Raw genomic sequence first — 104,684 nt, 5'->3', positions numbered from 1 at the left:
TGTCTCTCTGCACACCATCATGGCAGGGCTTAAGCCCAGGCCATTTTCCGACTCTTTGGATCAGAAGCTGTAACACCATAGTTTCTAAATATTCAACGATAATAAATATAAGCTAGTATCACACACGAGCATTATGAAAATACTTACCAAAGGAAACAAAGGATCAAACCTGAAAGTTAACTAAAAGCTAAATAACAAGAATTTCAACTATGTAGTCTTGGTACAAGTACAACTGCGATACATAAATTTCAAAATATCCAACAAATAAACCCTTAGTACCATCACAGCTTCCTTATACAACATTTGCAATGCACCATTCGAGATATATACATATTAGCTATTTGCATGACACACAACCCTTAACAAAGTAAAGATAGACCCAAGCTTTACTGCAACCCTTGTTGGTATAGTATGGGTAGTACAATGCTTACAAGTATGACCCATATTCATCTAAAATTAATGAAAATGACAGAAAGGTTGCAATAGTTCCTCTTTATACAAAGATCGTAGTATATAAATAACGAAAAATTAAACTAGACTTCAGCCACTTTGTCTTTTCCTTTACTTGTCCTTAGGGGTACCTGGCATGTTTGAATATGCCAATATGAGATATGAAATATCTCAGTGAGTGGTTTAGAAAAGAAAATATGTGCAGTATAAATGAAAATCTCCCCCTGTCACCATCAACCCCGCCAATCATTATGTCCAAACTTCCCAGCCCCACTGAGCGCAACCCCAAGGGCATGTGATCGGGATGTCCAAACTCCTCAACCCCACTGAGGGCACGATCACACAAGATGACCCACCAACTAGCCACGAATGCTGTGATGATGCATAACGAACGAAAATAATATGCTTCACCAAGGAAACACATGATATGCAAGCCACAAATCACACAAATGAACCAACAAATGTCCAAGATGACACAAAAGTATGCAAGAACCACTCACCTTGCTGTTTTACTTTTCAGTTGTACAATTCACAGTAAGTGGGATTGGTTTTTCTGCAGAAAACATGAATTCTTGTAAAACAAACACCAAATATTTTTGCATAAACATGTTCTAATTAATTTATTTTATTTTTCTAGAGATTTGTAGGGGAAAAGGAGAATCCATGTACCCTCACGTGTCCTGGGAAGACGAGCCATGTACCTTCAAGCGCAGGCAAAATTGGCGTGTGTATTGCATGCGCTGGTCATCTTCACCTGCAACGACGCAACAATCTCTCATTTTTTTGTTGTTTTCTCCCTTGTCTTAGCTCTAATTCGACCTGTGCTTGTTCCTATGGCTTTCCTCTCTCTCCCCTCTACCTAATTATAAGCTTAAACCGAACTTACCTTGTTATTTTTTGGCAGTTTCAGCCCAAATTCCAGCAAAGCTTTAAATTTTCTGGTGATGCCTGTTTCTCCCTCGTCTCTTCACTAATTTCACTCTTTCTTCTTCTAGAATTTCTCCCTCACTCTCAAGAACATATCCCTCACCTCTAACCCTTTCAATTTGGCCTAGTTTTGGCTCAAATTCCAATGGTATGATTTGGGTTAAACTTGAGGCCTATTTATAGAGTTTTTCGGCCAATCCCGTATTGCCACCTTGGGGTCATTAATGAGGCAACATCATAACTTGCAATTGGCCAATAGTTTTATGACACACGCCCCACCACCTATGCGCCTTGATTTGCGAACTTCATCATGACTTCCAATGGTTCGTTTCTGTAGCAATCTCGTTAAGGGTTTTCAAAAATCATACCTCGGCTTGAAGCTTTGTACTATTATACTTTAGCCCAAGCCTTTATGCTATCGCACCTTGACCCAAACCTTTCAAAGATTGCACTCTTGACTTTTCAGAAACTGCACTTTTACCCTAGTTCAAAAATTGCACTTTTACCTAAATAATCTCATAATCCTTTGAGGAATATCCCATTTTCTCAAATATATGATTTTATAAAATTCTTGGGTATTATACTCTACTCTCCTTAAAAAAAATTTGTGTCCTTGAAATTGTCTTATTTCTCAAAAGCTTATATATTGTGGTAACTCTAGGGTGGATAATATACTGGCTTGGTATGTCTCATCCAATATGGTTTGTCCTAGTCCTTTGGCTTTAGGCACATAAATTTGATTTAGAAAATATTTCATCCGAGAACTGAATTCCTGACCATCAATTCATGACCTTGCCCTCGAGTCTTTTAGAGTAGCTTGCCGGATCTGTTCTAATAGATGAGAGTGAATCGTTAGTCTAGCAACGTAAACAAACGTTCCCTTAGAAATCTCATCCATTGTCAACAGGCTAAAATCCTCCATTAGTTCGCACTCCCGATTATGACTGAGCGAGTCCTCCCTACTTGGTCTCGACTGATTTCAGCCTTGATGCGGCCAGTATCTCTCAAAATTCAAAACATGAAAGTTGTATATAATTCTCTTGAATTTTCATAGGATTTTAAATCATCTCAATCGGAACTCAAACGAGATAGTTATGCCTAAAAAATCAAAGCAGTGCCACACCCACTCGATCATGACCGAGTAAGTCCTCCCCACTTGGTCTCGGCTCGACCTCTTGCTCATTCGACTTGTTTCCTTGATCTTTTACAACCAGTTTGCCCTTTGGGCTTCATGTTTATGTCTTGTGACTTTTTCAGGTCCCGTCACTCTCCAAGTTTACAAGGCATATCAATTGCTCCCTACTCTTTTAGTCAAGAGTTCCAAGTGGAAGAGTATCCTGTCCTGTAAACTTTTTGAACATTACTTCTCTTTTAGCCACTTCATCTTCTGAGTGGGGAAAAAAGCTTGAATTTGTTTTTCCCTCATTGTCGGGTTTTAAGCAAGACAACGGGCTTGAGTTTATATTTTCCTTGTTGTTAGGCTATGAGCGGGGCAATGAGTTTAAATTTATTTTCCCCTCATTGCTGGGCTTTAAGCGGGACAATAGGCTTGAGTTTGTTTTTCCCTAATTGGCGGGCTATAGGCGAGGTAATGGGCTTGAGTTTGTTTTTCCCTTGTTGTTGGGCCGTGAGCAGGGCAAAGAGCTTGAATTTGTTTTTCCCTCATTGCTGGGCTTTAAGCGGGACAATGGGATTGAGTTTATTTTTTCCTCGTTGCCAGGCTATGAGCAGGCAACGGGTTTGAATTTGTTTTTCCCTCATTGCTGGTCTTTAAACGGGACAATGGGTTTGAATTTGTTTTTCCCTAATTGGCTGGTTGTTAGTGGGGCAACGAGAGTTTATTTTTTCCTGGTTGCCGGGGCATGAGCGGGGTAACGGGCTTGAATCTATTTTTTCCTTGTTGTCGGGTAATAAGCAGGACAACGGGCTTGCATTGACTTGGTTTTCTTTTCTGTAAGTGAGTTATGAAGTATATACCTAACCAAATAAGAGCGTAAGTAGTGAACACATAACCGTTTTTTACTTGGTTTAGCCAAGTGTGCCTACGTCCACTACCCCAATTAGGGCTTATGTTATTTCAATATGATTTTTCAATTTTTTACAATGATCCGTAGAATGTCCTCGGGTTCGGTGGTACCTGTAATACTTTTCTTGATTTTTTCCCATGTGTCTATCAACTCTTCGAGGCAGCTTGAGGAGACCCGCCCCCTCTATTGTTGCGAGTATGGATGATCGAGGCTGTTGAAGCTTGGTGTAGTGATTAAACTGAGGTCTAGGTGCATCTACTTTCCTAGCCCTCTTATGTCACCAGATAGAGTCCTCTTCTCCTTCGCATTCCTTTCTCTTTTGCTCCTTATTTTCATTTCCCCCCACATTTCTTATGATCTTCGTGTGGAGGATATATCTGTTTGCTTTGACAAACAAGCCTGCTAAGGATGCTAGAGGATCCAGGGAGAACGACTCTTGAAGTGAGGTGAGTCATGTCCCTTAGAGTATGGTAGACACTACCACCTGGGTTGGCAAATTAGGAACTTCGAGAGTGGCGTTCCAAAATCTATCCACGAACTAACGCATAGTTTCTTTATTCCCCTGTCGAATACTAAGCAGGTATGTGGCGTCCTTTTTTCTTCGACTATTAATCACAAAGGCCTTAACAAATTCCATTTTAAGCTACCCAAATGAAGAGATAGAGGCTTTAGGTAAACTATTGAACCATGTTCGGGTGTGTCTTGATAGAGTTAAGGAGAAGGCTCGACACATTATGTCATTGTCTCATTCGTGCAATATCATCAATGACTCAAAGTTTTAAATATGATCATAAGGATCATCCTTGCCGGAATAGGGGGTGATTTGGGGTATCTTGAATTTTTTAGGCAGTGGCTTCTCTAATATACCTGCAGTAAAAAGACATTTTCTGTGATGTTGTTCCTTTGCTGCCGGGATTAGTTTCTTTCTTTCAAGTACTTTTTCTATTACCATTTTCATGTTATCCCGTATACTTGCTGCTGTTTGGTTATTCTATCTTGTTGGCGTACTGGTCACAGTTTCAGGGTACCTCCGTCTTTGTTGTCTCCTAACCCTGTTCTCCGTTTGTGGGTTTTCATTTCTTCTGGGCGCATTGTGAGGATTCTTTCTTGGAGGTGGTGATCTCAACCTACTTTTCCGACAATGAGAGGACTGAGAATGAGAATCGGGAATGGCTTCCTGATAGGAATCAATTCCCGCATCAGGATGAAATTCATGCGATGGCATAGATTTTGGCATAAACTTTCTCAAGCTTTCAAGTAGTGTCCCTCCAGGTATCATACCTTGGAGTATCCTAACCATGTCTTGAAATGCCTACATACCCTCAACATGTTATTATCTTAATGTTTTATACTCATCCCACAAGACCATACGCGGTGGTTGTCGCGAAGTTCCAGTTTGATCGGCGGGGTGTGCTTGTGAGCCGATGTTAAGCGGAGGTGGGGCTGGCTGGTGCCTCATTTGCAGATTCGGGGAACTAGAACGGGCACTTTTCTGTGGCTGATAGTTTGGAAGAGGCGAAGGCGTTCTCTGTGGCTGAGAGTTTGGAAGAGATGGAGGCGGGTGTGCTCCCTGTTGTTGAGAGTTCCGTGGAGGTGAGCGTGTTTCTACGCCTTGAGAGAGAGTTCGTTAATGTCCACAGGTGTTTTCCATTCTTAAGTTGACTTCTTGTCCTTCTTCCCACAAACGGTGTCAATTGTTGTTGCCAAAATACAACAATCTATTTTTTTCGTGGGAGAATACAATTTGTGTGTAGTTAATCGCAAGAATCACTAGAGTGTAGTGTCTTATGAGTATCGGGGATCCTGAGAGTCTTGAGAGCTTTGTGTCCTGAGAGTCTTTGTCACCAAGGTGCGTTGAGAGTTTTGTCACCAACGTGCACTGAGAGTCTCGTCACCAAGGTAAGTTGAGAGTCTCGTCACCAATGTGCCCTGAGAGTCTTTATGACCGAGAGAGTCTGATGAACTGAAGAGTCTGATGACCGAGAGAGTATGATGACCGAGTGAGTGTGATGAATGAAAGAGTCCGATGAACGGGAGAGTGTGATGAACGGGAGAGTCTGATGATCCAGAGAGTATGATGACTAAGTGAGTGTGATGAACTGGAGAGTTTGATAAATGGGAGAGTGTGATGAACGGGAGAGTCTGATGAACATGAGAGTTTGATGACCGAGAGAGTATGATGACTAAGGGATACTTGATGACCGAGTGAGTCTTGATAACCGAGAGACTTGAAAGATGAATACATGGTTAGGGTCGTGGGTGGGTGTCCCCGCGCCAACCCTCCTATGCTTAAGTTAGTTCTTGAGAGCGAGAGTGCAAAAATGTCTTCAAGTGTGAGTGTGAGCATACCTGAAGTTGGAGGCGTGGCCTCCTATTTATAGAGGAGGGAGAGGGGGACACGTGGTGGCCATCCCAAGAGTCTCACAGCCCATTCCGAGAGTTGCAACCCATCCTGAGAGTCTCGCAGCCCATTTTGGACTCTCGTCACATTTTAAGACTCTTGGCGTATATTGAACTCTCGGTGCATTTTGGAGTCTCAAGGCAGTGAGGTGCCTTCCCACTCAGTCATTTGATCGATTGACTTTGATTTTTGCATGAATTTGGAGGATAAAAAAGAGAAAAGGGATGAGACCCCTACCAACTTGGTCATATGACTGAGTAAGTCTTCACTTGAGCGGTTCCCATGCCTTAACATCAACAACACATGTGCCTCAACTTCAAACTCGATTTCCATCTTGATGCAGCCTGTATCTCTCAAAAGTGAAAACATAAAAATTATAGATAATTCTCTTTTATTTTCATAGGATATTGAATCACCTCAATCGGAGCTTAGACGAGAGAGTTATGTCCAAAAAACCAAAATAATGCCACACCCACTCAATCATGACCGAGTGAGTCCTCCTTACTTGGTCTTGGCTAATTTCAGCCTTGATGCGACTAGTATCTCTTAAAACTCAAAATATGAAACTTGTATATAATTATCTTAGATTTCCATAGGATATTTAATCACCTCAATTGGAGCTTGGACAAGAAAGTTATGCCCAAAAACCAAAGCAGTGCCACCCCCACTCGGTCATGACCAAGTGAGTCTTCCCTACTTGGTCTCAGCTAATTTTGACCTCGATACGGCTTGTATCTCTCAAAATATAAAACATGAAACTTGTAGAAAATTCTCTTTTCTTTTAATAGGCTTTTGAATCACCTTAATCGAAATTCAGATAAGAGAGTTATGCCCAAAAAACCAAAGCAGTGCCACACCCACTCGATCATGATCGAGTGAGTCCTCCCTACTTGGTCTCGGGTCGACCTCTTGCTCCTTCGACTTGTTTCCTTGATCTCTTGCAACCCGTTTGGCCTTTGGGCTTCATGTCTATGTCTTGTGACTCTTTTAGGCCGTCACTCTCCAAGCTTGCAGGGCATATCAACTATAAATACCCCGAAACTCATTTTTGAAGACATCTAAGTGCTCAATTTGCGTATCTAAAGCACCTAAAAGCTCTCAATTGCTCTAAAACAAAAACATCTAAGCAATCTGAGGCTCACAAAATATTATTGCACATCCACCGAAGAGTCATAAAACAAGCGGAGAAAAAGAGATTCCAAAGCTGAATCTGATATTCTCCATTCAAATAGAGGTCACTATTTTTATTTATTTATTTTAATATTCTTGTCTTGTATATTTTGTGCTTAATTGCTTGTTTATTTGTGTCTAAATGTGAAGAAATTATTGTAAACATTTAAAATATTGTTGTGGATTATATAGGTTCTCTAGAACTGTTAAAATATAGATGAATGTAGTTTATAAGGTAAGCTAAGGTGGAAATCTTGATATGGTAGTTGTCTAGAATCCGTTATAATCTAGGTGTTTATCTAGTTTATAAGGTGAGCTAGTGTGAAAATCTTGGTGAAATTGGTTTAGTGGAACCCTAAGGATAGTTAGACTTTAAGAGAGTGAACTAGACGTGTATGGAGACACCGAACTACTTAAAATTGCATACTTGTCTCATTTTATTTAATTGTGCTATATTTTGTGACTTGTATTTATTATCAATTCCAAACATCATTTATTATATTTATCAAATATATATTCTCTAATAAAATCATTAATCAAGAATAATTATTAAAAGTGCAAAAAATTTTAATCATTCAATTCACTCTTAAGTGCCCGTACCCTAAGGGACCTATAGGTCTTAGCTGTGAACCTTGGCTGCAATGGGCTTCACTTGTGTGTTAATGACAAATCAAAAGAAGGGCCATCTGTGATGTCGACGACGAAGCTGGTGGCAACGATTAGGGCTGGGTAACCAGAAACCCAGCTTGAAGAAGATGAAATAGATGATGTTGAAAATCAGATCAACTACTGAGATTTGTAAACGGTGATGGTTTGATCCAATGGTTCTGATACTACTTTGTTACGAAATTGAATAAAAAATCAACCAACAATAAAACTAATCAACTACACATTAACGCATAATTTAATGTGAAAAACCCAAATTGAGAAAAATTAAGGGAAAAAAAAAATAAAATATCACTAACCAAATATTAGTCGTACAAAAGTAATATTATCACACACACTTTGTTTAATTTCATGTGTCTTGATCATTTATTTATAGATTTAAAATAATCTATAGATGAATATAAGAAATCATATCTTGATAAAAAAATGATGTATGAAGATATTTTTTCAGAAGAGATAAATTTTATATAAAATTAAATTTGATAATATTATAATTATAGTTAACTTTAAAATTATAATCATGATGAGATTAAGAAGTTCAATTATAAATAAATAAAGATTTTAAATAATCATTATGGCTCAAGCGAGGTGTGTGCTAAAGTGGCTTCGATGACGTGGATATATGTGAGCATCAACCATAAGATTAGTTGATGTTTATTGGTTAAAGAAAAAGGATAATATAACAAATTAAATGATCATGCTAGCGACATTGCGAAGATGTGATAGGAAACCGATTTTTTCCCATTTATTTACAAGAAGCAACGCACATGCCGTTGTCCATGTCTCTCCGCACGTTACCATATTGACATACGTACATCCGTGGCTGAAGAACAGAAGATTTCTGGTTCCAGTTCACTTTCTGTCCTGCTTTGCTGCTGCTCCTCCTCCTTCCTTGTCCGTTTCCCAATCAGAGCCAGTCAGTCAGGTCAGGGTCGAAGCTTCCTTCTCTTCCGCCCCTAAATCATATAACAAAGAAGGAAACACATTCTGAGAGAGAGAGAGAGAGAGAGAGAGAGAGAGAGATGGGGTTGGGGATAGCGGGGGAGCCAAACACGTGCATTAGGGGTTGCTGCCGAAGCGACTCCATTCCTCTTCGTCTTCCTCCTTCATCCTATTCCATTTCCAAACCAATTGCTCGAGGTATCACGATTCAACCGATTTCGATCCTATTATTTCGTATTTAGCAATTGTAATTTGCAAGATGAAGCTCAAGCTCTAGTTCTGGGCGGCCTTCTGGCCTTCGTTTAATTATAAACCCTCCTCCCCTTTTTACTATTCGCCTTGTTTTGTTCTGAGTGAAATTTCATATATCTTGCTTGCTTGCAGGAGCGGAAAGTGTCGTCTACGAAGCTATTTTGGACGGAAAGAAGGTTGCTGTGAAGAAACCCATCTTGTCTACATCTGAAGACATCGATAAATTCCACAAGGAACTGCAAATGTTATGGTCAGTTCTCAGTTGCGGTTGCTCTCTTCCACGTGCCCACCACACCACACTTTACCAATTAGAGGCTTAAGCGCTTCCTTCTCTTAACAATTTTGGTTGCTTGCTGTATGTATGTGGATGATGAAGCAAGTTAGTTCATCCAGGAATCGCTGCTTTGGTTGCAGCACATGCGAAGCCCCCAAATTACATGTTCTTCTTTGAATTTTATGATTCCCGAAATCTGGCAGAGAAGCTACACGTTGAAGAGTGGACTCCAAGTGTTGATCAGGCGCTCACCATAGCTGTCCACCTAGGTATGCATTTGGTTCACTTCGCTTCTTGGCATTCTTTCTGACATTCCCTGCCAAATGATGCTTGTTGCTCAGCATGGCATCTCGTGTAATAGATGTTTGTTATGTATAATATCTGCTATTACTTAATAATACACGAGATGATTCTGGAAAATGCATATTTTAAGATCAATGAAACCCTAGCCAGGTCAAGTTTATGTTCCTCACTATTGGACTGACAGATAGATGTTGGATCTTGCTATTTGTCACGGAAGCACACTTTTACCTTTTGTCTATCTAATGTTCCTGCTCATGTGCTGGCAGCGATATCTACAAATGATCAATTTTCAGAATTCTTTGACATCTTTGGTCTATTTGGCCAAACACTTAAATAAGGAAATATAGTAAATCCCCTCACACTCAGACTTCTATTAAATGCTTACTAAAACATCTTTCCAATTTTGAGGACAGACCTAAATTTTTTACTATAGTTTTTGTTTGAATGCCATTGGAATGTTAAAGTTGTGCTTATACCTCAGATCCTTCTGATGCAGCCTGCATCTTCCTAACAAATATAGAAATGGAAAGAAAAATTTAAAAAGAAAAAGAAAAACTTGCCACTTTTTTCTTTATGTTTCTTTTTATATGTAAAATCGAACTCTTTTCTTTTTCTTTTCTAAGTAGGGAATGAAGCTAGAAAAGAGGATAATCATTCTATTAAGATAAAGATTAAATGCCCCAGCAATTATCATTACCCTATGTAATTGATAAGGAATGTCTGTCCTACAAAATCATGAGCCAAATATGGTATCTCCTTGCTCTAGGTTTGGTACAAGGTAGTTAAGGACGAAAGGCGCCCCTAAGGCGCTATGATGTTCACATCGCCTAAGGCATTGGGTGCCAAAAAAGTGCTCGCTTGAGTGAAGTGAGGTGCTAAATTAATAATAAATATATTTGATATAAAAAAGACAATCAAATAATGCATACAATATAAAACATCTAAAACATTCCTAAATACAAATTCTTTTAATATTTTTCAAGCAAAGACAAAATGTTGTTGTAGATAGACGAGGTTGAGTTTGCTTACTTGATATCTTAGTTTTCCTCTTCCTATTAGATTCCCTAGGACATTTGTGTGCCTTCTTTAATTTTTAGAGGCAATGACATTTTATTTTCATTTTTTTTCTTTCTTATAGCCTAGGCAAGTGCTTGAGGGCCTCAACAGCTTGATGAGGTGCTAGCCTAGGGGGTGCTTGAGTCAAGGAGCCTCGCCTGATAGTATGCAAGGCACCTCCATGGCGCTATGTGTCACTGGAGCACCTCTCTTGCCTTTGACTACATTGTGCCATGGAGACCCTCTGTTTGTACCTGATCCACATGTATTAATCAATATATGTTTTTATTTTGTTCAACATAATGTTAGTGCATTATACATACAAGGCCAAACTCAAGCAGCTTAATCAACCAACCCACTCTCGTTGGGCAACTCATAGCTGAGCTTTAATTTTGTCACATAAAAAATCAACATTTAACAACAATATTAACCTGAATAACCCCAAACTTTGATTGAGAATTTTTTATTTAAAGCGAACATGTATGAGTATTTGATGGATATTTGTTACTTGACAGGGACGAGGTTGGAGGACTAAATATATTCAACGACTATGGATATAAGGGAAGTTGGTTTTGGTCTGTTTTTAACCCATTGTGGTTCCTACTTGTGTCTCACTCTTGGAGTGTATTTTGTTTGGTGGAAAGAATGGAAGTGCAAAGAACTTCATGTTTGCTTCATGGATGCCCATAGATCATAAAATGGGCACATGAACCTTTGCCTTCACATATACTCAAAATCACAGACAAACAATGCTTATATGTAGTAAACAATTCCATTCCCTACCTAGATTCCTCAATACTTGGGAATACATGGTGTTGATGTTGAAATTTCCACCAACTTCTTTGACATTGAAAAAAAAGCAAGCAACCTTGCAGTTGGTAAAGTAAACTTGTAGAGATTACTCATTTTCATAATGAGATAAAATGCACTGGGTTATGTGAGGGTAGAGTTACAAATACAGAAGATCCCTCAATTTATTGTTTAGTGCTTTCATGTAAAGAGAAAAACTTTGTGATTGCATCTCTTATGCGGAAGGAATAACTTGACCTTTGTGTACTATTAATTATAATCAATATTGTTTTATCTTAGAACTTTATGCAAATTACACCCATGCGGAAGGAAAGTGTTCTAGTTAATAAAGGGAGATATCAACGACTGGTGGGAAAACATATATACTTGTCACATACTAGACCGAATATAGGTTTTTCTATTAGTATGGTGAGTCAATTCATGAATGATCCTAAAGAAGAACACATGGAAGTAGTGTATTGCGTCCTAAGGCATCTAAAGTTAACTCTAGGCAAATGATTGATGTTCAGGAAAACAACAAATAGAGAGGTGGAAGTATATGGTGATGCAGATTGGGCTGGCTTAATTCTTGACAAAAGGTCAACCTTCGGATATAATTCATTTGTGTGGGGAAATCTAGTCACTTGGCGTAGTAAAAAACAGTTTGTGGTCTCTAGAAGCAGTGCAAAGACTGAGTTTAAAGCTATGGCTCAAGGATTTTGTGAAGGAATATGGCTGAGAAGATTACTACAAGACTTGAAAATGAATGTTGCTAGACCAGTGAATGTATTGTGTGACAACCAATTTGCTATCAGCATTGCTAAGAATCTAGTTTATCACGACCGGACAAAATATGTAAAAATTGACAAGCATTTCATCAAGGAGACGTTGGAAGAAGGGATATTTTAGCTTATTTATATTCCTACCAACAGTCAAGTTGTAGACATTCTCACTAAGGCCTTGCCGAGGAAAATATTTGAGGATTTAAGATGCAAGTTTGGTCTGAACAACATATTTAGTCTAGCTTGAGGGGGAGTGTAGAGATTTCGAGAATATCAGCCAACTTATTATTCTGTTTCCTATTTTCTAATTTTCCTTTTCTTTAAAGTTAAGCTATTTCCTAGTTTGAGGAGAGAGAATAAATCTCTTTCTCTCCCTCATAGCTAGCTGTAGGTTTCCTACAGTAGTGTAGATATAGTTTCCTAATTGTAGTGTATATACTAGGAAACTAGAAAGATGTATGTTGTATATATATTTTGTTCACTATGATGAAAGAAATTAGTTCTTCTCCCTAAAATTTCTTCAAGTACTACTCCTTATATGCCAACAAAAAACCAGTTAGCATACATCCTAACCAAAGGTCTTCTATTGGCAAGATTTCAAGAGATTAAATACAAGCTGGGAATGATCAACATATACTCTCCATCTTGAGAGGGAGTGTTGGAGACTCAATCCCGCCGGATTCAGCCCAATCATAGGAGATTGATTGTGGGAATCTTTCTATAATTATTGGTTGATTTTTGTACAGATTTGATTAGGTTTCCTTTCCTCATAATTTCTTTGTTGTAATCTTTCCTACTTTGTAATTCTCTATTTGTATATATAGGGGTGATTGGCCCTACGATTAAATACGAAAAAGCAATTATAGCTTTGTTTATAGAAGAGAATTTGAGAAGGATTAGGATTGACTCTTAAGGCATAATTGAGAGATAAATCAAAAACATATATAATATGATTTTAGAAGGATGAGGATAAGGATTAGGATTAGGATTAATTAAGGAATTAGAAACAAATCAGTTCCTTATAGCAGAGGAAATTATTCATCTAAAGCTTGGAGACAAACTAATTCCTTGTTGAAAACTGTCAATATTAGGTCCTATAGATACCCTCCCAAATTGAAAACAAAGATTGAAAGATTGGTTAGGGACATGCTTTCCCAATCAATTATCAGGCCTAGTCGTAGACCTTTTGCTTCTCCTGTCCTCTTGGTCAGAAATAAAGATGGGACATGGCGTTTTTGTGTTGATTATAGACATTTGAACGCCATTACCATCAAAAGTAAATTCCCAATCCCTATTATTGAAGACTTGCTTGATGAGCTCAAACATGCCTCCATTTTCTCTAAACTAGACCTACGGTCAGACTACCATTAGATAAGAATGAATCCATTTGACATTCCAAAAACTGCTTTTAAGACACACCATGGCCATTATGAATTTACAATAATGTCTTTTGGCCTGACCAACGCCCCTACTACATTTTAAGCTCTTATGAACCGAATCTTTGAATCCTATCTTAGAAAATTCATCCTAGTTTTCTTTGATGACATTTTGATATACAATTCCTCTTTTGACCAACACCTAGAGCTCCTTAGGGGACTACTTTTAAGATCTTGCGATTCAACCAGTTGTATCTCAAGAGGTCTAAGTGTGCCTTTGCCCAGACTTAGATTGAATACCTAGGACACGCTATATCCAAGGAAGGAGTGAGGACTGACCCTAAGAAAATTGAGGCTATAACAACATGGCCTAAGCCCACTAACATCATAGCACTGAGGGGTTTTTAGGGGCTTATAGGGTATTATAGGAAGTTTGTGAAGAATCATGGGTTAATCAATAAATCGTTAACTGACCAACTGGAGAAGGATGGATTTAAATGGGATCAAAGGGCAGAGGAAGCATTTGAGCAACTTAAGAAGGCCATGAGTGAGGTAACAGTGTTGGGGCTACCAGATTTTAACAAGTCTTTTACACTAAAAACTGATGCCAGTGGGGTGGGAATAGGGGCAGTCCTATCTCAAGACCCTAAGTTTTAGAAATTACTGGAAGGTGTTAGATCTTTCAAAAATCATAGAAAGACCCTTAGATTATAATTTGGGGATTCTAAATGACATGAAATTATTATGTGATTGTTTAGGATATAGATAATTATGGATGTTTCAGGAATTACTTCCATACCATAAATAGAGAGGTGATTCTTGCATTGTTATTATTTCAAATAAATCCCATGCATGTTGAAAGTTATTTTGATACAATGAATGTTCTAAATTTTGTTATGTGATATATATTCTTGAACAGTTGATTTGAAAATAAATTGAGAATATTATTTATCAAATCATTTTGAAAGGATTATTGATGGTGTTAGCATATTGTTATAAACTGTTACGGAACCATGGGGAAAGTTCAGGGTTTTCTTTGGAAACTCAAATTTGACCATCCATATGGTATCATTTTAGTTTCTCAACGGGAGGAGATGAACTGATTATATTGGTCTTGCTCCACTAGGTATTGGGGGTAGATCTTAGGAGAATTATTGGGTCCCCCCATAAGGATATATTGCCCATTGAGATATTTAATGAAGTTTGAATTTTATGGAATATTATGGTGGTTCCCTTGATTTATAGGTGATTATATATCATATAAAGTTGTTGCCCACACCATATGATACGACTGTATTGATGATACTTGTTGCATGGGGAATACTGGTGAATCTTTGAACTGAAACTTAGTTTTATTATATATGTATGAAATTCTACAGAATGCAATGGTGGTTTGTTTCTGATTTCCTAAGCTGTTTGATATATTTGGATCCTACAAGTTGTGTGTGGGTACAAATCATATTGCATCTTTGTTCTGTATTCTAAACACTGGTTATCTGTTATCAAATAGGTATTTCATGACTTGGGAGAAAAAAACAAAACGAAAAGCATTCCCCTGCAGCATTGAGCTTGTCTGTTTAGTAACAAGCTGTTTAGTCATTGAATTTAATTGTCTCCAAAGTTTCTGCAAATCTGGATTTGGTGATGTGGGTATGAATCAATAACATGGCACGCATATAAAGACCCTGCAGTTTCTCTTGTAGTAAGTTGATCAAGCAATCCCAATATATTCATTTGCCTTGCCATTTTATATGTTAGCTATTTATGGATATGCAATATTAGAGATATTAATGTAGTTTGTATAGGGGATGATTGCATGAAGAATGTAATAAAACAAATCTACGTCAGAATTGAAAAAAGCTTTCAGTTAGGTAATTGATTGTTTAAAAATGGGGCTTGAGTTATTTTTTCTTTGTAGCAAATCATTGTCTTAACTTAGTCCGTGTCATTACTCTGTGGTACCAATTTGGTGTTTGTACATCTGCACTTCTTTTCTTGACTGATCAGTGGCATTTCATATGTTTGATGCTCAAGTTATAATGGTTTTGTTTTATTTTTTCACAGCTAAAGCTTTGGAACATCTGCATAACGTTGGGATTGTACACAGGGATGTGAAACCAGCAAACGTTCTTGTAAATGCCTTTGCTTCACTGTTTTACCAATGTTTATTCTTTTTCTTAATGTTTTTTGCCCTGGTTTCCAATATTGTGTGTGTAAGATTTTGCATTTCACATAGAGATTCAAGTAATTTACTGCTTTTTATGCAGCTAGATAAAAATCTTCATCCACATTTGGCAGACTTTGGTTTAGCAGAATATAAGAAAGATCTAAAACAAGTTTCTATTGAGAACTGGAGATCAGTGGGAAAGCCAACTGGTGGTTTCCATAAGAAGAACATGGTTGGCACGCTCATTTATATGGCACCTGAAGTATTGAGGAGGGAGATACACACTGAAAAATCAGATGTATATGGTTTTGGGGTGACAATCAAGTAAGAACTTGTGACAAAATAACTGAATTCTCATTACTTTCTGCCAGTTTGAATTATAACAATTTGAATTGCAGTTTTATCCTTTGAATATGATGTTTCATAATATCTACATGAAATTTTCTGGGAAGACAAACTAGTTGGTACCCTTGTTAGCAATTCGGGATACGGAAAAAATTCGGGACGGTAAAAATACAAGTATTATTCGGCTCGATATATTTTAAATATAGTAAAAAATTCATCATATAAAAAATATTCGGCATAGAATTAATTCGTGTTTAATATATTTTAGTTGAATAAATTCGGTAATAAAAATTCGGCATATTGTATATAGATAATGTGCTAAATATATATTTTAATTTACATATAATATATATATAATATTTTACAAATATAATGTTATAAATATATTATTTTATAATTAAATAATATATATATACATTACATAAATAAATAATAATTAACATCTTTCTTCAAAAAATACCCTCACTCTCCCTAAGAAACCCACACCTTCTCCAAAAAACTCTTTTCCTCTCTCTCTCTCCTCTTTCTTCCCTTCTTCTGCCGCGGACCACGTTTGCCTTTACTCTTCTTCTCCATGTCCTCCTACACTCCTACTTCCTTTATATGTCTTCTAAGAGTCCTTACTCCTCACAGCAAAATAGACAACAAGAGTAGTGACTCCAACAACTCTTCCTCTCTTTCTTCTTTCTCCCCTTCCCTTGCTGCGCGGCCCCGCGCCCGCCTGTTACTATTCTTCTCCAATCTGGCCACCGACTCTTTTGTCGCCTCGTCGACAACCACTGCATCCTCCCTCTCCCTCTCTCACCACCGCCCTGACTCAGCTCTCACCGCCGCCGTTAGTTGCACCTCCACGAATTTTTCAACCAAATTTTTAAAAAAATTGGTTAAAACCCATTTTATACTTTTTAATGTAATAAGTCGCGTATTTATCCGAATATTTGAAAAATATGCAAGTATAATACTTTTAATAAAAGACGGAATAATTCGCGTATTATATGCGAATAATTGGGCGAATTGCTAACAAGGGTTGGTACTGATACAACAAGTGTGTTGTGATACCAAAAGCTATCACCTGTACCTGGGCTAAGTCAATACAGTAGCTACTGAACAAGTTGAGTCTGCATAACTACCTGTTGGCAAAGGTTGCACTATTAGTTGCTAGTTGATGTAGCCCAGGAATTAGTGATGCATAAGCAGCAAGAATGAATAACACAATAGTTGAAAGTAGTAGTAGAGAGAAGCAACAAGAACAGGAGGGTAGAGAAGCATAGAATATATAGAGATTGAGATGCAGCAGAAATAATAGGTTGGGTTGCTTGGGTGTCAGATAAGTGATGAAATGTGTAAAGAAGACGAGAAAAAATGAGGAAGAAGAAAGAATTCACTATATTTATATAGGCCTCTTGTCTTGCAGCAGTGTCTTTTGTTACAAACATCCTAGTGAATAGGCTCCTCTGCTAACAAAATGGTCTCCTCATCTAACAAGCTTCTTGTAACAAAATTCCAAAAAGTTCACCTCCGCCTTTCACTAATTTTCTCCAATGAACCATCTGCATCTCATTCCAACAGCTTGGCTGGAATTCTCCTTTCTTGTGCACTTCTTCTTGGTGCTTGCTTTGCATTCCAAAAAGGGGATCTCTATCCCTCACTTTGCTCTTAGGAAGGGACCCATGCATCTTCACTATCATTTTGATGAATAATTTGGCTACCTTTTCAGCTGTGTAATGTTGTGGAAGGGGACCAAAATGGCAATTTACTTAACCTGTCCACCACACCCAATATTGCGCAGTGTCCTTGGCAATCCCACAATTAATTCCATTGAGAGCTCATCAAAAACTTGTTGAGGAATTGGTAAAGGTTGCAGGAGACCTCCTCTTTGGGATACTTCATTTGTTGAGAAATAAAACAATTCTTCTCATAGTCTTGGACATTCCTTGTCATCTAGGCCAATAGAAATTGCTTGCTGTCCTTTTATCTACTGCTAGAGAAATCTGGAAAACCGTGAAGATGACCTATTCTAAAGTGCAAGATGCATTGGTTGTGTATGAGATTAAGACTAAAATCAATAGTACAAAGCAAGGGGCTCTATTTGTAACTGAATATTACAACCCGATGAATGGTTTTTGGTTGGAATTAGATCACTATTAGGATATAAAAATGGTGTGTAGTGAGGGTGCCATTATCTTAACCTCTATGTTGGAAAGAGATAGGATATTGAAATTTTTGGCAGGTCTCAACCCTGAGTTTGATCAAGTAAGGGCTCAAATACTTAGTAGGGAAAAAATGCCATCACTAAATGAGGTCTTTTGTATAGTGAGAAGTGAAGAACATAGAAAGGCAGCCATGTTTTCTCATCATGGCATAGAGGGATCGGCTATGGTGTCACGACCTTGAGGGTAATTATGTAAGCCTTTCCACCAATCTACTTTATGTTGACAAGCTTACCCAAAGCCTTAATTGTAGTGTGAATTTCTCACCTCATGGTTGTGTGTTTCAGGATCTAACAGAAGGGAAGATGATTGGTGTTGCTAAGGCATTTAATGAGTTGTACTACCAACAAAGCAGTAGAGAGCTGCCTGCAAGAGACCATTCAACTACAGGTTACTGTGTGTTTTTGAGAGGAAATTTGGTATCTTGGAGGAGTAAAAAATAGGGTGTAGTAGTCAGGTTTAGTGTTGAGGCAGAGTGTTGGGCAATGGCACTTGGCTTATGTGAGTTACTTTGGTTGACGATTGTGCTGGATGATCTAAAGGTTTCTATCAATGGTCCTATACAATTACTTTGTGATAATCAATCAACAATCAGCATTACACATAATCCGGTACAACATGATCGCACTAAACATGTTGAGATTGATCGTCACTTTATCAAGGAAAAGATAGAAGCTAAGGTGACTTGTATACCTTTTGTCTCTTCAGAAAATCAGCTAGCTGATTTACTAACAAAAGGATTGCCTATCAAAAGATTTTGAATGATGGATATTCATTCATTGGTTTAAGATAAATAATTCATGGAAGTATGGAATGAGATAAGTCAGCCCTCTAAAAATCAGCCCTGATCCAATCCTCCATATTTAGAAAGCTGTTCAGTTTTAGAGATTTCCTAATTTTTGTGTTGTATCTTTTGTTTCCTTGTACAATGTATGGTGTATCTTTCCATTCTTTGTTGTTTTCCTAAAGTGTAATTCTCATCCTTATTAATAGGGAGTGTAATACCGTGCATAGCTATGAAAGTTAGAGGCTTATTCTCGTTTATTCTACAATCATCAGCCTACTTTCTACACTTATGAAATAAAAATTTCAAGCCAGTCAGATCTTTCAAAGCTTTCATTCTATGATCCAAACTTAGTTTCATACCAAATTCAAACCTTGAGAATCGACAATGCCAAGGAATATTTTAATTCTATCCTTGGAAACTATCTTTCAAGTTAGGGGATCATTCATCAAAGTTCATGCATGGATACTCCCCAACAAAACGGGGTTGCTGAACGTAAAAACCGACATTTATTGGAAGTTGCGAGATCACTTTTGTTTTCCTCAAATGTCCCTAAACATTTTTGGGGTGGATCCATTCTTACGACAACCTATCTCATTAATAGAATGCTCTCACGAGTCCTTAATCATCAAACCCCCAATCAGATTCTTCTCCAATCCTTCCCTCACTCTTGGGTTATCTAAAACATTCCCCTCAAGGTGTCTGGTTGTTCTGCCTTTGTTCATATTCATCACCAATTCCACAACAAACTTGATTCCAAATCCATTAAATACATATTTATCTGTAAAAAAGGTTACAAATGTTATTCTTCAGAACACAAGCAGTTCTATACTTCAATGGATGTAACCTTTTTTGAAAATCAATGCTATTATTCCAAAATTGATATTCAGGGGGATGAACCTCTAAATAACTCTTAGGAATATCATCTTTGGAATATTTAGCTAGCCCACTGTAGCCAACTATTTCTAGCTCACTACAACAAACTATTTCTAGCTTGCTGCAACTAGCTATTTCTAGTCCACTACAACCAGCTCTTTCTAGCCCACAATAACTAGCCACTTCTACCTACATCAACAACCTGACCCTCATCCTTCACAACCTTTCACCAAACAACCGGCAACAACCATTGAACTTCAGGTTTACTCTCAGAGGAAACCTAATCAAGAAGAGATTGAGCAACGAATGTGTCTCAGAACTGATCAAGAACTTGACTCAAATTCGGGTAAGAGAAGGTAATTCCAGTGATAAGTCTATTGATGATGATCTACATTGGCCTATTGCATTGAGAAAGGGGGTTAGATCATGCGCACCATATCCAATTCAGAACTACATCTCATACAAAGGTCTTTTATCTGATTTTAGTATATTTGTTTCAAGTTTAAACAAGGTGCAGGTGCCTCATAATATACAGGAAATGATTTTTCTAAAATAAGATGCCTTAAAGAAGTTCTTGCAAAAGAATTCAAGATTAAAGACTTGGGAAACCTAAGATATTTCTTAGGCATGGAAGTTGCAAGGTCAAGAGATGGGATCTCGGTCTCTCAAAGGAAGTACATCTTAGATATGCAAAATGAAACTGGAACAATGGGTTGTAAACCAGTTAACACTCCCATGGAATCCACAACAAAACTAGACATTGGCAAGGAAAGTGTTCTGGTTGATAAAGGGAGATATCAAAGACTGGTAGGAAAACTTATATACCTATCACATACTAGACTGGATATAAGTTTTTCTGTAAGTGTGGTGAGCCAATTCATGGATGACCCTAAAGAAGAACACATGGAAGTAGTATATCGCATCCTAAGGTATCTAAAGTTAACTCTGGGCAAAGGATTGATGTTTAAAAAAACTACTAACAGAGATGTAGAAGTTTGCAATGATGTAGATTGGGCTAGTTCAATTCAAGACCAAATGTTAACTTCTGGATACTATTCATATGTGTGGGTAAATCTCGTTACTTGGTGTAGAAAAAAATAGTTTGTGGTTCTCGAAGTAGTGCAAAGGCTGAGCTAAGAGCCATGTCTCATGGGTTATGTGAAGGGATATGGTTGAGAAGATTACTACTAGATCTGAAAATTAATGTTGAGGAACCAGTAAAGGTATTGTGTAACAACCAATTTGCTATTAGCATTGCAAAAAATCTAGTCCATCATGACCGAAAAAAATATGTGGAAATTAACCAGCACTTCATCAAAGAGAAGTTGGAAGAAGGGGTATTCCAACTCATCTATACGCCTAGAAACAACCTAGTTGCAGACATTCTCACTAAAGCATTGTTGAGAAAAATATTTGAAGATTTGAGTTGCAAGATGGTTTGAACAATATATTTAGCCCAATTTGAGGGGGAGTGTGGAGATTACGGTTAGTTAGCTAAATTATTCTGCTTCCTATTTGCTAAGTTTCCGTATACTGTAAATTTTGTAAAGTCAATGTGTTTCCCATTTTTTGAGTAGAGAATTAATATCTCTCTATTTAGCTGTAGGTTTCCATTTTAGGTTTCCTAATTAGTTGTAGGTTTCCTAAGTCAAGATTGTACTCTCTATATATATACCAATCAAAATGATGAAGAATTGCTTCTTCTTCCCAAATATTTTTGCATGATCCAATCCAACATCAATAGTCTACTAAGGTGGTCTTGAGTATAAAACTTGGTCCCGTGAACCCATAAGTCACCTTTAGCAAGCACTTTTGGGTAAGGACCTGTGGTGTTACAAGTTCAATTGTCACAACCCCTTCTATGAGTTGTATGGCTGGCTATGAACCCTAAGCCAAGACTTAAAGTTCCCAAAGCCTAAAATCCTTTCGTATTATTACCAAGGAAAATCCCTAAAAGGAAATAGATTAAGACAACAGTCTCCAATATCCTCAAAATTTACATGATTGATATTACTGGAAATGACTAAAAAGTTGACTATTCCAACTGAGTCCATCCATTGATAATATCCAAATCCAAGTCCACATCTAGCCCTCATCAATTAACCAAGGGAACTGTAATATTTAATAATTAATTCAAACCCAATAAATATCTCTATGGGCAGAATGACCCTAGATCCAATCAATGTACAAGGCGATCCAATAATTCCCTTAGGCTTACCGCCAAGTACCCAGTGAAGTGTCTCAGGACTTGAATGTACTTGTCTCTTCTTTGCTTCTTGAAAAACTAAAATTCCCATGGCACTGTATAGGTAGCCGAATTTTAGTTTCCAGAGTAACCCATGGACTTTCCCAATAGTTTCTAAACAATTTATAATCACATGCTAACACCATTAATAAATCTTTTTCAATAAAATTTTACAAATCCTTGTTCTCAATTTGTTTTCAAATCAACAATTGACGTGCATATATCAAGTAACAAAATTAAGAACATTTATCATGTTAAAACAACTTTTCAATGAACATGGGAATAATTTTCAAAATATATTAGTGTAGAAATAACCATTCACTTAACCTCTTTGTAGAGAAAATCCACAATATAATCCACAAATATCTAGTGACTTTGCTTTTGATTGATTCTCATAGCTTAAAGTTTGATGAGTTATTTCTCCTCTAAGCTTGTATCTATAAGGTTCTTATCTTTCACCCAATATTCCATTCCTCTTTGGCTTTGGATTCAATTTCTCCTTTTGTTTGTAATTCTCTAATTAATCATAGTTCTTATCAAATCCTAATTAGATAACACATATGTTTTTCTTCTAATTATCCCCAAATTTTCACATTGAATCCTAATCCCTTTTCAACAAGGAATTGGTTACATCTTGAATCCGAATCTTGCCCAACTATGATAATCCCTCTCTTCACAATGTCTATTTAGAATGATAACTCATTTGAGTCAATTCCCAATCTCTTCAAAATTGCGATTAAATTTTCCTAATCTATAATGGCTTCAGCAATCCTATTTCCTTTTGAAATTACTATTTTTTTCTCTAAAATTTGGGTGTTACAAATGCTAAGTGTGCTCATCCTTGGTTTTTCTCTAAAGCAAGATATAATCAAAATAGACTCGCTACACATTGTCAAGTCTTCGGGAAGAGACTTGAAGTTACCATGAATTAGAAGTCTCGAGAGAGAGAAGAATTTGGTGGGAAAAGGAAGAGAGAGAGAGAGAGAGAGAGATTATTATTCAAACCGGATAACTCCCATCCTCCAATACATGGCCTTACATTGGCCTTTCCCACGGAATATGATCATAACCGTGAGGCGCATCTACAATTACTTACATGCAAGTGGCCATGTGGCTACTTTTATTACAAAAAATTTCAATAATACTCTCGGGTCCTAACATTTTCCCACCCCTAGAAACAATTCTTGTCCCCAAGAATCTAAAGCAGTCCTTTAGCTCGTGGAAACTGATTAACTCAGGTAGGTACTCTCATGTTGTGTGGTTGAGGTCTTTCTATGTCCATTTGACTCGCACCTGGGTCAAGGGCACCAAGCCTTGATATATCACTCTTCTATCTAGAATAGCTTGAGGTTCCACTAACTCTTCCTCTACATTCACCTAGGGTAGGTCTGGGTTGATAGTAGCATGGGGCTTAATGGACTTCTTCAGGAGAGACACGTGGAACACCGGGTGCATGTTGACTCCTTCGGGCAATCTCAATTTGTAGGCCACCTTCCCTACCTTTGACTCCACCTCATAGGGCCCAAAGCATTTGGGGCATAGTTTAGATGCTGGTATGGTTGTAAAAGGTTGTTGTAAGAACTTTTTCAACCATAAGAAGACCCGATCCCTGACCTCAAAGGATTTTTCACTCCTTCTCTGATCAGTGTTTTGCTTCATCCGGTTTTGAGCTATGCTCAGTTCCTTCTTGAGCATCCTCAAAACTTCCTACCTCTGTTGGAGATATTGTTCCACCATGGCCATAGAAGATCCAAGCTTCCTCTCCATAGAAGATCCCCTTCTGTATCCCTGCCCTCTGGTACGTGCCATTCCAATTCATGGATTAAATACATTTGGGCTATCTAATCCCCTTTACTCTTCATCCATCGCTGTAGTTTTTCTCCCCTTATCCACTTGCATTCTCCTTGCTCTATGATTCCTTTAAGAATGAGCCTTGAATTTCCCCTTTCCATTGTGACTTCTAGTTTGTTGAAGTCAAAAGTGAGAGGGCTGATAGTCTTCATCCAGTCCACCCCTAACACTATGTCGTAGCCACCTAATTCCAAGACCCTTGGGTCAATTTGGAATGCATGCCCTTGCATCTCCCAGCAGAAACCCTCACACTTGTTGTGGCTGTACATCTTACTTCCATTAGCCTCTGTCCCCGAGAGGGGAGTTGTAGCCGTTAATCTGCATTTTAATTCCATGGCAATAGCTTCATTCAAGAAGCTATGGGTGCTGCCACTATTGATTAATACCAATAGCCTCTTTTGTCCCACTTGCCCTTGCACCTTTATGATTGGGCTAGTAGGGCCCCCTTTCAAAGCATGGAAGGAAATTTCTCCTCCTTCATGCTTTGTTTCTTCTTCCATAACGGGTCCAACTACCTCTTGCTCGTCCTCCTCCTCTTCCAATCCGTCAGCCATATGCTCCTCCTCCCCTTCCATGTTTAGGAATTGTCTCCTGCATTGATGCCCAGCATTATACATCTCCCCACATTTGAAACAAAATTCCATAAGTCGCCTTTGCTCCATAGTTGTAGACCAGGGAGGTAGAGGGTTTTAGGACCCTCGGATGGCCCTCCCAATACTAATGCCCTGCTACTCCCTCCTATAGGGTAATTGGGGACTGACATTGGCTTAACATCCACCCTATTCCTTTTGAATATCGCTTTTAGCGTCAATTCTTGCAACATGGCCTTTTCTGTTGCCTACCTAACCGTCGTCGACATCATCATTTTTACCATGGACCTCAAGTTATCCTTGAGGCCACTAATGAAGTTGGATACAAAGTACTGGTCAGTGAGTGTTGGTTGAGTATTCCACATCAATGCTCCTAACTCCTCAAACCTCTCTTGGTATTCGGTCACTGATCCGTCTTGTTTGAGTTTATTAAAATCCTCTTATCACATTTGCCATATTTCATTCCCCGAAGCGTATACACAGTTCCTCTGCAAAATCAATCCATCTAGCATCCATTCCCCTTGATCTATACCACCCCTGAAACCAAGCATCAACCATATCATTTAGATAGGCTGTGGCAAGGTTGATCTGTTGATTCTTAGCGATTTGGTAGAACTGAAAGAACCTCTCACACGTTCGGATCGACCACCTAGGCTTGGATCCTTCGAATAGAAGGATCTCCAATCTCAGCATAAAGCCTTGATGAGATCGAGGAGAATTGAATTCTCTTATCAGTTATGTAGTGTCCTTGTATGATGAATTTCCCATTTCTGCCACTCCTTGAGGTTGAGGAAGAATTCCCACTCCCACCATACTAGCTTCCAGAACTGATCGGGGAGGAAATTCTGGCGGTATCCAGAATTGAGGGAGAGCGGACAACATGCTAACCACAGTGCCTATCCGCTGCCTGAACTGATCTAATGTCTCCCTTTGCCTCACCAATTCCCGTTGGACTCCTTCTTGGGATGATGCCATATCCTTCCTTCATTCATCTCAGATCGCTTTGATCTCTTCTTTGCTCTGCATCACTGCTTCCTGCGTTTGAGTCATCCCATACTCCATCACTTCCATGCGATTCTCAAGTTGTTTCAATCAAGTTCCTTCCGCCATCCATATCTCCGATCGCTTCCATGCGATTCTCCAGTTGTTTCAATTGAGTTCCTTCTGCCATCTGTATCTCTGATCACTTCGCCTCAATCCAATTGAATGTACTAACTCCTGCTCTTGGAACCACAATTGAGGATTACCGGCTCTGATACCAATTTTCCAGAGACTTGAAGTTACAGTGAATTAGAAGTCGAGAGAGGGAGAGAGAGAGAGAGAGAGAGAGAGAGAGAGAGAAGAATTTGGAGGGAAAAGGAAGAGAGAGATAGAGAGAATGAATTAAGAGGGAAAGAGATTATCATTCAAACCGGATAACTCCCATTCTCCAATGCATGGCCTTATATAGGCCCTTCCCACGGATTATGATCATAATCGTGAGGCACGTCTACAACTACTTACATGCAAGTGGCCATGTGGCTACTTTTATTACAAAAAAATTCAATAATACCCTCGGGTCCTAATACCCTTAGGTATTGCTGAAATGTTTCATTCATGAGGCCTGAAATGTTGATGGGGCATTAGTGATTCCAAAGGGCATAACGAAAAATTAATAATGCCCTTGGTGAATTCTGAAGGTTTTCTTCTCCGCATCCTTTTTATGGACTCTAATTTGATGATAGCTGCTCTTATGTCAAGTTTTGGAAAAATGACTGCTCCATGTATAGGAGCTCATCTATAGAATGTTTGGTTTTCTATCTGAAAATTTTTCTTAGTTAAACACAATTTCCAGTTTTAACTTTCTATGAAAACTTTTTCTAGAAGATGGGTCTATTTTCCACAATTTTCCCCTAAATTATCTCCAACAATGTATAATTACCCCTTGTAGATCTCTTGTATAAAAGTGATTCCTTTTCAATATGCACCTATGCATACATAAATAAAACTATGACAAAGATTCTAATATAGACCCTAACCAGGTCTAAGATACCTTAGTATATGCTTCCTAATGACTTGTACATGACAAGTGCAAGAAACTACTATTAATGTTCATTGCAAAACAAATATCTAGTTTAGTAACCATCAAATAGTTTAACTTCCCCACCAATCTTTGAGATAGACTCTGGTTATTCAACAGTTCACCTTGATCTGCTACATGTTTGAGGTTCTAATTCACTGGGGTGGACGTTTTAGATCTTAGCATCCCTCAACCAGACTTCAGAATGACAACTTAGAGAGGGAGGGAGGGAAGTTTGAATTCACTGGGGTGGACGTTTTAGATCTTAATATCCCTCAACCAGACTTCCAAATGATTACTAGAGGGGGAGATTTGAAAATGGAATTTAGCAGTCTTATTACCGAGAAGTACTTGAAGGGATGGACAACTTTTGAGGAACAACTGTAAGAAGAGTGTGGTCTGCACCACACAACTGAAGACCAGACTGTATAACAGCGTTGCTGAGCCTCACAAATCAACCACAAGAGACTGTTGTAAGGATTTCTTCATTTGTTCTCATATAAGACGAGGACACTATTAACATCAAGTTCAGCTATAATTACATTTGGTTCCCATTGTTTCATCGGCTTCTTCATGAACTTGATGTTAAGAGTGTCTTCTTCATACATGCGAACTGACATGTGGAAGTTTACATGGAGCAACCTTCAAGGAAACAATGAGAAATATCATTAGAAAAATTCTGAAAATGAGCCAATGAAACAATGAGAAAAAGTTTGAAAATAGTTCTAGCTGCATGAGAACAAATGTAATTATAGCTGCATGAGAAAAAGTCAGAAAATAATCAAAGCTATGTGTAAGTGTATCCCACCATGAATCAAGCACTTAATGTGTTCCCTGCATCATCATGATGAACCTTCATTATATAAACCCATCAGCACCTAGCATAGATTTTCTAGAGGAAGAATGGTATGTTCTTAAATATCATTAGCCTGAAGAATTGACTTATCCTCTTCCAGTGTGAGTTCTTCATCCAGGTTGACATAAAGCTTTAAAAACAGAATTAGTAACATATATGGATGGTAGAGAGGCATGAAAGAAATAATGAGGAAGAAAAATAATTGTAGAACACAACATTAAAAATGGGTTCGGTAGTGCAAGTTCTTTAAATTTTAGACAATTATTTGAAGGGTCTAACTAATTGGCGTATGGATCTGAAGCTAAGTTTGGAGCTATTGGAGCACAATGCAATGGGAACTGGCTCCTCTAATCAACATATAGAATCACCTTGTAGATTAAGATGAGATAGACAACTGGAGGTACGAAGAAAAAGTAGAACAATAAACTAAAGCAGTGAGTAGCATAGGATAGAAGAGGTAATGGAAGGCTATGATTAAGGTCATCGAAGGAACATAAATTAGTAAAATAGAGTGAAGTTACAAAAAAAAAAAAAAAAACCTCAAAGAAAGTAAAATCAGCACATGTATAAAGGTTGAATTGAAACATCAATATTTAAAATATGAGCGGACTTGAGATGGAAAATGTTAATGGTGGATGTGTGGGTTAATTACACTAATAATCACTCAATTTTGCATTCTGTTATTGTTTAGTCACTGAACTTTGAAATGTTACCTGGTAGTCACTAATATTTCAAAACTGTTACTGCTTAGTCACTAAACTTTAAAATGTTACCTACTAATCATTAATATTTCAAAATCGTTTCTTACCCGTCACTTGTTAGTCACTAAACTTTAAGTTAACAAGTGACAGATGAGAAACAATTTTGAAATATTAGTGACTAGTAGGTAACATTTTAAAGTTTAGTGACTAAACAATAACAGTTTTGAAATATTAGTTACTAACAGGTAACATTTCAAAGTTCAGTGACCAAACAGTAACAAAATGCAAAGTTGAGTGATTATTGGTGTAATTAACCTGTGGATGTGCTGCCATATAAGAAAAGGCAAAATAAAAAACAAGATTATATATAATAAGGTCGGACCCGACACTTATTGAAGATAAAATGCAAGAGTCATGATTAAGACCAATAGAAGATGTGAGAATAAAGACCAATAGCAGCATCTGTGTGGTGATTGGATGAAAATAATGGTCTTATAGTGTGAAAGGAAGCTATGTTTTGTTTTTATTGTCTTTCACTCCGTTTATATTTTATCTGATTGTTAATCTTGGTAGTTAGCTTGCCTGCTCTTTCTCTCTATTATGTGCGCTTTGTGTTAGCGCACATTATTAAAGATTGTTGTGTATAGTTGCTGTGTATATAAGCAGCATTCATTCTGTTTTTCATTATTCTGTTAAGTTTGAGAATAATACAGCTCTCGTATTTTCTTTCTCATTGTTAGCCCTAGCTTCAATCTCTTGTTTGTAAACTTTTACATGGTATTAGAGCATGAGGAGAAGTTAATTGAAGTTGTTTGGCCTTGGACCTGGTAAGCATAGGAGGATGAATGGAAGGCTGAGACGGAGCTGTGTATCTGGAAACACGTTGTATGGATCGAGAGGAAGACTGAGGTATAGAAACTATGGGTTGAGAAGTAGTAGGAGAGTTAGGGACTCGATTAGAAAGAGATCTCACAGACTGAGAAGAAGGTGAGCTTGATAAGGAAGAAATCTCAGGTTGTGCTACTCCAGAAGGGTTAAACAAAGACATAGACTCAAAGTACGAAGTTGGAAAACTAGCAGAACAAGAATGAGGAGCAGGATTAGAAGAAAACAATGAATTGTATGGAAATTCATCAGGATTAAACTGAACATGCCGAGAAACATAGATCCAACTTGAAGGATGCAAACATTTGTATCCAGCTTGTGTATGACTATATCCAATGAAAACACATTTAGTTGAATGAAATTCAAACTTGTGTTTGTTATAAGGACGCAAATAAGGGAAGCAAGCACAACCGAAAGGTTGTAGCATGAGATAATTGGGTTGTTCGTGGAAAAGAAGTTCAAACGGAATTTGAAATTTAAGAGCAGCAGAAGGTAACAAATTGATAGTATATACTGCTGTTTGAAAGGCTTCAGCCCAGAATTTAAGTGGCATATGAGAATGAGAAAGCAATGTCAATCCCATCTCAGCAACATGACGGTGTTTACGTTTGGCCACGCCATTTTGCTGATGAGTATATGGACAGGTGAAACGAGGTTGTATGCCAAAGTTATGAAGATAAGGTAAAAATACTTTGAATTCTCCTCCATTATCAATTTGTAAGGCTTTAAGCTTTGTTTGGAATTGAATTTCAACAAGTTTATGGAATATCTTGAAGACAGAAAGAGCATCCGATTTAAGCTTTAATGGATATAGCCATGTATATCGAGAATAAGCATCTAGAAAAATGATATAATACCGATATCCCTCAATGGACAAAATAGGAGCTGGACCCCATAAGTCAGAGTAAATCAACTCTAGAGGCTTAGAGTTTACAACATTAAAACAGAATGGGACTTGGGAGCTAGTTCCTTATTTTGATAGCATGAATCTCATTGGTTGCAAATGGGTGTATAGAATTAAATACAATCTTGATGGTTCAGTTCTAAAATTCAAGACCCGATTAGTTGCTAAAGGGTTTCTTCAAAACCTGGGTGTAGATTATATGGAGACTTTCAGTCCAGTAGTTAAAGCTCCAACAATCAGGGTTTTGTTTACTTTAACAATGACTTTTGGCTGGGATATTTAGCAAGTAGGCATCAGGAATGCATTTCTGAATGGTGATTTAACAGAGGAGGTATATATGTCTCAACTTGAAGGGTTTGAGGATAAGTCTTTTCCCTCACATGTTTGTCGGTTAAGGAAATCTCTTTATGGCTTAAAACAGGCTCTAAGAGCCTGGTACACCAAGCTGCGAGTTGCTCTTTAGTCATGGGGAGTTGTGAGATCAGTATCTGATGCATCACTTTTCATAAAACGAACCTCTACATTTGTTCTATTTGTCTCGATCTATGTGGATGATATTTTGGTAACTGGATCAGATGCTCAAGCTGTTTTAGATTTTATTCATGATTTGGATAAAAACTTTGCTCTCAAGACATTGGGTTCAGTCCATTATTTTCTTGGTTTTGAAGCTCATAGAACTAAGGCTGGAATTCATCTCACTCAATCCAGATATGCTCAGGATCTATTGAAAAAGGCTGGTATACTAGACTCTAAACCGAGTGATACACCTATGACTGCCACAAATTCCTCAACCAATGAGGGTGAAATGTTTGATCATCCTTCTCTTTATCGTACTATTATTGGCTCTCTTCAGTATCTTACCTACACTAGACCAGATCTATCTTTTGTTGTAAACAAACTCAATCAGTTTTTGTCTTCTCCGAAACAACAACACTAGATTGCTTGTAAACGACTCTTGCGATATGTTAAGGGTACTTTGGATTTGGGTCTGTTCTTTGCACCAACTCCTCTTGGATTCCCTTTGGTACTTTATACAGATGCAGATCATGCTGGCTGTAAAGTCAGCAGGCGATCTACAAGTGGAATATGTGTGTTTCTTGGTCCTAATCTAATTGTTTGGAGCTCTCGGAAGCAAGCAGTAGTGGCCCGATCAGTTGGTGAGGCTGAATATAGAGCCATAGCTCAAGGAGTAACTGAAATCTTATGGCTGCAATCTTTGTTTTCTGAATTGGGTTATAAGTGTGCATCTACTCCTATAGTTTGGAGTGATAATTTAGCAGCCAAAAGTATTGCTGAAAACCCAGTATTTCATTCTCGCATCAAACATATTGAAATTGATGTTCATTTTGTTCGTGAAAAGGTTGAAAATGGTATTGTTGACATTCGGTATGTGCCTTCGTTGTATCAGTTGGCTGATATCTTTACTAAGGGACTGCCTAGTAGCAGATTCAAGTTTTTGTGTGAGAGACTTAATCTCAAGACGTCACCTATACAATCAGTCTCAAGCTTTGATGACTCTATACACAGGCAACTGGACAAAGGATAGTTACAATTGAGGGGGAATGTGAAAGGAAGCTATGTTTTGTTTTTATTGTCTTTTACTCTGTTTATATTTTATCTGATTGTTAATCTTGGTAGTTAGCTTGCCTGCTTTTTCTCTCTATTGTGTGCGCTTTGTGTTAGCGCACATTATTAAAGATTGTTGTGTATAGCTGCTGTGTATATAAGTAGCATTCATTCTGTTTTTCATTATTCTGTTAAGTTTGAGAATAATACAGCTCTCGTATTTTCTTTCTCATTGTTAGCCCTAGCTTCAATCTCTTGTTTGTAAACTTTTACATATAGATGACAAGACCATGGATAGAGATGGATGGATGTCTAGAATTCATGTAGACAACCCCACCTTGTGGGGTTAAGGCTTGTTGTTGTAGGACTGGAACATCAATTCTCTTTTATCCATCACGTGCTTTTGATTTAGAATCTTCTTTTTTGCCAGCCAATAATTTTTCTTGATCTGAATCAGCTTTGCTAATCCCATTCATACCTTTTATAGAGGCTTCCTATTTTTGTATATCAATAGATTGGAATGTGTTGGACAAATAATTATATCAATATTCAATTTAACATGTATAAGATTTAGGATTCAGCCTTTTCAGGAGGACAATCCTTGGTAGCAATGGTAAGGTTGCTCCTTTGAGACCAAAATATCACAAGTTTTGTTAAAACAGCCTTTTTGCAAATAACCAAGGGAAAGGCTGTGTACAAATGCAACCCTCTCCCAACTCTCATAGGAAGCCTCGTGCTTTAAGATATATGATTCAGGCTATAAAAACATATCAACCTTTATCCCACTAAGTGGGATTTGTGATTTAGGCTGTTTGATAAAATAACTTATAAAATATGTAAGTGTTATCTTTCTATACAAGATCAGTAAAATAGTCTAATAAACAGAAAAGATAAAACAAATTATTGCATCATGGAAATTTAAACTAGTGTACTTTGAGGAGTCTTAGATAATGTCATGCATCATTAGGGATTTGTTCTAGATAGGACAGACAGCTTGAATTGGTTGCTTATTGTCTTACCTTGCATCCTCTTACCTTGTGGAAGTTGGAATTTGTTACATTTATGAACTTCTGCAACATCATTTATTTGAAGAAGTTTATCCTTTTTAATTATATAAGAACTCAAAATTTGATTTTGATGTGTTGCAGTGAACTTCTTACTGGTGTTGTTCCATATACTGATCTTCGAACAGCAGTGCAGGTTTGACTTTAGTCTTTATCTGTTTTATCCCAGCTTTTATTTCTTACTATTAGTGAAATATTTTGATGCAAAGCTTTATTTTAATAATTTCTGTGATTTCCTCAAAATCTTTTTTGGATTGTTCCACTTGGTTATTCTCCTTAGATAGAGGAAATACATAGAAAAGCTAAGCTATAAACACAAGTTTTCTGATTTATGGATGTATTTTATTCCTGGTTCAGTTATTGTTTTAAACTTAAATTCACACATAATTAAATTCATACATGGCTTAAGTTTGTTACTTAGATCTCCGTAACTATGTGTATCACAAGGAATAATAAGCAAGCTAATTTACATTAACTTTGTTCTAATTTTTCAGCTAATAAAGTTGAAGGGCAAGCCAAATAACATTGTTTAGTTTAGTTTTCATTGAAATGAAAGACATTTCCATATCCTAGAGAACATCATGAAACATTACTAGAAATCCAAAATGTTTTTGTTAAAATATTTTGGAACACATGGAAATGGCATCAAAACATTGTGAAACAATATTTGTTTCAAAGATTTATTTTGATTTATCTTTTTCATTATACAAATACAATTGTGAAAGAAAAAAGAAATGTTAGGACTATTTTAGTGGTGTAAAACATTTTTAGTTTTCACAATTGTATTTAGTGGTGTAAATTTAGAAAACTTGTTTGATTGTTAAGCACAGAGAACTATTTGTGTATCTTGAAAATTGGAAAACGTGTTCACATTGTTTACATAAAAAATGTGTCTAATTCTTATGTAATGCAATTATCTTGTTATTAATAATATGATTATAACATTAAATTATTAATAATAAGAAAATTATTATTGCCAAGACAACATTAATGATATTTCTAATGTTATAAATTTGATTATAATAATTTATTAGTAATGTCACATAAGATTAATATTATCAATACAATAGTCATGGTATTGTTGGTATACAATGTTGAAATTGTTAACTAGCATCTCATGTAAAAATTTAACTTGTTAGATTGAGGGTCAACTTTATCATTTATATTATTATATTTACTCTCAACATGCCCCCTCATGTATAGTTAGGTTTCACTGCATAATTGGTTTAAACACGTGAACAATTTAAATATTGGGTTAGCAGGGAGTTTTGAGCTAAAAGACCTTTGTTTTCTTTGATACTATGTTGAAATGGTTAAATATTGGGTTAGTAATGAGTTTTGAGTTAAAAGACCTTTGTTTTTTTTGAGAGATAACGTTATCTTTTATATTATTATTTTTCTCTCAATGTACAATATTAATGCTAATAATCATATTGGTTATAAATTTTAATTATTTTATTTAATTTTAAAAATTTGATAATACTAGTATTGTTGTTTTTATTAGTTCTACTATTTGTTATATAATAATTTTTTAATTAATACAACTATTTGTAATACTAGTATTGTTGAAATTGTTAATATTACTATATTCACTATTAGTTCTATTTAAAATTATAATATTCTTTATTTGTCAATTTTTTAATTTGTTAATATTTTTACCATTTATATTGATATTAATATCAGTATAATTAATATTGATTTTTGGTTGGTTGGAAATTCATATTTCCTATTTGGAAAACACGGAGAAATTATTCACTTTTTCTGATGGAAACAGTGGAGAACATCCTTAATATGTTTTCTAGAAAGTAGTATACAACTGTTGGAATTGTTGTATGGTGATGTAGGTAAATTTAAATTTTTTTTGCACATCAGAGATCCGTAACGGAATACATAAATACACACACTATATACATTTTGGGTATTTAAGCAACATGATATCTCATCTAATGAACTACAATAAAACACATACCTGTAGTCTAATGTCAAGTGGAGTGTAGAAACTATTTCTACACTGAGATTGATTCCACCTCAAGTCGTGGTGGGTCTAGTTTGTCCACACTTAGCAAGCTACTCAGTATCACGTCGCAGTCCTCGTCCCGTGCTAGCTTGGGGATGTTGATCCACCAGCACTCATGTGTCTCCTCGGCCTTTTCGGAATTTCCATGCGCATAACACTTATGCTACTGTAAATCTCAAAAGTAGAAACGGAAGCAGAAATTAACAAAGCAGAAGTGAAGACTAACCCTTTGTAAATTCCTCCCCCAATTTCTCCCAAATCCGCCTCTCGAATTTGCCACCCACATCACCCTAGCCACTGACACGTGGAATCCACCATCTATAGCTTTGGCAACAAAATGGTCGACCGGTTCCTTAGAGGCGGTCGATTGATTTCCACCAAGTGGAAAAATGGTTGACTAGCTCCCTTAGCTTGTTGCAGTCGACCAGTTGTGCTGAAGTAATTGACATCCCTAGCTGTTTCCGAAGAAACCGCCACCTGATTTGCTAACTTTTAACGAACCAAGTCTTTTAACACTTAATGACATCCAAGACACAACAGGTACACAGTGTTGATACGAGGTGCTACACTATATGGTGTGACTTTCTAGGTTCATTGCCCACTAGCAAACAGATAGTGCCTAAACTTTTTATCAGCATGATTAGATGATATCTTAGGAAACACTTTCTTTATTAATCATTCTGCCTTAGGCAAGGACTTTCCCATTACACTAAGTAGACCACGTAGGACTTTCATCTCATCAATAACGACAAGGGAGACAGATCCTATCCTTGAACACCTGCTTCCGTGCACCAACAATATAGAACCACATAGAGGAGCGTTCCCACCTTGCAATTGGATGGTTCAACGCATTAACAAATCTCTCACACCAATACACAAGACAACCATTTCAGTTCAAGTCTAAGAATTAGTTACACAATCATAACTTGATGACAAAATCATTATCCACAATGCCATGAGATCAATCATCAGTGTCACATTCAGTGAGTTGTTCTCCAACAATCATCCACGAGTCTACTAGAGACATCTCCATATCATATGACATGTGACTCACTACCCCGAACTATTAGTATCTTATACTAATCAAGATAGTAAATATCGTGCCAGTCCATAATTGACTAATTAGAGTCCCTATCTGATTAATCTAATGACTAGAAATATTTAAGAAATCCCATCACTAGAGAATCTCGTCACATATTCTTAACAAATTTAAGAATAAGACTCTCAAATAGGAAATCTAGGGACTCATTCATATAACAATCTGTATATAACAAATTGGAGAGTTTAATGAATGATGATAAACTTGTCTTTTATTAATAACATATACAAAGATACATCAAATGTATTTATTATATATGTTAGACGTCATCTAAATCGAGTATTAGGACACAACACTTGCAACAACACAAAGTCACCATCCTAAATATGTTATGTAACAAATAGTATAATAACAACATATAAAGGCTTTATCCCACTATATGGGGTTGAAAACATGAATTCTAGTTCTCTAGTAATTTCTATTTGTGACCTTATCTTTTGTAAGGTAGTTATAACTTCTAACTGATAATATAAATCTGAAAAGCTGAAAACAAAGTTCTCTATTTTCTATTTGGATAAATTTCTCATTTGAGCATGTTTTCTTCAATTTTTAGGGAAGACGATTTTCAAACAACATGACATGTTTCAACAACTAAATGGCCCCATGCTATTTGTCAAATTGAGAAAATGTAAAATAGAGAAGAAACAAAGTAGAAGAGAAATCAGGTCACTATTTCTCTTTCTTTATTATATGTGCAATATATATATATATATCTACGGTAAAAGAGCCAAATAAGCCAATGCACTTTGGCCTCGGGGCCAATTTAGCTGATTGTACTTTAAAAAAGGTCAAATAAGCCACTATACTTTTAGACTTGGGGCCAATTTGGCCATTGTACGTTAAAAAGTGTCAAAAAAGATTGCACTTTCAAATTTGGGTCCACACTAGCCATTATGGTTGATGTGTTTTTAACTTCATTCCATGGCATTTTAATTCTTTTAACAGCTTCCACTCTATTCCCAATCAAAATAACCCATATAGTCACAAACATTGTTGAGAAATATAAGAGTGTGCACCCAAGAGGAACCGGGGGGGTGGTTGAATTGTGTGTTTCAAAAACTTTCTTGATTTGATAAAAATTCTATACAAAAACTGTTTTTGAGTTTTTTTTAGCTTTGAAAACAATGGTGTAGATGTAAATAGAAAGTGCTCAAAATATAAAAGTGAGAGATGAGACAAGCACACAAGATTTAGAGTGGTTCAGCTCAACTAGACCTACTCCAAAACCTTGGCTCCTCATCAAGGATTTTTGAGAATCCATTACTTAGTGCCTATTTAGAGAGGCGAGCACCATCCTCTATTATAGTAGTTTTTGTAAGGCTTAGCTATAACCTTTTCCAAGCCTTTTAGAGGGATGAAGCATTAACCCTTACAGTAGTTTGTGAGAGTAAGATATGGAGCTTGCTCACAAGGTAAACAGCTCTCAAAAGAATATGGAGTAGAAGCTCACAAAACGAATAACCCTCAAAGGAATATGAAAGAGAGATTAAAAGGGATTTAATGATACAAATGGAGAGTATGAATGATAGATAATGAAAGCTCTCTACTCTCTCTAGGTATGAAAAATTTGAAAGTAGATGAAAAAACAAGATTGAGGATTTCAGCTCAACTTTTTCTTTTTCTTTCTTTTCTTTCTCATTCTCCTCAAGAGAATTTTCCCATCAAGTTAGCTCTCTTTTCTGTTGTCTTGATACACTTGTTATTTATAGATTTTGCTTCTTCAATGCACATGTCAATTTGTCCCAAGAATAAAAGCTTTAAAATCTGTAACCTGCAAGAACATTCCTCTTTTTTGTCTTCCCAAGGGTTAGTAATTCATTTTAAGTTCAAATATAGTTAATCTTGATGAAAGGATGTTCAGACAGCTGTTTTGAAGATTTGAAGGAAAAACAGTTCGTATCTAATGTAGTCTCAATGACTATATTTTTGAATTTTCAGAGATTGTTAGTTGAGTAAGGCAGACTATTACTCGAGTGAGATATAAGGTTACTCGAGTGCTTCTAACATTTAGTTGATTAAGTATAACATTACTTGACTGCTCAACTAAGATTATAAGATGCATTAGTCATTACTTGACTAAAAAGATTTGTTACTCAACTAAAAATTATAATACTCGATTACACGCATTTCTTAGTCGATTATTTTTTTAACCACTTTGCTATTTCAATATATTACTCGATTATGCAATTGCAATACTCGACTAAGAATTTCATTACTCGATTAAAAAATTTCTCTTAGTCAATTAAATATTCGAGTACCGCTTGGTCCAATAATTATTACTCAATTAATGAATTTAGTTACTCGACTAACTAAGATGTTACTCGATTAAGAATAACTCTTAGTTGATTAATTTCTTAGGTACCTTTCTGCCAGAGTATTATTACTCAATCAAATGATTATGTTACTTGACTTAGCAAGATGTTACTCAATTAAGGAATAACTCTTAGTCGATTAATTCATTGAGTACAATTTTGTCACAAAATAATTACTCGATTAAAAATATATGTTAGTCAACTAAAATATCTCTTAGTCGATTAACTCTTTGGTCACTCGATTACATTGCTTCATCATCATTCGAGTAATGTAAATGAGTAATCAATTAATGTCTTCAGTGTCTTGACTTTACTCGATTACAAAGGGAACTTAGTTGAATAAAATGCATGTTACTTGCCTGGAATATCTCCTTACTCGATTGAGTTTAGTATGTTAGCTAATTAATCTATTTAAACCTTCAAACCCTAGTATACCTAGCTCGATTAATAATATTCATTACTCTAATAATGTTTGAAAGTTAGTTAAAACCAACATTCCCTAACATAATTACTCGACTGAGATGGATTTTTACCTAAGTAAAATGTATGTTAATTGATTAAATTAGACATATTACTTGATTAACATCCTACTTTTAGATTTTATCTTTTAAGCATATGTTTATTATTCTGAAGCACCTATTTTAAGTCCTTCAAACACTTGAACAAATTCTTAACCTCTAAGTTCTTCAAGTGTTTTTCGACATCATTAAATTTAAAAAACATTTGAATAAATTTATCAGAACATTAAGAACCTTAAGTACTTAGTGTTTTTCCTTCTAAACATCAAATAGCCCATTTGAACTCCTTAAAGAACTTTTCAAATAATTTTCTAAAACTCAAGTATTATTGAATGAATTATATCACTTGAGTATTCATTCTTAAAAAACTTTATATTAAAATGATTTTTGCTCAATTTTTAAACTTTAAGAATTAATCTTTCAAATTTCCAAAACATTTGAGTGACTGTATAATTTTCATTTATACATTCTTTTTGAATGAGTGCAACAAGATTGAGAACTCAAGGACTTGATGTTCATCAAATATTCAATTTGAACATTCATATGCATTGAAAACACATTTCTTTAACGTTCATATGTACTCGAGTAATGCTATTCTAATACCTGATTGATGTTTTAATTTGAGCTTACTTTATGTTTTACTTGATTAACACATGTTTGAACACCTAGGATATCATTCTAAGTCATTTAAACTGTTCAAGTATACTCTAAGCACCACAAGTCATTTGATTTCACTTGACTGCTATGGACACTTAGGTTAATCCTTGAAAATCTAGAATAACATATTAAGGTTGTGAGAGTGATTGGGAGAGAAAAACTTGAGAGATTAGCCTCTCAATTCTATTATTTATAAGCTAATTACAATCAATGATGGAGTTAATCATGGAGATAATTACAAATCATGGGAATAATTACAACCTAGCTAATTATCCTAATTATCAGCTAATCATCAATTAACTATATATACATTTTGTACATGGAAGAGAATAAATGTAATAAATGTCACACTTCCTCTTAAGTTGGAGCATATATATCATATGTGCCAAGCTTGTTACAAATGTAGTTTATTTGAGGGCCTCTAAGTGACTTTGTGAAGGTATCTGCTAGTTGATCATTGGAGTTGACAAACTTAGTGACAATAACATCTTTAGCTAGTTTTTTTTTCTAGTAAAGTGATATTCAATCTCAATATGCTTGGTCCTTTCATGAAATACTAGATTTGAGGCGATATGGAGTGTAGTTTGATTGTCACACACAAGTTTCATGGGAGACGCTCCACACAACTTTAGTTCTTGAAAAAGTTGCCTGAGCCATATAAGCTCATGTGTTGCATTAGCCATGGTTCAGTACTCTCCTTCGGCACTTAACCTTGCTACCACATGTTGCCTTTTGCTTTTCCAAGAAACCAAATTACCTCTAATTAGAACATAGTAGAGGGAGATCCTGCCTAATCAGCATCTGAATAACACCAAATCTCTGAATGTCCCCATCCTCATAGAGCAATCATTTCCCTGGTGCACTCTTAATATACTTCAAAATACGAAGAATAGTATCCCAGTGAGTCATATGAGGAGTTGAGAAATTGATTGACCACACTCACAGCGGAAAAGATGTCTGATCTTGTTATTGTGAGATAATTCAGCTTTTCCACCAGTCTCTGATATCTCCCAGGGTCTAACAATTTCTCCCCCTAACCTTGTAGGAGTTTGACGTTAGGATCCATTGGAGTGTCGACTGGTTTGGAATCAAATAGATCAGTTTCTTCTAGGATATCCAATGTGTACTTTCTCTGTGATATAGAAATACCATCTCTCGACTGAGCCACCTCAATACCCAAGAAGTATTTAAGCTAGCCCATGTCTTTAGTTTGAAAGTGTTTGAACAGGTGTTGCTATTTGCCTACCTGATCACTCCCAGTGATGATAATGCCGTCTACATAAACCACGAGGTAGATGCATTGTTGTGATGGTGAGTGTCGATAAAAAATAGAGTGATAGATTTCACTTCGGGTCATTCCAAAGGCTTGAACTATAGTACTAAACTGGTCAAACCATACTCGCAGAGATTGTTTCAATCCATGTTGTGATGGTTGCTCCGTATATACTTCTTCTTGTAAGTCACCATGAAGGAACACATTTTTAATATCAAGTTGGTGTAGTGACCAATGATGCATAGTAGCCAGAGAAAGGAATAGATGAACAAAGGCCATCTTGGCCACTAGAGAGAAGGTATCACTGTAATCTAACCTATAGATCTATACCCTTTAGTGACCAAACACGCTTTGAGGCGATCAATGGTTTTGTTGGCGAACAGCTACTTCTTTCCTATTGGTTCTTCTTACCTATTTGTTCCTATTTGTTCTTCTTTCCTAATTTAGTGCACACTGATATTATGCACGATTAGTGTAATTGATTTCCTTAGGTGCTCTTTCCTTATTTGCTTGATTGCTTTGTTCAATTGTATATTCTTTTCCTTTTGTATATATTTCCTAATGTAATCTAGATATCATCTAATTAGGAAAATTCCTAATTAGACTTAGGAATGTTACCTATTATGATAGGCGTGTATGTGTGTAAAGATGATTAGATTTAGAGAGATCTAGGGCACAAGAGAAAATAGAAGAACGATCTCAAAGATGAATAATATTTCAGCACCTTACAATGAAGCTCGCTGAGCTTATATACCAATGCACCTAACTACTATAACAGAACAATTAATACATCAAACTAACCGCCTATGTTAGATAAACACATAACATAATAACAACTAATTATTCTAACAGAAATAGGCGCTCAAGTAATCTCTTCAACATTTCCCCTCAAAGTAGACTTCTCTTGGAGCCTTCGTCTAGCAGTTAATTCTTTAGAATCAGCTCTACTATCAGCAACCACAGTAACCATGGGAGACTGCTGTAAACATAACTTGTCCACCAATTCTTTAAATCTGCTCCGTGGTAATCCTTTAGCGAATACATCTGCAATTTGATGAGTAGTAGGCACATATCTAATCTCAACTTGATTCTTCTCCACCTTTTCACGAACAAAATGGATATCAATCTCAGTATGTTTTGTACGAGCATGAAAAACTGGATTTTCAGCCATGCTTTTGGCTGCTTGATTGTCACTCCAAATAATTGGAGTATGCACACATGAATAACCCAATTCACCAAACAAAGATATCAGCCACATAACTTCTGTCACCCCTTGAGCAATGGCTCTATACTTAGCCTCCCCAACAGATCTAGCAACCACTGATTGTTTCTTTGAACTCCAAATGATTAGATTGTTACTAAGAAAGATACATAGCCCATTGGTTGACCGTCTAGAGACTCTACAACTAGCAAAGTCGGCATCCGTGTAAACATTAAGAGATAAATCTGTTGAAGAAGGTGAAAAGAAAAGGCCAAGACCAATTGTACCCTTAAGATATCTCAATAGCCTTTTACAAGCCAACCAGTGCTGGTGCTTAGGATTAGCCAAAAACTGACTAAGTTTATTCACTCCAAGGGCTATATCAGGCCTTGTATAAGTAAGGTATTGTAATGACCCTATTAGTGTTCGATACAAGGCTGGATTAGCAAATACATCACCTTCATCAGTTAGAGAAACAACCGAATCAACTGCAGTGTCACATGGATTACAATCTGACATTGCAGCCTTCTTTAACAAATCTAGCACATATTTGGACTGAGTAAGGTAGAGACCATTGCTATCTCTATATGCTTCAAACCCTAGAAAATAATTAATAGATACTCGGGTTTTTAGAGCAAAATGAGTGTCAAGATCATGAATACAAGCTTGGACAACAATTGAATCTGAACCAGTAATCAATATATCATCAACATACACCAAGATAAAAATGACAAAGGCTGAAGTTCTTTTAATAAACAATGAAGCATCTGAAACAGCCCTTAAGAAACCCCAAGATTGAAAAGCATGTCTTAACTTGGTGTACCAAGCTCTAGGAGCTTGTTTAAGTCCATAAAGAGACTTTTTTAGTCTGCACACATGAGAAGGACACTTAGGACTGACAAAACCTTCCGGCTGCGACATGAATACTTCTTCTTCAAGATCACCATTTAAAAATGCATTATTTACATCAACCTGTTGTATATCCCATCCAAAAGTCACTGCTAAAGAGAATAACACCCTAATAGTAGGTGCTTTAACAACAGGATTAAATGTTTCAGAATAATCAACACTCGGATTTTGAAGAAAACCTTTTTCCACCAGCCTAGCTTTAAACTTTAGAACAGTCCCGTCAGAATTATATTTAATTCTGAACACCCATTTACATCTAATTAGATTCATATCATTAGAAAATGGAACAAGTTCCCATGTATCATTTTTCTGCAAAGCTGCAAACTCCTCCTCCATAGCTTTAACCCATCTTGAGTCTAATAAGGCCTCATGGACTATATTAGGTTCTAAGGAACTCATCAAGGCTTGAGGAGAGGTGGTTAAAAGTTGTTTAGTCTTGGACCTTGTGACCATAGGATGAATGGAGGGAGCTAGAACAGTTGTGAACTTAGAAACCGAAATTAATATGCTGGGAGAAGAGTGAACAGGTTGAGACGAGGTCACTGGTTGGCTTGAAAAATTATTAGAATTTACAGAATTGCAGATAGATTCTGGAAAATTAGAGAACTGTGCTACCCGAGGACAAGAAACAGAAGAAGAAGAAGAGGAAGAATTAGGAAGCGATTGAAAAATCAAAGTAGAAGAATTGTTTGAATTTGATATAGATGACAGAGAAGACGAGGAAGAGAAAAGACCTTGAAAAGGAAACTCATCAGGATTGAAACTGACATGCCTAGAAACATAGATTTTTCCAGAAGGATGCAAACAAATATATCCTCCTTGAGTATGGCTATATCCAAGAAATATACACTTGATTGTGTGAAAATCAAACTTGTGCTTGTTATAAGGTCTCAAGTAAGGAAAGCAAGCACATCCAAAGGGTTGTAGTAACAGATAATTTGGTGTTTTCTTATAGAGAGGTTCAAATGGGGTACAAAACTGTAATGAAGAGGAAGGCAACAAATTAATAATAAAAGCTGCAGTTTGAAAGGCCTCTTCCCAGAATTTTAATGGCATATGAGCATGAGCAAGTAGTGTAAGACCCATTTCAGCTACATGCCTATGTTTTCTTTCAGCTACACCATTTTGTTGGTGAGTATAAGGACATGAAAACCTAGGCTGTATTCCATAACTTTGTAGGTTAGGTAAAAAGGCTCGAAATTCCCCCCCATTATTAGTTTGGATAGCTTTAAGCTTGGTTTGGTGTTGATTTTTAACAAGTTTATGAAAACTAATAAAGGTAGGTAAAGCATCTGATTTTAATTTCAATGGATATAGCCATGTGAACCTTGAGTAAACATCAACAAAGATAATGTAATATCTGAATCCTTTTAACAGAAATAGTAGGAGAAGGACCCCAAACATCTGAATATATCAACTTCAATGGCCTTTTTGCAGTAATATTATGAGAAACAAATGGAAGTTGGTGATGTTTTCCAAGTTTACAGGAATCACATAAGAGCTGAAGAAGAACACGGAATTTGAATTTTATTAAGAATCAATTTCAATACATTGTAAGTAGGATGACCCAATCGAGCATGCCACTGCTGACATGTCTTATTGTACTGAACTAAACAAACATTAGGAGACAGTCCATGACTAAATGGAAGCTGTGGTTTACAACAATTGGAAGAAAATTCAGTGCATTTATTCGTAGATGACGAATTAGCAGTAGTTGTAAACGACACTGGATGAGAAGAATTGATAGATTGCTCAGGAATGCTGGCAGCTTGATCAAAAGCAGGAACCAACTAATAAAGACCATCCCTATAATTAGTTGTTATTCTGTTATGTGTTTATCTAACATAGGCGGTTAGTTTGCTGTATTAATTGTTCTGTTAAGTAGTTAGGTGCATTTGTATATAAGCTCAGCGAGTTTCATTGTAAGGTGTTGGAAATATTATTCATCTTTGAGATCGTTCTTCTATTTTCTCTTGTGCCCTAGATCTCTCTAAATCTAATCATCTTTACATGGTATCAGAGCCTGCGACTTGCGTCAATGGCTTCGAATCTAGATCAAAATTCTTCTTCCTCACTTTCGATACCTTCTTCCACCTCGCTATCCTCATCTTTGCAGTCGGATTTCTCGTTTGTAGCAAAGGCGTTTAGCTTTATACCTATCAAGCTAGACTTGAGTAACTATATTTTTTGGAAAACACAGATTCTTGCAACGATTCGTGCCTTTGATTTGTTGCCGTTTTTGAACAAGTACTTGTAGCCGTTTTTGAACAAGTCGCCTCCTCCTCCTAAATATGTGTCAGATCTGACTGGTGATGGTGATGATCCAGTGGTTAATGTGGATTATATGAATTGGATGCGGTCAGACCAATTGCTACTCGGCTGGTTGTTCTTCACCATTGACAAGGAGGTGCTTGCGCAGGTGATTTAATGTGAATCATCTGCCGAGGTATGGTCTGCTCTTGAGAGTTTATATTCTCGCCAAATTATAGCAAAATCTTTCCAATTAATACAGCAAACTAACTGCCTATGTTAGATAAACACATAACAGAATAACAACTAATTATTCTAACAGAAATAGGCGCTCAAGTAATCTCTTCAACAATGTGTATATATTGGCTGCTGCTTTGGTCGGAAGAAATTAGATTAGAGATTATTTTTTTATCCTTTTAACAAGTTCCATCAGGGCTAATCTTGGGAGTAAAAATCCATCCACACCCAACAGTAGCCTTTCTTGACGGAAAAGGGACCAGGTCCCACGTCGCATTAGAGTGCAAGGCTTCCATCTCATCAAGCATAGCTTAACGCCAACCAAGATGGGATAAAGCTTCACCTGTATCTTTAGGAATAAGGCCAGAAGAAAGACTCGAAACAAAGGCACAATAGGTAGGTGATAGGCAGTCATATTTTAATAAATGATAAGTAGGATAAGGATTGATAGTAGACCGTTTTCCTTTGTGTTGGACAATAGAGAGACTATCCATGTCTAGATCCATGGGAGGAAGGACGTTTGGTGAAGAGAGTGAGTCCGCATGGGTCGGTGCAGTCGGTGGGTTGGCACCGATAGTAGGACGAGGACAACAATGGTACGTGAGAAGAGGAGGATCGATGGAAGAAGAGACATGCGAATCCTCTAAAGACAATGAAGGAGAATAAAAGGGAATGGGCAACACTTGATCAATGTGTTGTGAGTCGGGTTGAGCAACTGGAAATGACTGTTGTTCAAAGAAAGTGACATCAGCAAACATGATGTATTTGTGTAACTTAGGAGAATAACATTTGTAGCCCTTCTGTAATCAAGAATAAGCCAAGAAAATGCATTTAAGAGCCTTAGCAGCAAGTATGTCCTGTCCAGACAATGCACAAAACAAACATAACCAAAGGCATGAGGGGGAAGGAAAGAAAGTGGCTGAGTAGGAAACAAAATACGGTGAGGGATTTGATCCTGCAGAACAGAAGAAGGCATGCGATTAATAAGATAAAAGCCAATAAGAACTGCGTCACCCCAGAATTGAGGAGGAAGATTAGCATGCAATAATAGAGTTCGAGCAGTCTCAGTCAAATGAAGATTTTTCCTTTCAGCTACGTCATTCTATTATGGAGTATATGGACAAGAAAATTGGTGTAAAATGCCCTGAGTAGTCATAAATGTTGTAAATTGAAAGGAGAAATATTCTGGAGCATTATCACTACACAAGGCACAAATGGTTTTGCCAAACTGAGTCCTTATTTCAGCACAAAATGTTTGAAGGTTTTGCCAAATTGAGTCCTTATTTCAGCACAAAATGTTTGAAATATGGCAAACAATTTTGAACAACTTTTCAATAAGAAGAGTCAAGTACAACGAGAATAGTTGTCAATGAAGGTAACAAAGTAAGAAAAACCCAAAGTAGATTGAACATGACTAGAACCCCATACATCCATGTGAATAAGATAGAAAAGGGTTTCATCTCTATTGGAGACGCGACGGGGAAAATGACTACGAGTGTGCTTTCCACGTTGACTAGACTCACAATTGATAACAGATAAAGAGGATAAACTTGGAACCAATTTCTTGAGTTTAGAGAGACTCGGGTGACCAATTTCTTGTGGCTAAGGATCATCCTAGAAGATTTGAGGATCAAGATTCAAGGTCCAATTGGGTTGTTTTGTGACAACCAATCAGCTATTAGTATTGGTCATAATTTTGTTCAGCATGACATGACAAAACATATAGAAATAGACTGATACTTTATAAAGGAGAAGTTGGATGCAGGTCTAATTCATATTCCTTATGTTGCATCTGAGGAACAAGTGGCTAACGTGTTAACTAAGGGGTTGACAGTCTAGAGGTTTGAAGATCTAATATGCAAGTTAAGAATGATAGATATTCATTCTCCAGCTTGAGGGGGAGTGTTGGTTCCCGAAGGTTTATCAAAGAAGAAAAGCTATGTTGGTCAAAATGTGTCTATTTAGAGGTTTCCAAATCTGGAATAGGATACTTTCCTAATTCAGACTTAGGAAACTTTCCTAGAGATGTACGTATGTATCTTTCCTTTCTTAATTATTATAGGTTTCCTATGTTGTATCCTTTCTCCTCTATAAGAGGACTTATCGTGTACATATGTTGATATCAAGAAATTATTCAGTTTCTACAGTTTCAAATTACAACAATTTGTGGTATGCAAGTTAAACAAATTCCTATATGGGTTGAAGCAATCTCCAATAGCATGGTTTGGAAATTTACCAAAGTCATGCTCAATTTGGGATACAAACAAAGCCAATGAGATCATACACTATTTCTAAGACATTCAGTTGCTGGAAAAATCACTGTTTTGCTGGTTTATGTTGATGATATTATAATGACAGGAGATAATTTGGAGGAAATGGAAAGCCTAAAGCAGTGCCTAATAAAGGAATGCAAAATTAAGGAGTTAGGCAAGCTGAAGTACTTCTTAGGTATTGAAGTAGCTCACTTTCAGTAAGGTATTTTCATATCCCAACAAAAATATGTCCTTGATCTATTAACTGAGACTGATATGCTAAGATGCAAGCCAGCTGAGACTCCTATTAAGCCTAACCATAAGCTAAGTAATTGTCCAGATGATGCAGCAATAGATAAAGGTCTCTACCAAAGATTAGTTGAGAGACTCATTCATCTATCACACACCTGACTTGACATAGCATATGCTATGGGAGTAGTTAGCCAGTTTATGCACAATCTTAAGGAAGTACACTTGAAAGTTGTGCACATAATTTTGCATTATCTAAAGGGCACATCAGGTAAGGAAATTCTATTACCCTTGAAGTCTATACAAATGCTGATGATGCAGGATCAATGGTTGATAGGAGATCAACATCCGGGTATTGTACTTTTCTAAAGGGAAATATCGTGACTTAGAGGAGTAAGAAGCAGAATGTGGTGCCAAGATCAAGTGCAGAGGCAAAATTCTGGTCTATGGCACTTGGGATTTGTGAATTACTATGCATTAAAATAATCCTAGAAGATTTGAAGGTTAAATGGAAGGATCTTATGGAGCTATATTGTGATAATAAGTCAACTATTAATATTGCACACAATCCGGTGCAACATGATCATACTAAACATGTGAAAGTCGACAGACACTTTATAAAAGAAAAGATTAAAAGTGGTCTAATTTGTACTCCATTTGTGCCTATAGGAAGTCAGCTGGCAAATCTACTCACTAAAGGCCTTATAGGAACATCCTTTCAAAGGTTAACAAGCAAGCTGGGAATGGATGATGTACATTCTCCAGCTTGAGGGGGAGTGTCGGGAAATAAGGAATAATTTTCAAAATTATAAGATTTATGAGTTATTTGTTTTCTTATATAGTTATTGGTTTGTTTTTCAGTTGTATTATCTGTTAGTGAGTTGTGTTATGGTTCACAAGTTGTGTTTGTTTTCAAATTAGTGGTTCGGTAGTGGATCCTTATTTTAAGGAAGTGGGGAGTGCTTCTCCTAAACTGTATATATATTGAGGTATGGGCTGGAAATAAAATCAGTTTTTTCCTTGCCAATTCATAACAAGTTCCATTCGATTTATGTTGAGTAATTTGAAGAGAGTAACTGTCAAGAGACATTGGAGTGGCTGGAACTGGTGTAGCTCTAATTGGATTTGGGACAGTGGTGGACATCTCACTGGCTGCTTGGTTTCCAGCCATTACATGCACCCTAAAATTCTACAATTGGTAGGTTTGGGAAAAGGACTTCTGCCACAGGAACTAGTGGCTCTGATACCATGAACAGAAAATAGCCCAAGTGACTAGAAGGTATTTTTGGAGGCTAAATGAGAAGTAAGTTTTCCTCGCACTGTATTGAACTTTAGGATGGAAATATATACACAAGCTATCCTAAAATATCTCCTAAAATACAGGGATAGAATACAAACAAATTTAAACTACATTCAAATATTACAGATAAAACAGAACTTTGAATTTAGTTAACTGATCTCTTTCCTTCCTTTTTGAAACTGATTTATCTCTTCTTCCTCTTATCCTTTTAGTTTGTAATTCCCCTATATTTTCTCCCATAACAACCTTATCTCTTTGCCTCCCGTCCATAACTTAAAACTTATTCTTTTCTTATCGATCTTCTTCAACACAAACCAAAAATATGCTTCAACCTACAGTCTTTCTCCAACTCTTCCTCTTCTCTCTTATAAACCTTTTTTTCTTCTCACTCTCTCTATTTTTCGTCTAATCACTCTGCAACATATGAATCCTTATAGTTTTAGCAAGCAGGGCATGGTTAACATCCATGCTCCAGGGTTGGGGGTGGGGGTGGTAAATATAGTAAGCAGATATATTTACCTAGCTGTAGTGGTTGATTGTAGCTTGATTCTAGGATCTAGATTGATCCTAAACTTGTATGAATTAGCCTCATTCTAGGATCTAGATTGATCCTAGACTTGATTATTCATTGACCTCTTATACTTTTGAATAGGTGAAAAAAAAAGGAACATTGTCTTCCTTATTGAGAATTCTTTCACTGCATTCTCATTTTTCATTGTGTATTATATTCATATCAACATGTTCATGCATATATTGGTATTCTACAGAGAGTTTAGCTGCTCATGGATTTAATTTTTACATTTAATAAATTATGGAATTTGTCTAGAGTTCATGTTTTGGATCCGACTAAGTTTTACGTTGGCTGTCGGCTACCTAACACAACCCTCCTCCTTTATCCAGGCTTGGGACCGGCAGTGGATAGCATCCCCAGGCGGAGATGAGTGTAGCAAAGATGAGGATGTTAAGATGGATGTGCGGCCATACAAGAAAAGATAAAATTAGAAATGAAGTTATTCGTAATAAGATAGGAGTAGTTCCAATAGAGGAGAAGATGAGAGAGACTAGACTAAGATGGTTTGGTCATGTGAGAAGGAGACCAAGAGACGCTCCTGTGAGGAGAGTTGATGAAATGGAACAATTAATCAAAAAAAGAGGTAGAGGCAGACCTAAGAAGACTTTGAGGGAGACATTAAAGTTTGATATGAAATGTATGGATCTCAATGAAGATATGACAAAAGATAGAAATACATAGAAGTCTAGAATTCATGTAGCTGACCCCACATAGTGGGATAAAGGTTGGATATGTTGTTGTTTATTTAATAAATTATGGAAAAGGGGTTATGTTCAAGTTTGGTTCTATGGACATCCCTACTGCTTTACAGATCCTCTTACATGTCAAACTGTCATTAGTAAATACCCCTTAAAGGTTTGACTTGCTTACTTTCTTTTCAAGTATGGTTGTGCCTTATTTGTGCATCATTCATTCTACTGGCAGGCCCACACCGTGCTGGAGATGAAATATACTGAACAGCAACTTACAGCAGCAGTTGTTTCTGAAGGATTGCGACCTGTTCTTGCTGGAATTGGCTCAGGGGCACCTACAGGTTTACTGTCCTTGATAGAGAGATGTTGGGATGCAGATCCCCAAAACAGGCCGCCTTTTGCTGATATAGTTTTGGAACTTATTTCCATTTTGGAATGCAGAAAGAGGGTAGGAGATGAAAATAAGGAATTTGCTGAACCTTCCCTTCTTCTTGATGAGGACAACTCAAGCCTTTTAAATTATCAAGAGAATATTGACTGGTTTGCTGAGGGTGAAAACATCGCAAAGAGGTCTTGTCTTGCAGCTGACTCTGTTTTTCAAATTTGGCCTGATCCTTTATCAGATGCTTCGACACACTGTCCAGTGTTGTCTTCGGGATCCTTTGCCACTTGCGGTAGAAGGGAGACAATGGAGGACACTCACTTTCTTATGCCCAATATATGCAGTCAGAAGGATATCCATTTGTTTGGAATCTTTGATGGGCATCGAGGTGTGCTACAAGAACTACTTTCACCTCACCGTGTGGGATTACAATAATAATTAATAACTCCTCAACAATTTGCTTGGGCATTGTTTAATGAAATCAGGACCACATTCCTTTAGAGAGGTCTATAGATCAAAACACAGTTGTTTGGAAGTTACCTGTACAAAAAAATCATTTACCCCTAAAGAAAAAATCATTATGACCTTAAAGCTTGAGAAGGGAAGGTTTACAACAACCTTTTGGTTATTGTCATGACATACCATATCTCTAGTCATTAGTTGCTCTAGTTCAATAGATATAACAAGATAATATACAGGTGCAGCAGCTGCTGAGTTTTCTGCTTCCATTTGTTTGGAATCTTTGATGGCCATCAAAGTGCATTACAAGAACTTCTCTCACCTTGTTGATATGTCTGGGACCACACTAAAAGGAAAAATATAATTTTTAAGTTTAATAGGGACCATTTGGGTGATTGCAATAATAACTCCTCAAGAATATGCTTGGTCATTGTTTCATTAAACCAGGACCACATTCCTTTAGAGAGGTCTATAGATCAAAACACAGTTGTTTGGAAATTACTTGTCAGAAAAACTCATTTACATCTAAGAAAAATTCATTAAGACCTCAAAGCTTGAGAAGATAATATTTACAAAAGTCAAAAAACATACTATATCTCTAAGCATTAGTTGCTCTAGCGCAATAGATATAACAAGATACTATACAGGTGCAGCAGCTGCTGAGTTTTCTGCTCGAGCTCTACCAGGATTTTTGCAATCCCTGGGTTCTGCAAAAAGGTACCTTTGATCGCATAATTCTTTCTTTGTTTTTAGTTTTGATACATGCATGTCTTTGTTGTAATTTTTTCTTTTCTAAATTTTGTATTTCATAATAATGCAGTCCATCCGATGCATTACTAGAAGCATTTGTCAATACAGATGTTGCATTTAGGAATAAGTTGGATTCCCATTGTAAATCTAAGGGGGTTGTCCAGAAAGATTGGCATCCTGGTTGCACAGCCCTTGTGGCTCTTTTAGTACGGAATGAGCTTTTTGTTGCCAATGCTGGTGATTGCAGAGCAATACTGTGCCGAACATCCACTGCTTATCCTCTAAGCAAGGTGAGAAGGAGCTGGACTTATCACAGCTGGTTCAGTAGACATTTTATGAGAATGACAGGCTTTTTCTAATGATTTGAGTTCAAAATATATCCTTGGCTTAACTAGGTGATTGAATTGTTCTCCAACTAATTTAACGTGACTCTGTAGGATCATGTTGCAAGTTGTCTTGAGGAGAGAGAACGTGTTATCAAGGCAGGAGGACAAGTCAAATGGCAAGTTGACACATGGCGAGTTGGTCCTGCTGCTCTCCAGGTTTTGTTCTTGCTTTTTTGATAATTCTGCTTGGTGCCATATCAGAAAATTTTGGCTGTTAACCTGCTACTGTGAGGAGTTGTTGATATAAACCTATCCCTTTGACCAAATTCATTTTTCCTGGAGATTGAGTTTTAGTTGATTGGTTTCCACTTCATTAAGTTATGATCCATCAACATGTAATGTCTAGGCCTCATCCATGTGATGTCTATTCTCTAATTTTCTTTTGGCCTTTGGCTCCTCTGAAATAGTAAAATAATCAATAAAGACAGACAAAATGAGCATGTATGATGCTGTGTAGATAGGAGCTTGGATGCATTTAATGTATTGACAGACCTCAACTAATTCAAACATTTGTATGTTGGAGTACTTATGAGAAGTTTAGATGAATTACATCAGCATATTATTAAAGTGCTATTAGAAATCTAATCAGAGAAGTAAAAGGGACTGGGAAAACTTCTAGAATCCTTAAAGACATTGCACCGGGGAAAGAATCTTTTTTTCTTTTTTCTGTTTTGATAGTTAAGATAAGGAAGAATTTCATTAAACCATCTCTTTTGATCCATTGAATTAGAGGGCTAAATTTCTATTAACGAACTCCTAAGCAATTTAACTCTAGAAAGATAGGTTTACTGTAAGAGCTAGATAGAAAATGAAAAGAGAATCAAAACTTTGGAAACTGAATTGAATGCATATTACAGCAAGAGCAGTGAGATTATATACTGTGACTGTCATTCAACAACTGGCATGTCAGTAACGAACAAAACACTGGTTTTGTTTTCTGCTTGTAACAAACAAACTGCCTGCCACATAAGCTAAGAAACTCAAAATAGACTGTAACAAGAAACTAAATAGCCTCTCCTTCTATACTCTACTTCCTGTATCCTTCATAATTAGGAGTAATATTCTCCTTAACATTCCCCCTCAAATGACATGTGGTAGCTTGCATAGAAGCATTGTGCTCTGCTTGCTCTTAGTCTCAAAATCTTTTTAATTCCCCTTCTCAGCACTATCCATCAAAGGAAACTGAGGAGAAATCTTCAAACATAACTTGTGACACAAAGATAAGAACCTATCCTGTGAAAACCCCTTCGCAAAAATATCTGTTGTCTGATGCTCAAATGGCATATATCTGATCTCAATATGTTTAGTCCGAGAATGAAAATAAGATTTTCAGCCCTTCAGTGCAGTATTGTCACACCACAGTACTGATGATTTGGAAAAGGATAAGCAAGCTCAAGAAACAAGACTTTAACCACAACACTTCTGTTACTACTTGCTACTTGAGCTAGAGCCCTGATAAATATTTCTTAGAATTCCAGATAGGTAAATTTGCACCCAAATAGACACACAAACCACTTGTAGATTTTTTGGTAATCTCACATCCAGCATGATCTGCATTTGTGTATACCTCAATATTTAAGTGAGGTGAGGGAGTGAAAAGAAGTCCCAGTCCAAGAGTACCTTTAAGATACCTTAGTAGTATCTTACAAGCTTGCCAATGTTGCTGTTTAGGAGTCACAAGAAATTGACTTAACTTGTTTATTGTAAATGCAGTATCTAGGCTAGTATAGATCAAATACTGAAGGGAGCGAACAAGTTTTCTATATAAAGTAGGATTAGAAAAGAGATCTAGGCTAGTATAGATCAAATACTGAAGGGAGCGAACAAGTTTTCTATATAAAGTAGGATTAGAAAAGAGATCACCCTCATCAGTAAGCTGAGTACCAACCATAAAAGGTGTAACACTAGGTTTACAAGTCTCCATACTAGCTTTGACCAACAATGCGTCGTGTACTTGGACTATGTGAGATATAAGCTTGAATTCCTATGATCTTCAGATCCTACATAATAACTCACCGAACTAAGAGTTTTGAGGGAAAAAAGTAGCATCAAGATCATGGACAAAAGATTGTAGGAGTGCAGAGTTAAAACCATTCACAGGGATATCATCAACATACACCAAAATAAACAAAACAACTGACTGCACTATTCTAATGAACAAATAGGCATCAGAAACTTCATTATGAAAACCCCAACATTTAAAAGCAGTTTTAAGTTTAGTCTACGATGTTTGTGGGGCTTGTTTATGTCCGTGAAGAAACTTCCTAAGTTTATCATGCAAACCTATACATAGTTTTCATTTTCATATGTTTTCTTTAATTGGGTGGTATTTTGGTAATTTTTAGCTTTTGGGGTATATTTTGGTGTTAGGTTAATTTTGGGATGTCTTTTTGTAGGATCAAGTGTTTTGTTGGGATTCCTAGAAGATTAGTGACTTTTACGGGAACTATTTGCAAAATAGGAGTTAGTTTCTCTTGGAAGCTTGAAGAGATAAGAGGTTGGCTTCCCTTGGAAACTTGAGGGTAGGTATAAATAGTCTCCCAGCCAATTGAGGGACTTTTTTTTTAAGAATTTTCTGAAGACAGAAGTCTTTACAGGGCGTTTCAAGCCCAAACCAGCTAGGGTTTTGAGGAGTCAACCTTGCAGCGGCTACCAATCCCTCCACTACTGCCATAGGTAGGAGAGGCTAGCAAGAAGTTGCTACTACTTTGCTATTCTAGAAGGTGTGATTTCGGTTGTTTGTGTTACTTCTTGTTCATTGTTTCAGCAATGCAAAATTGTTGTTTTTGACTATTTTGTTGCCCGTATTAGCATCAAATTGGTATCAGAGCAAGTTGATCTTGAGAGTCAATGGCTGCGAGAAGGGGAAGAGGAATAGATGCCCTACAGGTAGATATGTTACTGTTGTGTTTGCAGAACTGCAGGAACAATTTAGAAACCCTTCTCAACTTGTTATGCAAGCTATGAATCTTCAAAAATAGGAGAAATGACAGTGATTATGAATTTGATCGTGCTGGGAGAGCAAGGAACAAAATTAATTAGCTGTCTAAAGTTGAAAATGGTAGTTGGAGTGACGAGGAAAAACTAGGTACTGAAAGGTGTGCAGCGAAATGAAAGGCCTGCAAGATTGCCTTGTATGTGTTTTATAGAATTCTAAAGAGGGTGGTGTCAAAGTGCATATTTCAGAATTTGATGGTGATATTGAAGCTGAAGAAGCTGATAATGAAGAAAATTTTGCTAGTTTTGACGATCAAGAGCAGAACTAGAAGCTGGAAATGAATTAGAAGAGGAAGGCATTGAGGGTGATACACTTGGTGAGGCCTTAGTCATCTGAAGGTCATAACTGTCCCTTCCAACTAGCAATGATAATTGGCTAAGAAGGAACATTTTCTGAATTAAATGTATAGATGGTGAAAAGCTATGCAATTTGATAATTGATAGTGGGATCAGTGAGAATTTAGTTTCTCAATAAATGGTGGATAAATTGAAATTGAAGACTGAATGACATCCACAACCTTATCGAATTCTTTGGTTTAACAAAGGAAAAGAGGTAACTGTTTCATTATGATACCTTGTTAATTTTTTAATTGGTTCCTTCAAAGAGTCAGTTTATTATGACATGGTTCCCATGATGCTTGGCATATCTTACTTGGCTGATTGTGGCAATATGACTTGAGTCACGATCCATGATGGTGTGAAGAACACATTCATTTTTCACAGTTGGTGAGAAGAAGAAGAAGCATATGCTGAAACCAATGAAGAAATATTTAAGAAGAAAAGCTCACTTTATTCATCATTTTGCTTCGTATATATATAGATTACATCCTTCCTAGTTTCTTATTGTATACACTATAGATAGGAAGTTACACCTATACTAGATAGGAAACTTACAGCTAGTCTTGTGAGAGGGATTTATTCTCTACTCAAACTAGGAAACATATTGACTTTACAGAATAAGAAAATTCAGAAACTAGGAAACAAAAATAATTAGCCAACTAACAAGTCTAATTAGTCAACTAATGACTGAATTAGTACTGAGACAAATTTGATTGAAGACTCTTTTTTACTGGACACAAATGCCCTTCCCGCTAAAATGGGACTCTTGATCTTGCTTGCACTTCAATCGACTGCTCCATTACGGTTACATCGACGTCACTCTTACTTCCCATTTCCATTGATTGCGCCTAATATTGAAGTTCTGAAGAGGTTACATCGACGTCACTCATTGCTAGCTTATTATTTGCTTCTGATGGCGCGCTCACGTCATGTGTCGTTCGAGAAGAACAACAGTGATAAGATGGACTAACTTGGAGCATTTAGTTAGTCCATAGACTATTGTTAAGCCTGTTGCAGCAGATAGATGAGCAAGGATCATTGTTCTTTAGGCTCAAAGGTCAGGATATAAAATTTAGGAGGGAGGAGTTTGCGCTGATCACAGGGTTGAAGTTTGACAACAGCAAAGCAGCAAAGCGAAAAATCATATTGAAAGAGCCTCCACAAATGTTTGCTAGGTTTTTCCCCGAATGCAACCAAAAGATAGGGGTTTTAGGGTCTAGGTTAATTAAGGTGTTTCATCATGATATTGTTAGCGGAAAGGTGGAATGTTCTGATGACGAACTCCTATCCATGTCATATCTGATGATGATGTGAGAAATCAATTCCAAGGCTCCTGGTACGAGGGTGGATATCAGGTATTTTCACCTGGTCTCTCACTGGGATGAGTTGAACCGATTCCCTTGGGCAACTGACTTGTAATACCCCGAAATTTCTTGAAGTTATAAATGGTATTTTATGAAGGGTATAAATGGAATTTTCGAAAGAATGATGTTGTAGGGTACACTATCGCAGTCTTAAGTGATCGAAATGACCGGAGAGAGTACCCCAGACCCTAGATAGCCAAGGAAAATAGAATAGTACTGATGAGTAATATGAGTTATGATTTTAGGCATCAAAAGAAGTGGGATCGGAAACAGTTTTCGGTACAGTTGTAAATCAGGCTGAAAAATCATATCGTCGTAGGGGATTTTTGGAAAGTCAACAGAACATTGAGGGGGCTCTGGTTTTGAGTAAGAATCAACCCTGAAGTGATTTCGGGATAAAACAAGGGTCCCGTGAGGGCCCGGGGGCAAAATTGTCCTTATCAAGTAATCTTAGAATTATTAATTGTGGATTTTTGGTATTTGAATCTGAATGAAATTTACGTCTAAGGGTGTAATTATAATTGTGAAATGCTCAGAGTGGGATTTAGAATTAATTGAGGGATTTATATATAATTTTCATGATTTTAATATATAATATAATAAATTATATTCATATATATATATATATAGGAGCAATGAAGCAGTCCATGGGTGTGCACGTTGGAAGCTTCCAAGGAAGCAAAGTTTAAATTGAATTTAATGAAGCTGCGTGGTGCCCAGTTGAAGTGGAAGGCAAGCATATAAAAAAATATAATATAATATAATATAGATAAGAATGGTGGCCAACTTACAGAGATTCCTTTAATATAGTAAGAGATGAACTTTATAATATATAAATATATTATGCATTCAGGTGCGTGATGGCCAAGATGGAATTATAAAATGTATATTTAGAGTGGTTGTCAAGATAATGCAATTATAAAAGGTATATTTGGAGTGGTGGCCAAGGCAGGAGCGTCCGCATGGAGGGTATAAATAGGCTTGGGCGCAAGGTGGGGAAGAGTAGGGAAGAAAAGAGAAAGAAGCAAGAAGAGGAAAAGACAGAGGCAGAGAAAGCTTGGCCGAGTGAGCAAAATCAAGAGAGAGCAGAGGGAGGAAAAGGAGAGAAAAGAAAGGAAAGAAAAGGGAGAAAAATAGTAGAAAGTTTTTGAAAAATTCTAGAAATTTATTTGAAGTTCAAGGAACGTATTGGGGTTCGAAATTTAGTATTTAAAAGCTTGACACCAGAGTTGAAATTGGGCGAATTTTGAGGCATTCTGAATTATATTCAAGGTGAGTGTTCTACCTGGAAACTTGATTTTAAGTTGTGAGTGTTCGCCCCCAAAACTTGATTTATTGTGCCTGTTCTATCTGAACTTGTGGAGATTTCATGCAAAATGGTTTTATGCATGCAAACGGTTTAACTTGTGACGATTGGTTTTATGAGGGAGATTTGTCCCTAAACGTTTTGTACTTGTGCATTGCATTTTATAAATTGTTGTTTATATGATACATTGAATTGTGAAATGTGGCATTGTCTTGAGTTTTGTGTGTACATATGGAATGTCAGCCTAAGATGTCTGGATAGTGTCGCCATAATTCTCCAAGGGCGTGATAGAATAATAGGAGTATCTGATGCTGGTGTGCATGTCAGGATAGTTGCCTTGGTTTCTGTGCCAAACCATTTGGTCAAGGAAGTTGCACTAGGACGACTAGGTGGTCCATACTGTGTTGTTCATGTGAGATGTCAACCTAGGATGTTGTTTGGATAGTGTAGCCGTAATTCTCTAAGGGCGTGACGAAATAATAGGGGTATGTGATGTTGGTGTGCATGTTAGGATAGCTGTTTTGGTTTCCATGCCAGGCCGTTTGGCCAGGGAAGTTACACTAGGATGACTAGGTGGTCCATGTGAAATTTTGGAGTTGGGATTGTATGGTGGTTCCCGGATGCTTAGAGTGGAAACGTAATCTGGAGAGATGCGTTGGCTTGCCCTCTTAAGCTAGAATCGCGTCGTGTCATCGAATCGGTATGGTGGCATAGCTTTTAGAGAGATTGCTCTTTTCCCGTGGTAGGGTTAAGTGCTGGGGATTCTCTTGGGCTAAGGTTTGCCGGGTGTATTGGTTTATTTCATGTCTTGCATTCATTCCTGAAAAATGTGATTTTGAACTCTCACCTGAATGATTCATCATCTAATTTAGACTATGTCCCTGGAATATTCAAACGTTCCAGGTGAAGGCAGCGGTGCGAAGGGAAAGGGAATTGCCGAGGAGTGACGGCGATTAGTTTGTAGCTTGTAATATGTCGCTTTCAATAATGTTGTTTATTTTAAGGACGTCTTGTAAGTGTTGGTTTGACTTTATATTTTGAATAAAGTGGGTTCAATTATGGTTTATTGAAGTTTCGATCTAGCTTCCGCATTTGAGTTGATGAACCTGTCTTAGTTTATCGACGGTTCATAGTTGATATATTGAGAAGGTGTAACGGGATCTTCGGGGAATGGTTTTGCCTTTGGTTTCCGTTGTTTTGATTAGAAAAAAAAAATATCCCTGGAATCTTATGTTACGTATCACCTCGGGAAGGCAGGGTGTTACATGACTCCTTTATCACTACTACAGAGAGTGCCAGAAAAGGCATATTGAATGGGTTCAATCAGAACACTAAGAAGAAGACATATTCCATTGGAGGTTTCTCACTTACCATACAGGTATGAATTTATTATGTGATATAGAGATATAGAGATTTAGTGTCGTCGTTGCGGACTTATCGGTTAATAACAGACATTTCGGTTCACATCATCGATTTTTTATGCATATCGGTAATTCAATATCGGGTTAATAACCGATGATGTGAACCGATATGTCTGTTATTAACCAATATAGTATAACCGATATGTCTACTTTTAAACATTATGCTTACTATATATCGATGGAACACCGATGTGGACTAACCGATACGAACGTGGATATCGGTTATACTATATCGGTAATTGGTCGATTCTTTTAACCGACATGTCTTTGATTAACCGATATTTATAATAAATATGTATATTTTACAACATTATGCTTAATATATATCTGTCGAGAACCGATGTGGATATTGATTATATAATATCGGTAATGGACCGATTGATTTAACCAACATGTATGTTATTAATCGATATTTATAACCGATATGTCTAATTTAAATCAGTTTTTTTTTTCAATTGTAGATCTTTTTGTTTGAGATCATGCCACATTTGGCTGACCTGAAAATTGTGAAAAGAATAAGAGAAGGCCCTCAAGCTCCAAGAATAAAGAAATGGAGACTTTATACTCCTAAGATCTCCCAAGAACAAATTACGGAGCAGGGAATTTTTAAAAATAATGTTATCCATATGGTGCCAACAAAAGAGGAGATGCGTGCAGATTATTTTTACAACGCACATGATGTGGTGGTTGAAGAAGAAGAAGAAGATGAAGCGGAAGAAGAAGAAAGAGAAAATATGATTGAAGGAGAAGGGAGGGGTGAAAATGTGGTTGAAGCAGAAGAAAAAGAAGAACGAAGTGGTGAATCGAAGAAAATGCGTGTGGAGCCGAAGAAAATAAAAACTTTAAAGAACTATTTACAAAGTATAAAGAATGAAGTTGGGGAAGTTAGTAGGGAAGTTCAGAAGTTGAAAATGGAGATCGGAATGATGAAAATGGAGGTGAATAGAGAGATCAAAATGATGAAGATGGAGGTGAAGAGGGATCTAGGTAACATTATGAACCTTTTAAAAATATTCTAGAGGAATGTGGAGATTGTGGGGGAGAGGAAGGATGGGATGGGGAGGGGAATGGGGAAGATGTTGAGGGGGGGAAGGTGGAGGATGGGGATAAGGTGGAGGAGGGGGGGATGGATGTGGAGGCGGCAAAGGTGGAGGAGTGGGAGAAAGTGGAGGAGGTGGGGATGGAAATGGATGGGGCGAAGGTGAAGGAGCGGGGGAAGGTGGAGAAGGGGGAGGATGTTGAGGTGGGGAAGGATGTGGAGACGGAGAAGGTGAAGAATGAGAAGAAGGAGAGAGAGAGTGTAGAGGAGAAAATGGAGGAGACGAAGGATGGGGAGGGTATGACGGATGTGTCCTTAGAATTAGTCAGTGCGACAAGTCCTATTAAGGAAACGTATAAAAAGAGACGTTCGCAGAAGGGGCAGAAAAGAAAAAATCTAATTGAATCAATATTGAAACTCGCTGCTGAAACGGAAGACAAAGGACCACTTACATACACCTCAAATCTTCACAAGCTGAGCCCCCTAAACATAAGTGCTCCAATCGGTATTATTTGGGAGTCTTTCAAAAAATATATGAAAAAGCCAAATAGTCGGACATCAACTATAATAGCAAGCTGCTATTCAATGAATAAATACTTTTTTGAGACATTCACCACATCGAACAAGTGGTTTCAATCTAAGGTAAGTAATTCTCTAATTGTATAGTAATTCTGTTATTGATATTTATACATCGGTATTCATATATCGGTTTATTGGTATATGTAACCGATAGTGATTTTGTGAATATATATCGATCATGGAACCTTTATCGACATTCATATATTGGTGTGTGACCAATATATGTTACCGACAGTTGTTTTATTAATTATATATCGGTATTCATACACCGGTTAATAACTGATATATGTTACCGACGGTAGTATTGTTATTTATATATCGGTTATGAAATCTTTATCGACATTCATATATCGGTATTTATATATCGGTTAATGACCGATTTATGTTACCGATAGTTATATTGGTATTTATATATCGGTATTCAATGTCGGTTACGATCATTTATTTATAACCAATAGATATTTATGACATTTTGTTTAAATCCTTGCAGCACATGGATGCCTACATGTACATGCTTAACAAGAGAATGAAGAAATCTCAGACTTACAATATGGAGTTAACGTCGGTTGATACAACATTTGTCGTAAGTTATACAACAATCAATATATATCAAAATATTTATATGGAATTAGCTGTATATTTTGGAAATTAATCATTTATCATTTTGACCTCACACAGTAAGCCTTGAAAAGTGATTGGGAACTTTATAAGGCAGGCAAATGGAATACGTGGGATGATCACGACATTCCTGTTGTATTTTTTTGGGCTGAGACAGGTTACTCCAACCCATTTTTGAACGCGGATAACCTGCTCTGCTCTGCAAACATCGATAATAATCACTGGGTTCTAGTTAGGGTTGATTTGGGCTCTCAACGTGTTCATGTTTACTCCTCTACCAAACCCATTGGTTATGAAAAGAAGTTTCAATATATGGTAGAGATGATACCAAAACTTCTAACAAAATGTGGATACGGAGATTTGAAACCTGGATTTATTGTGAAGGATAAATGGAAATTAAAGATTGAGGACGCTCCGCAGCAAACTGGGTAAGCAACATTTATTTTATTTTTATTAGTTAGAGTTGTTTTGATTGTGATACCTATTAATTTCTGCAACTTGCTTATAATTGGCAGGGGTGGTGATTGTGGGATTTTTGTTCTGAAGTGAATGGAATTAATGGCCCATAACTAACCAATTGTAGAAATGACCCAGTCAAAAGCTTCACAATTCAAAATTCGAATGGCTTGGGAGCTTTATGGGTTTGCAGTATTGGATGCAAAGGATTTTGCAACCAAGATTGCAGATAAACCAACTAACAAAAAAAATAAAAACTGAACAATTATATTTGTAGTTATTTGTAAATTTACATTCTTTACATAGTTGTAATTCTTTTCGTACATATTGTGTAAAGGTAGACGAAATAGTTGCAATGATTGTTGTCATTCTTTGAACATAGTTGTAATATAACTGTAAATTTACCTTATTGTAATAAACATTTAAATTTAAAATAATTTATACATACATTTAGATTATTGTAATATGATTGGAGCATTTAAATTTACATGCCTTGATATCGTTCATGAAACTGAAGTAGGTAATAAACATCTAAACCGATATCGGTACAACATATCGACCATATACCGACGTAAATTACCGATATCCTTTGTATTCGATTTTATCGGTTTACATACGTCGGTTATATACACCAATATCTATATACACAGGTTCTTCGTGTGCAAAATATCGGCCGATGACCGATTCAAACAAACCGATATCCTCTTCATTTATTGTAATCAGTTTTCGTATGTCGGTTACGTGATCGATATATATGAGCCAATACCCTAATACAGATATTGTGTTGCGTACGTCGGTTATATAACCGATATCGGTTTTTTAATTATAAATTAAACTTATGTTTCTTGTTAGATCGGTTTCTTAAAATCGGTTTGCATACGTCGGTTATCCACAACAACCACATTTCTACCAATTTTAAGAAACCGATCTAACAAGGAATGTAAGTTTAATTTATAATTAAAAAACCGATATCGGTTGTATAACCGACGTATGCAACACAGTATCAGTAATAGGGTATCGGCTCATATATATCGGTTACGTAACTGACGTACGAAAACTGATTACAATAAATGAAGAGGATATCGCTTTGTTTGAATCGGTCATCGGCTGATATTTTGCACACGAAGAACCTTTGTATATGGATATCGGTGCATATAACTGACGTATGTAAACCGATAAAATCGAATACAAAGGATATCGGTAATTTACGTCGGTATACGGTCGATATGTTGTACCGATATCGGTTTAGATGTTTATTACCTACTTCGGTTTCATGACCGAAATCAGGGCATGTAAATTTAAATGCTCCAATCATATTACAATAATCTAAATGCATGTATAAATTATTTTAAATTTAAATATTTATTACAATAAGGTAAATTTACAGTTATATCATAATTATGTTCAAAGAATGACAACAATCATTGCAACTATTCCACCTACCTGTACACAATATGTACGAAAAGAATTACAACTATGCAAAGAATGTAAATTTACAAATATAATTGTTCATTTTTTATTTCTCTCGTTGGTTGGTTTATCTGTAATCTTGGCTGCAAAATCCTTTGCATCCAATACTACAAACCCATAAAGCTCCCAAGCCATTCGAGTTCTGAATTGTGAAGCTTTTGACTGGGTCATTTATACAATTGGTTTGTTGTGGGCCATTAATTCCATCCACTTCAAAACAAAAATTCCATAATCACCACCCCTGCCAATTATAAGCAAGTTGCAAAAATTAATAGGCATCAAACTGGTCTTATAGCTATCCTATAGAATTTTCCATTCAGTTTTAATGGGATTTTACCATCACATAACACCCCCGATGCATTTCTCCATTTTAGCCAACCTGCCTTAATTCTATGTGTGACATCCTCGTGAATTTCTCCATCTTTTTGAATCACTGATCCCAAATATCGAAAATGATCTTTTCTTTGTAAGATTTGGTCTTCCAATTTTATTATAACATCATCCACTCTTGCATTCTTACTAAATTTACATTCCATATATTCTGTTTTCTTTCTGCTTAATTTAAATCCCGTAGATTCTAAATTATTTCTCCATAACTCAAGTTTAGTGTTCACTCCTTTTTTTGTTTCATCCACCAACACTATGTCGTCTGCAAATAGCATACACCATGGCACCTCTGTCTGAATATCTTTAGTGAGTTCATCTGTTACTAAAGCAAATAAGTATGGACTTAGTGCAGAACCTTGATGCGATCCTATTGTAATTTTAAATGGTTCAGTATCCCCTCCGCATGTTTTGACCCTTGTCTCTGCACCATGATACATGTCCTTAAGGGCTTGTATATAGGCTATTCGGACTCCTTTCTTCTCTAAAACCTTCCATAATACTTCTCTAGGGACCCTATCATAGGCCTTTTCTAGATCTATAAACACCATATGTAGGTCCTTCTGATGTTCCCGATACCTTTCCATTAGGCGTCTTAGTAGGTATATAGCTTCCATTGTTGACCTATCAGGCATGAAACCAAACTGATTTTCCGAAACCTTTGTTTCTTTTTTGAGCCTCTACTCTATTACTCTCTCCCAGAGTTTTATGGTATAGCTCATTAACTTAATTCCTCTGTAATTTTAATAGTTTTGAACATCTCCTTTGTTCTTATATATAGGGACCAAAGTACTATTTCTCCACTCATTTGACATCTTTTTTGATTTAAGAATCGCGTTAAATAATTTCGTTAGCCAGGAGATGCTATCTTCTCCCATACATTTCCATACTTCTATTGGTATATTATCCGGTCCCACCGTCTTATGATTTTTCATCTTTTTTAATGCTTGTCTTATTTCATTTGGACTTATGCGTCGATAAAATGTATAGCTCACATTCTCTTCGGAGTTACTAAGATGTCCCAACCTAACTCTTGTGTCGCCATCATCATTGAATAATTTTGTGAAATACTCATTCCATCTCTCTTTAATCGCTCCCTCATTCACTAATACATTTTGATTTTCATCTTTTATGCATTTCACTTGATTTAAATCCCTTGTTTTTCTTTCTCTTGCTTTAGCTAATTTATATATATCCCTTTCTCCATCTTTTGTATTAAGTCGTTTATATAGATTCTCATATGCTTTTGACCTTGCTTCACTAACAGTTTTTTTTGCTGACTTTTTTTATTCTTTGTAATTTTTTTGATTTTCTTCATTGTTGCACTAATATATAGCCTTGTAGCAATTTTTCTTATTTTTAATTTTCAATTGTACTTCTTCATTCCACCACCAAGACTCCTTAAGGTTAGGGGCTCTACCATTTGTCTCTCCAAGCACTACCTTTGCTGTGCTTCTCAGGGCATTAGCCATTTCTCTCCACATTTGGTATGTTTGTCCTTCTCTATTCCATTCTCTTCTACTCCTTAATTTTTCTTTGAAGATTAGTTGTTTCTCCCATTTTAAATCCCACCACCTGATTCTTGAATTTTGTTTTATGTGATTTTTTCTCTTCCAATTTCTTACTTGGACGTCAAGTACTAGAAGTCTATGTTGAGTAGTCAAACACTCTCCCGGTATCACCTTACAGTCCTTACAACATACCTGGTCCTCTTGTCTCATGAGGAAGTAATCTATTTGGGTGGTTGATGTGACATTTTTATATGTGATTAAGTATTCGTCCTGTTTTTTGAACCTAGTATTGGTTATGATGAGCCCATATGCCATTGCAAAATCTAGAATAGACTTACCCTCATTATTAATTTTCCCGAATCCATACCCTCCATATACCTCTCTATAGCCGTTTCCGTCTCTACCCACGTGACCATTTAAGTCACCTCCTATAATCACTTTCTCTCCTCTTGGTATCATTTGTATGAGTCCCTCTAGATCCTTCCAAAATTTTGCTTTTATCTCCTCACCTAACCCCGCTTGTGGTGCATATGTACTAAAGATATTCATAGTCATTCTTCCTAGAATAACCTTCACCATAATAATCCTATCCCCTATTCTCTTTACATCCACTAGCTCATCTACTAAGCTTTTATCCATAATAATCCCCACTCCATTTTTTACTCGATTATTTCCTGTGTACCATATTTTATATCCATTTTTTGGCAAACTTTTTGCTTTTTTCCCTACCCATCTCGTCTCTTGAAGGCACATAATATTAATCTCTCTCTTAATCATCACATCTACCACTTCCATAGCTTTGCTTGATAATGTTCCTATGTTCCATGACCCAATCCTTAATCTATGATTTTGGTTTTGGCTTTGACTTTGAATTTGATTTTGATTTTGATTTTGATTTTGATTTTGTTTTTGGTTTTGATTTTGGTTTTGATTTTGATTTTGATTTTGGACTAACTTCTTTACCCACATCCGCCCAAGCAAATGCCGGAACCCTTGCTCATTTGTCACTACATCCAGGCGTCGATGCAGCGGCCCTAGCTCACTTGACACTACACGCGGGCAGTGTAGTGCGTCGCTATGAAGGGTTACGCCCACGCCCAAACGATTTTTCATAATTTGTCTAGAGTTCATGTTTTGGATCCGACTAAGTTTTACGTTGGTTGTCGGCTACCTAACACAACCCTCCTCCTTTATCCGGGTTTGGGACCGGCAGTGGATAACATCCCCAGACGGAGTTATCAAAACAACTCTAACTAATAAAAATAAAATAAATGTTGCTTACCCAGTTTGTTGCAGAGTGTCCTCAATCTTTAATTCCCATTTATTCTTCACAATAAATTCAGGTTTCAAATCTCCGTATCCACATTTTGTTAAAAGTTTTGGTATCATCTCTACCATATATTGAAACTTCTTTTCATAACCAATGGGTTTGGTAGAGGAGTAAACATGAACACGTTGAGAGCCCAAATCAACCCTAACTAGAACCCAGTAATTATTATCGATGTTTGCAGGGCAAAGCAGGTTATCCGCGTTCAAAAATGGGTTCGAGTAACCTGTCTCAGCCCAAAAAAATACAACAGGAATGTCGTGATCATCCCACGTATTCCATTTGCCTACCTTATAAAGTTCCCAATCACTTTTCAAGGCTTACTGTGTGAGGTCAAAATGATAAATGGTTAATTTTCAAAATATACAGTTAATTCCATATAAATATATTGATTATTGTATAACTTACGGCAAATGTTGTATCAACCGACGTTAACTCTATATTGTAAGTCTGCGAATCCTTCATTCTCTTGTTAAGCATGTACACGTAGGCGTTCATGTACTGCAAGGATTTAAACAAAATGTCATAAATATCTATCAGTTATAAATAAATGATCGTAACTGACATCGAATACCGATATATAAATACCAATACAACTATCAGTAACATAAATTGGTCATTAACCGATATATAAATAGCAATACTACCATCGGTAACATATATCGGTCATTATCTGATGTATGAATACCAATATATAAATGTCGATAAAGGTGTCATAACCGATATATAATTAATAAAACAACTGTTGGTAACATATATCGGTCACACACCGATATATGAATACTGATATATGAATGTCGATAAAGGTTCCATGACCGATATATATTCACAAAAACACTATCGGTTACATATACTGATATATGAATACCGATGTATAAATACCAATAACAGAATTACTATACAATTAGAGAATTACTTACCTTAGATTGGAGCCACTTGTCCGGTGTGGTAAATGGCTCAAAAAAGTCCTTATTTATTGAATAGTAGCTTACTATTACAGTTGATGTTCGACTATTTGGCTTTTTCATATATTTTTTGAAAGACTCCCAAATAATACCGGTTGGAGCACTTATGTCTAGGGGGCTCAGCTTGTGAAGATTTGATGTGTATGTGGGTGGTCCTTTGTCCTCTGTTTTAGCAATGAGCTTCAATATTGATTCAATTAGATTTTTTCTTTTCTGCCACTTCTACGTACGTCTCTTTTTATACGTCTCCTTAATAGGACTCGTCGCACTGACTAATTCTAAGGACACATCTGTCATACCCTCCCCATCCTTCCTCAACTTTCCATCCTTCGTCTCCTCCATTTTCTCTTCTCCTTCTTCTCATTCTTCACATTCTCCGTCTCCACATCCTTCCCCACCTCCACTTCCATCCCCACCTCCACTTTCGCCCCATCCATTTCCATCTCCACCTCCTCCACCTTCGCCGCCTCCACATCCATCCCTCCTCCTCCACCTCCATTTCAATCCCCACCTCCACCTTCGCCCCCTCCATTTCCATCCCCACCTCCACATCCTTCCCCACCTCCATCTTCTTTCCCTCCTCCACCTTATCCCCATCCTCCACCTTCCCCCCCTCAACATCTTCCCCATTCGCCTCCCCATCCCCATCCTTCCTCTCCCCCATAATCTCCACATTCCCCCAGAATATTTTTAAAAGGTTCATAATGTTACCTAGATCCATCTTCATCATTCTGATCTCTCTATTCACCTTCATTTTCATCATTCTGATCTCCATTTTCAACTCCTGAACTTCCCTACTAACTTCCCCAACTTCATTCTTTATACCTTGTAAATAGTTCTTTAAAGTTTTTATTTTCTTCGGCTCCACACGCATTTTCTTCAATTCACCACTTCGTTCTTCTTTTTCTTCTACTTCAACCACATTTTCATCCCTCCCTCTTCCTTCAACCATATTTTCTTCTTCTTCTTCTTCTTCTTCAACCACCACATCATGTGCGTTGTAAAAATGATCTGCACGCATCTTCTCTTCTGTTGGCACCATATGGATAACATTATTTTTAAAAATTCCCTGCTCCGTAATTTGTTTTTGGGAGATCTTAGGAGTATAAAGTCTCCATTTCTTTATTCTTGGAGCTTGAGGGCCTTCTCTTATTCTTTTCACAATTTTCAGGTCAACCAAATATGGCATGACCTCAAACAAAAAGATCTGTAATTGAAAAAGAAAACTGATTTAAATTAGACATATCGATTATAAATATCAGTTAATAACATACATGTCAGTTAAATCAATATGTCCATTACCGATATTATATAACCGATATCCACATTCGTATCGGTTAGTCCACATCTGTTCTCGACAAATATATATTAAGCATAATATTGTAAAATATACATATCAGTTATAAATATCGGTTAATCAAAGACATGTCGGTTAAAAGAATCGGCCAATTACCAATATAGTATAACTGATATCCACGTTCGTATCGGTTAGTCCACATTGGTGTTCAACCGATATATAGTAAGCATAGTGTTTAAAAGCAAACATATCGGTTATACTATATCGGTTAATAACAGACATATCGATTCACATCATCGGTTATTAACCCAATATTAAATTACCGATATGTATAAAAAACCGATAATGTGAACCGAAATGTCTGTTATTAACCGATAAGTCCGCAACGACAACGACACTAAATCTCTATATCACATAATAAATCCATACCTGTATGGTAAGTGGGAAACCTCCAATGGAATACGTCTTCTTCTTAATGTTCTGATTGAACCCATTCAATATGCCTTTTCTGGCACTCTCTGTAGTAGTGATAAAGGAGTCGGTTGCCCAAGGGAATCGGTTCAACTCATCCCAGTGAGAGGCCAGGTGAAAATACCTAATATCCACCCTTATGCCAGGAGCCTTGGAATTGATTTCCCACATCATCATCAGATATGACATGGATAGGAGTTCGTTATTAGAACATTCCACATTTCCGCTAACAATATCTTGATGAAACACCTTAATTAACCTAGACCCTAAAACCCCCATCTTTTGGTTGAATTCGGGGAAAAACCTGCCAAACATTTGTGGAGGCTCCTTCAATATGATTTTTGCTTCGCTGTTGCCAAAATTCAACCCCGTGATCAGCACAAACTCCTTCCTCCCAAATTTTATATCCTGACCTCTAAGCCTGAAGAACAATGATCCTTCCTCGTCTGTCTGTTGCAACAGGCTTAACAATAGTCTGTGGACTAACTGAATGCTCCAAGTTAGTCTATCTACCCCATAGACAATCTGGTCAAAAGCATATGCCTTAAACTGTTTCTCCAGGCGAGGCTTCTGCCTCAGTATACTCTGAATGCCTTCAACGGTGCATTCAAAATGATCAAGTCTTGTGGTGATGAAATAGTTGTTGACCTCCAAGTCCTTATCCCTTGCCGTCTTCTTCTCCGTGTTATTTGTCGACGTTTCCATCTTATCATTGTTGTTCTTCTCGAATTACACATGACGTGAGCGCGCCATCAGAAGCAAATAATAAGCTAGCAATGAGCGACGTTGATGTAACCTCTTCAGAACTTCAATATCAGGCGCAATCAATGGAAATGGGAAGCAAGAGCGATGTCGATGTAACCGTAATGGAGCAGTCGATTGAAGTGCAAGCAAGATCAAGAGTCCCGTTTTAGCGGGAAGGGTATTTGTGTCCAGTAAAAAAGCAGTCCAATCGATGTGTACATTGGGCAGTGCATATGTAGGAAAAAATTCAAATTTTTTATTGATATCGGTAAAACGTATCGATATCCAAACCAAATTGTCTTGACCGATTTAATATTAACCGATGTGGCTATTAGGATATCGGTTACGATCTATCGGTAAAAGTTGATGTAGTTCGCCGATATCTGTACACCGATATGAAAAAGTCGAGCAATGTCGGCAACGTGTATCTATTGCCAACCGATATGGTTTAACTGATATTGAAATATTTAAGTGAATTTAATATTAAAACGCTTCACTTCCCAATGTCTGCACCGGTAGGACACGTTGGCGACTGGAATTAAATGCAATCCAGATACTCAACAGATATGAATAATGATGTCCGTTGCAGACTTCCCAATACATAATATATATCTAATATAATATCGGTTCCTTGTATCGGATTTAAACCAATACACAGTAACCGATATATCATTCGTTATATGATGTATATCAGTCACTATGTTCGTACATATTACTATCGGTGCGAATATATCGGTTACTTAACCGATATGTTTACACCGAAATTTAAATGGTTAATGACAAAAAATTAAATATTTGTCCGTTGCACTTCCCAATGTCAGCACCGATAGGAAATGACTGCTCTATAAATATCGGTCATCGATATGACAATATAGAATAATGTCGGCAACATGTATCGATGATAAACCGATATGGTTTAACCGACATCCTTTGTACATGTTACTATCGGTGCAAATATATCTGTAACTTAACCGATATATCGACACCAATATTTAAATGGTTAATGACGAAATTAAATATTTGTCCTTTGCACTTCCCAATGTCAGCACCGATAGGAAGGACTGCTCTATAAATATGGCTCTCATCACGTTTGAGAAGAACAGAAGCGAGAATTCGGGAAGATGGCAAATAAGGTTAGTGTTGAAGACGTTGGAGATCCCCTTGAAGACGTTGTTTCCCAATGAACTGAAGCAGAAGCCAAGGAAATAGATCGCTTTCCTCGGGCTTCTCGGATACTAGGGCAGGTTCATCAACAAACAGTGAGTGATTGCTCTGACCATTCAGGATTATTCAACCTCCCAATTAGCAATGTATTTGGAGGTTGAAGAACGCCGAATGGTCAGAGCAATCATTGTTTGTGAATGAACCTTCTTTAGCATCCGAGCAGCCCCATGAAAGCGATCTATTTCCTAGCGTCTGTTTCAGTATGCCTTCTGTAGAAGAGGGACCTGCAATAGAGGTGCATCACAAGAGAGACACCAACTTTTTTTATTTATTTTTATTGAATTAATGATGTGTTAGTCCAATGTAATGGTATTTGTGTATAATACGACATTAGTCTTTATCATCAAGTTAAACTTTTAACGTGTATAGAAATACATCACAGGTACAAATATAGGTGTATGAGCTGCCATTCCTGTAAATTATAAAAAATCATCGGTTGGATGTAAGTAAAAAAAGTTATTGGTTATATAAGGTTATATCGGTTTCATAATATTGGTCGCGCATGGATATGTCGGTTATTATATATCGGTTTAAGTAAAATTACAACCGATACAGTTATACCGATATAGTAGTTGTAATAGGAAATATATCGATTATTATGTATCGGTTTACATTAAATTAAAATCGATACAATTATACTGATATAGAATGTATATCGATTACTATGTATCGGTTTACATTAAATTAAAACCGATACAATTATACCGATATATGATGTCGGTACATAAAACATTTTTGGGTACCGATATATAAACCGAACGGATATAAAACATTTTTGGGTATGCTTCTGGTTTGATCCTATAGTGAAATGCATAGCCTTCACTCAATCGAGCTTTAGAATGCAAAACCAGAGCGAGGTTCATTTGCATACCCATTACGTAGTCATTAAAAAAATCGCATCGAAGAGGGTAAAACACTCTAAAATTACCTGCAATGGCTTTGAAGGCGAAGACCGACGAAGAAGCAGCAACCCTAGATGCTTAGAACAGAGGACGAGCGAGAGAGATGTTTTGGTCGGTGGGCGATTGGGGATGTGCGTGTGAGAGGAAGAAGACGAAGGGATCGTAGGCTAATTTAAGTCAGGGGCATTTTAGTCCATTCAACTCTCAAAAGTCCTAGTTTTGCAAAAAAAATTTAAGAGTCCTATTTTTGCAAAGTTCTTTTCCAGCTGTCCTATTTTTGCAAATTTCCCTAAAATCAATTGTTAAAGAAGAGAAAACGAGGACTAACATCCACGACAAGGATTCTGCGGTTTTTGCTGACGCCATTCGACGAACTATCGACGATCAATGGTGGTTGGCGTCGTCAAAGATAGTGAGGCGAGGGCTATGTTGAATCCCGATTGCCGATTGCGTTTGAGGGTTTTAGAAAAGGAAGCTCAGGTTTCTTATGGCAGCGATTTAAATCATAAAATGAGGACCAAATCGGAAAGAAAGAGAAGAACTAACCTCAAATCTGGTATTAGTGTTGATGATTTCTAGTAAGTCTTCTCCTTTCCTTCGCTACTTACCTTCCTTCTCTGAAACCACCGAGGACCTCTCTCAACTCTCGCTAAAACTGCTCTTGGAGTTGTGAGAATTTGTCTTGTTGAGGCATGAATTTATATAGCTGTCGATGAGTTATAGGGGTGTACATGGTGCGGTTTGGGCGGTTTTTAGCCAAAAAAATGCGCCAAACCGCATATGCGGTTTGCACCTATAATCAGACCGAGCGGTCTGATTTGGTGCGGTTTCCGCGGTTTGCTGAAACTTGGTGTTTTGTGTAATTTAGGTGCGGTTTGGTTTGGTTTGGTGCGATTTTTGGTTCCAAAATGATAACAAAAAATTATTTAAAATGGGACTGCTAGTTTGCTATAAAAAATAATTTAATTATTTTATATATTTCATTTTTTATTTTTTATTTATTTTAATTATTAATATAGTCGGGCGGTTCGGTTTGGAACCAAACCACCAGCACCCCAAACCGCATAAACCGCGGTTTGGGTATTTTTCAAACCGCACCAGACCACGTCCTTAAAAAACAACGCGGTTCGGTGCGGTTTGGTTTGGTGCGGGCGGTTTCCGCGGTCTACCGGTTTTTTTGAACACCCCTAATGAGTTATCAGATTTGGATTGAACTCTTTTTAATTTTTTTTTTTATTAATCCCACTCCATCTTGAATTCTAATCGTATTTTGGTATTCTAATCGTGTTCTCTGGTTATCCTCACTGAATTTTCCCTTCGTCTTTACTTATCAAGGAATGCTATGTTTATCCATAATCAACTTCTAGGCTTAATTATAATCCTGTACAGCTGCAATATCCTACTTCATCTAAATCTCACTCTAATTGATCTCAGCTAATTATCCTAATCTTAGATTTCATTCATTTTTACTTATTTATTTAACTCCTAATATTTTGGGTGTTACAGTGAGACTGGCCATGAACCCTACGCCAAAACTTAAAAGTTTACGAAGCCTAATAATCCTTACATATTACTACCAAGAAAAAATACTCCAAAATATTATAAAACAAATAAACTGAAATAAAACCAATAATATTGTCACAGTTTACAGAAAAGATATATCTTGCACTAGCTGAAAACCTAACTATCATTACTGAGTCCACTTGAAAATCCTCAAATCCTAGTCCACGTCTACTCTAGCTAATCCTGCTCACAAAAAAATGTTAGGAAGAGGGGCAAGCTTAAACCTAGTGAAGATTACCCTGCATAATAGATCAATATCCAAAATAACGATTTCATATATATACACAATAAAATAGATTTTAGTTCACAAAAGTCCACGAAAATTCCCCATGCAATAGCATGTATCATCAATAACAAGCATACCATATCACATGGTGTAGCTACCAAATTTCCACTAAATATAAAACATCATTTATTTGAAGGAACCACAATAATATTTAAAAAACAATAATCAATATTCACAATAAATATCTCAATGGGCAGTAAAGCCCTAGATCCAACAATGTACAAGGGGGACCCTCTAATTTCCCATGGATTTACCCTCATGTAAACGGTGGAGCGTTGACAGCCAGAATATACTAGTCTCTTCTCTTGTTGAGTAACTAAAATACAAGATCTCAAGCAAGGTCTGCCCTTAGCTCAACCAATATTTGAAGAGGAAAGGAATAGACTAATTTAGAGTAGACCAATGATGATATTGAAGATTATCAATCTGAAGCAGATGGAAATAAAAAAATAAAAAAAAAATCATAGAGCTACAATCTGATGACAAATTATAAATAAATTAAAGTGTATTTATTTTAAGAATACCAAAATAATTTGTATTTAATAGTATTTTGGAAATTTAGATGTCTTATATACATTATCTTATTATTCTTTTCATGTTAAATATGCTCATTATTATTATTATTATTATTATTATTTGTCAATTCAGCACCCTGCTCTTTTATAAGTGCCTAAAACCTTGGGTAATATAATGTCATAGGGCCTTTGGAGTGCCTTTTGCCTCTGACTGCCTTGCTTTTTGTCTCACATGTCCAGGCTACATTGAACAAGTCTTAACATACCTCATTTTTAATAAGCATCACTCTTGACATTTGACCAACTGTTTCTTAGTTCTTTAGAGGGTTTGGCAATTCAGTTGACATCCTTACTTTTAACTATCGGATGGCTTTCAATTGTCTACCTCGGTTTCCGATCTGCTGGCTGTTTTTACTATAACCTGTGTGAATTTTAGAGCTTATACTTGTGCCAATTTAGTAAGTTTCATTTTTCATGAACTTCAAGTGCTAATGATCATTTTAGTCTTCCCAAATCCTCGAATCCCCTTGTTCACCAACAATCTATTCAAATTTTCGGACATCACAAATTAGTGGCATGTGGTGTTACATTTTGTATTGAACATTTTGTATTGATAGTAAGAACATGCCTCAAGACTTCTTCTAGAATTTTTGTGCTTGTTAAATAAGGGATCATATATCTTATGCAGGTATATACACACTAGATTAGTCACATGATATGAAGAAAAGAAAAAATGAAATTTTGTTTGAGAAGATTGTAACGTGAATATATTTGGACTTCTCTGAAATCTTTTTACTGTTAAATAGGGAAGGGAGCATCTGCCTGGTGCAAGGCTATGTGCACTAGATTAGTGACATGATATGCAGACAATAAACAAGATTTGTGAATTGTGTTCCTCAAGGATTTATTTTGGGCAGGTTACACGTTCCATTGGTGATGATGATCTGAAGCCTGCCGTGACAGCAGAACCTGAGATAACTAAAACTGTGCTGTCTGCAGAGGATGAATACTTGGTATGGTCCATTGTGCTATCTAGGATTTACTATTTGTATGAGCTTATAGTTTATACTTCTGTTTTGGAAAATTGTCCTACAATGTTGTGAAGCACTTAAATTGTTTTTATGGCATCAAAATAGACTACTATAAGTTTCCTGAAAATGATAAAAATGAAATAAACAATTTTACACTATCAATGGTTCCACGTCTTATGAACCATGAATTGTCACTGTCAATGCTTCCATGATTAGTTGACACTATCAGTGGTTCTTGCAATAAGCAATTTGGAGCCCCATTTTCAATGATACCTGGGACAGATCTAGTCATTAAATCATTGTCTCTCCACTTGTAGTGCATAACCATACTACTTTTGGTTAGTAGTGACATTTAGCCTAGTTCTTAATAGAATTACGATTTGATCTCCATCCATCCAAAAAATAAATTGGGAAATATGAACATTGTAGCTAGTTACTTCAACCGTGTCATAAATTTGAGAAAAGATTTGAATGTTGCCATTGGATGTATAAGAAGAGGGGCTATGACTCTTTGTTGGTGCACGAAGAAGTATGTGTGTGTGTATGTGACGATCAAAGAATGCAGCAGTTTTTGGAAGCTTTCCTAATTTGGAATGGGATGTTTCCTAAATCAGACTTAGGAAACTTTCCTAAGAGTGTAAATATGTATCCTTATGTTGTATTTCTTATAGAAGGTAGGTTTTCTTATGAGTTTTCTCTACTCCTCTATAAGAGGATATCATCATGTATAGGAATCATTCCAATTATTTCATTCAGTTTTCTACATGGTATTAGAGCCAACGATACCGGCCTAATCCGCCTAGAACCCTAGTGTGCCTTCATTGCATAACTTTTCCCTTCCATTTCTTCGAAGCCTTCATTGCTTCTTCTTTGTTCAACCGATCAGTCTGATGAATATATGTCAAAACTCTCTGAATCTACTCACACCTTGACAACTAGAGAATCAACTCCGGTTGAGCAGCCAACTGGAGCTAGAGATTTGCCTGGTATGCATCATTCCTACCGTCTAGATAATAGGAAATACTTGCAGTGGGCTCAACTCGTCAAGACCTTTCTCAATGACCGGGGAAAGATCGACCACTTGACTACATCTCCTCCTAAAGACTTAGATCCCACTTTCACACCATGGGATGTTGAGGACTCTCTCATTATGTCTTGGTTATGGAGTGTAATGCAACTAGAGGTTAGTAAGAACTTCATGTTTTTAAGTTTAGCAATGCAACCCTAATTTGATGGTGTCCTTGGAAAAGAAAGGTAATGCTACATACTCTCTTATCTCTCGGAAGTTTCCTACAAGCTGTTGGATCATAAAACATAGGAGTACTGCAGTTGGGCTTCCACCATCGTGGTTGTCACCTATTGTAGTTGGGCTTCCATTTGCTTCATCGGGGTGTCGTCTGCCATCGTCGAATTCATAGTTGAGGTCGCCAGAACTAAGAGGGTGGTTTCAATCACCTGAACTCGCCTTCAGGTTTCGAGGATTAATCCTCTTAGCGTCGGAAACCCGCCCCCAAATAACTCATCGAGGAACGATGCTCTGATACTAGATTGTCAAAGCCTTGCGTCTAGCAATATTTTCCTACTAAATCGATGGAATTCAAGTAGAAAATCAGAGAGAAGATGAGAAGAATTGCAGGGAGAAAAGAAGAGAGGGAGATAGAAGGGGGGGGGGGGGGAGGGAGAGAGAAATTGGAGAAGGAATTTAGATTTCTTGTATTGATAATGCCTGCTTCAAATGAGTTGGATCAGTCCTGATATACTGGTCTCTGCCACGTGGATACAGGGTATAATGAGAGATTCTTTCTAGAAAGGGTGGGTTATAACCTCCTAGGTACACCCCTCCCACAGCACCTTCCTGCGTACACCCTTCACAGACTTAGGTACATGACACCTAGGTAAATCAGTGTCGGTGACAGTGCGCGACATCTAGTGGCACATATATAGTAGGGTATATAGTAGGCGACTATAGAAGGTCCAATCACTTTCTTTATGGTTGGGTAATGAAGAAATGAGGGACCACAAAACTCGAGGAATAGTTTTTCCCCCACCATGAGAATTTAGTTATTTTGATTTAGATTTTATTTTATTTAAATTTTTATGACTTATTTATTTTGGCTGGTATTTATTTTGATTATTTAAATAAAGATTTTGCTGATTATCACCTCCCTGAAAAAGAAACAAAAGAACCATACATAATTTTCCAACTTTTATTCATGTTTTGTGTATCCTTTTGCAAATGAGATGCATATTGAGTGCGTCCCATTTACAAGTATCTGAAGTTTGCTTTATTCGTAATACAGGTAAGGTTATCCGAAGTTCTGGTCATTCATTACCAACTTGTTATCACGTCACATGTTTTGTACTGAGAGAGTAATACTTTTTTGGTTTATGGTCAGGTTATGGCTAGCGATGGACTTTGGGATGTTATGAGCAATGCCGAGATTGTTAGCATAATAAAGGACACAGTGAAAGAGCCGGGGATGTGCTCAAAGAGACTGGCAACTGAGGCTGCTGAGCGTGGCAGCAAAGATAATATAACAGTTATTGTTGTCTTCCTGCGGCCAGTATCTACTGCAGAGAGGATTTACTAGTTGTATAGATATTGCAGCAGCAGGATGTGGGAATTCTATCCATCTATCTTCAAGGAATGGCAATTTATGAGCCATTGACGTTGGTGGCATAATAAATAAGGCGGCCTCAACTCACCTGTAGAAATTTGTTGTGATGCATTATTTGTTGCATGGATATCATTGACGCACACAAACACAAAAATAGTTGTGTCTGTGTATTTAAGTACATTTGAATCCAATATCTAAGAGTGTGTTTGATTGTACACATTTATTTATGTATAATTATTACACATATTTTCTATGGAAGTAATCAAACACTTTTTAACTTTTCTATGGAAAATATGTGTATAGTACAAGTATTTAATGTTTCTTTCCATATAACTTATTTTTCAAGGAAATGGGTGATTTTTATTTTCAATAATTACCTAGACTCTTCCCAGTCACAAGTACATGTACACATGTAGATGAATATATATAAGGAAAACTCAGCCCCTTGATGTGACTGTCCAGGGGACACTGACTCATCCTCATTTTTTTTAATTTATTTATTTTATTTATTTTATTTTTTTTTTGGGGGGGGTGGGGTGGGGTTTGAAGCAGCATAGTAATAAGGGATAAACATATGGATGGTATTGTGCTGCAAGATGGGGCGTCTCACTAACTGGGGGGATTTGCCACATTTTACTTTCCTAAGTTGCCCTGGACTTGCAGATATTGTCAGGGTTTACTAGTTGTCATTGCTATTCCCAAGCTTATTCTTCACTAAGGAGCTTGGGAATTTGTTCGTCCAACGCATACCCTCGCAGAATACGGGAGGGAGGACACCAAGACCAAAGCTTCTTTAACAATAAAAGTGTTTGTTACACGCCCCAGCGTGGTATACAAGGGTTAAATCCTTCCCCTCTCTACTTATAGCATGAGTCTCATGTATAAGGATGATTATAGCATTATACTTGATCGTTCATGGTCGTGTCAGTGTGCGAGAATGATCATTTCTCGATGTTCTGCCTCGTATATGCTTTTGCAAGAGGGCAGCGCCTTAAGGTTTAGCTCATTTTGCCTACGTCCACTATAATACATAGGGTATTTATGCATCTTAATATGACGTGATACAATTTACATACTCAAATATCTCTTTAAGTGCATCGCGTTCCAAGTCTTACCTAAAGTTTTCTCGAAAAGTGTATGAAGGATACAAGTGTTTTGGCCCAACATTTCTTGGATTTTGTAAGGGCCTTCCCAATTTGCCCGGAGTTTACCCTTTTAATGAAGAGTGCCTGCGATAATAAATTTTCTAAGCACCAAGTCGCCTGATTGTAAAGGTCTATCTCGCACACGGGTATTGTAGTAATTGGTTGTTCTCTAGTGGTAGTTTGCCACTTTCATACCAACTTTATCCCTTAGCTCATCAATCAAGTCTAAGTTACTGGACAACTGTTTTGAATTTCTCTACTCATCAAAGGCCAATACTTATGGGGATTGGATGTCGACTTCAATTGGTATGAGGGCTTCGGTTCTATATACAAGGTTGAATAGAGTTTCCCTAGTGGACATTCGGCTAGTGGTGTGATAGGCCCATAGGATGGTTAGAAGCTCTTCCACCCAAGCACCTTTTAACTTTTCTAATCAAGTTTTGAGGCCATGAAGAATGATTTTGTTAACTGCTTCAGCCTGGCCATTTGCTTGGGGATAAGCAATCAATGCCATGCTCAGACGAATCCCCCCATCTATTGTGAAAGGCATCAAAGTTGAATTGTTTGTCGTGGTCTGTATTAAGGATTCTAGGGATTCCAAAGCGGCAAATGATATCTTTCCATATAGCATTCTCCACTTTTTTTTCTCTATGATTATCACCAAGGGCTCAACCTTTACCCACTTAGTAAAGTAATTAATGGCCACAAGCAAAAAAAATTTATGTCCAGAAGCAATAGGAAAAAGACCAAGTATATCTAGCCCCCATTGCGCAAAGGGAATGGGCTGGAAGATCTACTGGATGTTTGTTGTGGGCGCAAAAGATAACGACGCCTACCTCTAGCATTTATCACAGGTCCAAACTTTTTCATGGAAGCATCTCTACACAGCATGGGCCAAAAGAATCATTCCATTAAAACTTTAGTAGCTAGTGCTTTGCCCCCAAGATGCTCTCCACAATCTCCCTCGTGTACTTCAGTTAGCACTTACTGCACTTCTTACTATCCCAAGCATTTCAATAGCAACATTGAGAAGGCTCGCTTGTACAGAATTCCATCTATGATTACAAAATAGGTTGCTCAGACCTTTTCTATTCTGGCCTTTGCAAGGTTAGCAGGGAGCTCCCCAAAATTCCATCTAGTAATCTAGGCCTTTGAAGGATTTACATATGGATCAAGCACCCAGGAGTGTCTTTTGTCGCTACCAACTTAGATAGGGCATTTGCGTATTGGTTAAAGGCACGATTGATCTGAACAAGTAGGAAGTCATGGAAGGAATGGGATAACTCTCGCAATCTTTGTATGTATCGGATGAGTGTGGGATCTCTAGCTTCATAAGTTCCCTGAAACTGTTGTACTACCAATTGAGAGTCATTATGGGCTATCTCTTTCTTTACTTTTAATTTTTTAGCAATAGTTAGGCTGGCAATAAGGGCTTCGTACTCTACCATATTGTTTGATCTAGGGAAAGTAAATCGCAGAGAGTACTCCAAAACTACACCCTCAGGAGAAATTAACACAATGCCAGCCCTATTACCTTACACATTTGAAGCTCCATCCACAAATAATCTCTATTTGTGGGTTGGGGGGGAACCTCGTTTCGGATTCTAGCACGTTTGTGCATTCTACTATAAAATCTGCCAATGCATAGCCTTTAATGGCTTTTCGAGGCTCAAATTGGAGGTCATACTCACTAAGCTTGATGACCCACTTGGTGAGCCTTCTTGAGTTCTCGGGCCGCTAGAGAATTTGGTGCAAAGGCTAGTCAATGAGCACTATGATGGAGTGTGCTTGAAAATATGGCCTGCGTTTTCTGACTGCCATAACTAGTGCGAAGGCCACTTTTTCGAGAAAGGGTAGCGGGTTTCAACCCCGTGAAGTACTCAGCTTACGTAGTATATGGGTCGGTCCATTTGGTCAATTTTTTTCAATAGAACTACACTAACCACTGTTTGGCTAACCCCTAAGTAAAGATACAATGTTTCCCTCGTTTTAGGTCTAGTGAGCAGTGGTATTTCTTGGAGGTAATTTTTTCGTGCTTGGAATCCCTACTTGCATTCATCATCCCATTGAAAACCCTTTCCTCTTTTTAATACTTGGAAGAACGACAGGCTCTTTTCTACAAACTTGGAGAGGAAATGGTTGAGGGTCGTGAGTCAGCTGGTGACTCACTGCACTTCCTTTACACTAAAAGGAGACTACATATATAGAATAGCCTGGATTTTCTCTAGGTTGGCTTCTATTTCGCGTTGCTTAATGAGATAGCCAAGGAACTTGCCCGATCTAACGCCAAAAGCACATTTGCTTGGATTGAGTCACATATTGTATTAATGGCACACTGCAAAAACTTGTGTTAATTTATCCACATGTGATTCCTTACTACGGCTCTTGACCACCAAATCTTCGACATATGCCTCCATTGTGGTTCCCAACAATTCCTTGAATACTTTGTTGTTCATTCGCTAATAAGTCGCCCCCGTATTCTTTAATCCGAAAGGCATAACCATGTAACAGTAGGTTCTTGTTTCGATGATGAAGGAGGCTTTCTCGACGTCAAGTGAAAACATGCTTACGTGGTGATACCCAGATAAAGCATCCAAGAAGCTTAGCATGTGGTATCCTGAAGTGTCATCTACCAAGTGGTTAATGTGCAGTAGGGGATAGGAATCTTTCGGGCATGCCTTATTTACATTAGTGATGTCCACGCAGACTTGCCACTTTCCACTAGGCTTCTTTACCATGACGACGTTAGCTAGCCAATCGGGGTAGTGGACTTCTCGAATGAAACGAGCTTGTAATAGTTTGTCGACCTCCTCTTCGAGTACTGACAACCTATCTGGAGTTATATTCCTTTTCTTGTGTTTAACAGGCTTAGCTTCTGGTTTACATTTAATTGATAGAAGATCACCTAAGCGTCGATTCCTGGCATATCCATGGGTGTCCATGCAAAAATGTCTGCGTTATTTCGTAAACACTATACAATCTCCTGCTTTTGTTTTGGGGGCAATGGGTTCCTAACATAAACCAACTTATCCTCATCATCTTCATAGAGTTAGATAGGCTCTAAGGCTTCCATTGATTATAGCTTCAGTTATGCATGTTTTGAGATGGACATTGTTTCTACTAGGGCATGGGAAACCTCTTTTCTCTTTGCTCTTTGCCCTTTGCCATTTTGGTAGACGAGACTGAAAGTAAAGCAAGATCGCTACGAGGCAAACAGCGTAGTTCAAAAATTTTTGAACTTACCCTGATCCCGGCGATTGGATCAACGTCGAAATCAAATCATTCACATACAAATAAATAAATCTAACCTTTAGATTATCGAGTCGTTCACGGATTCGAGCCGTCCAAACGTCCAGCTTCTAACTCGTGATACATGACACTCGTCCGTTGGCAAAGAGAGCGGAATAGGAGTGCTAGCTCCTTCTCCTTTTTCGCGGCTTGTGTATGGACGAAAAAAGAACGCCCTCGTTTCGTATTGATGCCAAAAAGAAACGGGGAAGAATGAACAGCAATATGTTTTTCAACTCTTGAAAAATCACACCAAAAACTCCCTTCTTTCTTATATTTTGGGCAACCCATAAAGGGATATCTATAGGAAGCTTTAGGGTTTCTTAAACCCTAATGGATATGGGCCGGCCCATTTAATTTAGTCCAATTATGAACTTAATTAAATGAGTTTATTCTAGTCCAACTAGAAATATAATTAAATGACCAAAATCCTTTTATAGGTTTAAATAAAATATTTTGACCCAAATCTAATTCAAGCCCAAATATAATATTTAATATTTGGCACAAATCTAATTTGGTCCAAATATATTATTTAATATTTAATATTTAGCCCAAATCTAATTTAGTCCAACTATAATATTTAATTTAATATTTGGCCCAAATCCAATTTAGTCCAAATATTAACTTAAGCCTAAATATATTTTATTTCCTATTTGCCACTCCAACAAATAGAAAATTATTAAATTAAAACTCCTTCCTAATTTAATCAATTGTCATTTTAGGAAACTCTTTCCATTATGACGACTCATCATCATATCGACGTCATTATGTCTATTTGTTCTTTTTCTGTGAGAATCTACGATGACACAACTTCTTATCGAAGTGTCCCACTTAACCATATGTCCACTCTCCTAGTTTAAGCTAGGGACCGTGCCTATTGCGTATGACTCATTAGGCTTCCGAATATGTTGGCAATGTGTCGGTATGAACACATAAGACAAGATTGGCCTCTAGCAAGGCGTCATGCCTACCCAATTATTCAGAAGGATTCATAATCCGCAAATAACCTTTCACAAGCATGGTTGCCGTGTAATTCGATCCTCTCGTCAATGTATCTTATGTGATCTCAAGTATGGCGATGTGTTGCTTGATAACGATCACATGAGTTTTCTTTGGTCTTCTGGATATCTTCACTTAATTAGAAAGTAAATCAATAACTTCTTATTGATCTCTTTCACCATGGCCATGGATTTAAAGTGAATATCCACTGAATGTGCCTTAAATACAACATCCTTTATCAAGGGATAGACGAGTCTCATCTTGGTTATACACCCATCTCCATAAGTCTCACGATATATCCAACGATCGCCCACGTGCAGCCTTTGTCTAGGCCCATTGAAACGATGTCAAAGCATACCGATCTTCTTATGAGATGACCGTGACAACCTCAGGTCCAAGGATTAGTTACACCAACCTTGTATGAGAATTCCATCAACATATAACCAAAATGGATTCTCATGACGAGTCATGTCCAGTGACACGTTCTCCAACATTGGTCACCTATGTACTTATCTAGACATCCCCATGCCTATGGGTGTGAGACCCACATTGCTATCACATAGAAAAAACATAGCACATACAAGTCTTACCGTAATTTTCAATATCCATTCTTGACATTATTACGACTTGGGACGTTTAATGATGTCTAGAAACTGTGATGCATCATCTCACATCTTTATAGATTAATCACAGTATACATCACATGGATTTCTATCTAGTTTCATTTGATTATTACAATAATAACAAGAAACTAATAGAATGACTTCTTGTGAATTTGAACAACTCTTTATTCAAATAATAAACGCGATTACAATTGTCAGTGTACAACATGCCTAATCTGATTGGGTCTAAAGCACCTACACTAACAGAGACATAACAGAGTCGAGCCTTTTTCTGGTCGCCCCTAACTTGCCCCACACCACCAGGAGTCAGGAATTCTATTAAGAGGTAACTGGGGTGAATGACTATTGTCATGTTATTAATGAGTGACCTCCTAAGAATGACATTGTAGGTAGTGGACAACGTCTTTACCACCATGAAATTCACTTGGCATGTAACGCTTTGAGGGTGTGGACCCAAAGTTACTGGGAGCTGTATAAAGTCTGCCATAGGTACTATCTCGCCAGTAAAACTAAACAATGGTAAAGAAACAGGTCGGAGGCAATTGTGAGCAATGTGCATTTGTTTAAAGCAATTTCAATAAATCAAGTTAATGGAACTACCACTATCCACAAGGATGCGATCGATGGGATGTTTGGCAATAACAACAAAGATGACCAGGGGGTCATCATGAGGCATTAGTATGTCTCCCTGGTCTGCTAGAGTAGAGATAATGGGCTCCTCATCTAGTATAACGTGAGCCACAAAATCCACATGCAGGGCTTGGCGAGCATATTATTTCTTAGCTGATAAGGAGTCGCCAAGCAAGGTTTCCCCTCTAGAGATAACATGGATGTGCTCTAGCGTAGGCTCATTGTCTGTTGGAGGCATAGAGGTTTCACCTTCCTGGGGCCTCCTTTGCTGCTCCAGTGGGGCTCGATATTGTTGGTTTTCGCCACCCCTAGGGTTGCCCCCTTCATGGACCATGGTCCGCCCTAGGGAATCTATCTTGTCGTAGTAGATTATTAAAATGAGGGCCCCTTTGCAACACAAGAGCCGATCTGGGCCAATGTGGAACTTCAAGACTGAAGATGCCTACTACAATGTCTCTCATGGAATATTAGGAGCTGGCAAGAAAGTGATGATTTGAGAAACGAACATGAAGAGAGTTCAAGGGCCTTGAAATACCTCACTAACTTGCTACGCTCTATTCTACCCATTACTGAGCTACCCTCAATGCACGTGACTTCTAGTGGAATTCATATTAATCCAACTTCAAGATAGACTTCTCTAAGGTAAACACACATGTTACCTCCACCCCTACAAAGATAGTAGCCGTATATGCTTACGCTTGAAGAGTCGTATATGGAGAGGCAAAGGAACACTAGAAAAGCGTTTTCCATGAAGAAATAAAAAAAACACCACTTCCACCAAGGGTGCTCAAAATTTGGTGTATGAACTCTATCAAGTACCAACCGGGGCTGCCCATGGAATTGCTTTGGAGTCAAAAGTAGGGAGGCTCGTGGAAGAAATACTCGAGCAAAAGAAGGCTATGGAGGCTTATAGTATATGCATCACCAAAGAATTCCCTTCTCTACTGAGTTGTTCAGGTGCCCTTTCCCTCCATGGTTCAAGCTCCCATAATTGTCCATGCATACAGGAAGGGGAAATCCTAACCATCATATACGGTGCTACGAGACCATAGCTTTTCTTCATGGATAGGATGATGCCATAATGTGCTGCAATTTTCCCCTATCATTGGCTAAACACACCCATGCTTGGTTCAACGAGCTACCACATGGGGTCATTGCGAAGGGAGTTAATAACAGCCTTCTGGTATTAATACCCCAAAGCAGAAGGATTCTACTTACTCAACATCTACCATAAGCTTGGCCAATCACTAAGGCAGTACATAGATCACTTTCAGAATGCCACTTTGGAAGTTCATGAGCTACAAGTTGGCATGATAGTCACGGTGCTACTTCAAGGTACGACATTTATGTTGTTAAGGGAGTCCTTAGCCTATGACCAGCCAACGTCATTGGATTAATTGTTTGCTCGTGCCAATAGGTATGTGGTTCAAATAGAGATTCTTCACACCTTTGACACACGTTAAGACAGGGACAAGAAGAAGAGAGAGAGGTTATCTCGCGAAAGGCCTAGAAGACATGAGATGAAGGCCCCAAGACCCGATGATTTCACCAAGGCCAAGTTCCAAAAGTATATCCTTCTCTTGGACTCCCATATTGCCATTCTTTCTAATATAGGGCATACAAGGATGATTAACTTTCCTCCTCCCACTGATAAACATGGGGGAAAATATATGGAAGCCTACTGCAAATTTCACCAATGCTCAGGCCACTCAATAAAGAATTGTTGTTGTCTTCGAGATTAAATTGAGTAGCTCAAAGGGGAAAGCAAATTGGACCGGTTCACACTTAAAGGTCCAAGGAAGCCCCTAAATCAAAGAAAAGGTTCGTGACCAAACAACCAATAGTAACAAGGAAGGCCTCACAGACCTAATCGCATGAATCAACAAATGAGGGACAATAATAATAATGGTAATTCTCAGGAAGACGACCAACAACCATAATAAGGGGAGAGACATCGAGGGCCCCCATTGACAGTGAACCAACATAGAAGCATATCCATATAATATCTGGAGGCGAGAGTCTAGTTAGCAATTCTTTATCATCAAGGAAGTCATACATGCGTTAAACCCTCCACGTGGATTTAGTGGCTCACGTGGCACCTGATGAGGAGCCATTACGTTCACTCCTGTTGACCAAGGTAATATTTTTATATCGCACGACGAGCCCCTTGTCATTTTTATTGTGATTGCGAAACATCCCATAGAGCGGGTTTTTGTTGACAGTGGTAGTTCCATCAATTTAATTGACTGGAACTGTTTTGAACAAATGCACACTTCTCACAACATACTCAAAGTCGTCTCTACTCCATTGTACAATTTTACGAGCTAGTTGGTACCTATTGTAGGTTCTGTATAGTTACTAATAACTTTGGCCATGCACCCCCAAAGCGTTACCTACCAGGTTAATTTCATGATAATAAAGACATTGTTCACAGCTTATAATATTATTTTGGGGAAATCACTCATTTATAACATGCAAGTTGTCATCCATTCAAGCTACCTATTGATGAAGTTCCCAACTCCTAATATGGTGGGACAAGTTCGAGATGACCAAAAGAAAGCCCGTGTCTACTATGTTTCATCCATTAAGGGCTCGAGAGGCAAGGAAGTGGTTGCCACAACTACTGAAACACTTTCCATCTCCAACTAGGTTGCAACAAAGCCCCAACCAGTTGAAACCTTAGAAGTGATGAAGCTATATGATGACAATGAGAAGAAACTAGTACATGTAGGAAGTCAATTATCACCTTAGGAAAGGCCAAAAATTGTCCAATGCCTACGCTTCAATGTCAACATCTCTGCATGGATGTTTGTCGACATGCCCGGCATTCATCCCCTATTGTTATGTTCTTGACAATATTTTTTATGATGAAAAACTTCATTATGTTTTGTTTATGGAAAATATTTTCATAGCATTTGGATTTTCAAATTGTATAAACATATATGCTTGAAAATTAAAAATGATGTATTTTGTATATCTTTGAAAGTTCAAAATAAAAAGTTCACGGCCTAAGGATATTAACTTTTCCAAACATTTTGTCAAGTTGTATAAAATCCATATTAGCATATATTTTATCTTGGAAAATATTAACACTTTTCCATTTAAGAAATATGTTTTTAAAATAAAATGAGTTTGTGTATGAAAGCTGTTAAAATTGCTTTCAAAAATCATACACATCTTTTAAGAGATCGAGGTAAAATGTTGACTTTTTTGTTATTTGTCAACCATTTTGTGTCCTTGATATATGATCTTATTTTAGATCAAAAACTATAGGCTTTCTTGAAGAAACAATAAGCCTTTTTTGTCCTTTGGCTAAAAACAATTGACAGTTCCCATGATCTATCAACAGAGAAATTTCATACTCTTAATCCAAATTTGTTTAGTTCATTTTTAGTCGATAATGACTGTATAATGTCGACTTTTTATTAAAACTATCGAACTTTTGTTTAAATCTATTTACCATTTGTTTGAACAAGTAGACTTCTTTTCCAAAATGTCGAAAGTTTCCTAAAATCCAATTTTGAACTTTTAAATGTTTGATAGAAACAGTCGACTAATTTGAATGACAGTTTCTCATTCGATAAATTAAAACGGCTAACGCTTAGTGGTAGATGCAAGAATAAAAAATCGATTTTTAAAACTTTTTCAAAAATTAAATAAATAAGTAGCAAAAACAAATCATTTTTTGTAAGACACAGTGATGACAACCATTTGCATATAAAAAAACATAACCATACAACATGAAAATGCAACAAAGGATAACTATTACCTCAAGCTCAAAGAGCATGCCGATTACTTCTATTCATGTTTGACTCAAACACTTCGGTTTCCTAGTTGAGCTCCTACAATCTTATCTTGAACCAGCTCTGGTACTTGTCATTGGCTGACCAAGCCACCCAAGTAAGTCCACCGGTAAGCTACCCTGAAACCATTCGCTAGACCCGTGCTAGGACTATCTCAATGAAGATGAAAATGAGCTAGGACCTTTCTTCCAATATATTATCCATCTCATGGACTTTGAAGTGGGATATAACAAAAGGGATGCCGTTGTAAATCCACCATTGACAACTCTTGTTGGATAGTCATCGAAAGCTCGTCAAAAATCACAACCACTGTCACCATCAGCAACTATTATCGTCATAACTCTTGGAATCACCAAACAATGAACCACAACCGTCGTTGGCTGCCTGCAATAGCCCACTGCTAGCATCGAAGTGCTGCTATCCGGCTGCCCGTGTCAGTTTCCTGTAACTGCCCTGACAAACTCCTTCTTCGAATTTGCACATTGTTATCCGTTCTTTCAATTATTAATTTTCTTGGCAACAAGCTTCTATCCATCCCTCAAGTGGTCAACTATTGCAACTCCTTGCAATCTATCTTCTTCAATCACATAAGGCCCAACCACACACACTGCATATAATATATCATATATATGTATATACGCAGATGGCATCTAGGCGAAGGAAGAAGAAGAACAGACCCTCGGACGCACGAGCTTCAACACCCACTATCTCCCTTGATATCATATGTATATATTACAAAGGCCGAGAGAGATTAAGGGAGAGATTAGGCGATTGCGTGTATAATATACCTATATATATCACGCGCATCTTGGATGGATAGAGGAACAAGAAAGAGACAAGAGACAGGGGCGGAGCTACGCCTAGCCAAGGGTGGGCAATTACCTACCCTGCTTTTTTAAAAATGTTATTATATATATAATTTGATTTTTTTTAATTTTTTTTGAATATCAAGGGGTAGCACCCCACCCCACCCCTCACCCAACCCAACCTCATTCTCTCTCTCTCTCTCTCTCTCTCTCTCTCTCTCTCTCTCTCTCTCTCTCTCTCTCACCTACTCTACTCGGACAGTCGATCCATCGGACGCCCCCATTGCCGCCGGTCACCGACATCTCCTCCACCTCACTCACTCAGCTACTCTCTCTATCTCTCTCCACCGTCTCTTTCTCTCTCTCCTCTGCACCGCACTGAAGCAAGAACAAGAACCCACCCTAACTCAGCCATAAATCGACGTCTGATCTTTGATCCAATCATATTTTTAATGTTAAAGTGGCTCCGATCTACAAGGAGGTAAGTATTTTCATCACAGATCCATGATATGTATGTATATATGCGAGTGTTGGGTTTGGTTGGAAGTTTATGCTTAGATCTACGAAGATTTAGCCATTGGATTTTGTTGATTTTTGGGTATGTTGATCAATGGGGATAAGGGTGTCGGGTGGCTGCCTCTAATCGCCGGAAACCACCGGCCACGATGGCCGGCGGCGACTGCCAGTGCATTGGGTTTGGCCAAAAGGGGCTGAGATATTTCTTTTACACATTATAACATTTTAATTTAATTATAACATAATAAACAAAATTGTGGAAAAACTTTACACATAAGGTTCTCAACCTGTGAGGCTGTGACTGTGACTGTGAGATTTTATTTTGTTTGCATATGTGATTCAATGATGGGTTACTTATTAGATGTCACTTCTCATTTATTGGAAGAAACAATAATAATAAGAGTGTTTATTGCAGAGATAACATTATTCCGTAATGAGTTTGATTTGGAATTAACTCTGGACTTAGTTCTGTGGTTATTACTCCGCAAGGCAGGAGCTAGTTCATATATTCCCTTTTATATCAATACATGTCTCTGAATTCGTGTTTGGTCTAAGTGTTTGAGAGATTAGCGGATAATGCTTCCATAATAGCCTCACTGTTAACAACTTGTTGTCTTCAAATGATTAGTCCTTCAATTACGTATTTGAAGCTATGTTAACTTAGAGATTGTGTTTTTATGTTAGTCCTTCAATTACATATTTGAAATTATGTTTATTTTTTTTCTTTATTTAAATTTAATGTCAATAGTTATGGAGAGATTTTTCAAAAGGACAACCCCATTTTCTATTAAAGAGCAAAATGCAAATAGAAAGAAATCTAATATTGATAGGAATCAAAGTGAAACTGATATTGTTCGACAAGAAAGTGATATTTGCATAGAAAGTAATGTTACTCAGGGTCAAAGTGAAATTCATGATGAAGGAGATATTTTGGTTGAAATTGATGTTAGGGGTGAAGATATTCATAATAGAATTGATGTTACTCAACTTCTTACAGATCCTAGACTACGAATTCCAATTATAGAATATCATGTTAATGTTCGAGATGAAATTCGAAGAGCATACATATAATTAGGTCCTTGTCAACCTCGTAAGCATAAATTTTCATAGACAAAAATTGGAAAATCAACATTGAGACGTTTCCAAGCCTCTTGTTTTAATGAATTTCCTTCTTGGTTAGAATATAGTATTAAAAAAGATGCATCATTTTGTTTCTATTGTTATATTTTCTAACCAATTGTGGAACAAGGAGATAGTGACACTTTTGTTGAGAGGGGATTCTCAAATTGGAAAATGAAAGAAAAACTTCAAGAGCACATTGGAAGTCACAATAGTGCACACAATAAAGCTCGAATTAAGTTTGAAGCCTTTATAAATGAAGAGAAAGATATTCAGGTAATTTTCTTGAAACAATCACAACAAACACGAAATGACTATCAAATTCGTTTGGATGCATCAATAGATTATGTTCGATTTCTTTTACAACAAGGACTTGCATTTTGTGAACATGATGAATCTAAAGATTCAAATAATCAAGGGAATTTTCTCGAACTGTTGAACTTTTTGGCAGATCATAATGATGAGATTAAGGCAGTTACTTTCAAGAATGCTCTTGAAAATATCAAACTTACATCACCTGACATTCAAAAAGATATTATAACTATTGTTGCTTTCGAAACAATAAATGTCATTATCAACGAGATTAGTGATGGGTTATTTTCTATTTTAGTTGATGAATCTCGTGACATTTCAGTTAAGGAACAAATGTCTATTGTTTTGCATTATGTGAATAAGAAGGGATGTGTAGTTGAACGTTTTGTAGGTATCGAATATGTTTCGAGTACCACAACTCTCTCGCATTTACAAACTTTTGACACTAGTATTAATTCTTCATGTTGCTACTGCTACAATAGAAAAAATATTTTCTACCATGAAGCTTGTCAAAACTTAGCTACGCAATCGAATTGGAGATCAATGGTTGAATGATAGTTTGGTTGTGTATATTGAAAAAGATATATTTAATGAAATTGATAATGATGTTATTATGCGGCGTTATCAAAATATGAAAACGCATCGAGAATAATTGTAATAATTTATTTATATATTTTCTTTAATATTATGTTATTTTAAATTTTCTTGTATTATTTAATTTTTGCCTATCCTGCTTAAAATTCCTGGCTCTGCCCCTAATGAGAGAGATTGGATGAAGGGGTTGCTGCCTTCTTCCCTTTTAATAATAATAATAATAATAATAATAATAATAATGATATTATTATTTGTCATAAAATATATAATATCTATTATATATATATGTATGTATGTATGTGAATCAACGCCTGCAACAGCCCACTATCCCACCTCCTCAATTGTCCCTTCCAATTGCCTTTTCAAATTGCTTTTCACTTAAGTAATTGTTCCTTTTTAATTAATTAATTTTATATAAAAATTAATGACAAACTAAGAACTTTTCACATATTTAATATCTTGTTAAAAATTTTATTAACTCTTACTGATGTTTTATTAACTATTAACTATTAATGGTAATTAAATTCTCACTAACTCTTAAATGTAAAAGAATAGTCTACCAGCTCAAATTCACTAATCCAGCACTAATATTTACTTAGGGTATGACTTTCTAGTTTTACAACTACATAGCTATCAGAACATATCAACTTCTTTACACTAATTGAACACGTCGATCTACGTACTAAGAGGATTTCTTCATCTCCCCAAATCATCCTAAAAAATCCTGAGTATCCTCTATGCAGAACTTAAGACGATCCTAATAGAAATAAAGTCAAAACCTCTTGTAAACCTATTTGGGGTTCTAGATTACCATGCACTATAATTCCTTCGCTACTTAACATTCGACCAAGTAAGAGTCATGGACTGAATAAACTCATAGAACTCAATAACTATGCGAATATCCAATCCGAGGTGATCGAGATGACGTATCGAAACTCTTTCTGACATTAGAAGTTATATTCAATCATGCGTGTCTTAGCCAATGACTCCTACAATTACCAACTTATCAAGATCGTGTAGAATGTTCACCCCCATCTGATGGAGAATAATGGATCACATCAGCGAGCATCTACCTGCATACACCACTACATAGAAAGTATCCCCATATCTCACGTTAAATGGTCATACTCAACGGTAAATCCCCGACACCAACATTAAAGACAACTCTGTCTTTTCAGTCAAAGGACTAGATACACAATCGAAAACTAGTAATAGATCATTAATCTTCTTAGACATGTGATCTATTACAAACGTCATATTTAGTAGATGTTCAACTAACATCTACTCACATATCTACTATCTGCATCCCATGCTAGATAGCATGTGACTCACCATATTTTATCATTAGTATCTCATACTAATCAAAGATAGTAACCCATGTACTAGTCCGTAATCAATTAATTTTAGTCCCATTCAAAGAAATCTTAGGACTAGGAATACCTTTAAGAAATCCTATGTTATAGATCTTTGTCACATATTTTTAACAACTTAAGAATAAAGTGTTTATGTTAGTGTTGTTAATGCTAGATTTAGATAACATCCAGTATGGGTAATGAACCTAATGATATAATCTTGCTTGTTATCTAAATGGTCATATCTTTATTCATAACTCTCCATCTCATATTTATGAATGAGTCTCTAGATTTCCTGATAGAGATCATATTCTTAAAGAGTTAAGATTGTGGGACATGGATTTCTAGTTTAGGATTTCTTAAAGACATTATTGGTCTTTATATTTATTAAAAGAGGACTATGATTTATCGATTAATAGATCGGCACATGGGCTACTACCTTTGTTTGCATAGGATGCATATAGTAGATATGTGGATGGGTGTTAGTTAAACATCCACTAAATGTGACACCTACAATAGATTGCATGGCTTTGTGGATTAATGATTTGTTTCTGGTTCTCAATTGTGTATCTAGTCCTTTGATCGAAAGCGACAAAGTTATCTAGTGCACTGGTGTCAAAAATTTGTCGTTGAGTGGAACCATCTGGTTTGAGAGGTGTGGATGCTATCTGTGTGGTTTCTATGCAGTGGTGTATAGAGGTAGATGCTCACTGATGGGATCCATTGTCCTCCATTGGATGGGGGTGAACATCCTATGCAATCTCAATCAATTGGTGATTGTAAAAGTTCTTAGCCAAGGCATGTACGGTTAGAAAGGAGTTTTTGATGTTGGAAGAGTTTTGATACATCATCTCAATCACCTCAGACTAGATCTGGCATAGTTACTGAATTCTATGAGTTTAATCAGTCCATGGCTCTCACTCGATCGGGACGTTAGTTAGTGGAAGGACTATAGTGCATGGTAAACGAAGCCCCTACTAAGTTTATAAGAAGTTCTGACTTCATTTCCATTAACATCATCCTGAGTCATAACTAGAGGATACTCATGATCTTTCTGAGTGCTTCGGGAATTCGGAGAGATCCTCTTAGTAGGTCGAAGGGTTCGACTGACGTTAAGGAGTCGACATGTCCTAATTGCTACATGGATGTGAAGCTAGAAGGTCACACCCTAAGTAGGTACAACACTGTATTAGTGAATCCAAACTGGTTAATTATTCTTATATCATTAAAAGTTAATGATATTTTTAGTGAGATATTAATTATGAGAATTATTCTCATTGTGTGATTAATTATTGTATAATATTCTATGTATAATTGTTATACATATATTATATTTATACTAAAAGAATTAATAAAGCAAAGCAGATTTAATTGATTAATAAATCAAATGAAAAATAGTCAATTGGATTAACAATTGAAAATGGAGGAAAAGACATGTGAGAAAGCAACTGGCAGAGGCACATCATTGTGCCTGGAAAAGGGAAGGCTTGGAAAGATGGGATTGAAATTGGGGTGAGGCTCATGATTTCAATTGTAAATATATATATATATTTAATATATTATATTAAGTAATATTAATACTAAAAAAGAGAAAGAAGGTAGTCGTGTGAGTGCACTATGCGCTCTGTAAACAACCCCCTTAATTTTGTGAGTGTGCTAGGTGCACGTGACTCTCTCTCTCTCTCTTTCTCGCATGTTTCAGCACAGAATGCACGTTGGGCGTGCGTCTTCCTTTTTCAATTTCCAGCATCTTTCTCTCCATTTCATCTCCTTCTTCTTCCTTCTATTGTGTCTATCAATGAAATCCACCGCAATATATAAATATATATATATGTATTTGCAGCAACAATAGGCACATAACTCCCTCTCCATCTCTCGGCGTAATGTATATTAGATATATATTTGCAAGAATGATAGTAGTTCTTCAGTGATATTGGAGTGTGTCCGATCTTTTCCTCGGTAGATTGGATCTTCTGGTATGGAAAAGAAAATCGATTGCAAGGAGTTGCATTTGTTGGACACTCTAGGGACAGACAGAAGCTCGCGGTCAAAAATATTTATAGCCAGGAGAATGGACAACAACATGTAGATCCAATGAATATAGCATCTTTGGCACGACAAGAAGTTGCCAACAATTGTGAGGGGGTAGTTGTAGGCAGCTCACCATGGTCGTGATTCATCCTCCGACGATCCCGGTAGCTCTGACAGCAAGAGTTATCATCAGTATAACAATTGGGCTTTCTGACAGCTATCTGGTAAGGAGTTGCCATAGGTGAATTTACAGCCATGGCCCCCTTTGTGATATCCCACTTAAGGTCCATTGGATGGACAACTCTTTTGGAGGAATGGCCCCAACTCTCATTCACCTTCTTTAAGATGGTCATAGAACAGGTTTAGTGGAGGGTTCCACGATAGCCTACGGGTGGACTGACTTGGGCCTCTACGTTTGTGGGGGTGGCTTGATCATCCAAGGACATGTACCGTAGCGGACAAGGAGCTAGTTCGAGAACCAAGTTGGTGAGTTGGTACACGATGGGATTATGGGAGCTCAACTGGGATACTAAGGAGTTCAGGTTAGACTTGCAATAGATGCAACCAACATGCTCTTTGAGCTTGATGTATCATTTACCATTTATCGCATTTCCATAATGTATGGTTATGTTTCATATGTATATGGATACTATTACTGTGTCATACAAAAAGAAACTTCCGTTGTTTGTTTGTTTGTTTATCGTTTTAAAAAAAAAAAAATCGATTTGTCTTCTTGCATCTGTCGCTAAGCGTTTGTGCGCACCTCCGATAGCATATCCCTTCATAAAGATCATAAGGATATCTAGGGACTCATTCATAAAATGGAGAGCTATGAATGATGATATGACTATTTAAATAACAAGAAAGATTATATCATTTGGCACAACACTCATACTAGATGTCATCTAAATCTAGCATTAGGGCACTAACACTAACAGGAATTTCATGACAATTCATAGGGACATTGTCGTGGATTTGGTTAAGGTCTTTTATTCGAATGGGAACAACATTTTTAATAATAAAAAAAAAAGTAAGTCGGATAAAAAATTTAAGACAAACATAGGATCCATGAAGTTCGAGGTGAACATGAACTTGATTCATAATATGTTTGGGATTCCAGAAAGGAGAGAAAGATATACTACATGGAAACACAATTATGCAAGTAGCCTGTTGATTAATTTTTGAGAATAACACAATTATAGAATTTATATCTGACACCACTAGATGAGTTGACACAATAGGCTATTACACATCAGTTGCTCTCAAGTCCTAGTGCTTAGAAATGGGAACTTTGCACAAATTACCAAACAAGATTTGTAATTGATGCAATGTATTATTACAAAAAGAAGACAAATTAGTGCTGACTCCATTCCCCATGATTATGTGACCCAAATACTGTAACACCCCATTTTCCAAGCGTGTTATAACTTGGAAAATTCTGTGTTTTTTTTTTTTTTTTCGAGAACAATCTCAATATAATACAAAACTCCCAAAATTTTCATCTACCCAGCTAGCATGAAAAATCATATAACATATAAGCTAGACCAGGTACTTAAACGATAGTGGAAGCAAGAATCAAACATTAACTTCATCATTAACCAATAATAAGGTTATACATCATCACTCTTCAAAACATTCAGAATTCCAAGTAGCAAAACTTTAAATACATAGGCAACATAAATGTATAACCATTACATCATGCACTTTTGTTAAGTGTCACTACATGCCTCTTTCATTATCGTTTCTGCTACAATCTCCATCTGGAATGTTTGAATATTCTAGGGACAAAGTCTTAGTTAGATGATAAATCATCTAAGTAAGGGTACAAACATCATATTCCATGCATGTATTCAAAATGCAAAATGTCTTCATTCCTTTTGTTTGAGTCAACCACACCAACTGCTACTCTACATTTTTACGACCTCCTTACCAAGCTGAGATGAATGAGGGCACCCTTGATAGAGTAGCAGTGTCAGTCCCTAATCTCAAACCCATGCGATGCATAATCAATGTATTTCATCATCAATACATGTGAATGCACTCTACATGATGTATAACATAACAAAGCATGATAAAACCATTTACATAAAATCGGGTTTAGGGTCGGACCACTTACCTTGAAGGTTTACCTTTGCAAGTTATTATTTCGATGCACACAAGTTTAGGTTTATTATTGTTTTCTAACTGTTTGGCATGAACTCCGATGATGCTTCAAAAACTCCGGCAATGCTTGTTCTTCCTCGATTTTGCTCCGACCTTCCTCTTTCCTCTTACAGATTTCTCTCTTTTTTCTCAAGCACAAATTCCTCACCTCAATCTCTCAAATGGATCTTAAATGGAATCATTTTGAGAACAATCCCATGGCCTTATTTATAGGTTTGGACTCCAAAGTGATCCAAAACTAGAATGGAATAACTTTTCAAATCCGCAACCATACCTCTCACTTTTCCCCATTCCTAACACCTCACCTCACCATACCTTTATGCCATCATTACTTGTACTAACTTACTTTTTTCCATTCCTAACACCTCACCTCATTACTCATCACCATACCTCTTACTTTTTCTCATTTCTAACACCTCACCTCATTACTTCTCATAATTAACCAATGTCATACCCTCACAATTAACCTTAATTAACTTCATAATCCCATTTTTTATTTTGCACAATCCTCAAATATCGAATTAATAATCATCAAGATACTTAAAATTCAAGATTGATAACTCCAAGTTACTCGATAAGTACAGTTTCGTCCCTGCACCCTCACATGACATTTGTTTCATCCCAAAACTGCTTTAGGATTGATCCTTACATAAAATCAAAGCCTCTTCAAGGTTCCGTTAACTTTTCGAAAGTCCCTTATAGCCATTTGATTTTTCAAGCTATATCTTAGCTATACCAAAAATTGTTCCCGTTTTGATTACTTTCAGCATCATAAATCTTGTCTCAAGACATTTGTCAATGATATACCCTTTTCTTTAGACATTTACATTTTAAGATACTCCCTTCCATTGATTCAGCTATTTAAAATTAATAAATTGCCTTCTAGATCTTTGAACTTAACTCTTCTAACATCACGAAACATGGAATATTACTTATTTTGATTTGGGATATTACAAATACTCCACCCATTTTTTTGCAAAAGTACACTTAAACCTCTTCACAAACAATTGGTTAGATTTGAGAATTTGAAAGGCGATTTGTAGGCGACTCAAGTGTTGATCAAAATTAGGGTTGTATATGAGTATGTCGTCAAAAAGAACAAGAATGAATTTTATGAGGTGAAGGCTAAAGAAGTGATTCATTAGGGTTTGGAAAGTGGCGAGTGCATTGGTTAGGCCAAAAGGCATAACCAAGAACTCATATAAGCCTTAGTGAGTCCAGAATGCAGTTTTGGGAATATCATTGAGACTTGTCCTAATTTGGTAGTATCCAAACCTTAAATCCAGCTTCAAAAATATGATGGTCCCAAATAATTCATTAAGAATGCCCTCTATGTTGGATCGGGAGGAGCTATGACACACACTTAGAGGGGGGTGAATTGTTATATATTAAAATTTTAGTTTGAACTTTGAAATCCTTTTGATGGAAAATAAAAATTCAATGCAAGTGAGGATTGGATAGATGCTTGACAATAGAGAGAATTTAATAACACAAGCACACAAGAACACCAAGACATATAGTGGTTCGGCTTAACCCAAACCTACTCCACTATCTTAGCTCCTCACTAAGAATTTTTCAAACAATCCACTAAAACCCCCTACTTAAACCAAGTAGGTCCTCTAGACCGTGACTAGAAAAATTACAAAACCTCCCACTCAAATGGGCTCTCTAGCTACACAAGCTAGGAAATACAATAAATGTAATAAAGAGAGGATTTAAGAGATAAATCTCTTGGTTACAAGATCTCTCAAAATACAAACAAGGCTTAAATGAATGTATACAAATTAATATCAAAGCCTTGAAGAGATAAAAATAAAGCACGATCAATATAAATACAAATGTGTATAAGATGTAAGCTCAAATTATTTCATTTCCATCCATTAGCCTCTTCTTGATCTCCTTGATTTGTATTTATAAGCATCCCAAAAGCCTTGCCCAAAACTAGCCATTTTGTGATCGTTGGAGAATGAAAAACTAGTCGTTATGGCTTTATGCGAAAAGAGTTAGTCGATAAAAGACAATAGATAGTCGACAGATTCATAAATAAAACAAGGCATAGTCGACAGAAGAGATGGGATAGTCGACATAACAAAAATATGAAGAAAACTTATAACATCATACACACACATAGTCGACAGAATAATTTTCATAGTTGACAGAACCATAAGGAAAGTCAACATATCAAAAACCATAGTTGATTATTCAAGGCATAGTCGAAAGATGCAAGGCACATAGTCGACTACAAAAGGCATAGTCAACAAAATATAAACACATAGTCAACTATTCACTTAGAAAAACTTAACATTTAGACGACAAATGCTACAAAAATGCTTTTAACTTCATTTCCAAATCTCTTAAATCATAAACAACACATATATATTGAAAAATACTTTGACCACAAACATCTGAGATTGCTTAAAGCATCATTTGATTTGGAGCATTAAGATAATAAACATCATCAAAATACAATGGTTTTTCATCATCAAAACTATATCAAAAGCGAAACATCACTCTATGATAGGGATGGAGAATTTGTTCTTGACGGTATGGGAGTTTAGTTGGCGATAATTGACACAAAATTTTCATGATCCATCCTTCTTTTTTACCAGAAGAACAGGGATGGAAAATGGGCTCTAGCTTGGTTGAATTATTGATTTGGATAACATGTCTTTCACCAACCTTTCAATCTCTACTTTTTGGAAGGGAGAATACCGATAGGATCTAACATTAGTGGGTTCGATATTAGGTTATAAATGGATGGTGTGTTCTAAGAATCAGTTTAGGGGCAATGTGGATGGCTTAACAAACAAATCCTCAAATTCAACCAATAATGAGTGTAAAGAGTTGTAAGATTGTACCACGCTTGAAGGGGTTACTGTAGCATCCAAGCTAAACTAAGAATGATTAGCTACTGCCTCCCCTTCAGTATTCCCTTGTTCCTTCTCCAACTCAATTGCATACAAGGAGTGCAATTGAGCTATGGTAGCTCCCCTATACTCAGACAGTTTTTTTAAGTTGCTTCCAGAAATCACTTTACACTCCCTATCCTCTAAACACTAGGTTAACGTTAATCTCCTGCCTTCCCTTTCAAAAGTCACTTCCAATGTATTAAAATTAAATATCAATGGGCTCATCGTCTTCATCCAATCAATGCTTAACACAATATGGAAACCTCCTAAACGCAGAATTTTGAAATCAATGGTGAACTCATGCCCCTAGATCCTCCATGTAAAGTTCTTGCACCTATATTTACTAATCATTTTGATATAGTTTGCAATTGTAACAATTAGGGGAAGAGTGGCCTACTAGGGGCATCGCAACTCTTTGGCCATGTCCTCATCCAAGGAGTTATGTGTGCTTCCATTGTCAATGAGGACTATCACTCCCTCCTTCCCCACCATCCCCTTGATCTTGATTATTTTCTCCGATAAGCAACCTTCTAAGGGGTGTAAGGATATTTTCCCTCCCTTTTTGTAGGTTCCATCTCCTTCATTTTCCTGCTCCCTAATTTCTTCTACTTCTTCTCCTTCTTCCTGCCCTTCCATCTACATTAGTTGTTTTCTAAACTGATGACCGGGTGCATATTTCTCCCTGCATATAAAGCAAAGCCCCATTTGGCATTTCTGCTCCATTGTGAAAGCCTTCAAAAGAGTGTGATTGAGGGATGCTTATGGTGCATAGGTCCCTTTTGTGATTGGTAAGTTGCTTCCCTTGAAATTTTCCCTTGCACTACCCTAACAATTACTTCCCTTGTATCCCTTCAACGTTATCTTATGCTTCTTAACAAACACTTCCAATGATAATTCATGCAAATGGGTTTCTCAACCGCTTGTCTTACCGAAGTAGATTGTAGCATTTTAACCATTGACCTTAGCTCATCACTCAGTCCACTAAGGAAGCTAGGCATTAAATAATGCTCATCCAACATCAGGTAAGTTTGTCTTATTATTGACTTAAACTCCTCAAACCTTACTAGATACTCTTCCAATGTTCCTTCTTGCTTCAATTTGTTAAATTCTTCTACAATATCAATAAGGTTTCGTTCCCCAAAATGAGCACATAATTCCTCTACAAACTCAGACCATCTCCATTTCGCTCTCTGTTCGCTCCACCCTTAAAACCATGAATCTGCCACATCATTCAGATAGGCAACTGCCATGTTTACCTTATTCCCTTCTGCTATTTGGTAGTGGTAAAAAAAAAAACATTCACATCATCCGATCAACCACCGGGGTTTATTCCTTTCAAACATCAAGATTTCGAGTCTTAATGTAGGAGGATTATTTTGTTTCGCTAGGGGTCCCTAAAGAGACCCTTACGCAATATACTCCGTTCGTTCATCCACTTCTGGCCGACCCTTCAGTCCAAGAAATATGGGTGTTATCATGGTTCATGAAGGGAAATCCATTGGCAAGCTTGCGTTAGGTTGTTAGGAAAACATGGTGAGGGCAACACTCAACTACTGGTTTAACCCCGAAAACTCTTCTCAGACGTTCGTCTCCATCATCGACACATCTGTTTGGATGTGGATGACTTCCTCTTAGGTGTGTCAAATTCCTGCTTCAATCGTTTCTAGCCTCTTATTTACTTGCTCATGGTTCTGTCGAAGGCCCAATTCCAAGGCGTCTAACCTTAACTCCAATTGTTTCATCCATGTGCCTTTCGTCATAGCTCACCTCAATTCCTTCCTCTGGTTTTGCAACTAATTACTGATCGCAATTGACAATGGCTACAACACCCACTTCCTCGTCTGACCCAATCATTAACCCCCCATCTATCCATGTCGCTAACTTCGACAGAACTCCCACACAAATCGCGAATGCTTGTTTGTTCGCATTGCCTCTAGTGTGCTCTCCTATTAACTCGCCTCTGTCCGACTGCCAAGATCGCCGGCTCTGACACCAGTTGTTAGCATCTCAGAGCTAATGAGGGGTATTTTTTTATTTTGATGAGAGAATCTTGAGGGAATTCAGAGAGAGAGAGAGAGAATAACAGAATTTAGGGAGAGAAATTAGATCAAATTCTTTTTGCATGTATCCTGGTGGCTAAGGCCACAATATATATATAACCATTTATCTGGTTGTTTCTAATCTTCTGGAATGTACACTAGGAGATGCTATAACTGCCTAGGTACAACTCCTAACAACTTACAAAATTTTGTGGACTATCCTACCCTTAGGAATGTGACACTAATAAGATGGGATTCCTTTTTTTTTTTTTTTTATACACCATTCAGTTGTGGTGTATATGGAGGTGTCCATTCTAAGAGAATCCCATTTTCTTTCTGGAAAAAAAAAAACCACCAACACTTGGTGGATCATGCTAGGGGTGAATATGGTTTTCAAAACTTTTTCAAAACCACAACATACACGCAACATAAGCAAAATGGAAAGCCCTTGCAAGACTCGATATATAGCAACCATATGCATATCAAAGCATCCATCCATATGGGGTAAGTATCATATACCTCAAATGATGAAGAAACTGTTGGTTGTCTAATGCAACTTTGGCTCAAAGCTCTCGGCCTCTCGTCAAGCTTCCACAAACTGCCACAAATAGCTCCCAAAACTTGCTAGCTTGGATGACCAATTCTCTCTCATAAGTGCAAGGGACCAAGTCAGTTCATACCTAAACCACACTAGAACCATTTGATTCGATGGACATGTGCTAGCTTATCTCAACGAAGGTGAACCAAGTATGTGTGTTTGTTCTTTCAAATTAAAGCTGGTTGTCTAACGACAAAGAAGCAATAAGAAGAACAAGGAAGTAGGGAGAAGATGGCAAATGGATTCTAAAGCAAGACAAAGAAGAATAATGAGAGGAAGAAAAAGAAGTTTCAGTTGATTCCTTGCATGAGAAAATAATTCTCTCTTTTCTCTTCCTTTTTAATCTCCTGCCTATCTTTCCTTATTTAATGCTCTACAAAGAGCATAATTAAAAAAGCAATAGAGCACTAAATGCTTAATGTTCTAATGTCGAAAGTGACCGAAGATGAAAGCACGCGAGTTAAATGTCACTCACAAGGTTATCAACTGTTGCAAGAACTAGTCAACCGTTTTTGGTCCATTTGAGCAAAATTGTTAATCACTTGAAAGAAACAGTTAACTCTTTTATGTCTTCTTTTGTAACTTTCAATTTATTGCATCAAGGATTCAAGGCCTTATGTTAACTCTTAACAACCCTTTCACTAACTCTTAATGGAACCGAGACCTCTTGTTAACTCTTAATAACATGGCCGTTAACTCTTAACTATTCTCATTAACTCTTAATGATCTCCCACTATTAACTCTTAACAGTTCGTCGATCCTTTTGTTAACTCTTAACATCTATTAACATTAACTCCTTAATGATGAATAATACATTAACAGCGAGTGATGGATCACTAATCCAGTGTGATGCCTAGTATGCATGTGACGCATGTGACCTTCTAGGTTCATAGCCATGGTAGCAATCAAGAAACGTCAAACTCTTTGACGTCGATCGAACACTTCGATCTACTATGAAGATCTCTCCATCTCCCCAAAGCATGCTGAAAAATCCTAAGTATCCTTTAGCATATTCAGGATGATCCTAATAGCAATGAATTCGATACTTCTTGTAAACCTATTTAGGCTTTCGATTATCGTATACTATAATTCTTCCACTAAATAACATCCCGACCGAGTGATAGGACTAATTAAACTCACAAGACTCGATACTTATGTCAAGATTTAGTGTAATGTGATTGAGATAACACATCGAAACTCCTTTCCAATCATGTGCACCTTGACCAGGGGGTTATACAATCACAAACCAACTATGATCGGATAGGATGTTCGCCTCACATCAGAGGTCAATGGATCCC

General features: G+C 37.0%; 1 protein-coding gene across 4 annotated transcripts; it reads left to right on the top strand.

Annotated features, from left to right (window-relative positions):
• The first annotated feature begins 8,401 nt into the window (after positions 1-8,401).
• On the top strand, positions 8,402-78,654 carry LOC127786701 (protein kinase and PP2C-like domain-containing protein). 4 transcript variants are annotated; one of them, XM_052314307.1, is made up of 13 exons: positions 8,402-8,566; positions 8,968-9,085; positions 9,212-9,378; positions 15,480-15,547; positions 15,683-15,906; positions 32,603-32,654; positions 50,288-50,825; positions 51,544-51,613; positions 51,717-51,936; positions 52,084-52,188; positions 61,568-61,660; positions 75,728-75,823; positions 78,238-78,654. In XM_052314307.1, the coding sequence occupies exons 2-13, from the start codon at positions 9,078-9,080 to the stop codon at positions 78,430-78,432; spliced, it is 1,836 nt and encodes a 611-aa protein (XP_052170267.1). In that variant the 5' UTR covers positions 8,402-8,566; positions 8,968-9,077; the 3' UTR covers positions 78,433-78,654. The 4 variants fall into 4 exon arrangements, with proteins under 4 accessions (XP_052170267.1, XP_052170264.1, XP_052170268.1 ...); XM_052314304.1 differs by having other exon boundaries at positions 8,410-8,781; XM_052314308.1 differs by lacking the exons at positions 75,728-75,823; positions 78,238-78,654 and adding an exon at positions 61,756-62,076 and having other exon boundaries at positions 8,410-8,781.
• The last annotated feature ends 26,030 nt before the right edge of the window (positions 78,655-104,684 follow it).

The sequence above is a fragment of the Diospyros lotus genome, chromosome 12 (genome assembly GCF_014633365.1).
Source record: "Diospyros lotus cultivar Yz01 chromosome 12, ASM1463336v1, whole genome shotgun sequence".
Taxonomy (NCBI): domain Eukaryota; kingdom Viridiplantae; phylum Streptophyta; class Magnoliopsida; order Ericales; family Ebenaceae; genus Diospyros; species Diospyros lotus.
Note: the sequence above shows the minus strand (reverse complement) of the source record. Positions and strands in the feature narration are given on the sequence as shown.

Excerpts from the sequence above, each read along its gene's own strand:
- LOC127786701 (XM_052314304.1), top strand. The coding sequence starts at position 8,664 with ATGGGGTTGGGGATAGCGGGGGAGCCAAACACGTGCATTAGGGGTTGC. Across the intron at positions 9,086-9,211 it reads AAGGAACTGCAAATGTTATG|CAAGTTAGTTCATCCAGGAA; the intron begins GTCAGTTCTCAG and ends TGGATGATGAAG. Across the intron at positions 75,824-78,237 it reads CTGCAGAGGATGAATACTTG|GTTATGGCTAGCGATGGACT; the intron begins GTATGGTCCATT and ends GTTTATGGTCAG.